The sequence below is a fragment of the Acinonyx jubatus genome, chromosome B1, assembly GCF_027475565.1.
Source record: "Acinonyx jubatus isolate Ajub_Pintada_27869175 chromosome B1, VMU_Ajub_asm_v1.0, whole genome shotgun sequence".
Lineage (NCBI taxonomy): Eukaryota > Metazoa > Chordata > Mammalia > Carnivora > Felidae > Acinonyx > Acinonyx jubatus.
Genome location: NC_069382.1, coordinates 163,328,761 through 163,472,939, shown reverse-complemented (window position 1 = coordinate 163,472,939; position 144,179 = coordinate 163,328,761). Strand labels below are relative to the sequence as shown.

Sequence of the window (144,179 nt, the reverse complement as noted above, 5' to 3'; positions counted from 1 at the left end):
AATGAGAATAATGTATTTTATATAAAATTATTCTAAAGATTTAAAGAAGAAATTTATGTCAAACATTAGTCATGGGATACAGCAGAGTCCATCTGTCTTCTTATTTTCAAGTCCATATCCCTTTTAGAGGTGAGAGGAGGATGTGGTTCACTTGCCAAGAAAACTAAGTTTAGCCCCCTCTGAATATAAACAATCTCTCTCAATATAAAATGATCTCTTAGGGGGCAAATATTCAGTCAATTCAAAGTTAACCGTCTAGTAGGGATAATTCTCTCCTCTCAACTGGTAACTTTTCTTCTTTCCATTTACCTAGAAAGACTCCTGGGTGTCAGAGAGCACATAAGTGATCTCGTGGCAGCAGGGATGGGTCTACCTGGTCTGCCGTCCTCAAATCTGGATTCCCCAGGAAATGTATCTTCTCCTATGCAGTTGCTGAGCAAATACATTACTGCAGACATTTGTAGAGAGTTTCCTCTTGATGCAACTTCAAAGAACAATTCTTTGTGAATTATCAGGGCCCCTGCATCTGCCCTCACAGCATTGACGGTAGTCCCAGCACAGCGATCACTGGCACTCCTACTCTTCTTGGCTGGACTGTCATCTTCATGATGTTCCTTTCCCTTCATCACAACAGCAGGCAGGATAGAACCAGTCTATTTTTCTGGTTCTTCTTAAAAGAACAAGAGAGAAAAGTCTACCTTGCATTCCGTAAGGAGCCAAGAGGAAATAATGGAACCAAGCGATGGTGGAGTACTAGTGTTGACCTTTGCAACTGGAACATGCTTCCCTTCCTCCTCCATAATGTCTATGAGGGAGTAAGTACACCTTCAGTGGTGGTCTACACTGAAGGTAGGTGAACTCAAACAGGCTAAAAAATATTTCTGCTTTGGACTCTCTTTCACCCCCCAACTTAGCTGTGTACTTTCTGTTATTCCCCATAAAGCTCAACCCCAAATGAGAAGTAGAGGAAGAATCAAGAACTGTCTGTCATCTAACTTCTTATTTTCTCCTTTCTCTGTCTTATCTTCTTTTTCTTGAGGTCTTAAAAGTGCTCATTCTTTTCTTCCAGTGGGTGAGAATTCCCTTCTGTCTCATTTTGAGCCCTGTCTTCATTGAGACTTATATAGTCTTTAGTGGCCTGACATTTTTGACATAAAAATGAAATTTGAAAAATCCTTTGTTTGTCTACCCAAAGCCTGTTATTTGAGATTATTATCTTGCTTTACAAGCATGTACACACACACACACACACACACACACACACTATTTCTTCCAAGTTAACAGCTGATCACTGTTCTCCCCCTCTGTGCATTCTATGACAATTCTAGTTACCCCTCAGGCATTGGATACTTCTGGTGAAGTAGAAACAAGATCCTTACATGGAAAAATAGAAGAGGAAAAGCCTGTTATGTTTTTTAAGATGCCATTCTGTTTATTGAATAAGATAAATACTTACAATTGAAATTGTATCCTCAGTTTATTCTTTCATTCAGTCAGTGACAAATAAGTATTGAGCTCCTACTATATTCCGGCACTATCTTAGAAAATTGGATGATATAACAGGGAACAAAATGAAAATAGTCTCTGGCCTGATGGGTAAGGCAATCATAGAGCAAGTAATTAAAATTGTTATAAGGATCACAACAAGCACAGAATTCTATAGAGAACCATATAGGAGAAAGTTCACGTTTTATTCTGCTAAGTGACTTTTTAAAAATATTCAGGTAGACGTACCTGAAAAATAAGTTTGAATGTAAATTAATTTTGAAATAATTGAACATATCTTTTAGGATTCTTTGAAATGTAGAAATCTTAACTTACTTATTTTATTAGCAAAGTATATTATAAAAATGATAACAAGTACACATTTCCTTCCCAAACTAGCAAGCTTTTCTATTAATGAAAAATATTTCATTACCTGAAGAGAACTTTAAAATGAAATATAATTTTTTAATTTAGCTAAATATAAACAAAGGACATGAACATATTTAAGGAATGACTCCCATGAATTGAGCAAGAAACACGATAAAATGGATCAAACAAGTTTCTTATGGTGAATGTCTATATTTGCATTTTATTAACAGTCATTTAGAGTGGCGATAATTAGCTTATACCCATTAAGGAAACCTGATTTACAGACTGATAGCCCATAAACTGTATAATTTTTGATGTTTAGACAAAAAAAAAAATCTGGTTGCATGACAAAAGTGTTCTCTAAAGACAAAAAGAAGCTGAGAAATGCAAGAGCCAACTAATCTCTCACCATCCGGAACAAACAAGCTCTTGTGTTCCAAGCTGTCCTTTGTCTAACACTACGCAAATGGTGCAAACATGCAATGATGAGATAGATCATAAGACCATAGTCTGCCATGTTTCATCGCCTCTACTTGACTGAGAATGCAGTAGCATGATAAATAATATCACAGGATAGAAATAATTTTATGCATCATTGGTTTGATTTAGGATCCTGAGTCCCAAGGATGTTGTACCTCTCCAACATACAGAGGCTTTCTGGTTTAACTTTGACATAATATTTAAAATATATGGGGCTTTAGTCGAATCAAAAATCATTTATATCAAGGTGCAATATACATGCATTTCTCTAGAAGAAGAAAAATGCCAGCTGCCATTTTCTAAGTGCTCATATATGCCAGGCTTTATGTTGAGACTATTAATATACACTATGTCACGGAAATATCATAAAACCCTATGAGGAGTGATTATCATCATTTTTCTAATGAGGAAAGTACGTTTTGAAAGGTTAAAGAAATTGCTGAATAGCACAGATAATAAGTAGTAAAATCTCTCTGATTTCCAAGTACATGCACTTAACTACTAATTTTCCTACACACACTTTGTTACAGCCATACTGCACTCGAAATGCAATTTGTTTTTCCAAATACCTATAATGTTCACCATCTTATAGAATTGCCATGAAAATGAGGTGATGTTGGAAGGGCAAGTATTTTACTCCCATTTTACATAGATGAGAAGCTTCAGGATAAAAAAATTAAATATATTTTGGTATGATATCTATCTATCATATCTATCTATCTATCTATCCAACTTACTGAAAAGTAGCAGCTAGATAAACCCTGGTCTTTTGGCTCAAACTTTCATGTTTTCACTTTTTTATTTGTCTGTTCGCTGTTTTGACTTTGCGTCACATGTGTTCTCTTTGGTTAGAGAAGAGAACTTCCTCAGTCAAAATGCAGGTCCCTGAGGCAGCGTTCCAAATTTTGAGCCAGGAGACTTGGACTTCCATGCTCTTTGAACAAATTCAAAGGAGAGGAATAAACTCAACTACATGGAAATGAGAGGGGAAAAAAATAACTTTTAACATCCATGCTCCCTATCTGAACGTCTTCTATTCTGCTTTTCTCCAAATTATAATCCAATTTTTTGATTCACGATCCAAGTTTTCTCAAACACCTGCAATTCAAACATTACCAAAGGCCTAAATCATTGACACTTTTGTAGGTAAGAATGCCACAGATTTCTCTCCTTTCTCTTATCCCGGTAAGATAGGCCTCTTCATTATTCCAAGCATATGTTAAGCTCTTAAGATACACTAAAAATAAGGGGGCATTTAAAAGGAGTTATAAAAGGTAAAACCCTACCTAGGAGACATCTCTAAAGAGCAGCTTTTTCATTGGCCTCAGGAACCTCTAGTGGGACTTATCTTCTTTGTAGGAAACAGGCACAGCAGTGAAGGAGGTGACTTAGTTGCAAAAAGGTCTTTGAGTAGGTGAGGACACCAACCGCAGCATTCAATAAGTACCCAGGATTTTTTGATCCCCAGAACATACCTGGTTCCTCAAAGTTCCTGGCACAAAGTAGGAGCTTGACTGAGACAAACAGTAAAATTGATAACAGTGCTGACCAGGATACAGAGTAAACTTGAGCGAGTTCAATCCATTGTGAGATGGCTAGGCCCACAAGCTTCACGCTCACGCTCATCATCAAGGGGTGCTATTTACCCAGCAGGGTTTACTGAGCAGGGGACACTGAGCATGGACCCCAACCCATGATTTTCTTTAACCCTGGGAGGAATTTTTGGGAAACCTAATCCCGGAATTAGAAGAGAAATGGTAAGGGAAGATACTCCTGACTGGGGAAACACACTCATTTTTTACTAGAAGTGTTTACTAGAATAAGGATATTCAGTTGTGTGGAGGCAAATGGTTCAAGGTCTTTCACCACTTAATACTGGCTGAAAAAGGTCCTAGCTTCCCCTTCTCAGGAAGGAACAATGAGAGCAAGAAGCCTCAACAAAGTTTGGATATGTGGAAAGCCTATCCTGGATGGATATAAAGATAAGCAAACACACAGACACTACATAAAAGTTACACAAGTTGATGAAGTCCTGAGGAGGTCTTTAGTAGGGCTGGTAAATTATTGATATTGAAAAGAGGTTTCAGGGACACAGGAAATATCTATTAATTTTACTCCAAATGTAGCAAACTAGCCATTCTCCTTAGCTAACTGATGATGATGATGGTGGTGGTGGTGGTGACACCAGAAACAAAGTAAAATTCCCTTACTGTTAATCTTTTCTATTAATATTTTTCCTTCATTTCTAGATGTGGATATGAGAATTGCAATTACCTATGAATAACTGAGTCATATCAATACTATAAGCCATCACAGTGCGACGTTGTGATTTTACCCTGATTACACACAATTTGAGTTCAGTGGCTGAGCATAAAATGTGTACATTTATTGAATTTTCCTTCTTCATTTAAAATTGTTTAGACTTGCAGTAAAAGTAAATGAATAAAATATTTTTGGAAGTTGGCTTTCAACCTTGTTTATGAAATATTAGCTGTCACTTTGGGTGAATTTTTAATCTATAAATACATTTTATATTTAAAAGCCTGAAACAGAAAGTAAAATTTGGCATCATTTGACTAAAGAGAGTTTCACATTGGAATGGTTATATCTGAAGCACACTGAAGAAATCAAACAGAAACTTACACACTCTTTTTTTAAAAATTTTTTTAACATTTATTCATTTTTGAGAGATGGAGAGAGACAGAGTGCCAGCAGGGGAGGGGCAGAGAGAGGGGGAGACACAGAATCTGAAGCAGGCTCCAGACTCTGAGCTGTGAGCACAGAGCCTGACGCGGGGCTGTAACTCACGAACCCACGAGATCATGACGTGAGCCGAAGTTGGATGCCTAAGTGAATGAGCCAACCAGACGCCCCGAAACTTATACACTCTTAAGTCTTTAAAACAGATACAATTAATTTGGGGGGGAAAACACTGGAGGTACAAATTTCCAGTTATAAAATAAATGAGCCCTGGGAGTATAGTGCACAGCCCTTGTGACTATGGTTGATATTACTGCATTGTATAATTGAGAGTTGTCAGGAAGGTAGATTTTGAAAGTTTTCATTGCAATAAAAAAAACCATCTGTGATTATATGTTGTTGTAACAAATGTTAAGAAGACTTGTGTAGTGATCGTTTCTCAATGTATGCATTTATAGAATGATAATGTTATATACCTGAAACTAATACCATGTCTATGTCAATTATATTTCAATTTTCAATTTTTTTAAACTGTTAAGAATTTAGTAAGGGGCCCCTGGGTGGCTTGGTCAGTTGAGCATTCAACTTTGCTCAGGTCATGATCTCACAGGTTGTGAGTTCAAGTCCTACATCGGGCTCTGGGCTGATAGCTAAGGACCTGGAGCCTTGCTTCAGATTCTGTGTGTGCCTCTCTCTCTGCCCCTCCCCTGCTTGCACTCTCCCTCTCAAAAAGTAAATAAACATTAAAAAAAGAATTTAGTAAACTTTTGCTTTATATCTTAGAAATTTTAACATCTTAATAATGTCACTTTGCTGATGTCATAATCCAAAAGACATCAAGAGGTAGACACTTCTCTGTGAATCGATATTTTAGATAAGCATTCCCCTTTTCTATTATTTAAGAGGGCTCTAGACTAGCATGAATGCTGGAAGTTTATGAGTTGAATGTGGATGTGTGTAAACAGAATCATCCACTTTTAAAGAGGAATGGAATGTCCCTTACTGTCCTTGCTACAAATCAGTGCTGTTAAGAAGATGCCCTCTGGAGCAAAAAGGCATGAATTTGAACTGTGATTTTTCTTTTAATAGTTTTTTGATATTGAAGAATATACTTAACCTTCCTATGGCCATTTCTTCATATGTAAAACAGCAGGACTTACCTTCTTTGATTGTTCTGAGAACTACAGGAATGAATGATTATTGAACCTTAGATCAGTGAAAAGCATAGGTTAGATAAGTTAAACCACGTGAAACTGTCATTTTTATAATTAAAAAAAAAGGTTGCATGTCAGCAGTTCCATACATCCCAACTTAATATTACTATTATTATCTCTCTCACTAACTACCACTCATTATTTAAGATTCAGAGCAATAACCACTTCCTCCCAGAGCCTCCCCAACCCTTTACCCTCTGCTTTCTGACTAAATTCAGTTCCACATCTCATTTTGTTACCACAGTACAGGGAAGAGATCTCTATCAAACTTTAATCATGTGTGTTCTTTGTTTATTTCTCAGTCTTGAAATACCTTTTGTAAGATTATGCTTTTTAATCCTGTAGCTTTAGCACTTGCCATATATTTCACATGTTGACATATAAAAATTATATTAGAAGTGACAGTAGCAATAATTTTTCTTCTCACATTGCCATAAGTTTCACACTCACCCTGTGAGCCTGCCTAGAAGCAAGCCCCTAGCCCCACTTGCAGGCTGCTTTCTGTACACTGAGGGACTGCCTATCCAGCCATTTGGGATGCAAAGAGCAACACAGGCACCTTTACTAAATGGAGAGAAAGGGACAATAAAAAGGAGATTGATCCCACCCTTGGAACTGTCGGCACAACAATCCTCCAGAATGAATTTGCTGTCTTCAAAAAGTAATTTCCTGGATATAAAATTATGGCTACAGGAGTCATGGGAGATTTGATGCAAGCAGAGAGAACTCATGATTTCTCAAACAGATTTATTGTCATACAGTGAAAGACAAACACAGCAATCCTACAGACTTCTAATCTTGAATATAGGGTGCATTCCATTCTTAAAAGAAGAAAAAATCAAAGAAAGATAAAAAAGACACAAGAATACAGGAAAGAAAGAAAGGAAAGGTAGGAGAAGGAGGGATGAAAGGGAAGGAAGGAAGGAAGGAAGGAAGGAAGAGAGGGAGGGAGGAAAGAAGAGAGAAGAAATAAATATAAAATTAGCAACAGAGAAAGGATTTTTTAACATATATGCATGTATCTCACTATGAACATGAATACAGTATCATGAATATGAATACAGATTAGGTTCTGGAATAATTAAGAACTTGGTTTGCATCTTGTCTTGGTCATTTATTGTCTATGTGATTTTCAGCAAGTTACTTTCCTCTGTATATTTCAGTTTCATACACACACACACACACACACACACACATCCACCTAAAATAGAGATTATAATTATAGTATCTACTGCATAGTTTTGTAAAGAGTAAACAAATTCATGGGCATAAATTACTTAGTGTAACTCCCAGAATGTAGTCATAGTTCAATAAAAGTTCATTTCTATGTGAAAGAGGCAATAAAGGTTCAAAGTTATATATATTTTAAAATACAGCAATCTTGGATGAGAACATTTTCACAGACTATTATTCAAAGGAGATATCTAAATGGTGGCTTGGAAAATCCTAGCAATCATTATTTTATTATGTACAATTATAATTCTTATGTTAGAAAATGTGAACAAAGGGAATTTAAATTCATGTTTGGTAAATGACTCTTGGGATAGTGTGGAACTTCATATATAAGGTCATCAGCAGTAACTTAAACAAAGAAGATGTTAATTTCCCTCTTGCCTAACTATATAAGAGAACCAAAACTTACGCAGAAGATCTGCAATGCTGGAGACCCACGTTCCTTCAACTTTGTGTTCTGCCTTTCATAGGATGTTGTCTCTATCCATTTGTTAGTGAGGATAAACTACCTTATGTAACAGATTAAGTCCCAGAGGCTTAATGTAAATAAGGTTATTGTCTACTCACTCTGTAACATATCATCAGCAAAGGGTTCTGCTCCCAAAAGTCACTTAGGGACATGGGCCAATGGCCACTCTACCATTTTAGAGCACCATCAGATGGAATATGAGGCTTCCTGGTCACCCTGGAGAGGAAGAGAGTGAAGATTGTTACCAGAGTTTTTCTCTGACTAAGCCAGTTAGTGATATAGATAACTTCCATTCATATTTTATTGAACAGAAGTTGTCATTTGGTCTTATTGGACTATATGGGCTTAAGCTATGTTGGGAATGCATAGAATGTTTTGTGAGCATTACTGTCTCTGCTGCAGCCTACACTTTCTAAAAGGGCTTGCCACTGTAGTCTCTTTCAGCCAGAGGCAAGAAATAAAAATAGAAGTGGAGGGTGTTCTCCTTTTCTTCAAGAACAAGATCTAGAAGGTGTACATATACTTTCATTCACAAGTCATGAGCCAAACTCAGTTAGGTGGCTATACCTACCTGCAAGGAACACCATGCAATACAATCTTTATTCTGACAACCACATATCTTGCTAATATTTAAGGATTCTATTACTAAAAAGCAGTGAGAATGTATATTGAAATAAGAATTGCAGTCTTAGGATACCTGGGTGGCTCAGTAGGTTAAGCATCTGACTCTTGATTTTGACTCAGGTCATGATCTCACGGTTGGTGGGTTCAAGCCCTGCATCAGATTCTGCACTAGCAGTGCAGAGCCTGATTGGGATTCTCCCTCCTATCTGTCTGCCCACCTCTGAACTCTCTCTCTCTAAAATTAATAAATAAACTTTCAAAAGAGTAAAAAAAAAATTTCAGTCTCAGGTACAAAATTTGTGGACAAAATTATATATGTTCAGTTCATTTTTAGGAAATATCTGAAGGTCTGGATTCTGTTATAAATAAAAATTCAGAATTCAAAGCCATCTTAAGGTACTTCATATGTGTCACCAAAATAATTATTTTAAAATCAATAAGCAGTCTACTGATCTATTGAAATACCATCTTTTTTCCTATTCACAAGTAATTTCTTCTGAATTAACTCAGTAACATGCAGGCTTTTAATGACAAGGAATCTTTCGGATGTCAGTGAACTGAAGTTGAATACAGATTAAGGAAAAATGAAACAGATTTATGGTTCGTAGTTTATCTTTCTCTGCAGTTACACAAGGAAAAACCAGTCATCCATTAACACTGCTCAGCAGAGTGTTGATGGCTTCTTTTCTCTCTCAAGTAAGGCTCAATTCTTTAAAAGACACAAGTTTGACAGGACCAAGAGCTAATGTTCCAGTCCTATAATTATATCAAAATCAACTTAAGGGAGACAGTTGCTGGTTGTTTTCTTTTTTTGATATTTTTAAAAAAGACAAGACAACCATTACCAAAAATCTTTTGTCTAGTTGAAATTCATCCTTAGATAATCATTGTAAAGAAAAATCCTTTCATTGGTCGCCTAAGGATTACATAAAAGCTAATTGGTGGAAATTATATTACTATGCTTCCCCTTACAATCTGACAGAATATTTCAGACAGTGAATGCACCTGGCTATCACGGAGATCTGTTCTTTTCTGTTATCAATAACTTCCTTGCAGACTGATTTGCCATGAATTAGCCTCCTTCAGAATGCCACCTATCTTCAGAATATGCATAAATTAGAAACGTGTACGAGTTAACACAAAAGTTGTAATTCTAAGTCAAAGTACAGAAATGGAGAATTTTCACCCCATATGTGGGACTCAGTTTATGTGTCTCTCCAGGTTTGCTCAGCCATCACTTTCTGTTCTTTGCTTGTGATTCACCTCCAAGAATATTACCTGGAATTATCCTCATTATGATGGGTTTAATCTTGAGAGGAAGTCCCTCTGAGCTTCAATGCCACCTTGTGATGAGACTCATGTACTCTACCTGGCTGGGTGGCCAGACCCTCAAGCCACCCTCAAGCCGTGGTTCTTGGTTTGCCATGTTGTTCATTGACATAAATGGACGGCATTTCACCACACACACCTTTAGCTACACCAATTGCCTTCTACCATGAGTTCTTCTATTAGTCCCACAGGAAATTGGCTTTGAGCTCAGCTTCCCCAGAAGTTTCCCAGTAATACTGAATGGGAAAGCCTAGAATTCTGAGTATAAAAAACTCTATGGGGTGAACTTGGCCAGTAGGAGGTAGGAAACCAAGTAACTCTGCACCCAGTGGTTGTCTCAGATGTCCCTCACACTGAACAACTGGCTGTGCTTGTTTCTGGCTATATAGCCAGCTCAGAAATGCACCCCTTTGTATGGGGTGTTCCTCCATCCATAGTTCATTTTACCTCACTCCAGTTTTCCTGAGATTTCACTCACCCACAAAATGTTAGCATTTAAGGTTTCACTTCAGGCTTTGTTTTTTAAGAGAGCCTGAGCTGAGACATCCATAAGGTAAATATTCTTAATGGAATCAAGAACAATTGTACTTCTCTCTCTTCCATTTCCATACATCCCTACTTCTTTTTTTCCTATATTCTTTCCTTCTTTCATCTCTAATTTTTGTCTCTTATTTAAATTTTGTAACTAATGTTTAAGCTATTCTATGAATTTAGAAAGAGCCAAAACAATTTTATAAATTTTTGGAGGAAATACAAGTTATGCTGCTTTTTCCTTTAAATGGAGCTGATATTTTTTATTATTATTATTATTTTAGAGTGAGAGAGAGCACAAACAGGGGAGAGGGGCGGGGGGAGGGAGAGAGAGAGAGAGAGAGAGAGAGAGAGAGAGAGAGAGATAATCTTAAGCAGGTTCCACACTCAGAGCAGAACCCGAAGCAGGGCTCGATCCCATGACTCTGGGATCATGACCTGAGCCGAAATCAAGACATTGGATGCTTAACCGATGGGGCCACACAGGTGCCCCTAAATGGAGCTAATATCATAACCAACCTTCAGATAAATATATATTATTGCTCTCAATAGAGAAAGCAGCAGAATATCACTTAGGAGAGTTAATTGTCAAGCTTTGAGGTATTGCTCATAAGAAAACTTTGTTTATGTGATCTTGGCAGACATGAGAATTTATAGTGCAAATAGTTAACACATTAATCTGTATTGAGATTTTTTGTGTTTATTTTTGACCATAGGCCTTTAGCTATAAATGTATAAATGCATAAATGTAATTTTAGGGACTGAAAAGAACTTCTTATTCACCTAATCCTAACTTTAATTATTACATAAGGCAATTAAGTCTCAGAGATACTTAACATGACTTTGAGATCATGAGCTGAGCTGAAACCAAGAGTCAGATCCTTAACCAACTGAGCCACCCAACACCCACTTAATATGACTCTTGAAGACCCATGTCTCCCCTAGTTCAGAGTCAGCTAAGACCCAGGTCTTTCTTCTAAATCAAAGACCAAAGCTCTTAAGTCATTTGTACTTATTTTGCTGTATGCTTCCGCTTTAATGTTCTCTCCACTCGGAATTTTCGAAACTAGAACCAGAGGAAGGAAATTAAAAATTTAAACAATAAAATATCTAAGAAACTGAATGGTAGACTTTGAAAATCTTGATAAAGAGACAGCTTTTATTTATTTCTCCCTTTAGAGAAATGGCCCATAAACTCTGTTTTTCAACTGTGTGGATTCTAAATTATTTAAATGCATGTCTTTCCAGAAGGCATGGCTTAAACCATAGAAAACAAGGCTATTGGCAGTACTTGAGATTTTCTGACCTAGGTGGCTCTGGAATACTTGGGAAAGTGTTCTTTATAACTCCTACTTATACTCTGACAGATAGATGGTTTTTAGGAAATTTGCCATGTGTAGATGAGTCTCAGCAATTAGGGAAACAACAAATTTCTGCTTGCTTCAGTGTGTTCTCTAGCTATGATGAGCATGTACAACGGTAGCCATGTTTTTTATTGCTTACTTTTTTCTTTATGTCTTTTTCTTTTGTTTTCTATTTGAAAAGTAAAACATAGTAATGATATGAAAAATGACAATATGATTAAGAGAAAAGATTGAAATAACACTAGTATCTTGTAACTCAGAATTGGCCAATATTCAAATTTCGGAGTACATCTTTCCAGACATTTTTCAATCCACATATATTATTCATTTTTACAAATATGAGATCTTACTATACATACAATTTTATCCTGATTCTTTGACTTAAAATATATAATGTCCATATCTATAAATCTGAATATTCTTCCATAAATTTATGCTAAATGGTTCAAAAATATTCCATTATACAGACTACTTCAAAATAGAAAAGAAAAATTATATATAAATAATTTTTAAAATTAGGAACTAAGTACTAGACTTTGGAAATTCTTGTTAAGCTAGTAGATTTAATTTATTTCCATTGTCTAGAGATAAAAAGACAAATTTTTAATTGATTTTTTTTGATGTGCCAGTCAGATTATTTATATTTTTATAAGGCTTGTAATATATCATAATTTATTAAAAAAATAATAAAGGTAGCTAATATTGATTTCATGCTTACTGAGTGCCAGCCCCATATGACTGATGAAAGCTACATATTTTTATTATCACTTTACACAAAAAGAGCAGACTCTTGAGTAGAAGTAAATTGCTACCCACTACAAAGTTTCAGATGAATTTTTTACCTTAAAAATTTGTCTAAACTCCCGTTTAGTTATTCATGTTTGTATACATATCCCAACAGTCCACTTCTTTTTGAGTCATAGTTTGAGTAGTTTTTTACAAATGTATGTCACGCAAACACTACCGCATCAATACATAGAGCATTTCCATCATCCCCAAATGTTCCCCTGTCCCACTTTAAGGTGAATCCAGCTCCAGGCAACAACTGATAGGCTGTCTCTATAGTTTTGCATTTTCGGATGCCATATAAATAGAATTATACTGTATGTAGTGTTTGGTTTCTTTACTTGTGTTTCTTAGCATAATGCAATCGACATCATCCCTCTCGTTGCATTTGTCAGTACTTCATTCCTTTGTGTTACATAGTACTGCTCTGTATGGACATCCCATGCCTTACTTATCCACTTAACATTTGATGAAGAGTTTTTTTGTGATTATTGATAAAGTTGCATTTTTTGTATTTAAAAAAAATTAATGACAAGATGTATGTTGAAAACTCCAACTATACCTGTGAAATTGTGGGGTTTTTTGGGTTTTTTGTTTGTTTGTTTGACACAGAGAGAGACAGAGCATGAACGGGGAGGGGCAGAGAGAGAGGGAGACACAGAATCGGAAGCAGGCTCCAGGCTCGGAGCCATCAACCCAGAGCCTGACGCGGGGCTCGAACCCACGGACCGCGAGATCGAGACCTGAGCTGAAGTCGGACGCTTAACCGACTGAGCCACCCAGGCGCCCGTGCATATTAATTTTAGAATATAGTTTAAAGTAAAATCCCAGGACTTTTTATATCTTTTAAATGTGAAACTAATATCATTTTCCAATTTCGAAATCTAAAACATTGGTATTTTTATTTTATAAAATATTTTTATTACTTTACAGCATACTTTTGTGTTAACAAAATATATATAAGTTACCATAGTCTACCTCAAAATAATATTATTTTCTGTATAGAATGTTTATTTTTATTTCTTACCTACAATTGTGCTATTATTTTTATAAATTTAATTTGTACATGTGCTATAAACATCACAATACTGTGTTAATATTTTCCCTTAAGTAATAAATTGTATTTTAAAGAGATTAAAAATAAAAATTCTTTACATTTACACTTATTTTCACTATCTTCACTGATCTTCATTTTTTGTATACATCCAAATTATCAATGATCAAGTATCATTTCCTTCTGCCTGAATACCTCCTTTAATATTTTCTTGAGGGCAGGTGTGCTGGCAATAGTTTCTCTGATTTTTTTAAAGTTATTCGCAATGGTTATTGATTTCTGTTTTGAGAATGTATTTTTTTCTTCAATATTTTAAATAAGTCTCACCACTATTTTCTGGCTTGCATTGTTTCTGAAAGCTCCTATATTTCTTTTTTCCTCTCTAATATTTTTTTTCTTTTTTCTGGACTTATTTACTTTTTTAATCCTTGGTTTTTAGCACTTTGATTATGATATAACTAAGGGTTTCTTTCTTTGTGTCTCTCATTGGATTTCTCTAAGATTTAAGACGATGTTTCACTGCTTCTCATTAATTAAGAAAAAAAATGGCCATTGTCTTTTCAAATATTTATTATGCCCAGTTTACACTCTTTTCCTTTAAAGACTCCATTACCATATTCATATGTCTGAACATTTAATAATGTCCCATACTTCTTGAATGGTTTGTTTTGCTTTTTTTTTCACTCATTTTTCTCTTTGCCTTTAGATTTGAATAATTTTAATGATCCTCTTTTCAAGCTCACTTATTTTTCTCCTTCTGCTGTGTCCAGTCTTCTCAAATGTCCATTGAAGAAATTCATTATCTCTGATAACAACACAACTTAAATATTTCAGTAATACTCTTAGAAAATGTTGGTTCATAAGACAAAATCAGGGAAATTATTAACACCTATAAACATGAGGAAAACAGTTTTCATTATAAGTTTGTGCCAGTGTTTTTGTTGGATTTTTTTTTTGAGTCCAAAAGTTCTTTGCACCAGTTTCATCTTTTTTAGCTCTTTTACTTTTATTTAGGTTTTTATTTCAATTTTAGGTAGTTACCTCAGTGTAATATTATTTCATGTGTATAATATACCTTCCATACAACACCCAGTGCTCATCACAAGCGCACTCCAGAATCCCCATCACTTATTTAAGCCATCCCCCTACCTACCTCCCCTCTGGTAACCATTTGTTCTCTATAGTTAAGAGTAAGATATGCTGTGTTTTGAGAAAGCAACTCTTCTAAACTCCCCCCTTTTAAAAGTTTATTCTGAAAGAAAGAGAGAGAGAGAGAGAGAGCAGGGGAGGGGCAGAGAGAGAAGGAGAGAGAGAATCCCAAGCAGCCTCTGCACTGACAGTCCATAGCCCGATGCAGGGCTCAAACTCAAGAACCCGTGAGATCATGACCTGAGCCGAGATCAAGAGTTGATGCTTAACTGACGGAGTCACCTAGGTGCACTTAAACACCTTTTTTAGGAGTTTACAACTCCTACAACTGAAAAACCTTAAAATTTTTATCTTACTTTAAGTAAAATATTATAAATTCTAAGATAATAACAGATATACATGAAATTTGTAAATTCATAGAAGTATTTAGAAAAAATAAAAATATTATTGCAAAAATATAACAAAGTGCACTTTCTTTATTATTACTCATATATATGCATAAGGAAATTATTTTGGATTTCAAGATAATTATTTTTTAGACAATAAGGATGTTATAGACATTATAACAGGTATGACCACAGATACCCTAGAAAGATCATAATAGAAGAAAAAACTGAGGTAATCTTTAAGTATGTACATATTTAATTATTTCCAAACTTATTAACTGGAAATTCTGGAAAACATAATACACACCACATATTTTGTTAATCATTACTGATGATGTCATCACATTATATATTCTCTATAAAAATTCCAGTGGTAGGGGAAAAAAGTGAGAGTGAAAAAAAGGAAATCTTGCCATAGTATTATCACATATATATTTTTATATCTCACAGACCTCCCAAAATAGTCCTAGTGATCCCCAGGACCATACTTTAATAACCACTGCTTTAGTGTCCCATTTCTGCTTTTTTACAATTTTATAATTAAAAAAAAAAATCAATTCTCACTTAGCATTTCTTCTATTAAGCTTTCTCAGCTAAAATAACAGGCAGGGTTCTACCAGTTTGGTGAATGCCTACCAAGAGAATACTGTGAAGGTCAGAACCCTGTTTACCATCCTGTCACAGAATAAAGGCATTGTCTTTGGCCCTAGTCTAGATATGCTATGTATCAGGTTTGATTGGATTTAGATCATGCAGAGATCCCCTGCCTTTGCTTGTCACAAATTTAATCACCAAATTTTCCTTCATTAGCTTTTCTCATAGACCCCATGAGTGAGTAATTCAAAATGGCAGAATTGTTCGGAGCAAAATGAGATTTAGGGTCAAGTGGCAGATTCAGTATCTCAACTCCATAACTTCATTCAATGTATTGTATTTCTATAAGTATCAGTTTATTAATTGTGATATGGAGGTAGTATACCTACCTCCTAACCATAGAGATTTTGAGTTAAATGTGCTAATATATTTAAAACTATTTCGTAATTGTAAAAGCTTTGTAACACTACACTGGTTAGTTGTGATTTTTGCCCATTTGTATTAATACTAATTGCACATGTTTATTAATAGAGTAAAATAAATACAAACATTCATTAAAAGTTACTAACACTTTTTGGGGCGCCTGGGTGGTGCAGTCGGTTAAGCGTCCAACTTCAGCCAGGTCACGATCTTGCGGTCCGTGAGTTCGAGCCCCGCGTCAGGCTCTGGGCTGATGGCTCAGAGCCTGGAGCCTGCTTCTGATTCTGTGTCTCCCTCTCTCTCTGCCCCTCCCCCGTTCATGCTCTGTCTCTCTCTGTCCCAAAAATAAATAAACGTTGAAAAAAAAAAGTTAATAACACTTTTTGTTCAAACATGTCATATAAAAAAGAAAGCGACCAGTTAAAATTGAATTTTCACACCTTTTTGATGTCACATAAGCACAACCTCACAGTGAAGAGGCATTCATTAATTCAATAAACGCTCCTAATGCACCTTTTCAAAACACATCACACATTTTCTAATTTTAATCACTGTACATAGGACAGGGAGAGCTTCTCCAGAGATATGATATAAAGTAAAATATTTTACTTTTAGCTATGTGAGCTTTTTACATACTAAGATATTTTTCATTAAAAAAGAGTAGTTTTTGTAAAAATTGTGTATATAACAAATGTGAGTAAATTATTTCCCCCATGGAAACAATGACAATTGATAATTTAAAATTTTTATTACATGGTCAACATTGTGCTAAGAATTTAAATGTACATTATCTCACTTATTCATCAGATAACTTAAATATATAAATACCATCATAATTTTCATTTTACAGTTAAGGTTATTCAGTCTCAGAAAAGTTATGCTTCCCAAAAACTATACAAGTAGACAGCTAGAATCTGTCAGAATTTTCATACTATTTCAGAACCATACTCTCAGTGATGTATTGCTTCTAATTAATAACAGTAGAAATAATAATAATAACTTCTTTTTAATGTAAGCTCTACACCCAACATGGGGCTTGAACTCATGACCCCATGATCAAGAGTCACACATCTACCAACCGAGCCAGTCAGGAATCCCCAATAAAAATTAATAATAATAGTAATAATAATAACAGCATTATCTCTTTTTGGTAAGGATGTACTACCTCATACCACCCCTTATCTCTCAACATTTATAAATAGTAATTGATAGTATAATATATATAAATTTATATATATTTACATAAAATATATAAAGCTTTGGGTTAATTTAGTGAAAAATTACTAAAATCGTTTGTATTGCACTAACTTTACAACCTGGTTTTACTGCCAAAGATGGAATTTTTCTCAGCACAGAAACAATATTTCAGAGAAAGCTTTTTATTTTGCTGGAAAACATTGGTACCAATAGCTTAAAAAGGCAGTGACCTGATCTTTGTCTTTATTATATAGACCTCAATTTGGGTATACTGAATGGTATCAAGATTTTTTTTTTAACTGCTGAGAAAAAGAGGATTCAACTCTCCTTTATCCCAATTGAAAAGTGTATTTCAGTTTTCTCTATTAAGAAAGAGCTGGAGGAGTGCCTGCGTGGCTCAGTCAGTTGGGCATCCAACTTCGGCTCAGGTCATGATCTCACAGCTCATGAGTTCAAGCCCCACATCGGGCTCTGGGCTGACAGCTCAGAGCCTGGAGCTTCCTTTGGATTCTGTCTCTCCCTCTCTCTCTGACCTTCCCCCACTCACACTCTGTCTCTATCTCTGTTTCTCTCTCAAAAATGCACAAAAATGCAAAAGAAAAGGAAAGAGAAAAGAAAGAAAAAAGAAAAGAAGAAAAGAAAAGAGCTGGAATTTAAACAGAAACTTAAAAAAATAAATAAAGAGTATTTAGAGTCTCCCTCCCACCCCTGACACTTTAAAAAAAAGAAGGAGTAGTTCTTTATTTCTCAGAGAATGTGCCAATTGCCAATCTGGCAGAAACAAAAAGGGAAATTTTTTGGCTCATGTAACTGAGAAGTCCAGAGGTAGGGCTGCCTTTGAGCACAGCTTGATGTACTGGCATAAATGACATCCTTAAGCATCTGTTTTCTCCTCATCACTTGGCTTAACTTGACTCTTCATGCTTTGGCTCTGCTCGCTAACAGGCTTAGAAATACTAGCTGTAGGAGGTCAAGGTTTTATATTCTTTCAACTTCAGTTCTCTTACGAAGAGGCAATGTTCTTTCCAATAGAGTTATCGGGACAATTTTAGTGCATCTCTTTGGTTTAAATTGGATACCAAGCCTTAACACAAACGTATGTCAGAAGAATATGAGTCCTCAATTGTGTGAGGGCCAGGTCACTCACATGATTCTCCAGAATCTGATCCCAAAGGCAATGATCCCTCTGTAGTTGATTAAGATAGTACTCCTGGGAGAAACCAGAAAGGAGGATAGAGATGGGAAGGAAACCAAACAAGGGTGCAATTTAAGACAGAGTTTAGAATAAGAGTGTGTTTCAGACACTGTCCAGAAGGAGATGTCTTTAACATTTCCTCCATTTTACTCCTACTCTTTTCAGTTATTGGACATAAGTAAACATAAACTCCAGGCCTCCTGTGTGTGAGGGCAGAGCGGTCCACAGTCCTGAGGGCACTCTTTGGAAAAGAAGTCTTAAACTCAGGGCACCGGAAGCAAATGCACATGGGTGCTGAGCAGGGACATGAAGAACCTGAAAAAGATTGGAGCAGCAGTGTTTACTCCAAACCCTAAGGTCAAGAAGTAGCTAGGGATTCCGTCCTGTTGAAAACCAGGCTGCAGCTACCAGAATATGGGTAAAATGAGTTCTGTGTAGTACAAAACAAGAGAGCTCCACTACATTCTCCAAATCAAATTCTAGAAACAAACTAAAATACCTCTTAGTAAAATATTGGCTAATTGGTTAATACTAGAAATCTTGGTTTTATATTTTAAAGGGCAGGATTAGAAAATGAAACAGCTATTGTGCAGTTTTATTGAGCATAAAATTTAGGGGAAAGTTCTGGTTTCAGCTCTCATTTAGAGTATAAATTTGAACAAATTAATTAACCTTTCTGAGCCTCAATTCCCTTACCTGCAAAGCAAGAATTAAAATAAGACCTCTATTGCTAGTTACAATGGAGATCATATGAGCTAATGAATGTAAAAGAGGTTTGGAACTGCTACACTGTTTGGAACATTAATGGATCCACCTTGCCCATTAGTGTGTAAATGTCTGAAGGCCAGGACCTTATCCTCCTCAACTATTCTCAGTGTTTAGCCCAATACTCACAGTGAATTTACCTTGGAGATTCAATAAGAAACATATATTTGGAAGGCAAGATTTTTGGTTTGGTACCTATATACTCATAGGCATGACTGCCTTATACAAAAAAAATCACTTTAATAGAAATATAATAAACTATTTCAGATTTTTTGAAGACATCTTATATACTTTATGATGTGTAGAAACAAAGACTATGAGGCAAGCACTTTTTGATTTTGTATCCCATGTCTTAAATCGTTATACATTTTTGTTTTGTTGAGCAGAAATTAACACATAAATTCCAAACATTTAAAATTATTAGCAGTCATTTGCTGTCAGAACAGTAGTCTGGTTCCTTCAGAAATTTATGCTTGTATGTGTGTGGAAGGAAACTATTAGTGCTTTTCAGAATTAAAATGTCATCAAAATGGTCTTAAGGAAAGGCGTAAGATATAAGGGGGTGAGGAGAGAGATAAAATCAGAGCTGAAAGAGATTCTAGAATATTAGAGTGGCTAATTATCTAGACTTCAGAACCAGGCTACCTGGATTTATTATTTCAGTTCTGTGCTCTACTTTCTCATCCAGAAAAGGAGATGTAATAGTATTGTTCTCCTAGGTTGTGGTGAGAACAAATCTCTTTAATACACACAAAACACTTTATCAAAGCATATGCCTTGTTCTACCCTAATATATTCATTGTTAGCCTAAAATTACCAGCGGGTAAAAGACACTCAGACATTGTAGAGTACCCCTGAGTATTAACTGCAGAATACATTAGCAGCTGTAAAGGCAAGTACAAATTAAAAATAAGAGACAGGGGTGCCTGGGTGCCTCAGTTCGTGAAGCTTGGGACTCTTGATTTTGGCTCAGGTCATGATGTGAGGGTTGGTGAGTTTGAGACCTGTGTTGGGCTCTGCCCTGACAACATGGAGCCAGCTTAGCTTTCTGTCTCTCTCCCTCTTTCTCTGCCCCACTTCCTCTCTGCCCCCTCCCCCACTTGTGCTCGCTAGTGCACATGTGCACACTATCTCAAAATAAATAAACTTTTAAAAATAAATAAATAATAAGTAAAAATAAAAGATGTAATGCTCCTTGTTGGAAATAAGGAAAAAGATTTCCCTCTGCCTCTGCTCCTTTTTTCTTTTGACAATTTGCTTTAGAATATTCATCATCATAAATTCTCTTTTTAAATGTATGGAAATCATTTTTAAAACTAAACAAGTGTTTTGTTAGCTGTGTGAATACTCAGAAATGGCCTTCTTGAGGACCTGGGAATATAAACATACAAGGAAGGTAGGATCCCTGTCTAGGAGACTAACTTCAGCTGGCTTCCAGCTGCAAAATTGTCTTCTGTCACAGAGATATGGAAAGTTTATCATTCCTTTGAGTCACCCCAATTGCCAGGTGATCATGGGTGATTACCCTATGGGTGATCAGAAGACTGTCAAGCCCTTTGCTGGAAGACTAGTTATTGTTTATCTTCAAAACATATACACAACAGGTTGTGTCTTCTTAACTATATGAAAGGATAACATTTCTTTTTGTCTTTGCAACCTCCTAGCCAACTGCCTGTGAAGGACATCACCTTCTGACTTAATGCTTCCTCAGTAATAAACTGTTTTCTTTCTCTACTCTATTTATGGACAGGTTTCCTGGATTGACAGAAGATTTTGTTTTCAATCATATTTTACCAAAACTTACCTTTCCCTTCTATGTGCACCAAGAGATACTCTGGCATTTATAGCTTTAGAGAGAAGAAAGAGGACAGCTGGCATTTCCCCCTTACTTATGCTTTGATAATTTTTTTTCTCCTCTGTATATAAAGCAGTAGTCACCAAATCTCACTCATATAGAATTTAGATAGACAGTCTTCTTTTTTTTTAATGTTTATTTATTTATTTTGAGAGAGAGCACAAGCAGGGGAGGGGCAGAGAGAGAGGGAGAGAGAGATTCTCAAGCAAGCTCCACACTGTCAGTGTAGAGTCCGATGTGGATCTCAAACTCATGAACCATGAGATCATGACCTGATCTGAAATCTAGACTCAGACGCTTAACCAACTGAGCCACCCAGGCTCCCCTAGACAGACAGTCTTTCTTAAGTGCTAGCAAAGAACGAATCCATCAGAATCACTCTTTGTATTGATAAGAAATGAATATACAGGACCCACTGTATCTTACTTTGCCCAAGTACGATTGACCTTCAGTTACCAGTCCTATGGTTAAGTAACTTAACTGTCCAAAGTTTCAGTTTAATCATCATTAAAATTGGGATAACAATACCCGCTTCCCCAGGTTGTTATGGTTAGTAAACCTTCTTATGCAGTACACTAGTCTGTTTTCTCTAACATTGTGCTGTGGATTTGCTGTCCTTGTCATTATTCTCTTTGTTTCAGTCATGATAATCTGTGATTATCACTGAATTTCTTGGTTCCACTACAGACATCTGCTTGCAATTTGTGATTGTTAATACCAGAACTGCCAGTTAAAAAAAAAAATCAAAAGGGTTTAAATTTAAAAATGTTTAAAGGTTTCTACATTAGTCTAAAAAATGTCCAACAAGAAAATACAGCTAAACACATTATAAAAATGGATGAAGAACAGGATCCGTTCACTGAACAAAAAACTCCAATGGCTAAACCCGTATGAAAAGACAACTCCTCTAAAAGGAGAAACAGCAAATGACGTGATATACCTTCAACCAGACTGGCAAACTGACAAATGTTATGATAAACATCAAGGATTGTGTATTAGGTAACAAAACAGCGATGTGCACGTCTACCTCTTGGAATGAAAACTGGTACAGCCATTTTGGAGAGCGCTTTAATAAGATGTAGTACAATTTAACATGCGTATGTAGCATGACCCAACAATTCCATTCCACATCCAAACATACAAGCTGGCCTCAAAAGAGAATCCTGTAGAATGTCTACCACAGTATTGTTTGTAGAAACAGAGTTGGAATAATCTAGGTGTCTCTAACAAGAAGTTAAAGAAAAATGCACTTAATGTATACTATAGAATGGTATGCAGCTGTACTAGTTGGAAGCAATGAATAACATTCTTACACTGAGGTGGACAGATCTTAAAAATACAGTGTCAAGTGGAAAATCAAGATATGGAAAATAGAGCTACATCACAATGCGACACATATAAAGGCAGCATGCATAGAGGCAAGTTAAAACTTCCAGATCCCATAGCCATATTACCTGCATATGACTTCTTGTTAGCTGTGTAAACTTGAGGAACTCTCACTAGCTCTGTCTCAGTTTCCTCATCCGTAAATAATAGAAAAAATTAGTACTATTTTTATTGTGGTAGTACTTACACCACAATAAAATTGTTGTAATAATTAAATGAGTCAGTATATATGAAAGCCACTTTCTTTTCCCTTTTTTTTTTAAGTTTATTTATTTATTTTTGAGACAGAAAGAGAGAGAGAGTATGAGCAGGGGAAGGGCAAAGAGAGAGGGAGAGAATCCCAAGCAGAGTATCCCAAGCTGACAGCACAGAACCCGATGCAGGGCTCAATCTCAAAAACCACGAGATCATGACCTCAGTGAAACCAAGAGTTGGATGCTTAACTGGCTGAGCCACCCAGGTGCCCCTCAAAACCATTTTCAAGAGTGCCTGGCACTTAATAAGAGCCGAATAATTCTTAAAACTTTATAATTTATTGTAAAATGTATTTAAAACATGTACATACACTGAACAATGCTGTATATTTTTTAAAGTTCTATGCACTTCCCTGATGGTATATGAATGTGAGAATCTATTTAAGGGAAGGATAGGCATAAAATAAAATAAAATGCAGGAAAGAAATAAAATAAAACATAAAGTACAAGAGAGGGCTTGTAAAGATTGATGATGATAGAGTCCCGTGAGTGGAAGTGAAGCATGATCTAACCTATTCTCAGTTGAAATCTAAATAAAACTACCTTGCTATTTTAACAACTTCATCTGTATTCAGGCTTTTTCAGGACAACTTGTCACAGTTAGTTAAAATACCATTTTTGCACAAATCCTTAACGAAATTTACATTTGATCATGTATCTAGAGAATAATACCCTAAAAACCTTCTAGGAAATCATATAAAGACATACAATCAAAATTCAGTGTTGCTCAGTCTTACCATAACAGTAATATACGTACAGAACTTCTGATTGTAAAATAAATTATTTTTTGGTTTGCATAAAGGGAAAGGGAAATCGAGTTTGCCCTGCTAGAGTATAAGCATCTACTATTTTTAATAGTTTTAACCCTAGCACCTGTAAACATGTCTGACACTTAGATTCTCAGTTATGATTTGTTGAGGTAATGAATAGATATTATAATCAGAGATGTCCACTCCTCTCTCACTGGTGGATTTTGCTTGTGTATTTAAGAGCTTATTCTTTCCCAGGGATTCAGTGGTCACTACTTCACAAATAACAAATGTAATCCTAATGCTTTATGATCTCTGTCCCTTCGTGCCTGTGCTGAGCTGCCCAATTAATGAAGCCTGACAGATGCCGCCGCTGCTCCTTTCTGTCCCCAGGCAACTAGCAATGAACCTGATAGCATATTAGAAGTCTTTGGATGCAAAAGCCAGAGTCAGCGTTTTGTTTTCTGTTTCCAGCCCATTATCTAAAATGGTTAAAGCGAGGCCCCCAGGCCTGAACTGAACTGCTCCCCATTCTCTTCTCTCTGCCAAGTGTAGAAAATCAGTGTGAGGACATTTCTGCCACAGCATTTTGATTATGCCTTCGTTTCATCTTGAACTTGTCAGAAGCTATAGCAACTGGTCAAAATCCTCATCAGTATGTCCTCCGTGGTTGAGAAGATTCTACTCACTATGATCTCAGTGAGACTTAGGCTCATCATCCCCTCATTTGTGCTTAGAGACTCCTATGATGGATGCGTGCCACCTGCCTGACTAGTGCCCCTAGATATTTAGTGGATGTGAATCAGACCAAGGCTTACTTATTCCACATCTCTAGGTGTAGTGCTCTGGGTCCTTCTCTTGTGTTCATCAAACCTTGGCCAGATCAATTCCCAAGCTACTTCCCTCTTCCTGCCTGCCTGATTCCCATACTGATCTGTGATTGGGCTTCCACATGTTAACATAATACATTGTCTGTGTAAATGTGTTTGCTATTTTCTTTTCAGTTATCCAAGATTAGCAACCCCAACAGAACTCTGTTCATTAAAACAGAACATGTGACAAAGAATATGTTTATGTCTTGATTTGTAACTACAGTAAGCAGCATTTTCCCCCTGATGAGAAGGATCATTGTCTTTGGTATTTGAATGACATAAAACTTCAGAGTCTTCTTTTTAAGTCACTTCAATAATACATATTAATAAAATGTTGCTTTGTACTGTATGCAATATGTCTTCATTAACAGCCCCTTTATCTCCTCTTTTTCTTCCTATTTATTAAGAATTTAAAACATGGTTTTGAAATTTCCTCACTGCATAAATCTTAGTGATTAAATTAATCACATGTGCCTTCAATATGTATTAGTTACTAATTATAGAATGATAGCAATGATGACAACAAATATAGCAAATATTATGTTTTAGGATCAACAGAAAGTGTTATGAGCATGTCTTAATTTTTCTCAAAGTAGATACTAGCAACACCTACCACTAAGGATTGCTATAAGAAGTAAATTTGGTACATATTAAGTGTTCAATACATGTTATATATGATATCAATATATACTATGGTGCCATATAACATATAAGAGAAAATATTCAGCATAGCTTTATATTAATACATAACAGCAAAACAAGTGTGATGTGTGGTAATTGTATTCATCCAGAAATTACGTTGCTGATAATAGTAGAGACGAATAATTGCATCTTCCTATGGGTTTTTCTTAAACAATTCATTTTATCTGAAAGACACTAAGCAGGACTTTAGAGTTGAAATTTCAGAATAAAATGTCTTCCTGACATCTCCGATGGTAGATATTACCACTGGTCGTAAAACACAATGCCTATCACCTCATGCTACATAGAAAACTAACATGACAAGATTCGTTTCCATGTTGTATTGTTTAATGCAGTCTGTCCTTTTATTCAAAACCAAGGTCAGCTTTTTCAAAAATCAGGACGGATTTTGTGCTTTTATTTCTTTTTCAGTGAAAATGCTGTAAGTACCATCTTTTATATTGATGTTAGTTATATAGCCCTTGTCTCATGCACAAAAATTCAAGCTGGAAGGTTTGTTTTATGCGCTCTCTTGCTTATTTAATGTACATTGTAAATTACCCTGCCACTATATTATCTAATAGATCAAATTGTTTGATGTTTACATAGGACCTGCTATCTCGAGATTGCAAATAATTTCTCAGGCAACTCATGGGAAGTCAGAGAATCTCTATGAAATAGTAAATGCAATATTTATGAATAATGACATTTCAAAAAAACCCCATAGTTGATATTTTTGAATTCCACTCCAGGGAGAATAAAAGTCAAATGAGATTTCAGCAGGTCATTTTGAGCAGGTAAAGTTTCACTTTACCAAAGCCAGATCTGTATATCAAATTGGAGTGCATGGTGAATTTAGAAGAGATTTCGTTTTTTCATATCCTAGTGTCTGATGAAAGATTCTTGCTTTTCTACAGTCAGTTAAGTGATTGCAGGCATGTGAATTCTTGGCAATTTCATATGGACTTCTGGGACTAGTAGAGTTCCGAATCTGGAATTTAAATATATATTTATGTTATATGTCAACATTATAACAATCCAAATTGGTGGAACCACATAGTTTACTACTCAGCAAACAAGAATAGGTTTTGAATAACATCAAGAATGGTAGAAAACTGTAAGATGAAAGAATTTTTTTTTTCAAATAATCACATTCTTTAAATTAATTTGGATCTTGACACAGCACAACACTCTGCCAAGCACTATAGGTTTTGAAGCACACCATCTGGTAAGAATTCGAACTTCCCACTGCAAATTATTTAACTTCTCTGTGCATTAAACTCATATATTATCAAAAGTAAGGATAGTCACAGTGCCCAACTGCATGGGTTGTTTTGATAAAGCACATGATATAAAATAAGCACTCAAATAATTTTTAATATCAAAAGTCATCATGAAGAACAAGGACAATGAATGTTTTCAACAAATGTGATGATATTTGGCTATACTAATTTTTCTCATAAATCTATTAGAAATATTTAAAATAGATCAATGGAGAAAAGACATAAATACATAACTCAAAAAAAAGAATATAGGTTGTTTATGAGAAATGCAAACTTCACTGGTAAGCAAAGAAATATATATTGAAAAAAATAAAATATTTTTTGTCTTTTAAAGTAGTATAGGGGCCCCAGGTGGCTCAGTTGGTTGAGCGTTTGACTCTTGACTTCAGCTCAAGTCATGATCTCACGTTTGTGAGTTTGAGACCCACGTCGGACTCTGTGCTGATGGCATGGAGCCTGCTTGGATTCTGTCTCCCTCTCTCTCTGTTCCTCCCCGACTTGCTCTCTCTCTCTCAAAATAAATAAAAATAAACTTTAAAAAAATTAAAAAAGTAGCATAGATATGGGAAAATGTAAGAAAACATTATTCAGGAAGTTTACCCTTAAAAACATTCTTGCATATTGCTAATGGGAATGTGAATTCATATAACCATTTTGGAAATCGATCTGGTAATATTTATCATGAGAGTTAAAATGTTTTTATTATTTGACCTAAAAATGATATTTTGCAATTTTGCTGGTTAAAATAGCTGTAGGCAAAAATTTAGTATAACATAATTCATAACTGTGAATTTTTTAAACAATGTGAAATTATAAAAGTAACTGTTAATTATGTTAATTTCAATTATTAAGATGCATTTTGGAACATAACATGAGCTATGATTATGGTGAACTGTTAATTTAAAAAAGAAGAATAAAAGGTACACTATGTGCTATGATCACAGCTATGTAAAACAAGGAAATAAAAAGTACTCAGAAGCAAGGCTGAGAGAAATACATCAAAGTATGATTTTAAATTATTTACAGATAAAAAAACAAAATATGATTTGTTATTTATACCTTTCTAAATGTTTCATATTTATATAATTAGGATATATTATAAAATAACAAAGCAAACTTTGCTTTAGGGAGAAACTAATTCATAGACATTTAAATCACTAAAAAGAGCATTTGAAATAAAATTAATTCATTGCTATAGGAAAAATTCAGATCTTATTTTTATATTTACTTCATGTTGTTTTATTTTATTTTTAACAGAAAGAACAAGTTTTTATTATAAACACAGTTAACAGTTAACATGTCATGCAGTATTAGTTTCAGGTGTAGAATTCAGTGTTTCATTACTAACAAACTACACACCTAACGCTCATCACAAGTGCCCTCCTTAATCCCTCATAAACCTTTAACCCATTCCCCCTGCCCATCTCCCCTCCAGTAACCTTCAGTTTATTCGCTGTAGTTAAAAGTCTATTTTCTGATTTGCTTCTGTCTCTTTTTCCTCCTATGTTCATAGGTTTTGTTTCTTAAATTCCACATAAAACTTAAAACGTGTGGTATTTGCCTTTCTCTGATTGACTTATTTCGCTTAGCATCATACATTCTAGCTCCATTCGTGCCATTGCAAATAGCAAGATTTCATTCTTTGTTATGGCTGAGTAATAGTCTTCTGTGTATATATACCACTTCTTTATCCACTCATCAGTCCATGGACATTTGGGCTCGTTCCATAATTTGACTATTGCTGATAATGCTGCTATAAACACTAGGAAGCATGTATCCCTTTGAATCAGTATTTTTGTATCCTTTGGGTAAATACCTAGTAGTCCAATTGCTTGATGGTAGGGTAGTTCTATTTTTAACTTTTTGAGCAAACTTCATACTGTTTTCCAGAGTGGCTGCACCAGTTTGCATTTCCACCAACAGGGCAAGAGGGTTCCCCTTTTTCCACATCCTCACCAACATCTGTTGTTTCTTTTGTTGATTTTAGCCATTCTGACAGGTGTGAAGTGATATTTCATTGTAGTTTTGATTTATATTTCCCTGATGATTAGTGATGTTGATTATCTTTTCATATGTCTGTTAGCCATCCGTATGTCTTATTTGGAAAAAAACTGTATATTCATATCTTCTCCTATTTTTTAACTGGATTATTTAGGGTTTCTTGGGGTGTTGAGTTTTATAAGTTCCTCATGTTTTTTGGATACTAACCCTTTATCAGATATGTCATTGCAAATATCCTCTCCCATTCCACAGGCTGCCTTTTAGTTTTGTTGTTTCCTTCATTGTGAGAAACTTTTTATCTGATGAAATCCCAATAGTTCATTTTTGCTTTTGTTTCCCTTGCCTCAGGAGACATATTTAGTAAGAAGTTGCTAACGTTGATGTCAAAGAGATTACTGCCTGCGTTCTCCCCTAGGATTTTGATGGTTTCAAGTCTCGCATTAAGGTCTTTCATCCATTTTGAATGTGCTGTCCAGTTTTTCCAACACCATTTGTTGAAGAGACTTTTTTCCATTGGGTACTCAGAAGCAAGGCTGAGAGAAATACATCAAAGTAGAATTTTAAATTATTTATAAATAATTATAATTATTTACAAATGATTCCTACTTTGTCAAATAGTGGTTGGCCATATAGTTGTGGGTTCATTTCTGGGTTTTCTGTTCTGTTCCAATTGATCTATATGTTCATTTTTGTGCGAATACCATACTGTCTTCAGCACTACAGCTTTGTAATATAACTTGAAGTCCAGAATTATGATGCCTCCAGCTTTGCTTTTCTTTTTAAAGATTTTCAAGATTGCTAAGGCTATTCAGGGTATTTTGTGGTTCCATACAGATTTTAGGATTGTCCTAGTTCTGTGAAAAATGCTGTTGGTATTTTGATAGGGATTGCATTAGATGTGCAGATTGCTTTGGGCAGTGTAGACATTTTAACAATAATTGTTCTTCCAATACACAAGCATGGAATGTTTTATCATTTTTTTGTGTTTTTAATTTCTTTCATCAATGTTTTATAGTTTTCAGGATACCGGCCTTTCACCTTTTTGGTTAGGTTTATTCCTAGGTGTTTTATTATTTTTGGTGTCATTGTACATGGGATCAATTACTTGATTTCTCTTTCTGCTCCTTCATTATTGGTGTATAGAAATGCAAAAGATGTATATACATTGATTATATTGATTATGTATCTTACTACTTTACTAAATTCGTGTATCGGTTCTAGCAATTTTTTGGTGGATCCTTTTGGATTTTCTATATAATGTCATCTGCAAATGGTGAAAGTTTGACTTCTTCTTTGCCTATTCTGATGGCTCTTATGTCTTTTTTGTTGTCTCATTGCTGAGGCTAGTACTTCCAGTACTATTTAAATAACAGTGTTGACAGTGGACATTTCTGTATTATTCCTCACTGTAGAGGAAAAGCTTTCAGTTTTTCCCCATTGAGGATGATACTAACTATAAGTTTTTCATATATGGCTTTTACTATGTTGAGTTAGGTTCCCTCTAAATCTACTTTTTTGAGGTTTTTATCATGCATAGATATTGTCCTTTGTCAAATGCTTTCTGCATCTATTGAGAGGACCATATCGTTCTTACTCTTTCTTTTATTAATGTGGTGTACCAGGTTGATTGATTTATGATTATTGAAGCACACTTGCAGCCCAGGAATAAATCCCATTTGATCATGGTGAATGATTCTTTTAATATAATGTTGGGTTCAAATGCTAGTATTTTGTAGGGAATTTTTACATCCATGTTTATCAGGAACATTGGCTTGTTCTCTTTTATAGTGGAGTCTTTGTCTTGTTTTAGAATCAGGGTTAATACTGGCCCCATAGAATGAGTTTGGAAGTTTTCCTTCCATTTCTACTTTGTGGAATAATTTGAGAAGAAATTATATTAACTCTTCTTTAAATGTTTGGGAGACTCCCCCTGTGAAGTCAGATTATCCAGTTTGTTGGCATATAATTTTTCATAATATTCTTTTATAATTATTTGTGTTTCTGTGGTGTTGGTTGTTATTTCTCCTATCTCATCTGTGATTTGTTTATTTTTCCTCTTTCTCTTTGCTTTCTGATAAGTCTGGCTAAGAGCTTATCAATTTTATTCATTCTTTCAAAGAACCAGCTCCTGATTTCATTGATCTGTTCTACCATTTTTTAGTTTGCTTATCATTTATTTCTGCTCCAATCTTTATTTCTCTTCTGCCGGCTTTAGGCATTGTGTGTTGTACTTTTTCTAATTCCTTTAGGTGTAAGGTTAGGTTGTGTATTTGAGATTTTTCTAGCTTCTTGAGGTATGTCTATATTGCTATATCCTTCCCTCTTATGATTGCTGTTGCTGAATCCCAAAGGTTTTGTTCCCTTGTGTTTAAATTTTCATTTGTTTCCATGTATTTTTTTAAATTTCTTTATTAATTTCCTGTTTGACCTATTCATTTTTCAGTAGAATATATATTCTTTCTTTCTTTCTTTTTCTTTTTTTTTTTTTTTTTTTTTTTTTAGAGAGAGGAAGAGAAAGTACAACCAGGGGAGAGGAGCAGACAGAGAAACAGAGAGAGAGAATTTTTTTTTTAATATTTTTAAAATTTATTTTTGAGAGAGAGAGAGAGACAGAGCATGAGTGGGGGAGGGACAGAGAGAGAGGGAGACACAGAATCCAAAGCAGGCTCCAGGCTCTGAGCTGTCAGCACAGAGCCCGATGTGGGGCTTGAACCCACAAACTGTGAGATCAAGACCTCAGCCAAAGTCGGGTGCCTAACCAACTGAGCCACCCAGGTGACCCTATTTTTTCTTATTTCAAAAAAATTTTTTGAGTTTGTAATTTATTTGAGAGAGAGAGAGAGAGAGGGAGAGAGAGAGAGAGAACATGAGCAGGGAAGGGCAGAGAGAGAAGGAGACAGAGTCCAAAGCAAGCTTCAGGCTCTGAGCTGTCAGCACAGAGCCCGACATGGAGGTGGAGTTCGAACCCACCAAGCGTGAGATCATGACCTGAGCTGAAGTTGGACACTTAACTGACTGAGCCGCCTGGGAACCCCAAAAGAAAAAGAGAATCGTAATCAGGTTCCACGCACAGCACGGAGCCAAACTTGGGGCACTATCCCATGACCCTGAGACCATGACCTGAGCTAAAACCAAGAATAGGACACTCAAATGTCTGAGCCACCCAGGCACCCCAATTTAGTAGCATCTTCTTTAGCCTCCATGTATTTGTGGTCTTGCCAAATTTTTTCTTGTGGTTGAATTCAAGTTTCACAGCATTGTGGTCAGAAAAGATGCATGATATAATCTCAATCTTTTTGTACTTGTCGAGGCTTGATTTGTGACCTAGTATGTGATCTATTCTGGAGAATGTCCATGTCCACTTGAAAAGACTGTCTATTCTATTCAGCTGCTTTAGGATGAATATATATGTTAAGTCACCTGGTCCAGTGTGTCATTCAAAGCCATTGTTTTCTTGTTGATTTTCTGCCTAGATGATCTGTCTATTGATGTAAGTAGGATGTTAAAGTCCCCTACTATTATTGTTATTATTATTAATGAATTCTTTTATGTTTGTTACTAATTGTTTCGTATATTTAGGTCTCTCAAGTTGGGGGCATTAACAGTTAAAATTGTTAGATATTCTTGTTGGATAGTCCCCTACCCAAAAATCTTTATGATTGTTGCTTTAAATTCAACATCAAGCATATTACTATATCTGTTTGGATTAGATCTCTTGCTGTGATCTTTTCTTGTTCTCTCTTTTGGGATGAATTCCTCCATCTTGGCATTTTGTCTAAGTCTCTGTTTTCCAACGTGTGTTAGAATATCTTGTTATGTTTCATGCTCCTGAGAGTAATGGCTTTATGAAGAAGAGGTCATGTAATGTCTATTGCCTGGTGCTTCAGGAATTGTCTCTGGTATGTGCTGCGTACATTCTGCACCCGTGTTTGGCTGCTCTTTTCCTCAGGTCAGTTGTCTGCTGAGTTTTTCTTTGCCTGCAATGGGGAGGTTTGGACCTTGTCCAGAGTGTGGCAACTTTTAATTAGGTGTGCTCTGGTCTGTTTGTTAAATGAGATCTGATGCTCTTTCCACTAGAAGTGAAGCTTTGCAGAACTCTATGCTTAGTAGATGTGGTGCGCGTGGGTGTTTGTCCTGGTCTTCTAGGGAAGGGGCCTGCTGCACTGATTTTTAGACATGCTTGCCCAAGGAAAGGAGTACCAGCAGACTGCAGGGTGACAGAACTTGTTGTAAGTAGGTTAGGGAGCCAGTGTTGGCACTGTGCTGTTTATCGAAGTTGGTTTATGATGAGGGGTAGGGGAGCAAAATGGCTCCAGCCATTTGTGCCCTCTGAGGGGAGTCTGTGCTTGCTGATCTCAGAGAAGCACTTTCAGAAGAGTGAATAATTTCCCCTCACGCATCTTAGGCATCTTACAGATCACTGTTTTCACACTGTCTGTGTCTGTGTTGCTTGCCTGCTAGAGCAGTGCAGGGCACTTTGGGCTGTATGCTAGCCAAGTCTGCTGACTTTTTAAAAAAAATTCTTTTTAACCTTTATTAATTTTTAAGAGAGAGACAGAGAGACAGAGCATGAGGGGGGGAGGGGCAGAGAGAGAGAGGGAGACACAGAATCTGAAACAGGCTCCAGGCTCTGAGCTGTCCACACAGAAACTAACATGGGGCCCAAACCCACGAACTTCTAGAGCATGACCTGAGCCGAAGTCAGATGCTTAACTGAGCCACCCAGGCGCCCCAAGTCTGCTGACTTTTTAAACTCCAAACGTTAGGAACCTGGTTTGGCAGGGGCCTGCACTGGTCTTCTGGGGGAGGGTTTCACCGTGCTCAGATGAATATATGTTTGACCCAGAAGGGCAGTCCCACCAGAGTATAGGGCGTGGATTTGGGAGCAAAGCAAGCTGAACAGCCAATGTCTGGTTTGGCCGCCCTCAGCAGGTGTCTCTGTACCTATGCTGAGGGGTAGGGAAAGAAATGGCACCTGCTGGCTATTTTATTCCAGGAGCGGCAATGACACCTCTCACAGATGCACATTAAGAAGTAGGAACAGTCTCTCCCCGTACACCTTAGGTGATCCTCAGATTGTGCCCATCTACCCTGGGGTTGCTTGGGTGCTTTCTTTCCCCAAGTAGGGCAGTGTCCTCAGGTCTCTATCCTAGCCAAGCCCACAGACGTCTAAAACTTCAGTCGTTGAGCCCCACTAGTAACAAAAACTCACGAAAATCAGATGCTCTCATTTCCCAGCCAATGGCTTTGGGGAAGTTTCCCCTTGTTCACTCTTACCCTCTCGTGCCTTTCTCCATGACCAGGGCTCCCTCCCCTCCACAGCACCCAGGACCAGTTTCTCCCCAAACCACATCTTTACACTTCCTACCTTTCTCCATGTGGCCTGTTCCTTCTCTCTAGTTGTGCAGTCTGTTCAACCAGTCCTCAGGTCAATGTCTTGGATATTTGGAATGATTTGATAGTTATCCAGCTGTCTTTGGCAGACGAGGCAAGCTTAGTGTCCTCTTACTACACCACGGTCTTACCTCCCCCTCCAGATCTCAATTTCAATCTGTATATTTCTAATAATAACAACATCAGAATATCATGCCACTGATTTAAAAAACTTTATTCATTGTCATAATGATTCCTAAGGATTCCCTCTAAATATCTTAATTTTAAGCTTTATTTATTTATTCAATTATTTATTCTCAACCCATTTTATTAATCAGGAAGTTGAAGTTCAGAATAGTGAGATGAACAGCCCCAGGTAACTGAGCTCATAAATGGTAAAAGTGGAACCCTGGGGTATTCTGATATTAAATGTATGTTTGGCTTTAAACTATGTGGGTGCTTCTCTCTTATTTGTAAGAATTAAAGGGACAAAAAACAGGTAAAATACTATACCAGTTTTGTTATTTATTCAACAGGTATTCATTGGGTATGATTGGCATCAGACCATGTGATAAATAGTGACATTAAAAAGTAAATCAGGGGTGCCTAGGTGGTTCAGTCAGTTAAGTGTCAGACTTCGGTTCAGGTCATGATCTCCATGTTCATGAGTTCAAGCCCCACATTGGGTTCTGTGCTGACAGCTCAGAGCCTGGAGCCTGCTTCAGATTCTGTGTCTCCCTCTCTCTCTGCCTGACCCCCACTTACACTCTGTCTCTCTCTGTCTCTCAAATATAAATAAACATCAAAAAACTTTAAAAAAGTAAATCATAATCCTAAACACATGGATCTTGAGGCTTTTATGGTGACAAGCAAAGAAACAAATACAGAAAATGTCATCTTGGAAGTATGTGCCAAATACACATAGTAAAAATCATCTTGGAAGCGTGTCCCTATTGCAATGAAAATATAGTGGAGGCATAAGAATGTCAACCTGGGGAGTCAGAAAAGGCTTCATAGAAACGGTGATCTATGAACTAGATTTCACCAGATTGAAGAGGAAGTAGAGAAACAAAGTCACAAGTCAGGTGGGGCTTTAGAGGAACAGTAAGTAATCCTCTAAGCTGCAACCACAGTGTGAAAAAAATAGTGCATAGAGCTAGGACATGAACAAGCTTACTGCGGAATTATAGGTGATTCGAGTGTGATTAAAATATATGGAGTAGTGAAAAGAACATTAGACTGAAAAGGAGAAATGTTTGTTTCCAGTTTTGCCTTTGTTATTAGCAATTATCATGAGTCTTTTATGTGCTAGACACTCTACTTCTTTTGGAGCTTATGGCAATTTGCAAAGACAAATAAAAACCCTGTCCCAGTGGAGCTCATAGTCTAGAAGATAAACATACATTTAAAAAAAATATATTTATAATACATCTTATGGTTGCTAAGTGGTATCTGGGGGGAGGGCGTGTGTACAGGGAACTAAGGCAGTATGTAGGAGATATTGGTGACATTCAAGTTCTGACCTGTAATCTGTAAGAGTCAAATTTAAGGGGAAGGTGGAAGTCCATGTAGAGAAGGGAGCAGCATTTGCAAATCGCAGAGGCATGCCAAAGCATGCTGAGGTCAGTACGGCTGGAGGATAGCCCTTGAGAAGGAGAGATGAGAAGAGTTCAAGCAGAAAATCAGAAGTGGCCAGATAAGTCACAGACTTGTAATGGAGTTAGGGGTTATTTTAAGGCAATGGTAAACCTTAGAAATTTTATGACATCACCGTGAAGAATATATTTTTGAATGATCACTCATTTATCGGTGTGGAGAGTGGATTGAAAAAGGCAAATCTAAAGACAATGATACCACTTAAGGTATAGCAGCGAACAAGGGAAGGCATAGTGGCAGTTTCAAGTCACTAGGGTCATAGACATAGAGAAGTCAATTTCACTTAACCTCCTTGAGCCTCAAGTTCATCTTCTAGGAAATAAAGATGTTGGGTTGGATGGACTCCCATTCGCTTTCCGTTGGAAAAATACACCCCAGAGTGTTCAGCTCATGTTACACTGAAAGGAGCATTTCACCCCCACCAGGGGCCTTCAGAGAGCAGTGCCATGAAAATTTGACTTACCACATAGCTGTGAGGGACTAGGCTGTGAGAGTTTGAAAGAGAAAGATGAAAAGCAGCCACAAGAGAAAGAGGAAAGCTAATAATGTGAAATGTCTGCTGGGAACTGCTTCACACAGGCTCATTTGTGAAGATTCCTAGGGGAAACCAACAAACTAGAACAGTGTGAAATTTTTATCGGAAAACCCCAAACCACATGAAAACTGCCTCCTTCCAGTTTATGCATAAATGTTACACCAAAGGGATTTCATTCAGATTTGGGGAATGTTTTCCCCTTAGCCCAGGACCCTTTCATCTGAGCAAAAAGAGAGACCTGTTACCTTGTCCAGAGAAGATGCTCTCTCCAGGTTGGCTGTCCAGCTCCCTGATCTGTGTGCTTGCAGTCTAGCAAAGAGTGGAGACGAATATATAGGTGTTTGGCTTTTCCGAGTTACCACATGGAAAATCAAAGCAAGCATTTTTTTTAATAATACCTGAAAAAAAAAAAAAAAAACAGGTTCCTGCCATTGGTAGTGGTAATGGAGAAAGAACTGGACAAGAGTCCTCACCTGGCCTTCTCTTTCTTACACATCACTCCCCCCACCCCAACTCTGTTGCTACCTTCTCCATCATTTATAGCCTTTCCCCACGAGGGGCCCACACAATTTTGGATCCCCCTGATTGTCAGAATTTTTTCAGTCCAGTGATCTACTTGGCCCACCTCCTGCTCCGATATGCCTCTTTTACATTCTGCTCTATTCGTACTTAATGGTGTTATGACCAGATATATAAAATCTTAAACTTCAAATGCCCTTTAAGAATCATATAATCCAACAGGTTCATCAGACTGCTCTAACAACTGAGTTGAAAGTCTCTGGCATCCTGTGTCTTCTCAATCCTGTTCTGAATCAGGACCAAAATAGGAAAAGGATGCTTCATGTCAAGCCACAATACTGAAGAAGGCTCCTTCCTTCTATTACCACGCCGGCAATCTCTTTGCCATCATTCTGAACTCAATAAAAGGCAATAAAATGGTATTTCTGTTTCTGAAATTTTCTAATTCACATATCAGTGTTTTTCCTGAATGCTAGAATTCATTCTGTTCCTGCCTTTACAGAATTTTAGCCTGATAGTTCAGGTGAAGTTGTTGATGAAAATTAATTCAGAAAAGCATCAGTCTTTATAGACACTAGAGGCAGTATTGATCTATTTATTCTTGACGTCCCATAATGCTTCATTCATTATATTAGGGCTCCTCTGCCACTGTTCACTCATGTGTCTCATTGCATGCCTGTCTTCTTTTTATACTGTAAGCATCTTGATGGCAGGACCCATGTATTCTTTATTTTTGTATTCTAAACCTTTAAAATTGTATCCAGAAAATAGAAAGGGCTGAGTGAATATTTGCAGAGTAAATAAAACTTTAGTTTTGAACGGAAGAGACAGTGTCACCTATATGAAATAAAGGCAGTATAAAAATCATGCAAAAATATATGTCAATGAATTTTATTTAAGATATCTTATCTTTAGAGCTTTGATGCTTATGGAGGCATGATACAAATCTGAAGAAAATAATTTTTGAAATTTCTAACATGATTCCAATTCCTTATATGCAACCAGGAAAGAAATAGTAAAAGAAGCTAGATCATTTAAATTGTGTATTCTCTCATTTATTAAAGGGTTATGTAGTTTAAGAAATAGTGACTTGAACTGGTCCATCATTTCAAACAAACAAAATTATATGTCTATCTAGGGTTTGCAAAGAGTTTCTTTGAGTTTTAATTTGTATAAGGTAATGACGTTAGCGTATTTGTATAAAAATGTATAATTTTTGTATAATTTGTGTAAAAATGTATAATTTGTATAAAAAATGAAGTTAGCATATGTAATATAATTTTGCTAAAGACTAGTAAAATTGTATTACATATGCTAACTTCACTTTTGACACTTTCAACTAGTCTTTGTTCATTTCAGGCTGACATAAATATTTCCACAGCAGAGGTAGATGTGTAGTAATTGGATCTTAGACATATAGTAACATTTCTCATATGGTAATTCCAAGTCTTTTTACACTTAAATCATTGCTGTTACATAAGGAAAGACAATCTCTTTGGGACTGAGGAGGCAGCAATTTGTTTCCTGGATTTGGTGTTAAAAAGAGGCTTTGGACAAATGATCATTAAGCCACTGACTAGAGCTGCCTAATAAATATCGAACCATCACCTACAAGCCGTAAACAGGAGGCAGGGAAGAGCCTCATCAGCAGACTCTGGTTAAATTTGCCTTTGGATCTTGCCAGAAAAAGTGATCCTTTGATGTCTTCCTTTTACAAGGCAGCAAAGAATCCCTCACAGTTTGCACCTGTGAAAATAATATGTTCCCTCTAGCTTTGCCCTTGCTGCTTAAGGGCCCCATTGACAAACTAGTGGATATATATCTGTAGAAAGGATATAGAAAAGCATTCTTAAAATATATTCTGTGTAATACAAGTTTGATTAGGTTTGCCTTTCAAAAGGGGAAAAGGCTTCTGTGATCAAATAGTTTAGGGAAACTGATTAGACAGGTTCCTTTACTGACGGATTTCTTAAGAGTTTAAAATGCAGTTACACATTATCTGTCTCGAGAAAGGAGGTGGAGAGCACAGTGTTTTTCAAACTTAATGACTACAGAATCTTTATTCAACTCTCAAGCATCTTGTGGGAATAGTGTTCCGTTAAAAACACTTACAAAACTTGTATTTATGTCAATGGGAATGGAAGTTAAAGAACAACAGTCCACTAGTTGAGAAAACTGAAAATAAGTTCAAATGACAAAAACAAAAAGTATCACTTTATGCGATAACACCAACTAAATACAGTAAGATTTTTTTCTTTCTCCATTCTGTCTTTGTCTTTTCTTCCATAGTAAGAACCCTGGCTCCCAACAGTACGACTGTGTTTGCTCATTTGCTCAGTTCTATAATACAACATGATTTAATTCCTATTTCTATATTCTAAAAGGATATGGTAGTAATGGAACTATTGTCACAGTGAGCACACCTCACAACTTGTCTTCTAAATACTGTCTCATTAAGCGCAGGAGTACTTAGAGTTACGGCTGATCACAGATGATTCTGGAATATCTTATTGAGCCAGAAAGGATGCAATCACTCAAAAATGAGGGATCACATACAAATGATACAAGAACCAATTTGACAAATGGGCCACTGACCAAATCTGGGAAAGTAAATCTTCAAAATAAAGAATGACTGTCATGAATCAAAACACACAGAACACAATGGAGTATTTTTTAAAATTATTGCAGAAAGCTGAGATGTGCAGCAGGAGTATGTGTGTGTGTGTGTATATATATATATATATATATATATATATATATATATGTAATACACACACACATACATACAGTTGACCTTAAACAACAGGGGTTTGGACTGATGAACTTAGCAGGTCACTTACACACAGATTTTTAAAAATATAAATAAAGTATAGTACTTATTTAGAAAATAAGCTGTGAGGTGTGCTCACTGAGACTAGTATTCCATTACTTCTATATCCTTTCAGAATGTAGAAACAGGAGGGGTGCTTGGCTGGCTCAGCCATAGAGAATATGACTCTTGATCCCAGGGTTATGAGTTCAAGCTGAATATTGGGCGTGGGTCCTACTTTAAAAAAGAAGAATATAGAAACAGGAATTATGTCATGTGTATTGTAAACTCAGCAAATGAGAAAATACATTGATATTGTGGGAGCCAGGGTTCTTACTATGGAAGAAAAGACAAATAAATGCAGAATGGGGAAAGTAAAACCTTACTGTATTTAATTGGTATCATCAGCGCAAAGTGGAAATTTTTGTAATTTGTATATATTTTCTCTTTTTATGATTTTCTTAATAACATTTCCTTCACTCTAGGTTACTTTATTGTAATAATGCATATAACATACAAAATATGAGTTAATTAACTTGGTTATCAGCAAAACTTCAGGTCAGCAGTAGGCTATTAGTAGGTAAGTTTTGAGGGAGTCAAAAGTTTTACTTGGGTTGGTGCCCCAAATCCTTGTGTTGTCAAGGGTTCATATATAACTATCAAGCTACACAGGGACTATTATCTTGTAAAATTAAAAATCTTGAGAAGAACTAAACATTGTTTATTTATATACAGTATGCTAAATATTTTGAATAAGTGGCTCACTCATTTATAGTTTTCTAAAGGATTAGTTTCCTACTACCCAAGGATGCTGTGAAAATAGGTGAGAAGAAATTTTGTCAATGAACAAACAAGCCACAGCAAGCACAAAAGAATTCATGAATCACATATTTACTCTAAAGACCAAGCAAACAAATAAACTCAGGGAGAGGAGAAAGCTCTTTCTTACAGTAGAATACCAACTAATAATTGCCAAAAGATTGATGGACTTAGAAAAATCACTATTCTGTAACTAGCATAGTAAGATTAAATTCAGGTCAGGATGACTTTTCATACAGTGTTTTTTCTACACTATCTTTGGCTTAATTCTTTGTAACTGAAACTATGAGCACTGATTGACAAACATAAAAGAATGAGGTTTTATAGAAAAGTTATGTTAAAAGTCTGGATGCAGTGCTGATGGTTTTATTTTTCCCCCAAAATGATTCTGAATTCAATGATGTGACTTAGAAATCTTAGCAATATTTTGACCAATTATCTAAATTGAGTAGCTTATTCTCCACTTCTGGCCCTAATCTTCAGAATCATTAACTCTTTTCTTGATGAATTCTGATGTGCCATATGTTCTTTCTCAATTGTTTTTGTATCATTCCAGCAAACTGCAGCTAACATCAAAGTATAAGATCAAAGTATTTTACCTACACATTCCGTTTCTTTTCTTTATTTTTTATAATTGTTTGTTTAGATATTTCCTTGCTGACCACCTGATCCATAGTACTTTCTCTCTACCTCAATTTTTTTTCCATTGGTTACATTTTCTAAGTTGGTGAAAATTAAGGAAACAATAAGGAAGCAATAAAGAAACCTATCAGAAACAATATTGACCTTATAAGAAAAAAATTTAGGAGCTTTCTGTATTTATCACTTTTCCCAAGTTGAACATATTTTTATAATGCTGACTAAAAATATCATAATTTTCATATCCTAAAGTAATTGAAATGTCAGCTGACTTTGTCATAACTAACAAAATTGTAAGTTTTTACAATTAAGGGGCATTATTTTATCATTTTTTATATCTCTTCTTTCCTTCTTAGTTTCTGGGAAGGTGCAGGTATGCACCATGAGCCTAGGAGATCATTTTGACTTAAGATTAAAAGCTAATAGTTAGTTATAGAAACAGAAAGTCATTTGGTAATTTTTTGATGTAATTCAAAGCTTGATGTAGGCAGGTATCCTGTCATAATGGACATCTGTTTGATCACTACTTAAAAATCTAATTTGAAATATCTCTCGAAGCTACTGTCACAAAATGACAAGTATAAAACAATTATTACAGTATGGATGGTTTATTAAAATTTCTAGATCATTCTTCGATTTATCAAATTTCCTTGTCTTCTCTAAAGTTGGAAAGTCAGATATCAAGGCATTTAAAAATAGATTCTCTATAACTAGAACATATATTATAAAAATCATCTAACCTAGATCTTCTAACATCTAACTTCATATGCATGTGGATCTATTATAATAAGTAATACCATGTGATAATTGTTGTTAGGACACCTCACTGCTTTAAAGAGATCTTTTATGGAGCAAGAATGAAAACTCTGATTAATGAAGAAAATGCAAACATTTTCCACTAGTCTATGTATATCCAAAGTCATCTAGATGTGAATTTAGCCCTTCTTGAATAAAACAGTGTAAGTAGTCCTATTCTTCATGATTTAAGAATTACAGCAGATACTGTGTAAGTTTAGTTTCTTGAAATATGAGTATATCCATCTTGCAAAGGATGTAGGTGGATGAAAATTATGTCAATTAACTCAGCAAGATATTGCAGGAACAAATTAGTCTTCTTTTAAATGGCCCCAAAACAGTTTCTGGCAAGGAAGAAATAAATGATAATATCAAACTTCACTGATGTAGAATTAGGAAATACTACCCGAATTGCTGAAAAACCAGAATCTTTGGGAAGTTAGTTAAAGATGATCAGCTTTTACAAAGATAATAAAATATGAAGTCGTTTTCAATGGTGTTGACACGTAAGGATAGTTTAACTGGACCTGCTTTATTGATTAGATCACAATTATGATTAAATCAGACATTTCATTTGTGAAAAAGATAAAGGTGGGGGCCATGCTTTTTTTTTTTTGATTTGCAAATAGGATGGCGAACTTAGAGCCTGATATATGTAGAAGGAACCAAGTAAAAGTTTTCTGTACATATAAATGGTTAAATGAAAAGAAAAATGAATGACAATGCTTGAGGAGTTTGTTTCAACAGAACAAAGTATCTCACAAATTACTTATTATCCCCTATAATATTTTTTTACATAATAGTAAACTCTAGCCCCACATATTGACTTGTTAAGAAAATTAAAAAGGGCTTCAGCTTAGTTAAAATGAATACTGAAAGAACGTAATTTCAAAAGGATTTGTTGAACGCCAGTTCTGGCTTGTAACACAATAGTTTTATCCATTAAAAATCCTAAGTAAAAAATACTTACCTTAGTAACACTTTAATAGAATATTTAGAAAAAACATCAAGGAATAATCATTTGATTTATTCACCATGGCCACCAAAATTCAGGGAGAAAAGTCAAGCAAAGTGAGGGGTTATCAACTGCAGTAGAGACAGGGGAAAGGAGTTGTTGCTATTTTGTGTAGGTTAGGGAAGGCCTCTTTGATAAGGTGATATGTGAGCAGTGATATGTGAGCTAATCATGAAGATATCCAAAGGAGGACATTTTTAGGCAGAAGAAACAGCAAGTACAAAGTGTGGCCTGGAGTGTGCATGTTGTATTTGAGCAAACTGCAAGGAAACCAGTGCAGCTGAGGTGGGGAAAAAAGAGGAAGAGGGTTAAAGTAGATAAAGTCTGGAGGGTAATACCATCTCAGTTCATGTAACCTTATGGCTTGAAAATTTTGGATTTTTACTTGATAGAGTTGGGAAGCCATGAAAACATTTCAAGTAGAGGACTTGCATGATCTGTCTTACATACATTTCAAAGGGATCACTCTGTGGTGTGTGGAGAACAGAGGAGGCAAATGAAGGGTCTATTCAATCCAGGCAAGATATGATAGTAACTTGTCACCATGGAAAGAGCTTTGGAAGAACCAGAAAGTGACCATAAATTGGACATGTTTTTAGGAAGAACCAGCATGATTTGTGCCTAAGCTAAATGTTTGGTCAGGCCCAAACTGAGCCTGAGCAACTAACTGGAAGGATGCAGATATCTTTTATTAACAGGGAGAGGACTAAAGGAGGGGCATGTTTAAGGAGATGGAACTCAATAGCTTGTGGCAAGAGGATGATGTCTACTGGAGAACCAACAAAATATGATAATTTGGTAGCTGGGTATAGAGTTCAAGGAAGAGATATGAATTGGGGACTCATTAGCATTAAGTAATGTTTACTGGATGAAATCAGTTAGGATGTGAGTGAATTAGTAAAGAAAATGGTCTAATGGTTAAGACCTAAGTACCAACTCCTATCCCCTAAAAACAGAACAGAGGATTAAAGTTCCTTAATCAGACCTATCAAGTACCATAGTTGCAACAGTTGACAAATGAAGATACGTCTTGAAAATAAAGAATAATTATCTGCACTCATCATGAATTATCATTTATTTTTTAGAATTAAAAAGAAATGGAGTACATTTTGCCTCCACAAGGAGAAAGAGAGAAATATGTATGAGGAATATGGCTTCTGTTTACAAACCTGTGTGATTTTTTCAGACCCAGCCACAGGTAATTACAAAGGCTTTACATGGCAGACCTTATGGGGACACCAGACTCCATAGCAGATTTGGGGCACAGCCACTATTTTGCAGCCACTGGGGGGAAGGGAAGTCAAGAGCTCAGGACCCACTTCTCATTCTCTTCTCATATGTACATTCTCTTCTCATATGTACATTCCTATCTATAGGACTTTCTTTCCTTACGTCTCTATCTTGAGGCCTGGGGCAGAGGTCTTTGAGTGCCTCTGTTGAGGCCTCCTTATGCGGGAAGGGGGAAGAAAACCTGATGGCACATTTACTCAGGCTGACCCAGTACTTTTCCACTCCTAGCCCTTCCTCTTTGGTCTCTCCCCCAATCCCAAGTCCATAAGTCTGCCAGCACCTCTTGTTCAGGGCTTCCTCAACAGTGAACCAACCCAACCCCAATGTCTTTGTCTATTCTCCTGACACTGGACGGGTGTGCTGTTTGAGGTGGGGAAATGGAATGGGGGGATGGAAACTTTTTCCAGTTTCAAACTTTTGCTTAAATTGTAGTAGTAAGTAGGGGTTCTTGGGTGGCTTAGTTGGTTAAGTGCCCAACTCTTGATTTCAGCACAAGTCATGATCTCATGGTTCATGTGTTTGGGCCCCATGTCAGGCTCAGCTCCACAGTATGGAGGCTACTTGGAATTTTCTCTCTCCCTCTCTCTGTCCTTACCCTGTGCTCACTGTCTCTTTACTCTCTCTCTCTGTCAAAAATAAAATAAAATAAAATAAAATAAAATAAAATAAAATAAAATAAATTATAGCAGTAAGTAATTACAGATTTAACACTTTCATTTTGGTTTGTTGCCTGAATGGGTTACTCCATCACTGATGGCTCAGTTCTCTTTTTTAGTTTAACTGAGCTTGTAACAGTGTAAATCATCTTTTTGTAAATGTTATCAGAAAAAAGTCAGTACATTTTACTAACATTGTGTAGATTAAATTTATAGTGAGGTGTTTTTCTGCAGTGAAATATATTATAAGCAGTGACTTTCATAAGTAACATTTCTTGATGTTCAGGTAGTTATTCCAAAAATCCTATAAGCACTATTTTTGTAGGCAAATACTGCTCTGGCCTTATGTTAATGCTTTCATGTTCCCATGAATTCCTTCGCAAAAAAATGATACTAAAATCAATAAATCATATTTTACTCACTAGGCTCTTTCTCCTGCTAACTCTTCTAGCAACACTGTTAAATAATTATACCCCCAATGAATTAATGGTAAGCCACAAAATTGGTTTTATATAAATTACTGGAGTATAACTATAATTAATTAATCTTCCCAAACTTATTTTTATTGCTTGCTCAGTACGATAATTGATAAACAAGAAATAATCTGTATGAAAATCTCTCATTATTGAACATGTAACATGGTTTTGTTACTGTTGCTGTTAAAGTTTATTTATTTATTTAGAGAGAGGAGAGAGACAGCACAGGAGCTGGGGAGGGGAGAGAGAGAGGGAGAGAGAATCCCAAGCAGGCTCCATGCTATCAGCACAGAGCCCAAGGTGGGGCTTGACCTCATGAACTGTGAGATCATGACTAGAGCTGAAATAGAGTTGGACGCTTAACTGACTGAGCCACCCAGACACCTGAATATGTAACATGTTTTAAGATTTTCTTGAAAAGACAAAATACTAAAATTCAGTCAAAACCAATTCCATTTTGATTCTAGATATGTAGAAATAAAGATACTCATGCATCATCATGAAAAGTGAAATCTGTCTATTCAGATGATTTCCCTTTTACCTAGTACTTCATGTTTCATAGGAATTATAATATTATTTAAATATTATTCTTAATTCTATTCTTAATGTTGTCATTAGGACTCAAAGGACCAAAATGTCTTACACATGACAAGCACGGTTCACTGAGATTTATGTAGAGAAAATTAAGCACGAATAGATTGTCAATAGCTGGTTCTGTTTTCAAATCTGGAAACTGCTGGCTGATGAGTTCTACCAAGTCACCAAACCTCTCTAAATTCCAATCTTCTTAGCTCTAAAATTAAATATCAAAACATTATTTCATGAATCAAGTTAGTTGGTATAGTTTAATTATGACATATATGGTGACTATTCAACACTGTAATATTTTTATTACAATATTAGATTTGTAGAATTTCTTGGGGAAATGTACTGGATCTCCTATGTGGCAATAGGTAGACCACACCTAGGGAAGTTTGTAGTCTTCCTTTTCTACTTCTCAATGCTTTCAGCTTTTCGCCACTCTGCTTCCTTGTTGCCCACCAGGCCAAATGACCTCAGTCTTTTAACAAAGGATGCTTGTTCTTGTGGGCCCAGTCCCTTATCTCAGCCAGAATCCTCTGTCTCCTTCCTCACATCCCACAAGGCTAGATTTTTCTGGGCTGGACAAAGTGAAAGTCACTAATCAGAAAGGAATGGTGTCGTGGCAGAAAGAACTCTGGAATTAGCCCTGAAAGGTCTCAAATCTTTGGCCTTCATTGACTACTTCCCTAACTTTCAGAAAACAACTAGCTCTTGTTTTCTTAACTGTGTGGTGGGGCTAAGTAATTCTCTGTAGCTGTATTTTTAATGTTTGAAGATTAAATGAAATAAGGTTCCCTAAGGTGCCTTGTAAACAGTAAAACACATAAAAAGCAAGTAGATATTACAATTCAGATAAACATATCCATACCAGTGGAAGGAAGGCAGTGACAATTCCCTGGAAGCCTTCTGCCATTATGAAGAGGTGTTTGAATATTTATCAGAAGTTTCCAGAGATGAGATCTCTCCTCTATTGTTGAAATGATGGGAATGTCATGGAATACTGCCTAGGAATGAGGTAAATTTAGTCAAGAGATAAATATAGATATAGATATCTATAGATATAATTTCCATATTAAGAAACTGATAACATTTACTGATAACCTAGGTGTAGAAATATACCATTTAACTACATTATATCTAATTTTTATTTTTAAAAAACCATACAAGGTAGAAATGGTAATGGTAATTCCTCTAGCATCCCTCCTAATAAATATTTTACATAACTTATCCCATCATGGCTTTCTTTTTCTTAGAGAACTACCAACCATCCCACCATACATTTACATGTACTACCCTACCCTGCACACATACATTACTTCAAAAAGATCATATTAAAAAATGGATAGAATACACCTGTAGTTTGAAACCAGTACCAGGGAGAAAAAACATTGATTCTCTGGTGAGATGAGGCTGTCTTGTTACTCTTAATACCATCAACTGTATTTGAAATTGCTTGATGGTTTTTAATTTCTAATGTTAGATCTTATGTCTCCAAATATTTCCATGATAATTCTCAAGACGAATAGATGTCATGCAGTGTGTCTGGAAGAAGTTTCTGAAACAGAAGTGAGTAACAGATGGTTTTTCATACATTGGAAGGACTTTTGATTCAGATATTAAAGATGAGATTCAAAACACTTGGACTGTATCTAATTGTTCCAGACTGGTAAATGGAAAACTCAAGTAATTTGTTTAACGTGATTGGATAGAGTAGATGGATAGTGGTCTGTTTGACTCTAATTGCACCTTTTTTCCTGGGGTATATGAAACGACTAGGTGTAATATATATCAAATGGTTACCTTTAGAATTATAGTCAGAATTTCACAAAACAAATATAACAGAAAACATTTTCAAACTTGAAATTTGTTAATATACCCTTGAGTAAACGTCCTCTGAAATTCAATGTTGAATATTTAGTGAAGGATTTCTATATTTAGTAGAACTGAAAATTTTAAGTGATCCATGGGAAAGTTGATAGAGGCAGAAGAGGAAAGCTGAGTCCATGGTTTTTTTCTTTGTTATGGATGGTTTGTGAACACTGAAATCCATTGCCAAAGAAATCACATTGAGATTCCAATCAATTTAAATAGGCATTAAAACAATAGCAATATTCCTCAAGCACTTAATGATTATCACAAACAGCCTGATTATTTCCATTTTTTACAATTTACTAGAAAAGTTTAAGTTTGTTACTTGTTATTTTTATGGCATTTAAAAGTCTTATTTCATTAATAGGTGCTCTCATCAATCCTGAGGGCAATTTGGCTTTACTTTATTACTTTCACTTCACTTTTATTACTTATTAATGTACTTTTGAGATGAGAACATGTTTGTGTTTGTGGTACTTCAGCAAGCTGGAAATATTATTCTAAAACAATACCATCTGGGGAAAAAATCCATGGTGTTTATAATATTTCACGTTGAGAGCCACTGTTCCTAATGTTTCTGTGATTTGATTGTTAATTTATTTTGCTTTTTATAGAGGTAACCACATTTCTTTCATTTTTCTCTATATCAAACTGTGAAGGAAGGAAACACACACACACACACACACACACACACACTGTAATTAGTCAGGCTAATCGAACTTCAAGTCGTACTCTGCCATTTACCAACAACATGATATGAACAGAAAATTCTAGCACCAAAACCTGCACTACTTCATTTCCCTTCATAGGGAAACTGCAGAAATTAAGTGAAATAATGTATTTATTTATATACATATTATACACACACACACACACACACACATACACATCTATAATAGAAATGCATAAGGAATGTATCATAATATATTTTAGCTATGTCTTCACGATTTCTGTGAGATATTGGTGATCACAACCCTCTTGGATTATCATTTCAGAAGATCTTAGTGATATGTGGCCAGCATTTTCTGTCAGTCGTGGAATTATGATTGCTGAATTTTATTGGCTAGAATTTTATATAAAATGTATTACTAACACTTAGGCAACAGGGCTATAGTTTTACCAGTTCCTCTTTTTCTTTTCTCAGAATTAAATAAATTTTCTGGGAATGTTTAATTGAGAAATTAAAAAAATATTTCTAATCTTTTCCTTTAAATGTAAAATAGTTCCTTGTTACATTTCTCTGGCTCTAGTGCCTTTCATTCTTGATTCCCATTGTTATTTCAATAGTTAATATTTCCATGTCAATCTTGGGTAGTTCTTGTTGCCCTGTTACTATTGTGTAATTGTACAAAGTATTCTAAGATGTCTCAAGTCTTTATCTGATGTTTCATCTTCCTTACATTTCCAATATTGATTACATGAATTATCTTCTTTATTCTCACTTATTTAACCATGATTTTTCATCTTTACTTTTTAGTTGCTTGCTTGTGTTAATCCATTAAATTCGTGTAATGTTTATCAATTTATAATTTTCTGTCTTTATTATTTTCTTTTCCAGTTTTCTTGCACATGCTATATTATTTGTCTGAATTTTTATTCAATCTGTTTTCTTTTATTCTAGTTGATGATGATAACATTAAATATTGTCTATTTACTTGATTGACTATATCTTGCATTCCATACTTAATTTTTCACAAATTTGTTGTATTCAACTTGGAGTATGATTATAGTTTTTCTCTCTTTGTTTTTGTTTATTTATTTATTTTAAGAGAGAGAGACAGAGAGGGAGAGAGAGAATCTTAAGCAGATGCCATGCTCAGTGTGGAGCCTAACATGGGCCTCAATCTCACAATTGTGGGATTATTACCTGAGCTGAAATCAAGAGTCAGACACTTAACTGACTGATCCACCTAGACACTCCAGCTTTTCTCTGTTTAAATCATTATTTCAATAATTTGTTCAATAATAGTTATTGATTTCCTCTTATGTGGTAGCTATTTTGGCCCCGACTTTCTAAAATTTACAACACAGAAAACAATCAATTAATTAATCAATCAATATTTGTGTATAAATTTATAAAAGTTACTTGTTATAATAAGTGCTATAAAGTGAATAAATGAACTCAGATCAGTCAGATGTAGAGAACAGAAAATAATGGTGGGATTCCACATTTATAGAAAAGTCAGAGGATGCTTCCTTTAGATTACAATTAAGCTCAGATCTAAAATATAACAAAGGGCCAACAAAGCAAACTGTAAGGGAAAGAATGATCTAAACAGAAATAATAAATTATACTTAAAGTTCTTAGTTGTGAATATCCCGGCATCTTTGAAATGGCACTAAATAATCTTGTATAGTTTAGTTTGGCCTTGTTGGCAAGGCCATATATTAAAGGACTTTCTAGTAAATAAGTAACTAATGAATTTATATTAACAAACAATCTTCAAATTGCTGTGTGGAGAATAGATTGTAATGAATAAGGGTGGAAAGGGTAACAACAGAGTCTTGAACCAATTTAGGAGTTCAAGAGACGTAATGAAGATAGTGTTTATGAGTAGAGCTATAAAGACATAAATCTGGGGGTGCCTGGGTGGCTCAGTCGGTTAAGCGTCCAACTTAGGCTCAGGTCATGATCTCCCGGTTCGTGGGTTCCAGCCCCGCATTGGGCTCTGTGCTGACAGCTTGGAGCCTGGAGCCTGCTTCAGATTCTGTGTCTCCCTCTCTCTCTGCCCCTCCCCTGCTCATGCTTTCTCTCTGTCTCTCAAAAATAAATAAATGTAAAAAAAAATTTTTAAAAAAGAAAGAAATCTGAAGGTAGAAACAATAGGTATGTAGTGTGTATAGTATATATAGGTTTTCCCAGAATATTGAAGCAAATATTAATTTAAATGCCTTACTTAGACTATATGCTTTAGGGTGGCTACGCTATCTACCAATACCAGTATTGGGTAGGTTGTTTCAGAAATTGTATATTTAGATAATCCACCTGGCCTAGAGGGTATTTAAATTAAAAGATAAATACATATCCCTGAATTTGTGAGGTTCATATTATTCAGAATAATTGGAGAGAGGATATGGTGAGAATCCTAGGTTCTATCACTCATAGCTACATGATTTCTAAAGAAGAAAAGTTTCAGTAACTTGCTATTACTGCTTAAAATACCTCAAAACTTACTGCATGAAACATTCATGTTAATATGCTCTCAGTTTTTGTAGAGTAAGAATTCAGATATGGCACAATGGAGATGATTTGTCTTGATTCCAATATGTCTGGAACCTCAGGGAAGAAGATTGGATAGAGGCAATTCAATGCTTGAGGACAGGAATTAATCTGTTGACATCTCAGTCACATGTTCAGTAATTTGATGCTGTCAGCTGGGACCTTAGCTGGACTAAGGGCTAGACCACCCGCATATTATCTCTCCATGTGATTTCTCTGTGTAGGCTATTTTGGGCTTCTTCACAGCAGACTAGCTAGGTTGTAGGACCAAGTACCCCAAAAGAACTAGGTAAAAGTTATATTCTTTTCACAATCCAACATTGGAATGCTCACATCATTATTTCCACTAAAGTTACAAGCCTTTCTAGATTATAAAGAAATAACATAAGTCTTACCTCTTAATTGGAGGAAGGTCAAAATCACATAGTAAAAAGAGCATGTGCATTGTAAATGTTGTTACACCTCTTTCTGGAAAACACAATCCACTGTGCAATTGATTCAGTAAATAATGGAACTCTGCAAGTATGATTTGCTTTATATGCTACTTGCAAAGAGTCAGTCACATCATTACTTCATTGAATGTATCATCTTAACTTTAAATGTTATTTTAATTTTCAGTTTGATAGTTTAAGGAGAGTGGGTCATGGTTGAAAACCACACCATTTAAAGACCATTAGGAAACACATTTTTCTGAACAGTCAAAGAAGCATTTCAACTTATTAACTTTCCTATGATGAATCACAGAATGAATCAGCTTTATACTAGGAAGTCAGCACGGCTCAATAAACTAATCAATGAACTAAGGCTTCAGCATATGGTATAGACACTCTACTCCCCCCGAGATATTTTAAACTCATTAAAATGGTCCAAACCAGATAGATGCACATGCAAATTTTTAATGCAAAATGAAGTCCTTACCAAAAATGATTATTTTTGCAAACACTTTGAAAGTTCTTACCATATGTTCATGTACATTCTTGAATGTCTACCTTTCTTACTGTTCAACTAATCGGTCAAAATATATTGGACACCAGCCCTGTAAAAAACTGAGGAAACCCATAATACAATTGGCCTCTTATGATCATGTATTTATTGGCAAAAGTTAATAAAGCGATAAAAATATTGAATTATCACTTACAAGGAAATTGATACTAATGCATTCTTCTTCTAACATGTGTTTTGCATCATAGAATATGAAATAGAAGCATCATGAGATGTATATTCAACTTGACATATATGTCTCTCAATAATAATTTGCTGTAGGCAAGTCACTGTGATAAGTGCTTTATTTCCTTTTCTTCTTTCACTGCTTGCAATATGCCTGTACAGTGTCTTAAAAAATAGAGGTTTATTTTTTTTAACTCATAAAGACAAGAAATCTGGAATAAGAAGTCCAAGGCTTATTTGGCAACACAGAAGTGGTACAATGATCCCTGTTCTTCCCAAACATCAACTTTTACACCTCCAGGTCTTGTGTCTGAATTCAAGGGAGGAAGGAAAGAAAGGCCAAAAGCTAACAGATCTAAGGACTGGATGCACACACCAGTCTAGTATAATTTTTAACAGAAAAAGGAGTTTTCCAGAAAGAATACTCAGATACTCTTTAAATTGATGGAACTAATCCGGGAATTGGCTCACGTGGTCATCTTTAAATTATAAAAAGTATAAGGAGACAAATATTTATTTTCTTCTTTTGACTCTGTAGAATAGAAAGGCTGGGGGAAGAAAGGACCTGTTATTATTCTTTTTTAGCACTCACTTCACCTTGTCTACACATAGCCTATAAAGTCACTGCATTTATTGTCTATGTTTTACAGTCGAGATGAGGGTGGCTTGGAAGTGTTAAGCAGTTTTCCCAGTGCCCTATGGTCAGTAGCTAATAGAGCTGGGCTACAAACTGGGCATCTGAATCAGCATCACATTTTCAGCAGGGGTACAATGATGCTTCTTATTATCATCCTGGATCAGAAAGTCATTATTTCAAGAAACCTCCTTTTCATAAGTCTTTCTCCTCACATAATCATCAGGAAAGATACTAATAGTTTTGGAGCATCTGAAAGATGCCAAAAGTTTCTGTAAAAGTAATCTTTCTTAAATCAGTTAAAACAAAATGGCAAGGCTTGTAAGTGTATGGAATCTGTCCATGGCCACACAAAATAAGAGAGGGTTAGAATTTTATTCCAATTCTACATAATTTCAAAAGCTGTTTCTTTTTATACTATACAAAAAGGGTTTCAATTTTCCTAAATATAATGACTATTCCAGATGCCACCCATCTATATCCATTCTGTAAAAGATTTTAAAACTAATTTATCATCTCTATCTATCTAATTTATCTATCATCTCTCTATTATCTGTCTATCATCTACCAATCTACTAACAGATATATATTTAATTGCGGTAAAAGCACAGAATATAAAATTTATCAGTTTAACCATTTTTAAATGTATAATTGTGTTAATTATATTTTCATTATTTTGCAACAGATCTCTAGAACTTTTCAGTTTGCAAAACTGAAATTTTATACCTATTGAACAACTTTGAATTTCCCCCATTCATGACAACTACCACTCAATTTTCTGTTTCTATGAATTTGACCACCATACATACATACCTCATAGTAATAGAATCTACAGTATTTGTGTTTTTGTCACTGGTTTATTTTACTTGGCATATTGTCCTCAAGTTTCCCCCATGGTATAGCATGCCATATAATTTACTCCTTTTTAAAAGCTTAATAATATTCCATTGCATGTATATACTACATTTTCTTTATCCATTTTTCTATCGATGGTCATCGTGTTGTTTCCACCTGTTATTGTGAATAATGCTGCAATGAACATGGGTGTGCAAATAATCCATTTGGGATCCTGCTTTCAATTCTTTTGGACATAGACAGTATTGCTGGATCATTCTGGAAGTAATTTTAATCAATAAAATAATTAAAAATATATATGTATATATATAAATTTCATTTGGAAATCTTTCCCCTGCATCCTTGTAGTTTTATGGTACAGGAATTAACCTGTGGCCTTTGACTCTCCAGTTATATGGATCCATATATATAATCTTGTTTCTCAAGATTGTCAGACTCTTAATGAAATCTTCTGCTTTTAATCCCATTCTGGACATGCATGTCCTGCTGATTCTATCCTTCAATGTCAGTGACTACAGAAGAAATGCATTTACAGTAATACTTAGGGCTTGGCAGGGGGTATATGGAGCCTGGCTGCCTAGAGAGACAGTTTTGTAGTGTGATACAGAGAACAGGCTGGGACGCCTGGGTTTAATCCTGTTTGTACTACTCATTTTCTCTGTGTCTTTGGGCAAGTATCTCAACCACCCTGTGCCTCAGCTTCCCTTTGTGTAAATTGGGGATAATAATACTAGCTACTTCTTAGGATGTTTTAAGGATTAGGCTAGTTATTATGAAGAACGTTCTTCGGATTATATCAAGTAAATATTATGTGCTAACTATAATTACTTTTCTTACTGTCATGATATTTGTTATTGCACACTCATTTTTTATTCTCAGAAGCCATTCTGTCTCATAAGTCATGATAAAAAAACATGGCTCTTAGTCCCGCCATAGTTATTCAACGGGCCACCTGCAATTTCCTATATTGATTATTTGTCAAAAGTGGTTACATTAGAATTGAACTATATGGTGTGCTCATGTTGAATCACAAATATTCAATTGTGAGAGCAGCCAATACTGTCAATACATTTTAAACTTGCACACTCATGCATGATTGAATTTTTGTAAACAATTCTATGCACAGAGTAAAAGCTCAGCATATATTATTTTCTGCTTTATGACAACTATCAAAGTCAGAAAGTATGTCACTTCATTGTAATCCTAGCAAGAAAGGAGGAAGTAGGAATATCCAGATCTAGTTGTTCTTAGTCCAGCTTCTCTTTCTCCATTCGAACTGTCAAGAAGAAAAAATGTACAATGGAGACAAAAAATAATAAAATAATAATGTCTTATTGGAACTTGGGCAACAAATGAAAATTTTAAAAATCTAGCAAAATAGTCCTTGGTTCTTAGAGCAAATATATACTTAGAAATTTACTGCAACAATGTGCCAAAAATTTTACATGGCAATATCATAGAAAATGGAGCCAGAGAGACAGAGAAGCTTCCTGGATGCATGAGTCTAGCTTGCCAAGACATCCTGGCCCAATCATGGCTGCTGACCCTGCAGTGGGAAGCACAGACCTCAGAATTGCCTGGGGTGCCTCTACCTCTTATTTTCCAGGTAGAGAGAAAATAAATATATGACCATAAGGTGTATTAATTGTAATCAATTCTGAATCTCCCAGTTGTGTCCTCAAACGTTATTCTTGGTATTTTCCATATTCCCTTTAAATCTCTCTAGCCTTCTGCTGTCTGCTCTGTATCCCAGAAAACTGACTTGTAAGGATGATATCAAAATCGCCCTTGACCCCTGGCTTCCAGTAGGGTTTGCCAATGATGAACACTAGCAGAAAATCAGAGGGAAGAGATGCCGTGAGATTTTTATTCTACAAGTTCCCTCCAGCAAAGATGCCATGAGTTGTCAGTGTCCTTCAGCTGAAGGTCACAATGCCTGTCAAATGTCTTTTGGCCCACAGATATTTCTTTCTAGCTTCCTGCCTTTTCCCCTACCATTGGTCCTTTAGCACCAGCTCCTCCTTCTATAATTAGTTTCAGGATTCTGGAAGATGCTTGGGAACTTTTCTAATACTTGTCCATACTTTCATAAATTATCCTTTTATAAATCCTTCTCTGGGCGCCTGGGTGGCGCAGTCAGTTGGGCGTCCGACTTCAGCCAGGTCACGATCTCGCGGTCCGGGAGCTCGAGCCCTGCTTCAGGCTCTGGGCTGATGGGTCAGAGCCTGGAGCCTGTTTCCGATTCTGTGTCTCCCTCTCTCTCTGCCCCTCCCCCGTTCATGCTCTGTCTCTCTCTGTCCCAAAAATAAATAAACGTTGAAAAAAAAATTAAAAAAAAAATCCTTGTCACATGACACAACTCCAATATCTCATTATTCTCTTTTTGGGACCATAATGAAAAACACATCAAAAACACTGAGGTGGAGATACATTTTCTTACAAAAAGAGAGACAGAGTTAGGGAAGATGGGTGGGATTATGCATGCTGTATAAATGGTTCAATTTCTTTTACAATATTTCTTAAATATTGTATTTATTCTTAAAATAAATATTCTTAAATTTCTTAAAATTTGGAGTTTACATTGTAACACAGAATTTATAAGAAAAAGGCTTGAGCTTGATGCGTGTTATTGACTAGATCTCCCATAGTGTCTGGTTCACTATTGTTTTGTTTGCCAAATGGAGTGCTTACTATTGGTCTCTCATATCCCATAGACTTTGCTAATGGTCAGCTGAGATCATTAATATAAAGAAGCTCGTGCAGTAAAGCAGTAGGCTAATATTAATTATTCATATTAGTGTAAAGTGAGGTTGTCATTTAAAAAGACAAATCAGAATGAAGAAATGTTGGCACAATAATTTGAAGGTTAGAAGCTAAAACATAATTAAAAATCTCAATCTTAATATGAATATAAGAAAACTTTAGTGGTGTACTTGAAACAGTATTAAGAATTTGGTTTATGGTAAATGTTGAGTATGTCAACATGTAGTAGGTTACTAAAGTTTCTTATTATCTTAAAGTTTCTTATAGTATTATCTTAAAGAAGCTTTCCTATTTTATTCAGAATGTGCACTTTTTAACAAACTACTCCTGGTGACTATTTGAAATGTAAATTTTAATAATTGAAGTGCACATCCTGAAATGTGGAGGGAAAGTACATGAGTAATGTGCAAAGTAAATTAAATATTTATTCCAGTGAAATTATTCAGAAAGGGCTGCTTAGATTTTTAATACTGTGAAAAATGTTAAAAACAAGATTTTATATTGACACAAACAATTTTAATGAGGAAACATACTTCATGTTGTCTCGAGAGGGAAAATATTAAAATTACTTTAAGATTTGCATTTATCACTTTTCTTTTACTTAAAGCATCTTGTGTCAATTTTAGCGGAAACAGCAATCTTCTTTCTAGATTAATCTACTTTATCTGTTTCAAATAACATTGACACAATTATGAGGAAGCATGTATTTCCATTAATAAAACAGATTTACAGCATGTTTTTTTTACAAATTCTAAATAAGAGAACATAGCTTCGATTAGTGTCTCTTTGAGAGGAGCTGAAACTTTAAAGTACACTGGAGGGCGATTGATTGCATTTATTTCCCATAAAACTCTTTTCAGCCAAGACTATTTTCCTTTAAAATTAAAATTAAAAAGAAAATTAAGAAAAGGCCTTTTTAAAAATGTGGTCCCTTTTTAAATGCCACAAGTAAAGTTATTCAAAAATACAAGTTGGCCAACCTTCTCTGTAAAGTGCCAGAGAAAAATATTTACACTATATGGGCCACTTGGTTTCTGTTACAGCTACCTACCTCTGCTATTACAGTGCAAATGTAACCGTAGACGATATGTACACGGATGGGAAAGGCTGTGTTCAAATCACCAGTGCTGTGACCCTTGTCTGCCAACTCCTTTTCTAAAAAGTCAGTACTCTGTATTATATTTGACTGGATGGCCGAAGACTTTTTCAGAACACTTTCAGTACATATTTCAAACATTTCAGCCGAAATGAAGTTCACATTAGAAATAACAAATAAGCTGATGAAGATCATGCTCCTACTAAATTATAGGGTATTTCTGTGCTTTGAAGAAGTGAGTGGCTGTGCTTTAGATCTAAACTCCTCTTTGGAGAAGGAAACCCGCTCTAGTGTTGGAATATGAACAACCATTTTGTCATCAGAGTAGTTCCATGTAACTGAAAGATAAAGGTCCCTGCATTTAACTTCAGGTTACAGTATGAATCTAATATTCTTAGCTTGTTTTTCCCATCTATGAAATAGAGCTCTTTGCTGTGAATACTATATTATTAATATATAATGCTTGAAGTTCCAGACAATGGCAGGTGCTCAGGTAACATTAAATCGTCCTCCATCTTTGGGCACCTGTTGGGATGAGCACCGGGTGTTGTTGTATGGAAACCAATTTGACAATAAATTTAATATTTAAAATAAAATAAAATAAAATAAAATAAAATAAAATTTAAATAACGGAAAAGAAGCTTTAAAAAAAATCCTCCTCCATCTTCTTCAGCATTTTATGGAAACAGCATTGGACCTGAAGGAAGACTCATAAAAAAAACCTTCAAAAAAATAAAAAAGTACTGGACCATGGTGGCAGAGAACAGAGGACTGCAAGATGCAGCAGGAAATACCCGCTTTGCTGATTTTCTGGCTTTTAATTTTCCTGCACTATTTCCTCAAATAACATAAGACATTTTCATAACATGGGATATTTGGAAAGGCCTGGGTATCAATCCATGCAATATATATTGCTCTCACTGACTCACCTGGGGAAGCATATCAGGCAGTTCATATTAGGGTGAAGTCACAAGTTGTTTAGAAGAATCCAGAAATTCATAGCCTTTGCAGTGAAAAGCATGCATAAATACGAGCTCTCCTTATCTACTTTTTTAAAGTTCAATTCATTTTCAGAACTCTCTATCAAAGAGAAACCCTTACATTTAATTTCCTAATTGGAAAAATATGAAACATTGATCAGAAATTAATTTCATTGCTAAAGTCATGATTATATACTATAAAACAATAAAGGGATGTATCTGTATGAAAACTATTTTTATAAAACACATTTTAAGAGAAAGTAACTTTTTTTTTATTACAAGTTACTGACTTTTTTTTTGCGCTTAGGATCATGAAAGCACACAATACTTTGAAAAGTTGAGATAACTTTGCCTTACATTCACAAAATGCTCCCCAAAATGATAAAGCAGAGACAGACAACAGGAGCCATTACAACCACAAGCCATAAAACTTTTATTATATGGAGTGACTGCATACACTTAATGGATTCAAATAGCTGTTATTACAGGAACTTACTGAAATCCAAACTATTTCCATTTAGGTCAGCCATGTCTGTAAATCTGTTAATTAGTCCTTTCTGCTTAATTGCATTATAATTATCACAGGCTTATCTTAACTATTCACATTCAAACTATTCATGGTCCAGGTACATGTCATTGTCCAACAATAAAAATGTATTTATTCATTTTGAGACAAACATTTCAGAAATTGAGAATACAATCAACTTCCTGGATTTGTCTGGTCCTACAGCAGCCTAGTTCTATTCCCCGTTTTCCTCCATTCTTTGTCCGAATACATTTTTTTTTTTCCTCAGAAAGAAGAGAAAATTATCTGAAGAGAAATCCCTTTTAATGAGAAACAGATTTAAATAATAACAATAATAATAAATCTTAGTAGACCTTCTTTGTGATATGTACTTCAGGGGATTATTCTTGTTCTTCATCCCTAATATGGTAAAAACATAGATCAATAGAAAAAAATGACATTTGATTAAAATGTTTAAAGTAACAGCAAACAAGATTGTAATGCATCCTTGTAGTGTCTTAGTATCTATTTACATATCCGTACTCTTCAATACAGGACCCCTGCTCCCCTCACAAACACACGGTGTTACTCTGTTAATGTTGCCTGTTAATTACAGCTTCATGTCTCCATTTGTCCTTTCTTATTTAGGGGCTATCTTCCCCCTCCTCCCCTGAATGTCTATCCCCGCAGTAGTAACCTTCATCCTCCCTCACCTCATGTGTTATAGTTGCTTTAGAACTGGCTTTGGCTTTTCCTACTCCAAACATCAGACCCTGGTAAGATGAAACTTCTGCAGTATTAACACTGTCTCTTGTACTTAGGTATCTTTGTGAACTCTCCATGAATTTAGAATGTCATGCAGCCTCCTGAGATTTGTATTCTTGCCCCTTTACCATAGGGCCCGACCTAGCTTTGTAGCCTCATCTTTAATTGTCTACGTATGCATCTTAACTTTCAATGAAAATGGAAGTTTTAATTGAGTTGGTTACTCAACTGGAGAGTGTGATCTCTAGTTACCCATACCTACTGACATAGTGAATTCGCAAGCTCCCATCTCTAGAAAGTTTCCCAGTTACCCTCCCTCCCTTAAATTATGTAACTAATCCTCTCATATATGTTTCTTGGTAGTTCATCTTTATACCTTCCCCATTGTATCTAAATCAGGACCTTGTCAATAGAAAGTGCTGCATAAACATTTTGAATTAGGTTATGTCACTTCTAAAATGCAAACACAAAAGAGGCACAACTGACCTTGTATTTACTAGAACCATGTCAATAGTGTCTGAAAACTCCATCTGGAATGCTTTTGACGGTGATTTGGTAATGGTTTCTGTGACTTTACAGTGGCTTGTCAGGGGCTCCATAACAGTCAACAATATTGACTTGGAATACAATTTCACATTTTACAATTATGGGCCCCTTGATGTGAGAGTACTATCAATCATTCTTCTTCTTCTTCTTTTTTTTAATGTTTATTTATTTTTGAGAGAGAGGCAGAGTGCAAGCAGGGAAGGGGCAGAGAGAGAGGAAGACACAAAATCCGAAGCAGGCTCTAGGCTGTCAGATCAGAGCCCAGTGCGGGTCTCAAAACTCAGGAATTGTGAAATCATTACCTGAGCTGAAGTCTGACGCTTAACTGAGCCACCCAGGAGCCCCTGAAAATTGTTTTTCAAGATGGTCAAACTTCCTGGAGGAAGAGACCGTCAGGAATTAGACTGCATTCGCTTTGAAAATAAGTTCATCCCGAATTCTTGTAAAAAGAGACTAGCTGCATCTTCCTCTTTTTATTCTCATTTTTAGAAATAACAAGATTTGTACACCTTTCTGATCTACATATTTAAATCAAACTGCTCAAAATGCCACTTGCTTTGAAAGCAAAGTGCTTGTTTCCATGATATATACAATGAATGTATATAGTAAAGCATCTTTCATATTTTCATCAATTTTATTTCCGCTTCTTAATATTGCCAACATTTGAAGCCAAGTTCATGGAACACCAATGAGAACATCCAAGCTATTTATATTAAGCATTTTAAAGTATTTTAAAATACAGTCATGCTCAGACAGAGTTGAGGAATCCCAGAATTAAAATTGCCTTCATGAAAATGAACAGGCTATAGCTTAATACACGGAAATAGCCATAGTACATTTTAGTGAAGTGTTTTATTCTCCATGGATACTTCATTTTTCATTTATCCATAAATGAATGTTCACATTAAGAATATCCATCAATACTCAACGTTATAAAAATGAACGCGTGAATAATTTGTACGTGAATATATACATGGCCAAAGTTTAATTTGGCTCTCCATTCAAAAAAGGTAGTGTCGGTGGATATTTTGGGCATTATCAGTCAATTCATGCTTACTTTTTTTTCAGAGGTTTATAATCAAAGTAAAAAAAAAATCTGATTTAGCTAAGGAACACACAATGAAATGTATTTAGATTTAAAAAAACTATATATTCTAAAAAGATAAGTATAACCATGTCAAAGCCTCACTCATGTATTCACTAACCAGTTGGGGGAATTACTGTACTAAAAACTAGTGTCAAATGCACAGGTGTGAGCTTCCTCCACATTCCGTAGGCTAGGCTTTGATCACAGCACTCTTTATCCTCATACTTGCTCCTGGCAATGGAAACTATTTTTAAAGGTTAGTACCAAGATCACTTTGGTGATTTCCCCCAAAATTAGATGAGTATGGGGTTCTTAATAAACAACTGATATGCCAAACTATTTACAAGAATGTAATGATTAAAGCCTAAATTTAACTCTCCTCTTCATGAAAGAGGCATTTGGGAAACTATTAACCAACAGGCTTTACACTACACTGAGGCTTTCTCTGCTTTTATCTCTAAGAAGTTAGAGGGCTCCCGCACTCATGTTCCTTAGAGATGCCTATAATAGAATTTTACTTTTAACATGATTTTTGAGCCTGCTTTCATTTTTTAAAAAAGAGAACATCATAACAATTTATAACAAAGATGTAAAACTGACAGGAGCCAAACGTAGGAGCTGGAAAAGACAATATATGACACGCACCTAAAACTATATTTCTAGAATGTTTTTAGTCCGGCAATTATTAATGATACATATTTAAGCCCATATCCTCAATATGAACTGTTACTCACTTTGTTACATAATAATTCTTTATCCACAATAAGTATATACAAGCACTATTCTTCAACGTTTTGTTAATTTAGAGAATGCAATGCTTTTGTAGAGCATAAAGAAAAAAATCAATTCTTTCTGTATTTAATTTCAGTCTTGGTAGATCCAAACATTTCAGCGTTAACTTCTTCATACTTCATAAATGCTGTGAAGCAGAGAATAAAATGATAAGTGTAACATTTTATTTTCCCCTTGTATTTAAAAGAAATGACCTTGGTGGTTTCCATCCTAGTTGGTAAATCACCAAAACTAAATGTAACTAGAGTTCTATTTAATATTGTGTCAGGAAATGGACTTGACTAAAATACAGATTAAAAACTGGTTTTATAATAAGGTAAAAACTGGCCTTTTCTTCTAATTTAATTTGTTCTTGGGAGTAAAACATCTGGATAGAAATGCCAGGAAATCATGGTTTTCACTAGCTCTATTGCAAACAGGGCATACAAATAAAAAGTAAGAGAAAAATCAAAATAACAATATTTTCCAAGCAAAAAATTACCATATAAACATTAGGCATGAGATTATGCTCCCATTACAAAAAGGGACAGATTATATTTAAATATAATATTATTAAAATAATTAAAGTAATCCATCTTTAAAATATGAATCACAGAACTTAACAAATTCAAAATCCTAATGGGATATAAGTAAAATAAATAAGATTAAAGTAAAAATATATAATAGTATTTTATATACTGAATTTTGCAACTAATCTATTTTACATACATTTAAGTAAATTAATATGAAAGCTGCTACTTTATTTACCTTTGAAGCCATAGAATGGTTCAATAGTTTTACATTTTAATAGTTTTAATTTTACATTGGTTTCCTGCATTTTAAATTTAAAACTTCCTGTTACTGAAGTGCAGTAGATTTTATCGGATTTAGTTAAACTTCTTATGATTTTTGCCTAGTGAACAGAATTTATAAATAAAGGTAGCCAACCCAATAAACCAAATTGAATAGGGCAAAAGCTGTTGGGAAAAATATTCGAGAATAGGAGTCAATTTTGGCAATGCGTATGTGTATCCTTCCTTCCCTCCATGATCCTGTTCTGCAGTCTTCAAAGCAGCAGAAGAAACTGGCACAATCTTTGCCCTCCAAACACTGGTACCCATAATCCTCTTCTCCATGTGGCAGAGAAATGCTATTCATTGGAATCAGAGTGGATCCAGGATGGAGTCCAGGGGACATCTGAGTAAAATAATAAATGAGTTTTTCAGAAAAAAAAAATCTCATAAAGAAAGATCAGTTTGGCTCCTCAAGGCAAACTCTGCAATAAAAATAATCTTAGTTTTTATAAATCGGAGAGGTGTTCAATCCTAATGCGTTTTTAGATTATAATTTACTTTGTAACACATAACTTAATATTATTACACATTCCAAAGACCTTTCAGGGAAAAAAACGCTCAAATGTGCAATATATTGTATACCTTTAGAAAACTGGCCCACCGAAATATTGTTAACCATGAATCTAATTCTAAAACAAAAATATATATTTTACACCAAAACATTTATAATTCTCTAAGTGTCTGTTTGCTACTATTATATTACATAATTTATTTATTTTGGTGATAATGAGAGCAAATAGCAAAGATGGAATTTTGATAATGCAGAAAAGCTTTGAAGAACTGTGAATGAATAAAAAAAGACATGGACAGGGTTTGTAGTAGAGGATAAGTGCAAGGCATCATATTTGGAAGAGACAACATGCAGGAGTTAAAAACTCAGGTTTTTGTTTGAGAACAACTGTGTCCAAAATTTGGTACATTCTACCAATATAGCTAGCCTCATAGTTGGAATTATATCAGCACCTGATTTTTGTGATGGCTGTGATGAGTATATTACATGACTTATTTAAATGATAAGTGCTCCATCTTGCCCACTTATAGCAGCTACTTTTATCAGGATCATGTGGGACCCATATCAAATTAATTTTTTATGATACCAGGTTCTGAATAATACTTATATAATAAAAAAAAATTTTTAATATTTAAAAATCAAGCAAGTCCAGGATACTGTGAGACATTAAAGCAATCACGTTGGAGTCAGACAGGTTTGGTCAACAATTCCATTTCTGCCCAGCAGAGTTATGTCACCTCGAACAGGAATTGTTAGTGCTCTTCCTTCTGTCTCCGTGTCTTCTGCTGTACAAAAGTCACAGTAGTACACAGATCCATTTGGTGATTAAATGAGATGATGTGCATAAAGCACAAAGCAAAATATGAAACATATAAGTATTCAGCTGCCAATAGGTAATCTTATTGCCATTGCTAGTGTTGATGCCTGTGGGAGACATATCACAATTTGGTATAAAAGACGTGCTAACCAACAATAACAGTAACAACAACATGGACCTTATAAAAAATGTTACTGGAGGGGCACCTGGATGGCTCAGTCAGTTGAGCTTCTGACTCCGGCTCAGGTCATGATCTCCTGGTTTGTGAGTCTGAGCCCCCAATAGGCTCTGTGCTGACAGCTCAGAGCCTAGACCCTGCTTTGGATTCTGTGTCTCCCCCTCTCTCTGCCCCTCCCCTGCTCATGCTCTTTCTCTCCCTGTCTCTCAATAATAAATAATGTCAAAATTTTTTTTAATGTTACTGGGAAAAAAATTAATGAACCCTTGAATAAAACAGCAAGTAAAATATTAATGAACATTCCAGTTTCCATAACTCTTCCTTCAGAACTTCTCCATATTTAGGGACTATCTTAAAATGTGAATCCTACAACTTGTAAGACTCATTAATTTTATTACCTAAACACTAAATATAATGCTGAGATCACAAAAATTATTTTAACCTGATCCTAAATTCTTCCTAATGAAAATGTTTACATTTTTTCATCCTGCATTTTGAAAGAGACAAATCTCAAAGCCTTGAATATTAAATATTGTATGGAAAAGATTTTAAAAATTAAACAAAAGAGAATTTAAAAAACTTTGGATCTATACTAAAATCCATTTTATTTCAACAGAAACATAGAAACCAAACTACTAAATGTTAAAATTCAGTAGATGTAAAAAGTAGCAAATAATTACATACAGTGATATTTTAAAAAGATAAATGCATCACACAAGTCATATATTAGAAACAAAATGTGCAGCCTAAAGATAAGGAGCAATGCCTTAAACACAAATCAATTCATGACTCCACTTGCCTGGATGTATCATAAAAAGCAGAAGCAGTATATTATTAAATGTTAACGACATATCTTTTCAGGTTGACACTTGGGGATACTTGAATAAGACTCTGAAACTTCAATGGAGCACTAAAATTATGTACAAAGTGAGGCAAATTGGTATTCATTTCTTTGTCACTTAGTACTTAAATAACATATGTTCAAGTGCTAATCAGAGTGGAAAGTGATTAAAATACAAGTTTGTTTGGGGCACCTGGGCAGTTCGGGAGTTCAAGCCCTGCGTCAGGTTCTTTTCTGACAGCTTGGAGCCTGGTGCCTGCTTTGGATTCTGTGTCTCCCTCTCTCTCTGCCCTTCCCCTGTGCACGCTCTGTCTCTCAAAATAAATAAATAAATAAATAAATAAATAAATAAATAGATAGATACATATGTTAAAAAATTAAATACAACTTTGTTAATAGGCAATTTCAAGGTTATATGGCACAAAATACATTCCAAATATCCCTCAGCACTGCCATAAATAGGAAGACGGTGTGTTTGTTAGAAGATACCAGTTGTGTATGAGGGGATGATTAAACATTAAAGTGCACAAAGGTGGAGAAAAACTGCAAGTGGTTAATTTTAAAAATGGACTAATCTGTAGTGTTCAAAATCATGGAGAGCTTCTATTGCAGTGACACTTTAAATGGACAATTTTCCAGTTTCCTGCTGTCCCTCAAAACACCACAGGTCCATAAACCGAAAGAAGCTACACTTTAATGAATGATGGATGTGAACAGAAATATATCTTATACGTGCTGAGAAAAATATCCCAAGAGCTGACACAGTAGCAAAAAAATAAGATATTTTGACACACAGATTGTGACCTGGAAACCACTAAAAAATTAATCAGTAGAATATGCACATTCCAATCCTCATTTATCTGAAGTGCCACTTTATTACCCATCTTATAATTTCTCAAGTAAAGGTCCTGTTCCCCCCCCCCAAAATAGCAAGCATTGAAAAAATTTAAAAAATCAGGTTAAGTGATATAAAAATAAACTACATAATCAAAGTTTTTTTTGTACTTTAAATAATATAGTTTTGAGAATATACCATTATATTGTTATTTGAAAACGTCACTAAGAATATAGCTGAACTTAACATTACAATAAATTGATCACGGTCTCATTATTAAAGATATGTATGTCTGGTTATATATTAAGGACTACACTATGTAGATATTAATAAAGGAGATAGGTATACAAAATATATTTCAAGCATCAAGACACATTAATGTCAAATAAATATTATTAAGTAGTAAATAAAACATTTATGTACAAATTATATTTATGTATGCTTATATATTATTATTTGTATCATACACTAACATCATTAATGTTATTAAATATCAATAATGTGAATATGAAATATTATTAGGTCATGTTATCAATATTATGAAACACTGACTAATATTACTGTCCTTAATTTCCCATTTAAAACTTTACATGCGAGAATGCCAGCCTGAGCACAGGTTTTCTCAAGACACCGTACTTTTATACAATCCATTTCAAAACCTACAAAAATCCACATCAGTGTTAACAACAGATGTGAGATGGATCTTAGTGATGCTGAGTGGCCAATCAGCATGTCAGAGTTTGTGCTGTTCCTGAAAGACAAAGAACAGGTGAAAACAAGCCAACAAGCGAAGTGGACCAAAGGAAGCCACATTTTGGAAGAGGCTCAGGAAATGGAAGCATGAGGGGAAGAGCTGTTCTTCCCATCAAAGCTTCAGAGATGCTTACTCTAAAGCAGGAAGAATGGGAATGATAAAACAGGATGGAAAACATGGCCTTTGTGAAATGCCCATCTCCGGAACAGCTACTGCGGTCTGAACCATCACTCATCCACGCATGTAGAAAGTAGAGATGCACACAGGTTGATGGCTGCTCACGTTTAGAACCTTGAAACTTCGACCATCAGATCATCTCATGCCACTCCAGGGAGGATTAGGGCTCCTGAAGTTGGTATTGGAATGTCCTAGTAAAACCCCCATCATCATTTAGAGTGTATGTGTGCATGTTTGGAAGCACTAAGATGTCGTGGTCCCCATCCCCACCCCCACCACGGAAGTGAAATCTGACACTTGGAAATTCAAGAATGACATGCCAAGCTTGCAGGGCCTATTGGAGAAAAATCGCCAAGAACTTCCAAGGTGAACTTTCAAGATACTAACACTACAAAAGAAAAACATGGAGATGAACAGCTAGAATTACTGATTCTAATAATTCAGGAAACATAAGAGAATATTAACCTTTTGCATTAGTTCACTCAGAAATACTTAAAGAGATAAGTTGTATCCATTTAAGGAAAACAGGATAGAGACCTGTTAGAAAATAAAAGCTCTCGGAAATTCAGGAAAACATTGTAAATTCAGGAAAAAAAATCTAAAACATTGTGAAATAAAATCTTAAGGAAGGAAGTTGCCCACAATATACAGACAAAGAATGTATCAATAACAAATAGGATAGTAAAAAATAGGATAAAAAGAAGAGTATCTGCAACTCATGGATAATCAACCTAGGAGGCCTACATGTATCTAATAAGAATTCTATGAGGAATTTAGGAGAAAACAGAAAATAATTGAAATAAAGAATCAAGGAAATTCTCAGAAATAGAAGATAGGAATATTAAGTAATGAAATAAATGAGGTAAAAAAACAGTGTACTGGCCCTCAGAAATTTTAACACCATGGAAAAAGAGATGAGATGAAAATTTTCAGGTCAGAAAGAGAAAGATTTACTATTAAAAATAATAATCAGATTGGCATTATAATTAGTGATAATGAATTAAAAGGTAGATATTTAAGTGTATTACTTGAAATTTGAGAAGTAGTCAACAATAGTTATTAAAAGGAAGATAAAATATTAAAGGAAAGCATAAGATGGAGATGGTGGGAAAGCTATATTTTTCTTTTATACCAAAGAGTCACAACTTTAATAAACTTGGTACCTTAAGAATCGGATATATAATGGAAATAATCATCAGAGGAAAGTAAGAGCAAAATGATAAAATGTGGTTAATTCTAAAGACTAGGAGCAAGTGTTCACGGTACAGAATTTTATTCTTCACTTGTACATTTTATACTTTTTGATTTGTTCAACTGTGCATGAGAGAGAGAGAGAGAGAGAGAGCATGCGCACGCACGAGTGGGTAAGGGACGGAAAGAAAGGGAGAGAGAGAATCCCAAGCAGGCTCTGTGCTGACAGCATGGCGCTCCATCCCATGGACAGTGAGATCATGACCTGAGCCGAAATCAAGAGTTCCATGTTTAATTGACTGAGCCACCCAGGCACTCCTAAAATTAATTTTTTCAATGAGATTTTTTTTTACTTGTGGCTAATCTGGTCCCTTTCAGCTATAATAATCTATGATGGTTTAAGTAGGTAGAGAAATATTAGTGTTATTTGGAAATCGAGGTTAAAAAACAAAGAGCTACTGTTGTTGGTATTTATATACCTCCCGAGGATCTTTATATGACCATTGTCACAGCTGACATTAAATGGCTATGCCGTCTGTTGACAACATCCCACACCTACTGACACCTTACAGTTATTTAAATAACCTTGTATTTCACATCTCATCAATATCAAATGATCTCTCCTAGAGGCTTTGCCAAATGCCATTAAGGGAAAGATTTATAATTTGTGAAACTGCGTATTTATATGGCTTTTATTTCAGTATTCTCAAAGGTAGATGAATGTTTATTTATATAGATATGTACTAACTGAAAATAAGATCATTTATTTGAAGAGAAGGAGCTGGGGGTGGGGATTATGGGCAAAACAAACAAAAACTTTCCCACACATTATCTTCACTATAATATCCTGGGTCCTGCTCTCTGTAATATATTACTTCTTGAACTATTGCAATAGTTTCCAAATTTATCTCCCTGCCTTGTTTGTCATTCAAGTGTATATTCCAGGCTACCTCTAATCGTCTTTCAAAAACATAGATACAAATATGCCATCTTGCCTAAAAACATTCATGGCTTAACAGTCCTGACAGTACAAAATATAAATTCTTTAGCTTGGTATTGGAGACTTTCCACAACTTGGCCATATACCGCCTTTCTATCCTCAACCTAGGTTATTTTCTTTCCTAAGATTCCTATTTTCTAGACCAGCACTGTCCAGTACAATTTTCTATGATGACAAAAATGTCCTGTGTCTGCACTGTTCAACATGGTACTCACTAGTCAGATGCAGCTATTGAGCACTTGAAATATGACTAATGATACTAAGATACTGAATTTTAAATTTGGGTTAATTTTAATCAATTTAAATCAACCTAGCGATATATGGCCAATGGCTACTGCACTGGACAATACAGCTTGGAACATATACCAGTCTATCTATATCTTATTCTCATAAGTCTCATAAGTCTATATCTTATTCTCACGTAAGACTCAGCTTGGCTCACATGGTTCTTTCTCTATCTTAAATATTCTTCCTAATTTGTTCTCCTGAATTTTGTAACTTACTCTTGAAAGAACGAATTCGATGACATCACACTTCCTATGAATTTTTCTCTGCCAAATCCCCTTTGAAAGCATTACTTTACAACTTTCTGAGTGAGTTATTTACACCTGAAATGGAAGGAAACCACCCATTCCATCGTGACTCACATTAACATAACCTCCTCTCAGCACTGTGTGCTGAAGTCAGTGTTTCACAGACCACGTCACCTGGTGTTTCTGGACTTCCTCAATGCGAGGGATAAACCACATAGGTCAGGCTTCATGGTACTTGTCTCTATTTCAATATGAACATTTCCTTTAAAATATGCTAATATATATTTACTATAGAAAACACTGCTTCTGAAAAAGTATTTGAACCCAGTCTTCTGAGCTAATTCTCTTATTATCTTCATTTTTATTTTTAATTTGTATTATACTTTATCTTATGTTTACATGTATATTATATTTTTCCATAACTACATTTAAGATCTATGAAAGCAAAGAACACATTCTATTGTTTTTTCTCTCCATAGTGCCTTGTCCATGATCGGTGAAATACATTTCCATGATTGCATACTTTAACCAAATTAAGAGATTACAAATAAGTAAGTCTCTCCTCAGATGGGTATACCAGGCCCCTGATATAGGTATAATATGGTTTTCTGAGATTTCTAATCATCTATGGGATGAATATTCTAGTTTCAACACGAACTACTCTTTAGTTAATAATGAATGGCTTACTATAATTGTATTTCTATGACCTTTACCTGTTTTGTAGAGTCTGGATTCCATGTTACAACACTCTTAACTTCTTAGATTTAAAAAAGAAAAACAAAACAGATGTTGACATAAACACACCTGTTCTTAATGAGTATGAATAAAAACACAATAATATGTATTATATGGGATGGAAATATGGGCCAAATTAAAATGTCAATGATATTCACAATAAAAAAAATAAAGAGGAAAGAAATAGGTATGGAAAGACGAAAGCAGGGGGAGGAAGAAAGGAAGGAAGATGGGAGGTAAAGGGGGAGACACAGAGAGTGAGAGAGAGAGGGGGAGAGAGAAAGAGAGAACAGAAAAAGGAAGGGAAATAGAGAAAAGGCCTAATATATCACATGGAGAGTAAGGTGAAAAGTATTTTTATTAATTTGTTTTTTTAAGAGGGTCATTGGAGCTAAAAATCTATTGTATTCAAATATTATCGCTTTTTTAAATAAATTGAAATAATCTGCGATTCAGTTAAGCAAAGAGACCTCAAGAAGGGGATTTTGGTTTTGCTTAATAATAGACATGTTGATCTTTCAGTGACTCTAGTCGAGGTCTTTGGTTCTGACTTGACTGTTCCTGTAAGTCATTCAGAGAACAAAAAGGGGAAAATGCTATGTTTTAAACTACTCAGAATTTTGAGTTTATGAAAGAAAGTGGGGGTATGGAAGGAAGAGAGAGAGAAGGGGAAGAAGAAGGAGGAGAAGTGGGAGAAGGAGGAGGAGGGAGAGGGGAGGAGGAAAAAGAGGAGGAAGAACAAGAGGAAGGAAAAGAAAAACAGGAAGATGAGAACAGTAACAACAACAACAACAACAGAAACATTTGAAAAGGTGTAAAGCCAAGATGCTTCAAGACTTCTGGGTCTAGGTTATGCAATTTTTTGTCCTGGCTGGCAGAAGAAAGAACAGACTCCACAAAACCATTAAGTAGAGCACTCGAGACAACAAGCAAAGCTGTTTATTCTTCATGAAAGTGCAATCTGATTTACTCAATTAGCAAGACCATATGGTTGAACACAAAACCAAACAGGGAGTCAGATTTGATTACTGATCCTGGTTTTTCAATCAAAATGTCATTTACTATTAAAAGAGCTCATAAATCACATAACTGAACAGAAAGGAGGGACTACAGAACTTTATTCTGGATAGCTCTAATAAAAATATTTTTTGTACCTAGGTAGTCAACAATATATATCAATTTAACTTTTAATGTTTGAAATTTAGTGCTTCAAAGCTCTTATTTAATTTTTATTCCTTATTTTTCATGTTTATTATTTTGCCTCCTGGGCCTGATGCTAAATTTTAAATACCCAGTGTATAGATTTTTTCCCTTAAATTCTAGAACATTGCCTAGGATATGGGTGTCCCTAACAAATATTTGGTGAATGAATTATTTTAAAAAATCATAATTTTAAAATTTGCACTCCAATGGTTAAGTTTACTGAGTGAATGTGATAGCCAAACTGATTTGCTATAGTCGTAGAGTAGCCACTTTTTGGTTGAGTGTCTTTGATAATACAATAATAGTCGCTACATTGTACATTTTTATAATGAAATTAGAGAATCTATGTGAGATTATAGATTTCCTGCCTTTTATTCAGTTTCCAGAAGTAAAATTTTCAAAGTAGTCATTGAACATAGCTATGGATGAGTAAATGATGAAATGGAAAATCCAGAGAGGATGCTTGGCTTTGATTAAAGGAAAATGGTAGAAAACCTGCATTTTTCTTTACCTAAAAATTTAGCAAATGGATATTAACATTGACATTATGGCTCCCTGATGGGTTATCCATTCAGGGGTTATATTATGTCCTATGGGTAAGCTAAAATAAGTCAAATTGAGAAAGTCACAGTCTAATTCTGCAATGTAGGTTATCAAATGTGTACTGCCATCAATGTGCTCCACTTTCTTGGAATATTGCGGGAAACTGAAAGCAAATACACATAGGGTTTGGTCCTTGGAGTATAATATGAAAAGTAAAATACAATTGAAAATGATGTCAAAATGTGATAAAGAAATTAATGAAAAATGGGAGGAGGGGAGAAAAGCATTGAATCCTAGAACTTGCTAAGTTAGGAGATAATATAGAAAACTCCGTGACTTATTATATATGCTCTATGGTAGGCTTACAAGCTTGCCACTCAGGATAGCTGTTCTCGTTAATTTAGGTATTTGGGAAAAAAATCCGCTTTGAAAAAAAAAAACATTTCCTGGAATCAGCAAAATAGTGGCCTTTTTTTTTTTTTTTTTTTTTGGTCAATACTGGAGGAACAGATGTTGACTTTTCTGAGTCCTTTAAGAACAGGAAACACTAAGGAGTGATTACAAGCTTCAGCTCTGGCACCAAAAAAGACCTAGGTTTGAGTCTTGGATTCTTCAGTTCCTAAGGCTGTCTGTCCTTCTGCAAATTGCTGAACTTGTCCTCATAGGAACATAAATGAAATCATGCACATAAAAATACCTGGCATACTCAATAAGTGCTGGATATTACTTGAAGGTTGTTACAATTGCCATTATAATAGATTGTAGTTGGTCATCCAATACTTAAGTATATTGAAATTAATAGAGCCACTTCTAATATATCAATTTGATGTGATGTATGTTGGGGTAGATACATGATAGGGAAGGGGGAGTAAGAGAGCACAAATATAGGCGAATCAAAAACACTTCATAGCTATGACTTTCAAACACAGCTGAATACTAATATTAAAGAGGGTTCTTTATCTCTAAAAATCAAGTAATTTTGTGGGCCACCTTTTGTTAGAAGTGAAAATCCTAACACAAAAATAGCATCAAAGAGAGATCTTAAATAATTTGGGGGGTACAAAAAATCTACCAGTTGGGGAAAATCCACAATGTAAGAAACCACCCTTTACAAGGGGATTTAGAGTCTTTTCTAAGGGGCACTATCAATATACTTCTCCTGGTAGGCCATGTTAGGTACTCCGGTGTCATCTTAACGTTATTTATCTTTTGTTGGGTACTTCAAGAATCCATATTTGTCTAAGCAAGTATAGCATGAGTATTCAGAACACCATCTCTATTATAATAAGTTGATGTTTATAAAATACAGATTTTTATAACATACCGAGCTCTTATTTTTTTGCTTTCTGTCTCTAGAAGTCTTTCCTTTTTTGTTGCTGGTAAAATAATGCAAGGTGCCATATTCCATTAAGGCTGCAAAAACAAAAATGAAACAAACAGAAACAAAGAGGTCCATCGCAGTCACATAAGAAACCTTAGGTAATGACTTCCTGGCGATTGTGCTCAGAGTTGTCATAGTCAGGACTGTGGTGATACCTGCGGAGGGAGGGGAAAATAGGAGATAAAAAGTAACAGACTATTTTAGTTCTTCCATCTGATTTGGCAATGCTGTAAGCGGTCACAAACAATGGAAACAAAAGGATATGATTACTCCTGATTTACACAAAACATTACTGGTAACCATAGCTACATTATGTTCAATGTGCTCTTTGTGTCTGTATGAATTTTATTTTTCTTTTTAAGCTTATTTATTTATTTTGTAGTGAGACAGTGAGTGAGAGAGGGACAGAGAGAGAGAAAAAGAGAGAGAATCCCAAGTGGGCTTTGTGCTGTCAGTGCAGAACGCAACGTGGGACTCGATCTCAGGAACCATGAGATTACAATGAGCAGAAATCAAGAGTCAGATGCTTAGCTGACTGAGCCACCCAGGAGACCCATGTGTCTGTATGAGTTTTCCTCATCTAAATTTGTGGACTGCAGATATCTGACTCCCTGTACTCATTCTTCCATTCCTCCACAGCAATAAATTCTCCCAAGTTTTAGCTGGTATGTGGCTGCCTGGAAGAACTTCTTTGCCCCCTTCTCTCAGTTATGTGTGGACACAGCTGAGAAGAAGTAAGTCAAGGGTGTAAACAATGGCCAATGGATGGCATTAAAAATGCAAAAAGGGAGTCAAAAATGTCAAATTTCCAGGTATAAAGTAAGTCATGGAGATGTAATATAAAGCATGGTGATTATAGTTAATAATACTGTGTTGTATATCTAAAAGTTGCTGAGAGTAGATCTTAAAAGTTCTCATCACAGGGGCACCTGGATGGCTTAGTCAGTTAAGCAACTCACGTTCGATTTCAGCTCATGATTTGTGAGGTCTGGCCATGCTGACACCTTGGAGCCTACTTAGAGGATTCTTTCCCTCCTCTCTGCTTCTCCTCTGCTCTCTCTCTCTCTCTCTCTCTCTCTCTCAAAATAAATAAACTTAAAAAAATTTTTTCATCACAAGAAAATACATTTTGTAACTGTATAATGATGGATGTTAACCAGACCTACAGCGGTAATCGATCTGCAATATACACAAATATTGAATCATTATGTTGTACTTCTAGAACTAATATAATGTCAATTGTATTTCAATAAAAATAAAAGATGGCATTAAAGAGATAGGAAATGCCCATCTTTCCCTCTTCCTCAGAGCTTTCTGCAGGAATACGATGGCTAGAGCACCAGCAGCCATCTTAGAACATTAGATAATCATGAGAATTAAAATCATCCACAACACAGCAAAAAACTAGAAGGAGCCTGAGCCCCTCACACTGCAATCGCCCTTCCACTACCTCTTGGCTTCTCACATGAGAAACAAATCCTCTTCCACCTAATTTAAGCTATAGAGATTTGCGGTTTTCTGTCACAAACAATTAAAATTAATCCAAACTAGTACAGTGTTTTCTTATACAATAACTTGAATTAAAGTTATTTTTTAATCTCAAGTTTAAGTAAAGAATAGGAGCAAGATTATGTCAATTGAATACCTAAAAAGCACAGAGAAAATCTTCATATTTTGAAGAATTCAGCATATAAAATTGGGATGTCACCCTGGGCCCCAGCCCTGTGTATGTATCTCTGGGAGTATCTGTTTGTGTTTAGTTATGGCTTTCTTGTGGTTCTTACCACAGCTCATCTTGGCACCCTTAACTCACAGCTGCACATACCATATCTCTTCTTACCTAAACTGCTACAATTCTCATTCTATGTCCACCAGACATGGCCCCAAATTCTGACTCTTCCTTTTGTTCTGTGACCTTAAGGAAGTTTCTTAACGTCTCTATGCTTTTCATCTAAAAAACTGGCATAGTAATATCTTACTACTTATAATGAATTTACACATGAGGTATTTATTTTATTTATTAGTTCTTAAAGTAGGTACTTAGAATATTGATTTTATATCTTCCTTTCTAACATTAGCATTGTAAAACTATAACTTCCTTTCTGAGCAATGCTTTAGTTGCATCTACAGATATTTATGTGTTAAATTCTTATTAAAATTTAGTTTGAAATATTTTCTAATTTCCATTTTGACCCAAGGGTTATCTAAAAGGTCATTTTAAAATTTCCAAATAGATAAGGCCACTATTATCTATATTATGTACATTAATTCTTAATTTACTTCCATATGCACTTGAAAGTATGCTATGTTTTGTAGTTAGGGATAGTCTTCTATGAATATTAATCAGGTCAAGTAGTTGATAACTTCATTCAGATTTTTTACATCTTCATTGATCTTTCTCCCACGTAATTGTTCTACCATGAGTGAGAAAGAATGTTAAAATATCCAAATATGATAACAGATTTCTTTTTTACCCTATTATTCCTGACAATTTTGCTGCAATGATTTTTAAACCAAAACTATTTATTAAGGCTAGGCATACAGGAAGTGCTCAACAATTACCACGAATAAACAAGTCTTTCCTCTTCCTCACCTTACACCTTTTTTTCTGGTAACTTATCAAATCACAACATTGCCACACTCAGAAAACGATAGATTTCCAAATGTATTCCTGGCTTCCATACTTTTGTCCCAATTGACTCAAAAAAAATTTAAAGACAATGTGTGCTTTGATTTCAATATCAGTGACTGCATTAAATTTCACTTTACTAAAGTACTATTACATTTGTATTCATAAATCAATGAAAGCTACAGAACTTAGCTTTCAGATATTTATGTCTTTAATTTAGTAATTAATATCACAGTCTTTCACATAAAAATAAGATAGTGGATTTCCTATAAAATATCTTTGAATCCATAATGATAAAAAATATTTGGGTTATTAAGCAGATTCATTGATATTGCCTCCTTGGTTTCCCTTGCTCAAAATCCTACAAGTCTTCCACATCACATTGAGAATAAAATCCAAAGTCTGTAAAATGACCTGTTAAAAATATGATCTAACGACCGGCATGTCTCCAATCTCATTTTCTACCACCTCTCAGTCAGTCTAGCCATTGTTGCTTTTTTTTTTTTTCCGGGCCTTCAAGCACGGCATGGCAAAGAAGATCCCACTTTAGGACCTGGTGGTTCTCCCTGCCTGGATTATTGTTCTACCAGATATCCACCAGGTTAGCTCCCACACTTGACTGGGTCTCTGCTCCTTCCTCAAACAAGTCTGGCCTGACTCCATAACACAAAATAGCAAACAGCATATTTATGCACATCCCCTGACATACTCTTATATTTATTTTGCTTTCTCTTCATAACCTTTATTACTCACTGATATTATATGCTTTTTATATTTGTACATTACCTGCATACCCCACTAAAACATAAATGCCATAAACATGAGGATTTTATAACTACTGTTCACTGTTAACACTAAAGCCCCCAAAACACTGCTTGTTTCATAAAAAAACATTTGATAAATGTGACATAAATAAACTCAGGAAATTGTCCTTCAATTATGTGCGTATGTATGTATGCATGTACCTACACTCGTTTTAAGAAAAATCTTGGTCCTCCAAACACATAGGGCCCACAATTATAAGAGATATTCTTCAAGATAGATCTGGCTATGGCTTCATAGTTGATATGCTAAAACTTATAACTATGAATTCACATAACAACACAATTCCACAATTGGCTATACCCTTTCTGAAACTATGGCATGTTTTTTGGCTTTATACAAATATAATAGTAGAATAGAACAACCCATTCCAATTTTCTTAAAACAACTCATGGTAGCATACAAAGAATCTGAAATACTTTACTTACTTTAGGACATAAAATAATTTGAAATTATAATACTAGTTTAAATAGGGAAACGAAACTCAGGTATGAGTACATTTTATTCACTGGCTATATCTACACCTCTCTTTAGACTCTCAAAGGCACTGAATTTTCAAATACAGAGCTGGGTGCCTCGGGCTTTATCTTGCCACTTTTGTGTGATTTGCATTTTCCTGTATTTATTAAATGTAGTTATTCACCAGCTATCATAGAAACCACATGAAAACCTCCTTTGTTGAAAATAGACTATCCCAACTTTATATTTTTTAAGACACAATTTTCAGTAGTATGACCATGTTTTGCACTGATCTTGGGAATGAAATTGATCAATAAGATATCTTTGTATATCAATACATAAATGGATGCTATTTTCTTTTAAACAAATGTATAGTAATTAGGCATATTTTCTTATATGATTTTGATTATCGCAATTGACTGCTAAAGAAAGAAACCAAAGGTTTATTTTATCAAGCATGAATCACAAATTGCCCTTTTAATCAGTGTTATTGTACAGGCAACTCTCAAAATATTCATAGACTAATTACACATTTTATAGATTACAGAAGCCTGGCAGTTTTTGTCCCTTTCAGCGACTTGCCCTTTAGAAAAGTTGGCTGTTGATTAGCACCATTGTAAGAGCAGGAGATTCCGAAGCCTTCTAAACACACATCAGTCAATAAATGCTGGCTATCAATGATTCAGCAAAAGAATAAAAATCTTGATGAAAAGTGATTGAAAATATTGACCAAATGAAGATTCAAGAATTATGCGTGGTTTTCGCTTATTAATTCTTGCTGAGTATTTATGCTTCCCTTGAACTCCATGAGCAGGAAAAAATACAAAATTTTCTGAAATTAAATTCTTTGTGATTCAATTTACTACTTGTTTTTCATATATTCCTTTCAACATTGTATTGCACTGGAGTATTTTTTAAATTTTTGCTTGATTGTAATGTAGAGGGATATTCGAATATATTCAACTACAAACTCTTTCACACTGAAATATTTCAACAGTCCTATGATACTATAGCATAATATTACATATCATACCAAGTGATGTTCTTGCAGGTACTGCATCTTTATTGATCCAAAAAGACACCCAAGAAAGAACAACTGTCAGAATACACGGAATGTAGGTCTGAATAGTGAAATATCCCATTCGTCTGCTCAGGTCAAAAAAAATTGTCATAATAATATAATCCCCTAGAAGAAAAGAAAAGTTTTATTTTTGCTATTAAAATACATAAAAGCATAGGTTTGAACCAACAGATTTAAATACAAAGCCGTTTGATGCTAGCATCATTCACTGATTGGTGTTTCCTTACCAGAGATGGTGTGAGAAATTTCAGTTGAGTTCCGTAACCCTACAAATGCAAACTGATATAATCTCCAGTATTTAGGATCAGCCACTTCTACAGAAGGTTTTTTCCACTTATACTCAATTTCATTTTTAGGGTACCCATCTAGATAAAAAAATTAAAATAAACATATAGAGTTTAGCAAGATCCAAATCTGTTACTGTTGCAATACCATTATTCAAAGACAAGTTCTTTGAAATTCATTTTTGTATGATAGGATATGTCAAATATAGAAAATACAGCATAAAATATATGTGTATAGTTTAAAAATAACCATATAATGATCCAATAATGATAATCCATGCCACTCCACTTAAATCAAAAAACAGAATCATGCTGGTTTCTTAGGGAAATTCATGTCCCCATCCCAATGTAGTAGTCCCTCACCCAACTAAATGTAACCACTAACCTGATTTCTGAAATCAGAAAATAGATGTTCTGATATGCATTTCTGAAACATATAGCTTATTTTAGGTTTTTTCAACTCTACTTGATTGGTGCCATACTACATGCATTACTTTATATTTTACTTGTTTTGATATGATATTTATAATAGTCATCCATGCCAATGTACGCAGCTTTAGTAAATTTCTTCCATTGTAAAGATGTACTGAAATTTACTTATCCATTTTGCTAGTGTAGATGCTTATAATGTTTCTTGTTGACTATTACTAACAGTGTTGTTTGTACCATTACCATGCATGCCTCACAAAATACATATACACAAAATTTCTCTGGGACATATATCTATGTATGGAAGAGCTAGGTCATGGATGGCATAGAATTTCCACCTTATGAAACAGTGCCAATCTTCTATTCATAGAGAGCATACCATATATTCTCTCACCAGCTAGTGTGTGAAAATACACATGGATCCACAGTCTCATTTAACTTGATGTGGACAGCCTATTTTTACTGGTCTCTAAGTATATTTTATTTCACATGTTCCTTATTATGAATGAAACTTAGTAATTTTTTCATATGTTTATTAGATTCTTGGGTTTCTACTTTGGAGAACTGCCTGTTCTATTACCTGTTCTTTTATTGGATTTTCTTCCCACCCCCCCTTTTTTAGTCTGTTATCTACATACTCTGAATATTAGATTTTTGTTAGTTACTTGTGTTGAAATGTAGTTGCCTAACATGGAGGTGCATTCTTTCAAAAAAATTTTGTTTCTGACACAGGTCAGGAAAATCCACAAGGGCTTTTTAAAGTAATCGAGTGAAGGAAATTCAGGCTGAAAATTCATGTGAGGGTGGGTCTGCAATTATATCCTCTCAAGGAGTTACTTCACCCCTAGTATGCTGATTGCAGAGGCAACTGTTCTTTTAGACTTTAGTGGTTGTGTGTGTGTGTGTGTGTGTGTGTGTGTGTGTGTGAGAGAGAGAGAGAGAGAGAGAGTGTGTACATGGGGGAGGGGGAGGTTATTCATGTTACCCTAAGCTCCCAGCCTTTGTAACCCAGCTGTATGTACAAATTATGTTCTAATAGATCTCTAATCCACAAATCTGTCAAATTCAAAGCTCAACTTTCTGGTTTCATTTTTATTGCTTCAATTCTTTCCTGGTGATTACTCACATGTTTTTGAGAATGTTTTTAATAATATAAGTTTTAAATTGTTTTCAACAGAAGAGTTGGTCTACCATATTATAAGAACAGAATCCCCTATCAACCTTAAAAATTTCCGGAACATTATATCATTTTGTACCAGGATCTCTCCATCAGCCATGATAAAATAGCTGTCATCTCTCCACTAACTTGTTTTAAAAGTCTGTTTTCTCTTTTCTTTTTTCGCATTCTGTCTTGTTTGATAGGCTCTAACCATCTTGCTTTTCCATAATCTCTATTTTTTTAATTATCATTGTTGATGCAATATAGTATATAGGAGTGTGGGTAGAAATAAAAACAGTGAGCTCATTACTTAATTACTCTAAATTTCATGATATTGACTGTTGAAATGGGGATATATTGAAATATTTTGAATATATTTGTTGTAAAACATTAGGAATAGAAAACTCAATTCTCTACTGGATCGATATGGAATACCTGAAAAAAGTTAGCTGTGATCATTATGTTTATGTAGGTGATAACCAATTGAATTCACAAGGATAGAGTATTAATTTCCAACAATTAATTTCCAAATCATAGTCAAAGAGATATCACACCAAAGATGTAGTCATGGTATCCAGAGGCAAGTACAATAATTGCTACATTTTCAAATATTTTCATATCAACTATTCTTTGAATGTATTCATCAAGTCTTTGGTATGATTTGGCCATTTTATTCATTAAGAAGTTAATGTTAGAAAATCAAAACAGTGAGATAGATTATAACTTTAAAAGGATATTTTAATATGACACAAATCATTAAGAAAAGTCAAGAAAATTCAATAAAAGCAACAAGAGATATTTGGGGATTTTAGTGAGTGAAGAAACAGGATAATACTTGTGAATACATAAAATGTAGTGTGAATAGATTTTAGTATGTAATATACAAAGAAGTCAAATTTCAATAGAAGGAAAATAGCACTAGACAATTTGTGGATATAGATATTTCTTAAAATTATTTTACATGTTTTTAAGACTTACTCATTTATATATTGTCTAGAAAAACCTTTTAGAAGATATATATGTAAATATGTCAGTAATTATGAAATAGAATTGATATTCATATAGAAAGGTAACAATTATTTTCTTGAAATAAAATATTTTTATATCAAAATTACTTGGTTCTAATCATTTCTCTGTATTTCAATATTTCTTTCAAATAAAATAAACTTATTTCTACCTTGGCTTTTCCAACTCATTAAAGTCTCAAAGATTTAGTATTCATGTAGTAAATATTATTCACCAAACCAATCTTTGAAACATATTTTAAAATCCAATGTAATAAAGTTAAATCTTGCCTCAGGGAGATGAATAAAATTTGAATCAACATTTTATTCATGGGAGTATTAAAACATTTGAACACTATCTTCAGGACTACTTTATTTAATCAAAATAGGAAAAGGCACTGGGATAAAACCAAAATTTGTAAGGAATGAAATAATAAAATATACATTTACTATGCATTCATTGTCACTTTTTAATTCAAAAGCCAGAAACAAATATGTCATTTGTAATTATTTTATCTGAGAGAAGAATATAATCCCCACCTCAGAAAATTATATAAATTGCATTTATCTCACTTTATTTTACATTTTTAAATAAACAGGTCTGAGGCTAAAATTCTATGAACTTATCATGCATTTTGTCACTTACAGCTTGAAAATTCCAGTGGACAGGAATGTTCATCCATAGGAAAGTTATGAAGCTGAAGATAACATTCTGCATTAATTGTCAATCTATTTAAATGAAAAAATAAATATTAAATAATAAGTAATTTCAAGCATTAAAAATCCTTTGTCTAATATTCAAGAATGATTTTGGCCTGTAATAGCAGTCTGTGATATATTAGAAAAAATAATAATTATAATACTTCAAAGTTTTAAATGTTAATATTGTAACATTCATAAGTGGGTATGAAAATTCTAACATTTTCCTTTCCAGCCAATTAAGCTACCACTATATACATTTCAGTAAATCTGCTTACAGTTAAAACTTTATACTTCAGGATCACAAAAACACATTGCACACACACACACACACACTCACACACACTATTAACTGAGTATACATGGTTATGCAAGGTAATTGTTTTCTCTTAAGTTTTCATGAACATCTTTTCACTAAGGATGATTCTTAAGATTAGGATGATCCTTGATAAGATATGTTAAGATATGTTCAAGACAACAAATTAAATAAACTTGAATCTTATATACATCAACCTTCATTTAATCCTTTCTTAAGGATGCTTTATTACATTATTGAAAACTTTATAGTAGATTGGGCTCCTAGAGAAAATCTCAACTATTTGCACCATAGGTTAAAACACATAATGTTCATACCACACCCTCTTTTGTTGCAGAGTTGGGGAGGGAAGGAGGGAGGAATCAAGAGATTTTTCTTGTTTGCTTTTCATTCCTTTCATATGCTAGTTACTCTGAGCTTTAAAAAAAGTTTCCAAAGTATACCGCTATTTTAGATTTTAGTGTATGAAAGGAACTCCATATTTCTTTCCTTGTAATACTGAAAAAGGAAAATTTATGACTTGACCAAATATTAGTATGGAAAATAAATTAAAGCAGCTATATTTTTTAAAACAGTATTACCTTAAAGTATATAAAACTCGTCCATCATTCCAAATTCGAAGCAGACGATTAGGAGTTGTTATCCAATGTGCATCAGATTTTCTTGAGTTTCTGAAGAAAGTGTCAGGAATCCAAATTTTTCCTACCATATTACTGTTAAGCATAAGCACTTTCATGGTACTATTGAATTTTAAACGACTATCAAACCAGGTTTGGGCAAAAATTATATCTATTGTGTATTCCTGAAAGATAAAAAGAAAGGTAACAACTTATAATATAGTAAAGTCACTACTTAGACTTGTTTTCATTTTTACATTATAAAATTTCTGTAAGTGAATAGCACTGAAACTCAGTCTTTTCAAATAAAAAATATGCCATTGCCTTAATTTTCATTTTTAATTATTTGCCTGAGTCATATAAGATGAAGTCCAAGATTTCTAGTAATAACTGCTTCCTAGTGCGGCTTCATAATTGTTTTGTAAATTTTATTCAAGATTTTATAATATGTAGTATATAGTCATTTAATATAAAAGCAAATTACCTTAATGTCAACAATTGTATCAATTTTTGTGACATTCACATGGAGCATCGGTTAAAAAAATCACAAATAAATACAAAATCAAGATGCAAATACCAAATTACCTAAAATCCCTTACATTTTCTTTTGTCCAAAAAATTAATTACAATTATTTAGATCCGCTGTTCTCAAAATTTTCAAAGCACACACACACACCCTTATTAAGCGCTTTTAACATGCCAAGCACTGTATGTTGAGTTTTGTATGTATCATGTCATTAAATCCTTACTGCAACCCTGTGAAATAGGTACTGCTATAACCTTTATTTTTAAGTCGCATTTACTGAGCAATATAGAAGTAAAATAATTCTCCCCACATCACAGAGGTAATAAGCAAATGATAAAGAGACTGAATCACCACAGGCTGAATCCAAAATCCACATCCACGACAACCACACATAATGGTGGTCATAGTGGAGCCTGATGGGTGCTGGTATTAGAGCACAGGCTGTGCCCATTATCAGCGACTGTAGATCAGAAATTCCAGGGTTATGAGAGAACCCTGGAGGAAGTGATTAGGTATTACCTACCTTTGTATCCTGACAAAATGTCTGCCACATTATAAGCACGAAAATTGATTTGATAAAATTAATGAATAAGAATGCGGTAATTATCGATGCTGTTGAGGAAAGTGATTATGTATGTGTACAACTCTGATATTAAGAGAGACAGAAAAGAGTAAATTGAAAAATATGAAATAGCATATGAATTACTTGTTGTGGGAGATTTTGGTTGCTCACTCTCGATGTAAGGCTAGCAACTGGCCAATTTACATGGACGGACATGTTTAGTGTAAGAAAGAGAAGTGTAATTAGGAGTTTGACCAATTGAATGAAGATTTTTTAAAAAGGTAGAGAGAATAATAAGTACACAGACTAGGAGTTAACTTGTTATTAGGAAAGTTGTATCAAATCCTAATTCCCAGCAGAATATTTATAAGTATAATTTACTTGACTAGAATATAGAGGAAATAGAATAGATAAGGAATATAGAATAGAAAGGAAAACCTTATTTTATGTATTTTGGCATTTTATTTTTATTTATTGAATAAATTTGACATGTAACATTGTATAATTTAAAATTTTTTTAATGTTTATTTATTTTTGACAGAGAGAGAGAGAGAGAGAGAGAGAGAGAGAGAGAGAGAGAGACAGAGCATGAGCGGGGGAGGGGCAGAAAGAGAAGGAGGGAGACACAGAATCCGAAGCAGGCTCCAGGCTCTGAGCTGCCAGCACAGAGGCCTACGCAAGGCTCGAGCTCACAGACCGCGAGATCATGAACCGAGCCAAAGTCAGACGCTCAACTGACTGAGCCACCCAGGTGCCCCCATCATTGTATGATTTGAAGGCATACAGCATACAGCATACATAAAGTTACTTTGATATATTTCTGTACTGTCAAAGATTGCCAATGTAGCAATATTTATCATATTACATAATTATGGTATATTATTGTCTATATTAATTATATTGTACATTTGACGTCTATGGCTTATTTACTACTTACTACAAGTTTGTACCCTTAACCACCTTAACCACCATCATCTTATCTATTTTAGATGAACAGTGTTGCAATTTGGGGAAGGCACGTACATATTAATAGTTAAAATAAAACCTTGGTTTGTGAGCATATTCATTCTGGAAGCATGCTGATAATCCAAAGCACCTGTATATCAAAGCAAATTTCAAGAGCCATTGGATCAGTTGTGATCCTGTGATGTTTGACATCACGTACCATTCGTATTGCAGGACATCGCTCGTTTGTCAAGTTAAAATTTATTAGAAATGTTTTCTTGTCTTGCAGAACACTCACAGAACAAGTTACTTGCAATCCAAGGTCTTACTGTATTTAAAATCCAACAGGGGCCTAAACATTACACAGTTGAAAGGTTCTTTATAAAGGAGTTAAGAAATATAGATAAATTATTCAGGATAATTTGTCCATATAATGATGTAATATGTGGTCATTCAATACTCTACCCATATATTTAGCGTCTAGTATCACCTAGCATCTAGCCAGTCAATTGTTTTGCATGGATGTGAAGATTTGAAGTCCTTAGGCACAAAAACACTCACATCATGATCTCCCCTTCACATAGTTTTGATTGCCATGAGGTTGCCAGGGAAATTTAGAGAGGGAGAGATGATTGAGATTTAGTTTTTTCGAACTGAGTATGGAATGGCACGGGATCAAATTGTACTGTGGAATATAGGCTGAAGTTTCTTTTGCAACCAAGTACCTTCCATAGCCACAAACTTGCTGATGTTCACAACTCAAGCTGAGTTGTAACGCAAGACATATCTCATAATACATAATACTGAAGTATATTTACTCTGTAGATGCTTAATCATCTCACTAAGGAATATGAATGGATTAGGCATGCATTATTGGGGGTGGGCGGCGAAAATGGGTCCTTCCAGACATTATCAGTGGTACTTTCTCCCTAAATCTTGTGGAAAATTCTTGGCCAGCTTTACAACAGTTATCTTTAACCCCTATTCTGACCTCCTGCTTCTCAGGCCAGATGTCTTTTCTTTAGAATAAATTATGATTTATCGAAGCAGCCTCTTCGACTGACACAAATAATTAACCACTCAGAGTCTAACAGTGTAACATGTGTTAATGACATGGTTTCTGGTTTTAATAGCAAATGCAAATAGAAGAATGCTCATGTCTCTTCTCTGGTGGATCCGAAAAAGAGTATTTAATAACATTATGTGCCAGAATTATTTTGTATTTTTGGATGGAATCAAACAGTATAAACTGCTTAAGATAACGGATAAGGCTTACATTCCTGCCAGGACTATGGCTTCGCAAAGCTCCAACACTGGTTGGTAAAGGGGACATCATGCTACCTGACATATACTTGGCTGCAGTATTCCTAACTAACAGGGCATTAAAGGCTGCACTTGAGAACTAACATGTCTCGGGGTGGGATTTAGCAAGCAGCTGAAAATCCTGCTTAGCAGCTGACAGGATCTTCTTTACAATACCTGTTGATAAAACTGCTAATTGCCATTGAAAGAGTTATGATTTCTAAAGAGTAAACTCTCCCAGGAGAGAGTCTTGGGGGAAATGGGAAAATTTTTCTACTCATAATTATTCCCTCAAGCGAGGACCAAGAAGAGAAAGATACAGAGCATATGTCTTGATAATCCAACCTTCCTATTGCAGATGCTAATACTTTCAAGCTCTTTTAAACTGCTAATCCTTAATAAGTGCCTCACTGAGATAAGAAGGTCATTAAAGTTTCTGCTACTTTATATGTAATCGAAAAATCCAATTTCATTTACTCATTTGTATTAGTACAACTTCCAGAAAGTGATCAAACTGTTATTGTTCTTCATGTTCTTATTTAGAAGCTATAATTAACTGGATAATAAATAAGTAAAAAAAAAAAAAAAAAAAAAACCATGAAAAGGAATGTCCATTCACTCAGTCCAAGTACAATAGCTTCTAGGATAAACAATTTAAGGCACAGTACATTTAACATTTGAGATCCAATGTACATTATGAGACTTACTTTTTTCCTTGCAAGTTAGCTGAGAAAACAGCATTCATGAATAAAGGCGAAGAAGTGAGTCATTTTATTTTTAACTCAATCAAATCAAAGCATAGTTGACGAAAGTATATGCCTTGTAGTCTTTTTACCACATGGTCAGATTTGCAGTTATGCACTGTGTCTCACAATTAAACGTACTAGTTTTCAATACTATTGTCCTAGTAATGGAAGAAACTTCACACAAAATGCAGACCTACGTAACTAATGTAGGTGTATAATTTCATCATGAAGTTTGTTTGATCCTGATCTGGTCTTCACACCTTGGCATTAATCTCGCCCTAAACCATCTATTCCCGTGGTCAAAATAGTAGTATACTGGGCCAAATAATGGTTATCAATATATTAGATGTGAAGGCTACAGACATGTAGACAAAAGGTACAGGCATAGCTAATCCACAGTACAAATAGCTTTAGTGGTAAAAGTTCATAGGTAGCTGCTCCACTTTGCTCAGTTATTATAAAAACACCAATTCTTAAAACTATCACAATATGGTTAAGTATAAAGCTTGGTGCTATTCTATTTTTCAACTAGAAAAAGAGATAAGGAACAAAGAGGATATGTCATGATAAATCATTGAAGTCATCCAGAAATATACTGAGAGAGAATCAAAAAGTAGACATGAATCCTGGGTTCTGTTACCAACCCTTTGGGCTCTTATTTTTATGACTCTACATGTAGATTTTCAAAAGAACATAACATCATGTGCATTCACCGATTAACTTCTTAAAAATATTTTTCAGTGATTAAGTTACTTCTATATTGTTCTGGGTTTACAAAGATGAAAATAGAGCCTTCCTGTTATGAATATACTATATACAAAAAAAATTAGAAATTAATAAAACTTAGGAAACGTACAGATAAAGAGAAATGGAGACAGTAGAGGTGATTTTCAGCTAGGGAAATTTGAGGAAGACTTCATGACAGAAGTAGTATTTTACCCAAACACTGAAGGATATTATGAACATTCAGATACATGCTGGGTTCGAATAATAGAAGTGTGGAGGAAGTAAAGAGGTAGTAAAGTGTAGGGCATAATGGGGAAAAAAAATTTAAGTCATATACAATGAAAAACGTAGTGTATTTTGTGTCCATCAGGAAATGTGCATACCTCAGACACACAGAAAATTCTACATCTGTAAGAGTTTTTGACAACAATTACCAATAATTGACTTGGAACCTAGACACCACTCCATCCCCATGTACTACTCAACTGAGTGTTATGAACTGAAAGCCCTAATACTCCGTGTGTTAATTTTATGCATCATGCTTAATCATACATTTCCTGCTAAATATTTATTCTATAATATTCGATGTACAATTTCAAAGAGTAAGACATCAATCTTAATATGATCACAGACAGCTAAACCCTGCAAAGGATACAAATAAAACAAAATTCCCACTCCTTAAAAAATGTATAATATATACTAGTAAAGAAAGAGTTAGATTCTAGATGTATATAATAAATAACCAATAATCTGGCATGGGAAAGATCCTTACAACCCTTATGAACCTGTTTCAGTCAGGGTTCTCCAGAGAAACAGACCCCTTAAGATGGATGGATGGGTCAATGGATGGTTGGACAGACAGAGAGATAGCCAGAAAGGATCGATAGATTTACTTAAAGGTAGTAACTGATGAAATTCTGGGGTCTTTCAAGGCAAAAACTGGCAAAGCAGGCCAGCAGCCTGAAGAAACAGAGAAGAGTTGATGTTTCAGTCTTGAATCAGAGTCAGCCTGGTGGCAGAATCTCTTCTTCCTTGAGGGACCTCAGTCCTTTCTCCTAAAGCCTTATCTGATTGAATGAAGCCCATCCACATTACAAAGCATGAGCTGATTTACCCAAAGTCTACTAATCTCAGTGTCAGTCACATCTAAAAGGAACCTTCACAGCAACATCTAGACAAATATCTGGGTACTATACAATAGCCAACGTGACACATAAAATAGACCATTGTTATACAGTTATAGCAGTAGGAGTGGGATATTCATGGATTCAGGAGGCCTTAACCAAAATTATGCATGTGTTTATTTGCTAGATAAATTACAATAACTAGTTTTTGTGGTAGGAAGAATCACATTTCCTCAACTCATGTTTTCTATATAAATCTACACTCTCCTTTTTGTCCCATCTCTTACTCACTCTACCTCTCAGAGAAGTTTGTTCCATATTTCTTAACTGACTAAATCGGGTACATTAAAAATCATTTATTAATAAGTTCTAATCTCTTTTTCATGTGCTGCACCCTGAACTTGATCTGAATGAAATGTCTCAAAATCTTACCGGAAGGTGGGAGTCAGGTAGGTGCACAGGAGTGCCGTCAAAGCGATTTGAGTCTCACCTTCCCAACCCTATTCTACAGCCCCATTTTAATTACTAGTAGGAGAAATTTGGGGTTTTTTTGTTTATTTTATCTCCATTTGCCTGTCTTCTATGAATATTTGTCAGTAGATTCAGAATCCATGCAGAGGGATAAAAATGGGAGAATTATTTATTGGTCCTTTCAAACACAAAATATGCTCCAGAAAATATAGATTACCATTTTTTTTCCATACAGATGTTCATTTGTTAAGTTTTCAGATTCAATTTTGGTATTGCATAAAGATAATGAAATTTGAAATTGTAGTGTTCAACTGGAGGTCTTCCAAAATAACATACATGATTATTTGCAGAGTAATTCCAAAATGTTACCTACATTAAGGTTACTGCATGGGATCAAACATACAATATTGCCTATTCCCTGCAACATTCATAGGAGGATAAGAAGTATGGACTGTCCTCTTCCAGGGCATCTACTGGTAGGACAAGAAAAGTTCTGGACATGTCAATATCTCCTTCTCTCAGAACACCATGAGCAATCCATTACTTCAGATCTTTAAACAATAAGGTCCCCTAGACATTTATAAATTTGTGAATTCAACCTTCCATAGTTATGCATGTCTTGTGAAATTTTATCAAAATTATGAGCAACTGATACCAAATATCACATGGAAGGACAATTTCTTGAAAAGATTCTACGAACTTCCCCAATGCATAGGCATCAAAACAATGTTTAACATCACCACGTTTTTCTGAGATGGATATAAAAGAGGAACAGACATGTCTGCCACACAGGGAGCTGAAGTGAGATACAAAGACAATCTGGAAGGCAAAAGAAAGACTCTCCAGATTCACTATAGCACTGCATTGAGCACCAAAACAGAAACATAAATGGCTAGAGAAAAAGCAGCCAAGTGAGGAATCTGATATATAGTCAAGAGAAACCCAAATTATTTTCAGTATGCATAACTGGACTATTCTGAACCCATGAGGTGAGACTGCATTTAAAAAGGGGCAATTTGGTGTAGTGATTGTGGGGTGAATGGCACTTTGGGGAAGACTTCTAGGGCTTGAATTCTGAATATAATAATTTTTAGTTGACCTTAAGTAAATTTCTCAGCTTTTTCTTTTCTTTTTTTTTCTTTTCTTTCTTTTTTCTTTTTTGCTTGTTTGTCTGAGAGAGAGGAAGTGTGTGTGTGTGTGTGTGTGTGTGTGTGTGTGTGTGCATGCGTGTGAGCTGGGGCGGGGGGCAGAAGGAGAGAGAGAGAATCTCAATCAACCTCCACACCCAGGGCCCAGCCTAACGCAGGGCTCACTCTCACATTCATGAGATCATGACTCCAGCCAAAATCAGGAGTTAGATGAATTTAATTGACTGACCATCCAGGTACTCCAAATTTCTCAGCTCTTTATGGCTCTCTTTCCTCCTCTTGAATCGGGATAATACAGAGCTTAGTACATAAGGTTCTTGCTAATATTTAATGTAAATTACTTAAAACAATGATTTCACACACGGTAAGCATACTATAATATTATGGTCATAATAATAAAGGAAAGACTTCATAGCATTTTTATTTTTTTAAATTTTATTTATTTATTTATTTTGAGAGAGAAAGAGGCAGAGAGAGGGAGAGAGAGAATCCCAAGTAGGCTCCACACCATCAGTGCAGAGCCTGATGCAGGGCTTGAACTCACAGAACTGTGAGCTCATGACCTGAGCGGAAACTGAGATTTGGATGCTTAACCAACTGAGCCACCCAGGCACCCTCTTCTCAGCATTTTTAAAAGGGGGCAACAGGGCTTTTGCAAACATTCCAATTTACAGCGATTATAAGACACAGCCATGCAATGCCTCCTCTGGAAGATGTGAACATTTTATAGACATAGTTTTATTTTTGAAGAAATTTCTTCATGTATAGAGACTGCCAGTTCTAATACCAATATTCCAAGTCGGAAAAAGTCTCTAGCTTCTGGAAAGCTAATTTATTCCAAATATTCATATTATTAGTTCATTTGCAGAATTTGAATCAGTTAATCAGCTTCTGTTTCATGAAACATCTGGCCCACTCAAAACTTGGGACACCAGTTGAGTTGTTTTTTTTTCCTATTTCAGTGGCCACTCTTTCTCCGTCTCCTTTGCTAGTCCCTCTACATCTTTAATCTGCCTGAGCAATGTCGTGCCTTAGTTTAGCACTCTGTTCCCTTCTCTTTACTCCCAAGGTAATCTCATCCAATCTCGTGACTATAAGTATCACGTATATCGCCTGAAAATTGCAAAAGCTACATTCCATATACAGCTGCTTCCCCGGAAATCCCAACGTGTATGTGTAACTGCCTCCTTAACATTTTCATCTGGATTGGTTAATAGACACCTCATGTTTAACGTTTCAAAACAGAACTCTTGATCTCCATTATCCTACAAAAGAAAACAAAAAAATCTTGTATCTTTTCTCCATCTCATCAAGTGACAACTTTATCCTTCTGAGTTAAAGTAAAAAAATCTTGGAGTTATACTTGACTCCTCTTTTTCTCTAAAACTCCACATCTGGTCTATCAAAATACCCTGGAATCACCATTTTCAAATTACTTCCAGGATCTGGTAACTTCTGATTTGCTTCACCATCAACTTTCTCCTTAATTATTGCAATTACTTGTAACTAATTTCCCTGCTTCCACAACTGTTCTCTTATACTTAGTCCTTCATTCAGAAGGATAGTGGTCTCACTGAAAACATTAAGTCATATCATTCTCACTCCTGTGGATCAACACTTTTCTATCACATTCTCACACTCATTCAGACAAAAAAAAAATACGCTACAACCTTTAAATGTATTTAGAATTCCAGATGATCTGAACCCTAATCACAACAACTTCTCCTACCTCTTTTAACCCTTCTTAATTTTACTACAAACACTACTGTTCTCCTTGCTGCTCCATGCACATCTCAGAGCCTTTACTCCTGCTATTGCCTCTGGCAAAGCACTCTCCAGATATCTGCATGACTTTCTCCTTGAACACTGTTGATTTCTATTCAAATGTCACCTAATGAGTGATGTTTCCCTTGTATACTGCGTACACTAAAACCTTCCCACCATCCTGACCCTCTCTACCAAGTCCTTTGCTTCACTTCTCTATATTTTATTAGTTATCACTTAATATGTTATATATTTACTTATTTTATAGCGTTGCCCCAACTAGAATGTAAGCTCCATGAGGACAAAGGGTGTTTGATTATCCAATACTATAACCTAAACTCTTGTTTAGCATGCATTCTTCTTTTATTTTTTTTATTTTTTAATTGAAGTACAGTTGACACACAATAGTACACTAATTGCAAGCATACCACATAATGATTTAATGCCTGTATATGATTTGCTATGCTCAACACAAGTGTAGCTACCTTCTGCCACCATGCAACGCTATTACAATACCATTGACTATATTCCCTATGTAGTACCTTTTATTCCCATGTCATATTCATTCCAAAACTGGAAGACTATATCTCCCACTCCGCTTTACTCATTTTGTCCAACCTCTATATACCTCCCACCCTCGTGCATTGTTGGCAAGAATCTAAATTGGTATAGCCACTGTGGAAATAATATGGAGCTTCTTCAAAAAATTAAAAATAGATATACCATATGATCTAATAATTCCACCCCTAAGTATTTACCCAAAGAAAATGAAAACACTAATTTGAAAAGAAATATGCACCTCTATGCTTATTGCAGCATTATTTACAATAGCCAAGATATACAAGCAGCTTGTGTCATTGAATGATGAATGAATAAAGATGTCATATGTATATATATGTATACACACATACACACACACACACACACACACACTATGGAATGCTACCTAGCCATATATAAAGGATGAAATCTTGCTATTTGTGACAATATGGGTGGGACTAAAAGGTATACTAAGTGAAATAAGCCAGACAGAGAAAAACAAAATACCATATGATTTCACTTAGATGTGGACTCTAAAAAACAAAACAAATGAATCAACAAACAATAAAAAGCAGAATCAGACCTGTAAACTCAAAGGTGAAAAATAGCATCTGGCATATAAAAGACAATAAATAGTTGTTTATGGAATAAATGAAATATATATATATATATATATATATATATATATATATATATCTCCTCCCTGGTGTCTACAATACATTTGAATTAATCTTCAAGAATTAGGCCAAAATCTCATAAATTCATGGCTAAGTTCATAGTTACACGTCTATGATCTAAACTAAAGTCATACAAATATAGGTCAACATGTGAGAGAAGGTTACATTCGAAATGGGAAACCTATAAATACATATCATGACATCTGGAAAGAAATAATCATCATGGGCACTCTTAAAAGCATGGTAGGGGCACCTGGATGGCTCAGTAGGTTAAGTGTCCAATTTTGACTCAGGTCATGATCTCACAGCTCATGAGTTTGAGCCCTGCATCAGGCTCTCTGTTCTTTGCGGTCAGTGCTTGACCTGCTTTGAATCCTGTGTCTCACTCTCTCTCTGCCCCTCACCACCCCCCCCCCACACACACACACACTTTCTCTCACCCTCTTTCTCTTTCTCTCTCAAAAATAAACATTTAAAAGCATGGTAAGGAATTCCCTGCAACAGAGGATTGGTATTCAAATGAGGGCTCTGCTTCCTAGAGAAGCCCTATCACCAATGAACCATTTGTTTTCCATCTACATGTGCAAAATGCCATTGATTGGTTCAATGCTAGATGGCTAGATTTTTTGTCTGTGGTCTGAGTGTGACAAGTATTCCTGCATCTGTAACTACACTGTATTAAAAATATATTCGTTAACAATAGTATACTTGAAATTTGTTAAGAGGATAGATTTTGTTTTGAGTTTATTCATTTATTTTGAGAGAGTGGGAGAGTGAGCACAAGATGGGAAGGGGCAGAGATAGAAGGGGAGAGAGAATCCCAAGCAGGCTACAGGTGATCAATGCAGAGCCTGACGTGGGGCTCAATCTCAGGAACTCTGAGATCATGACCTAAGCCCAAATCAAGAGATGAACACTTAACTGACTGAGCCACCCAGACAACCCAAGAGGATAGATCTCTCTCTTTTTTTAAGTTTATTTATTTATTCTGAGAGAGACAGAGACAGTGCAAGTGGGGCAGTGGCAGAGAGAGAGACTGAGGATTGCAAGCAGGCCCTCTGCTGCCAGTGTAGGAGCCCCACATAGGGGTTGAGATCATGACCTCAGCTGAAACCAAGAATTAGACACTTAATGGACTGAGCCACCCTGATGCCCCAAAAGGATAGATCTTAAATGCTCTCAACACATACACACACACATACACACACACACATAGAGAAAAGGAAAGAGTAAAGGAAAAAGAAAAAGAAAAAGAAGAAGGAGAAGGAGAAGAAGAAAAAGAAAAAAGGAAAAGGAAAAGGAAAAAAAGAAAAAGAAAAAAAGTAACTCTGAGGTGATGGATATGTCAATTAGCTTGATTATGCTGATCACTTCACAAAGTATATATATATCAAAACACCAAGTGGTGCACCTTAAATATATACATTTTTGTCAGTTACACCTCAATAAAGCTGAAAAAAGCATTTCTTGCTGTAAGAATTATTTTTCCTATCTAAGCAAGATGGAATACTGTATTTAGAAAGAATCTACATGTCTCATGTCTTAAATTATTTATATTAATTACCACTTTATAGATTATTTCCATTGTCCATATTCTTAATGCAGAAAATGAATTTTCTGACACTGTCGTATGCTGCTAGAATGGCATTGTGTGTACTGTTTTAGAAGCACTGACTTCCAGTGTTTACCTCAATAGTTTGGGTATAATTGTGCATATCACAAAGCTGAGTGTTATTAGAAAATCCAAGGCTTAGCACATAATTTGCAGAATTCCCATTATAGAAATTTGCCATAATTTCCATTTTAGCAAAACATCAAATGTCAAGACATTTATACAAGTTTTTCTCCTTTCACATTTTAATTAAATTGTAGAGCAATTGATGTTCGTTCATATTCACTGCCAATTTAAGACCTAAAGCTTTAGTATTTTATTAAAATCCTTTCTACTAAAAAATGAACAAATAACACATTGAATAAGAGATAAGGCATTTCTTTGAATTATATGCACAATTTTAAATACATGTTAGATAACAGAATGGATACTGATACTGAAAGGGTATATTGCAGTGAGAAGTCATTGTAAAGAACACTGGCTGGATGGAATCAGGAAATCATACTATAGTCCCAAAGCTGTGACTTTCTAGAATATAATGCTGACCAAGTCACTTATTCTGTCTCACTGGAAAAATGAGGGCACAAGGCAAGATCATTATTATGATCTTTCTGAGCTCTAAAGTCCAGTGATCATGAGAACATTGTTGATCATGAGAATGTTATAAAATGTTAGAAATTAACTTTAAAATTTTTAAACATAAGCTAGGATAAAGACTGAAATGGACATGTCATCTTTCAATAACCCTTCCTCCCATAAAAATACTTCTGTAGGTGTTTTTGTTACTTTCATTTAATCCCATTTAATTTCTGATTGTTGGATATGGCTTCAGGCTGTGGCTGCCAAACCTGGTTGACTAGAAGTCTTTGAAGAACACTTCAAATTTCTGATTCCAGATCCCTGTCATGAATTACTTAACCGAAGTCTCTTGGAACAATGGCTGAGAATTTGGATTTTTCTTTAAAAAATGTATTTATATACAGTTTCGGTAATACAGGGTTGGAAAATATTGACAAGATTCTAGCCCTTCCTCAATGCATTTCTATACTATATTGACTAGGCTTTTTCATAGGGAAGAAAAAAGTAGAAGAAAATAGAGAAAGAGAGACACCCTTGCTATACAGAATAATAGATCTTTAATTGCAGAAGCTGAGGACATTTGGACACACTTTGGAGTTGATATCTACAAATGGGAAGATTTGTGTAGTTTTCTCTCAAACTGAACCATGTAGACTGCCATCTTTCTAAATACAAGCTCCCTTTATTAAACAGCATAGCAGAACTTGTGTGTGTGTGTATTTAAGAGAAGTATGGTTTTTAACATTCAACTAAAATATGTACCTCTACACAAGTTTAGAAAATAATCTTCTAAAATGAGGAAATAGTAACCCCTTGAAGTTAACGTAGGCCATGCTAAAGTACCACTACATGTACAAAACTGCCTTTTCCTAGACGTTTAATGTTTGGTTATGTTTTTATATTATTAGCAAAGCATTAACACATATCACTCTCCTCCTATAAATACATTTTATATTGAGATACAAAACAATTTTTTTCAAGTGGTTGCCTGTTAACTTTGGGCTCAGTATTGAAAGCCCTTGGTAGGTACCAAATAACCCAAATAATTCAGTTTTAAACAAAGGGGTGAAAAAAGGAGGAATCCAGAGGTATGTTTGAATCTACCATAACAAATGAAAAAGTGCCTTAGAGCAGCTGGGAAGAAGAAAGCAAGGCCAAAACCAGCTTTTAATCACATGTGTGAAAGTCACAAGTTGAAACATACTATCTAGACCCTCATTCTGTCAGAACTTTCCCTCTTAAAGCCTAGCTTGAGGCCAGAACTACCAAGAAGTACAGGCACATTCTACAACATTCTATATTTACTAATTCATAAAGGACTCAAATTGTAACTAGCCCAGAGTCTCTACCATGAGGCATATCATTAGAAAAGAATTCAAAACATGCACCTCCTTAATCACAGTAAAGTGGGAACATTCCAAATGTTAAATAATGGATTATTAATATATTATGGCACAAATACATTCCCAAATATTATGCGACATTTAATGGTATTAAAAAAATAATTAATGGAATAACAGTTATGATATAATAAGTGCAAATATACAAAGTTACAAAACAATATATATAATATTGTAGCATTTGGTAATACTATGTACATAAAGCCCCCTTGCTCTGTGCTCCTCCCCTGCTCTCTCTCTCTCTCTCTCTCTCTCAAAAATAAATAAATAACAATAAACAAATACATACACACATACATACATAAATAGTATAAGGTCACCATTTGTAACTTAAATACATATGGGTTCATACACAGTATTCTTTTGGGTACTCCCCCTTCTGTATTGATCTGATTTGCATTTTTTAGCCATCTTCTCCATTAGGATTTATGCTTCTCTGAAGGAAGATGGTCTTATCTTTTATAACTTAGTAGCCAATGCACCAACTGTCATAATACAGGCAGGAAATAAATGCACGATAAACAAAACCACAAAATAAAAATTAAAATGTATTTGTTTACATCAAATAATAATAATATTATTTTAATAACTTTTACATATTCAGCTATTAATTTAATTTCTTAATCTTAGAGCTTTAACTTCTTACTTATGGGGCAAATGAGCACACTGGATCAAAGAAGCATAAAGATGAGAATAACATTCGTTCATTTATAATTTTATCTTTACTAGTGTTGAATCAAAAAGTTCCTAAATTTTATATTGTTTTTAAGACAAAGCTTATGAAAATAAATAGATTTTAGGGTAACAAATGCTAAAAAATTAATATAATATGCAGAAGTTAAAAAATTAAAACCATGGAAACAAGCCTTAAAATATTGTACAAACCAAACAAATAAACTTAAAATTGTTAAATATAAATACATTTCTTCAAGTACGTTAGTTTGTCATGGCCAAAAAAACAAAAACCCTTTATCTTCCTCTCCATTAGCATATCCAGGTCAATTATCCAAATACAAATATATATATCTTGTTTCTATGCTTTTGTTGTTTCAGTTTCATAATTCCTCAACTTAATGTACTTGGCAAGGAGTGACTAATTCCTGTTAATATAGCAAAAGGAATAAACAGGGTTTCTTTGATATGTTGAAGCTATGCCTAAAGCATTATCTCCTGGAATCCAGAAGCAACAGGGACAAAAAAGAGGGAATGAGAGAGAGAAGGAGAGAAATCAGTTGAATATTAGCACCAATTGCATGAAACATACTGAAGAAATATATTCCTTGCAGTGGAAGAAATTCTTCAAGAAAAAGCTCTATCTGAGCACCAGCTTTCTCAATATATTTAGAATGTTTAGACACAAGTTATGTGCATGGGGAGTTTATTATCAAAAATGAGTCTGATAAGATAAAGTAATGAAAGACTTAAAAGTTAGCTCTCACCATTTTCACATAGATTATTAACTATAATCCCTAACTCCTCAACCCCCTCTCCCCCTCGATACACACATTTGATACTTGGCTGTTCCACTTAAATGAGTAGAACAAAATTTGATTGCTGGGAAAATCCCTTATTTCTGGTCCATAATGAATCATGTTTATTACTTTTGTGGTTCCACATATACTTTTGTTTAAGAGTATTTTTTTTTCTTTTATGGGGAATATTTGGATTTTCCTTTTCTGGTAAAAGGAGTCTGTAAGGGAGCATTATTTTTAAATATGTCTATACTGATCAGAAAGAAAGCATCCTGATTCTTGCTAAGTTCACTCAACTCTGTTTGTGTCCTGCTCACCCCCTTGTAGTCATCTCCAGCAGGTAGTTATTTTGCAATCCAGTCTGGCTGGCGCTCTAGCTACTTTCTAACTCGCACTCCTCAGTACGGGTGCCCTTACTCCTCCGCTCTGTCTCCATTACCAAGACCAATCGCCATTTAATGCAGGAAGAATCTATTCAGCTTCAGCTCCATATCCTAAGACTGTGTGATGTACTACTCTGGCAGTTAGAATGATATAAAGTAAGTTTTTCACACATGAACTAGGACCTCATTCTTTACCTATATTTTTTTTAAGTTTTTATTTAAATTCTGTTCAGTTTGTTCTTTGTAGTTAAGAGTCTGTTTCTTGCTTTGTCTTCCTCTTCTTTTTTTCCTTTGCTCATTTGTTTTGTTCTCGAATTCCACATGCAAGTGAAATCATGTGATATTTCTCTTTCTCTGACTGACTTATTTTTCTTAGCCTTAAGGCCCTACCCTCTAGGTCCATCCATGTTGAGTCTGTTTCTCTGGCCCAGGGTATCAAAATACTAATCTCGGTTATCTCTTAATATTGAACTATATAAGGATGCACCAGTTTCTATAAGTAAAGTCACATCCAAATTATACCTGTAATTTTCTTTCCTTTTTTTTTTTTTTTGGCCTCAAATATTTGGAAAGTTTTATTTAAATGGCTTGTATTCCCTTTTAACCAACACCAAAAAGAGAAAATAAGTTACTGCCATTCCAAACACGAGTGTCGCTTCAGAGAGGAGTGGGCATGGATGTTAAGAGCTGGGCAGTGCCTGCTTCTCCAGGCTGCTCTTCCCAGCCCTGCCACTCTGGGGTTGGATGGCCAGTCCCAGGAGTTCACTCATTCCTGGGCCTTGGAAAGTGAGGGAGCAAACTGCCCATCCTGCAGAGAAGGATTTTCTCTCCCCTGCAGGTTGGGACATGAGCATGGTGAGACCTGGTGGTTCTAGAGGTGAGGGGAGTGGAAAGGTCAGATCCGAAATGTTCCATGGAATCTCCAGGGCTTCCAGGTCTGGAGAAATATGTTTGCTAGGAAAATAAGATGCTTTGAGAATTTCTGCAGTCTGTATTCTCTGACTACCCAAGAGAAACCTACTCTGTTGGTCAAAGGGGCAGCAGGGAGGGAGGGGAGCAAAGGCTGGAGGCCAGGAACTGGTCTGGCCCCAGTGAAAAATTCCAGAGGAGAGTGAGACAGGCAGCAGTCTTTGGTTTCCTGGGTCCTCTTCCTGGCAGCTGTAGAGGCTGTGAAGCCTCCCGCCTACCCGGTTCTTGAGGTGTGGTCTCCCAGGCAGTGGGCAGCACTGAGAGAGGAAGACCGGCCATCTGTCACAGGCTGGTGGGGGCCCAGGCCCTGGGCCCTCAAAATAAAATGCCCAGGGGAGCAGGGCCAGCAGAAGGAGCAGGAGGCTTGGAGAGGATCTGCTTCTCCAGCTGTCCAAAGCACAGTGGTCGTGGTTGTTACCGACGCAGGTAACATTGTGTGGGGAAAGTAGTTCTGCTTATGATTGCCATGCAGCAGGTGGGGCCCTTGGCAAAGACCGCTACATCTTCCCTGCCACGGGTCTAAGGGCACAGGGGCACAGCAGATTGAGCCTGGTGTTTGTTGTGAGTATAATCCACTATGGAAACATTCTCTTACTCACGCCTACCACCTTGTAGCCAGGCCCATTGCCACACAGGATGGCAGCGGAGGGCTTCTGGTCCGTGTCGCTCGCCATGGGGGCCAGACCAAAGATAGAGTCGCCACAGGGGTTGGAGGCTGTATCCGCCAAAGGTGAAGATGTGGGAGTGGTCCTCAGTGAAAAAGGTGAGCTTGTTTTCCAGGGAGATCATGGTGCCTGCCTGCGCAATTCCCCAGCCCATCTCCACCGCCTGGTGCAGTGCCTGCTTGGTCTTTCCCTCCAAACTATACCTGGAATTTTCACCTATGACTGTTTCTGTACTTATTCCCTTTGTGCTTACCCTTCTGTTAGATACCCATAACGTCATCCTGTATTGCCTAGAACTCTTAGTGATTTCCATTTGAGTCAGAGAATTACTACACGCGTTGAATGCTGTCTTAGCTATCAGAGGGTAAGCTGGTATTGTTACATTATCCTGAGATATTTATTCAGAAGACTAACAACTCATAATTTTCCCAAAGCCCCCAAAATGAAGAGATTAAAACACATTTTAATTCCAGGCTAATAACCTCTTTTAACATTATTTTTCCTTTAATTCCAATTGTATATTTTTGTTCTCTTTCTTTTTAAGATTGTTTATTATTATTAAGGTTTTTTGTTAAAATTTTAACTCCAGTATAGTTAATATATGGTGTTATATTAGTTTCAAGTGTACAATATAATGATTCAACAATTTTATACACTGTTGTGCTCATAAATTACTCAGAGTTTTAATTAGAGCACAAGTAGTTGAACAGCCTTTATCCAAGTTACTTTATTTTTGTTCAGTCTTCATTAATGCCTCTGTTACTCATTTTGAATTTAAATGTAAACTATAGAAATAATCTATTTATTGACTAATTTCTTCAGTGGTCAATTACTGAATATCCTAAGTTTTGATAGTGAAACCAAAATTGAAACCATTAATCTAACCATGAAAAAGAAAAAAGGAAAAATATATCTTACTGTAGAATAATGTTTTAGGTCTTCTCAGTAATTTACAGAGATACCATTTTATATAGCCAAGCTGAAAAAGAAATAACCGTTGTACATGAAACCAAATTTTGGCTAATTAAAACAAATAAAACCATTAAACTATTACATTAATTTTGTTCCTTACCAGTAACTTAAATTTGCGAGTAGTTAACAGGGGGAAAAAAAGAACACCCTCTCCTCCTACTTGCTTAATTACACTCAAGTCTGCTTGCTCAGTGACACTTACATTCAAAGCAATTTTGTTCATTTTATGAAAACTGAATTCTAATTTTCCTGCATTGTTTAGTTAAAACAGACTTCCAGGTAAACTGCTTCTTATTAATCCCCAGTATGACAATGTTTCCCTTTTAATAAACATTATCAATTATTCCATGTGTTTTTTTTTCCCTCGTATGTGCTTTTAGTATCACCAGTTTAAATAGCAACTTCATTTAATTAGCTTTTTAAAAAACTATCACTGGCCAGGGTTACAAGTGTGTAGTTTGCCCTACTGGGAAAACTAAATCTTTAATCCTATGAAACTTTATACACAAAAACACTATAGAAGCCTCTCAGTAGCCATTCTTGTCAAAACATCTCTGGAATACTAACAAAGCCTTAAATCCTATTTCTCTTTATTTTAATGACCACATTTTTAAATATTTATTTTTTTTAATTTTTTTTAATGTTTATTTGAGACAGAGAGAGACAGAGCATGAATGGGGGAGGGTCAGAGAGAGAGGGAAACACAGAATCTGAAGCAGGCTCCAGGCTCTGAGCTGTCAGCACAGAGCCCGACGCGGGGCTCGAATCCACGGACCGTGAGATCATGACCTGAACCGAAGTCAGACGCTTAACCGACTGAGCCACCCAGGCGCCCCAATGACCACATTTTTAAAATGAATTCAACAAATTGAAAACAAGAGCCCAAGACAAAACACACACAGTTCAGAAAACGTAGCCTTCCATAAACTGCAGTAGGGTTGTTTTCTTTAAGCATTGGTTAATTAGAATTAAACATTATGTAAGATTCTCCTAAGGAGAAAATGAGCATTTTGGTAATCAAATTTACATAACGTTGATACACACAAGTATATAGAATGCTTCATCTTTACAAAAATCAACTATTTGTTTAGGAATTCGATTTGGACAGAGCTAATACTCAAAAACTTATTAGAGCTTCCTTTTTCCTTGGTTTCTTTGCCGCTGTTTTATCTTCTTTTTGTTGCCAGCTTTGATGTTTCATCTACTACCTCAACTTCATTTTTCAGGTCTTTCAATGTATGTGTTCCTTACGGTCTGATATTTATTCCTTCTTTCCTTCTCTTTAAGATTGTTTTTCCCATCTCTCAGAGGTTTAGCTAATTTCTGACAAATACTTGTTCTAGCTCTTTTTCCTGAGAGTTAGCTCCTCATTTCGGATTCTCACATTCAACTTCTTTCCACAGCCAATTCATATTCATTTGCAACAAGGAGACAAGGATGTCAGTTATGGTGTGGCCAAAATACTGTCAGTACAGTAGTCAATGCAGGCAGCTGTGAAAGCTAATGACAATTGCGTGAACATCATATTAAGTGAGAGAAAACCTGGGGCTCACAGTAATACTGTAGGAATCAGCAGACACAGGCAATTGCTAGGCATGATGGTTATTCAGATAAAAAAGTGGTTAAGATCTATAATAAAGACATGGTTTGACTGTTGTACTAATGGATAAATGAAGTGAGAGAGTAAATCAGCAGTCTTAAGAATTATCTTTAGGTGGTGTTATGGGCTGAATTGTGTCACCCTAAAATTTATATGTTAAAGCCCTAAGCCCTACTCCCTCAGAATATGAATTTTAGATTGCCCCAGAATAGAAGATCTGTTGCCCAGATTAAAGCAACCTCTCAAGTGGTCTCTCTAACTCTCTTAACTGGTCTTATCCATCTTCTACACTGTTATAATGGTGATCTATTAAAATATACATCCACCTATGATACCCTCCTGATGAAAAGCTTCCAGTCATTTCTCTGATCCAAGTGGATATAATTCATGCAACACACAGCCTTCTGTTATGGCTTGGAAGACTATCTTTAATAAAGACCTTAAGCATCTTTCAGCCTCACTTCCTCACATATCACCTTATGTTCCAGTGTTATCAAACTGCTGGAGGTTCCCCTGATCCGGTTAGGTTGTTTCATTTCTCCATGATTCTGTGTGTGCTCTCCACTCTCCCAATAAGTCCTTTTCTTCTCTGTTTTCCCTTCAGTCCTTCTGGTTCTCTTTCCAGATTTCTACAGATAATTTTTTATGCCTTGGCATCGCTCCTACCAAACACAGCACTTCGGAATAACAGACTACACAGTCATAGATATGGAATATTCTAGCTCTAGTCCCTGAACCTGGCACACAGTAATTTCACAAGTTTCCCTGAGCTCATTCAGAATTAGCTATCAGAATTAGTCACATAACCATTTTTTTGTGAAGGTATATACTCAAGAACTCTACGGCAGACAATTATTTAATATTCATTACTCACCATATTTATGGGGTCAACTGGTCCAATGCTGTTTACATAAACATCAGTTTCAATTACTGTGGGCCTCACTGCAAAATACCAACACAAGGAGTGGTCAAAGGTAAGATCAGAAGTTGTGTTAAAGAAATTTTAGCTTTAATAAATCTTCATAAATAATAACATTTACCATTTAAATAATAAAATATCCCTCATTAGAAAATGAGGAAACATAGCCCATTACAAAAACACAAACACCTTTTCAGTTTACTAATCAATTATGTATGTAAAAATTAACACTTTTAACTAAAATATTTTAATGTACAACCTAAAAGTGTTATAAATGTTTAAATCATTCATTAAAATTAACAAAGTTAATTCAGTAAAAATTGCTAGATAATTTGCTTTCTGCAATATTATAGGATTTTAGAATTGAATGGGTATTAGAAGCTAAATATAAAATAATCCTACTTAATGCATATCAATGGTGTGCTGGTAAATGTTTAACAACAGCCTTGCTCCAGTAGTGGGTGGGGAGGAAGCCTTGATTTATCGTTCTTACAGATATCCATGGGTGACTATTCTCACAGAGACTCATTTAAGGATACCAATGGGAAGTTGCTGAAAGCAGACTTGGGACAATATCAAGTAGCTATTGTGAGCGAATATAAGCATGTTCTAGCACACAATGGACTTGAAGCATGGCTCTGAGGATTAAAGAGATAATGTCTGTCAAGCATCTACGTTCAGGTCTGATTCTTATGGGTAGCTTCATAAAGATTTGCTGTTACTTCTTTCTCCCATGTTAACAACATTCCTTTAGGTTGTTTAAGTTGGCTCCAGAGTTAGGTGTATTTTTTTTTATGTTTTTATTTATTTTTGAGACAGAGAGAGACAGAGCATGAGCAGGGAAGGGACAGAGAGAGAGGGAGACACAGAATCGGAAGCAGGCTCCAGGCTCTGAGCCATCAGCACAGAGCCCGATGCGGGGCTCAAACTCACAGACTGTGAGATCATGACCTGAGCCGAAGTCGGACGCTCAACCGACTGAGCCACCCAGGTGCCCCAGAGTTAGGTGTATTTTTATCTAACTTTCACAGAGTACATTGTAGAGATGTCACTATAGAGTTCATCTATTGTGTTTCATACATAACCATTTCTGTCTTTCCAGTTGGTCTTAAATGGTATATACTGTATATCATTGTTTTTATATTCTATCAAAATGTGTAGTGCAGGTCAGCCTTTTAAATGTTGTCAAATGACATGATTAAATAAACACCTGCAATGCCACCATATTTAATTGTGCTTTTTTGTTTGCCGTGAAAAACATTGTCACATAGTTTCTTTTATTCTCTTTATCCTACTAAATAAAATATAAAGGGTTCATTTATTGATTTAGCCAATACTTGTTGAGGAGTGAATGTAAAGGGTTCACAAAGTAGATAAAAAGAAAACCATTTCAAGAAGAAAACCTATTAGATACCTCACAGAGATTTATAGAGAGATGATGCAAACAAAAGAAAACAGAAAAAAAACACCTTGTAGATTGAAAGTTTCTATACCAAAGTGGCATGTTTAGTAATATTTACTCGGCTCCCCTTGCTAAATTTTATCTGATTTCCCATTTCTGGCCTAATATTTATCATTCTTATAATTCTGACACTATGTTCAACCTCTCAGGACACACATCCACCTCTAACACATAGCTGAGTCCACCTGTCAGAGTCTCTATCCAGCTCCAAGGCCCCTGTATTGGAAACTTCCAAGCTAGAGGGTCTCCCACGCCAGCAAGATTCAGTGGAATACTTGAGGCATTTGGCAAAAACAGTGCCTAGAGAATTTTGAAACAATGTTAAATTTTACCGTTTGTGATTAAAACTAAACTACACTTAGAAAAACATAATAACATTTACATAGTTTGTTTTTCCTCAAATAAAGATTTTAGTAGGTGGCATATGTATTTCCTTACTAGAAAGATAAATGAGATTTGCTAAAAGTAGATTTAGTATGCAAAACTTTAGGTCTGTAGACCTGTACAATACATGACTGTGTTATTCAATCTGCTAGCCAATAATTATATTTTGTAAATAAACGTAAGGTCACATGATTTATAGAAGGCTTTATAAAGCCTGATGACTTCTGAGATGATTTGCCATTTATTTTTGACTATGAAATAAGCCAATAAATATCATACAAAATTAAGATAATTTTGGTCACATTTACAGTAATGGATTTTATGAAAGCCAATTAATAAAAAATAGGTTGATTAGTTCCATATGTAAGTATATATATTGCCAGTTAAAGCAATTAAGGGCAACGTTCAGACTTATTTAATTAGATTATTTTTCAGCTCATCTGATAAATCAACAAACACTAAACATCTCTTTACTGCATGATAGTAAGGGCTGAACATTGTCTGTGCCAAGAAATAAGATTCCTGAAGACATTTCTATATACAGGATGTACTTTTCACATTTACAGTGTAAAACATTTTAGATTTGAGTGATCTATCCTGGTTTCCTGATATCAATATTTCCTTAACCAATTATAAGACAAATATATGTATACTATAAAAGTATTAACTCTTGCATTAGGGCATAGCCACACACAAATATTTCATGAGCAACATAAAACAAGTCCATCTGGGATGGGACGAATGAAGAATCACATTTAGTGAGTCCCATGTAGAATATTGCTATTGATGAAGATATTCAATAAATAACTTAACAAATATATATTTGCATACCAGGAGTATTTTTAAAGTTATTGTGTCTTCTATTTTATATCTTTGGGCTCTTTGTATTTCATTCGGTTCTTTAAACTTCAGGCCCAAAACATGAGGAAGAATAAGCCTGAAGGTGAACTAAAATATTTCAGATTAATTTTGAAACTACAGTTAGAAATGATATGCTTTAAAATATACAGTAATTAGGAAAACAACAGAAATCTGCATTGTTCCTTAATAGTGACTCATTACCACTTTTATTGCTTCATACTATAAACAATACTTGTGGGTGAAATCACTGAAAATATAGGCTTCTTGGAAGAGTAAATATTTTTTCTTAGCACCATGATTTTCTCAGCCCAAAGTTTGTTTAATTGCAGGGGTGGTATTTAAAAAAGAAAACTAAAAGGACATTGTCATTCCAGGCTCATTAAGTGATCGTTAGAAAGTGGCCATAGACTATGTTTAATTCTTCAACACACATGGAAATGAGAGATCTCCTTTTTTGTGACAACATAACAATGCTGAAAAAAACATGTACTTCCATAGCAAATTACATTTTTCATAGATGGAAGGCAGGTAGACGACACTGGATTATTTTTGCAAAGCCCCTCTCCTCATTGTGATTCTAAGTACTTTGCTTTAAGTATCTCACCAGAATATAAACTCTTGGTGGGAGTGAATATATGGAAAGAATGGACATTTTGGGCACCTTAAAGAAAGTGCAGAGAATAGTATGAAGAAGGAAAAAGAATTAAAAAAAAAAGAAAGCAGTGAGGTCAATGAAATTTCCGTGTTCAGCTTCCAGATAGCTAAAACCAGATACCTATTTTTCAGACATAAAATAAAATGGATTTAAAAAATATTCTCTTCATAATCATTTTTAACCATGCTTTCTTGGATGACATATTCAAATAAAGATATCTTTAGCAGATCATGTAGCTTCTGGGTCACTTTTTTATATTAATTCCGATTAATTAATTAAGGTTAATTAAAAATTAATTCTGGTCAATTAAAAACTTTAATCCTAGAACATAAGTTTAACAGTCTTTTCCATTAAAAAAAGAAACAAACCCATTGATTCATATGATACCATTAGAACACACTGACTCTGAAAGAATCATAATTAATGTTTTTCTTGCCATAGAAAAGACAGCAGGGGTTCTCAACCCAGATACTTTTTTGGGTTTGGGTCCAGATACTTCTTTCCAGGACTTGCTAACAAGGAAATGTCAACTAGCACTCACCATTTCCCTCTGCAGGTTACATATGGGCACATAGGTATTTGGCTATGTGTGGATGAAAAGGTACACATGGGTAAATAAGTACTTAAGTGAGTCTAATACTGTAGCCACAATACTAACACAAAAATCCAGAAAAGATACTAACACAAATTTTGGATAGAAAAAAGTGCCTACAAAGAGCACTTCAACAGTCAAGTCATTTATTATGGATACAGGTAAAATGCTACTATGCATGGTACATATGCTTACTTAAATAGAAATTAATCAAATTAAAGTAAAACCGTATTCTTTTAGCCAAACAAACATTTCAATACTCAATAGCCAATAACCAATTTAAGTATCCAATGCACATATATGACAGTTTTAATATATATTTAACTATCTATTTTAATATAACTTAATTTATGGGGGCACCTATAAATTAAGGTGGCTCAGTTGGTTAAGCATCTGACTTCAGCTCAGGTCATGATCTCGCAATTGGCAGGTTCGAGCCCCATGTCGAGTTCTGTGCTGACAGCTCAGAGCCTGGAGCCTGCTTCAGATTCTGTGTCTCTGTCTCTCTCTGCCCTTCCCCCATGCTCTGTCTCTCTCTCAAAAATAAATAAACATTAAATTTTTTAATATAACCTAATTTATATATATTTAATTAAACTTATTTATTTATTTATTTATTTATTTATTTATTTATTTACTGAAATTGTCTTCTTAGGAAAATGTAAGATGGGCCTCTTGTTCTGTAGTTAAACATCTCTGTAGGCAGCAGACTTAGCAACCTGCTCCTGCACCTACACCTGATCAGGGTAAAAGAAACAGAGGAGCCATGGGTTCTAGAGAGAAAAGCAGTGGAGTATCTTCACACCCCTCTTTTGTGTGTCTAGGATATTTTAATTTCTTGTGGGCATAATTCACATCAAAAGAAGTTGACTGGGCTAGAAGGATCTCACTAGGTTTTTGACCCAAGAAAGTTGTGCACCAACAGCACACATCTCATATCTACTGATGGAAGGGCTAATGCTGGTGAAAGGTAGAACCATCTAGGTTTCCCAGGTCAAGGAAGTAAACAGTATAAAATGCCTATGAACAAACAACAGAAAACAATCCTACCCTCCTACTCATAAACGTTGTTATTAATACAAATGCCTCTCAAAGGATATCAAGGGCTAATTAGAATTTGCCTGAAATGAAGTGGAAACTAACAAGACAAAGGTTTCAACTGCACCCAATGAAATGAACAGGAAGACCATCCCCCTTGGTAGTTCCTGCATGTTCCCATCACTAGGAACCTCAAGACTTAAGCAGATGGAATAAAAGAGCAGATCACACCTCCTCACCACCTCACCCCACCAAGTCCCTCTCTAGTAGCACTTGCCTACCCCATGACCTAGGAGAGTGATGGCATTGATTCCGTTCAGGTATTAATTTTTAGATTAGCTCAAACTATTTGAATCACTAAAACTCCTTGGAAAGCCATAGACCCTACCCTAATAGTTGTTAAGAAATAAAAAAAAAAAAGAAGATTCAACATAGAGTAGTTGAAAATTCACTAGAATTAGACAACCTTTTAATGTTAATTTGCCATTAAGCTTACAAGTCCTCAATAAGTTGACTGTATAAATTTTCATAGCATCAATGAAGAGTAAAGATAGCAATGAAATTCTGGACAGAGAGGAATGCCTGCAAAGGTCACCTAAACAAGTCAGCTATTCATTATGTATACTCTGAGGTACACAGATAAAGTGCTACTATGCATGGTACGATTATCAAGGTTCTTGGGACATGTTTAATCTACACTATTAAGCAAAGTGATGATGTCACAGATATACATAGAATTTGAAATCCCATATCTTGATCTGAAATAATATACTTAAAATGTAAATTGATGAAATAGAGCTATCAAAATACCTACATATGGAATAAAAAAGACTATATATACTGGCTTCTATTCAGAAAATATACATTCAGCAAATATTAAGTGAACCTTATGCTTCAGGCATTGCTTTAACAACTAGGGATATGGTGATTTCTACTTTCAGGGAATTTATTTATTGGAAGAAAACAGACTGTCAACTAATAATAGTAAAGTATGATAAGTAAAATGGAACTACAGTTTTCTGCTTCTTGTGATAAATATTTGGTATCAAATTAATCTTCCCAATGAACATAACTATAAAATTTATTTAAAAATTTTAAAATTATTGAAAGAATCACACAGCAGCTAACAAAATCAGGATTTGATGCAACAATTTCCTTGAAGGATTGGAAATGCAGTGATGTAAGCTCTACATTATGCTGGCCACTTTTCCCCATTGGTGCATTTGCTGTTTTACTGCACAGAAATGGCTTAGAATTTGCATCTGCCGCATTGGGCTGGAGAAACAAAAATTGAAGTTAACGTCTGTCCCAACAGCTATGACTTCTCTGCCAGTCAGAGTGGCTACAATGAACAAATCAGGAGACTATAGATGCTGGAGAGGATGTGGAGAAACGGGAACACTCTTGCACTGTTGGTGGGAATGCCAACTGGTGCACCGCTCTGGAAAACGTGTGGAGGTTCCTCAAAAAATTAAAAATAGACCTACCCTATGACCCAGCAATAGCACTGCTAAGAATTAACCCAAGGGATACAGGAGTGCTGATGCATAGGGGCACTAGTACCCCAATGTTTATAGCAGCACTTTCAACAATAGCCAAATTATGGAAAGAGCCTAAATGTCCATCAACTGATGAATGGATAAAGAAAATGTGGTTTATATACACAATGGAATACTACTTGGCAATGAGAAAGAATGACATATGGCCTTTTGTAGCAACATGGATGGAACTGGAGAGTGTTATGCTAAGTGAAATAAGTCATACAGAGAAAGACAGATACCATATGTTTTCACTCTTAGGTGGATCCTGAGAAACTTAACAGAAGACCATGGGGGAGGGGAAGGGGAAAAAAAAGTTAGAGAGGGAGGGAGGCAAACCATAAGAGACTCCTAAAAACTGAGAATAAACTGAGGGTTGATGTGGGTGGGAGGGAGGGGAAAGTGGGTGATGGGCATTGAGGAGGGTATCTGTTGGGATGAGCACTGGGTATTGTATGGAAACCAATTTGACAATAAATTTCATATTAAAAAAAGAAAAAAAGGAACCAACAGAGAAGAATTTAATCAAACATTCTACCTGCAATTTCTCCTCAAGGTATTTACTAATTCCTAAATTGTGCATATGCACAGTGTGATGCTAAGAAACCAAATATAAATCAGAATCTAAAATAATATGTAGAGATTTCAGCTATTTCTGGCATATGTGGGGCCATCAAGGAGAGGGGTTCCTAGTACAAACCTCAGGCTGTCAGTGGAAACACTTCAAATGGTTATGCCCTGAGGAAAAGCAAAGTTTTACAAAAAGAAATACACCAGTTTGGGCCAAATAAAGGCAATTTCCTTAACTTGACCACTAAAACAAAATTAGAATCCTCTCTGGAAGGAAATAACATCATCTAAGTCTCCATTATTTTTTTTAATTTTTTTTTAACGTTTATTTATTTTTGAGACAGAGAGAGACAGAGCATGAACGGGGGAGGGGCAGAGAGAGAGGGAGACACAGAATCGGAAGCAGGCTCCAGGCTCTGAGCTGTCAGCGCAGAGTCTGTCAAGGGGCTCGAACTCACAGACCGTGAGATCGTGACCTGAGCTGAAGTCGGACGCTCAACCGACTGAGCCACCCAGGCGCCCCTCCATTATTTTTAATATACTCTACTGGCATTCAATAAAAAATTAACATACAATAAATGAAACAAGCAAATCAACTTAAACCAAGACATAAAATGAAAAAGAAATTTTTTAAAAAGTTACACAAGTGATCAAGATACTGTATTATCAAAGACTAAAATAATTACAGCTAATATGTATAAGAAAATAGATTAAAAGATGGCAAATTTGATAAATACTTGAAATACTTTAAAAATCAGTTGCAAATACTGCAAGTAAGAATTATTGATCCAGAAAAGAGGCCAATAATAAAAGAGAATGAGGGGCACCTAGGTGGCTCAGTCACTTAAGCATCTGACTCTTGATTTTTGGTTCAGGTCATGATCTCATGGTTCATGGAGTCAAGCACCACAGTGAGCTATGCACTGACAGCACAGAGCCTTCTTGGGATTCTCTCTCTCCCTCTCTCTCTGCTCCTCCACCATTCACACTCTCTCCCCCACTCTCTCTCAAAAATAAAATAAACATTAATTAAAAAAAAAGACTTAGGGAAAACGTCAAACATATGTGCAATGGAGTCACAAGGAAATTGACATAGAAAAAATATTTGAAGAAATATTCACCAAGAATTTTCCAAAAGCAATCAAAGATTCCAACAAATAGATTCAAGAAGCCCTATGAACTCTCCCAAATACCAAAAACAAAACAAAAAGTCTGGGGACCTTACATAAAACTGCAGAAACGCAAAGACAAAAAAAAAAACCCTGCAGAGATAAAAGATAGTTTATTTCTAGAACAGCAACATTGTTGTTGAAAAGTGATTTTCAACAGAAATAATAGAATATAGAGTAAAATGGAGTGAGGTTAATAAAATTTGGAAAGGAAACAGCAACTATCCTGGGTTTAAATGTTAACTGAAAATATCATTCAAATGAAGGCAACATAAAAATATTTTTCATGTAAAAACAGAAATAATTTTTTGCCCTGAAATTTACACCAAAAGAAACACTGTAAGGAATATTTTTTCTAAATGGGGACACAGTACTGAAGAAAGTAAAGAATGACAAATGGGATAATTTCATGGTAAAAACTAATTGCTTTTAAACACTTTGATAATAAGAGTGAATTTTGGTATTTCAAAATATAAAATAAAAATACATGGATATTTGGGGCACTTGGGTGACTCAGTCAGTTAAGTGTCTGACTCTTGATTTCGGCTCAGGTCATGATCTCGTGGTTCATGAGATACAGCCCTGCATTGGTTTTTCACTGACAGCATGGAGCCTGCTTGAGATTCTCTCTCTCCCTCTTTCTCTGCCCCTCCCCTATTCACACACTGGCTCTCACTTGTGCGTTCTCTCTCTCTCTCTCTCTCTCTCTCTCTCTCAAAATAAATAAACACTTTTAAAAGTTTTAAAAAAAGAAATGACAAAAAAGGGAAAAAAACCTCAGATCTTAAATACAAAAAATACCGCAAATGTTATTATGAAACAACTTAACACTAGTAAATTTGAAAATTTATATTCCTTAAGAGGTTCAGCCTACTAAACCTGATTACTAAATTCATTGAACCGGCACACCTGGATGGCTCACACTCTGTTGAGCTGGTTTAGCGTCTGACTCTTGATATGGGCTCAGTTCATGACTGTGGGATCAAGCTCTGAGTTGGGCTATGTGCTATCAGCACAGCGTGGAGATTGCTTTGGATTCTCTCTCTCTTTCTCCCTCTCTCTCTGCCCCTCCCCCGCTTGTGCTTGCACTCTCTCTCTCTCTCAAAATAAAATGATAAATAAACATTAAAAAAATAAAATACAGTAATTGAACTGTTAAAATTTTTTTCCCAAATCAAACTCTATACCAGCATGACTTCCCAAATAATTTTCCTGAATATTTAAGGAAAAAATATCATCCATTTTAGATAAACTCAGAGATGAAAAGGGAGGTAAACCATAACTCATTTGTAGATGCTATCATGATCTCAGTTCTGCAACTAAAAGAGACATTAAAGAAAGTAAAATAAATGGCTAATGTCTTTCATGAACATAGATACAAAATTCCAACACAAAATATTATCCAATTGAATCTAGTGATATTTTGTAGTTACCATATCACAACCAACTGGTATTTGTTACAGAACTGCAAAGTTTTAAAAATCAGACAAAGCTACTTATAGAACAAACAGTAAGTAGAATAAAGGGCAAAACACAATCAATATGATTGTTTCAGTGGTTGCACAGAAATTATTCAAAACATCGAGGAAAAAAAGAATTCTAGCAAATAAGAGAAACTAACAAGCATCTTAAAAAAGAATCCTACAGCAATCATACCTAATAGTGAAGTATGAATTGCTCTCCCTGATACCAGGAACAATCCAAGACTATTCAAAATGTACTCTAGTCCTACCCAATTCAACATGGCATGAAAAAAAGCACAATTTTGGAAATAAAGTAAAATATTCTTTGTTTGCAAAGTAGACACTATTTGCAATGCAGTAATTATTTGTAATGGTCAACTATCTTTATAGAAAATCTAGAAGAATATAACAATAAATGATTAAAATTGATACAGAAATTTCACAAGGCTTCTGAAGACAAAAAATATGCAATGTAGCCATTTTTATATATATTGCTAATGTAAAATTAGAAAATAAACTTTTAAAAATGTATTTACACTTACAACACAAAATCCAAATATATAGAATTAAATCTAGTAAAATATATTCAACATTTCTTCACAGGAAACTATATATACATATATATACATATATACACATCTGCATATGTATATACATATATACATATATACACATATGCATATGTGTATATATACATATATATGTATATATATATAGAGAGAGAGAGAGAGGGATGATGCTTATGAACTTGGTATGGTAAAAATTCAATATGGTAAAGATTTCAATTTCTCTATATTGAGCATAGATTTAATGCAATCCCAGTGAAAATGTTGGCTGATCTATATTTTTTGTTTGTTTTAAAAAAGTCATGGGGGGCACTTAGAAGTTAATTATTATAAAACTTACACTTAAATACAAATGACTGAGAAGAACAAAGTAAGATTACCTGCACTATTACTGGCTTAGAATTCATTAATTAAAACAGTGCTGCACGGGCACAAAACTAGATCCCTACCTACCTTTCAAATAATCTCTTTTAGGAAATATCTCTCAGCTTTTCAGGCAGTTTTATCAAAACTTTGCTGTTGTACTCTTTATTGTAGCAGTTGTAAAATAATTATATCAAAAATATTTATGTCTTTCTTCCCACATCAGACTGTGAATTCGTAACACTGCCAATTTAATAAATTATCAAACTTAGTCTCTGACATACATCAGACACTCAAGGAATATGAGTTATATGATTAAAATGACATCAGTAAATAAGATTTTCATAGTCCCCAAACAGATAATTCAAACTTACCTCCTATATCTGGGCGAAGTTTATTGTCATAGCCTTGAAGCAATGAGTTGAGAATTTGTGTTATATCTCCTTCATGAATCTTTGGTGCCAAGACCCAAGTTTTGTTCACTGTTAAATCCTCATCATCTTCGTCATCCACTTTATCAACACTAAATAATTCAAAAATGATAGAAATTTCAACAAATTGTGTACTTAAAAACACAGTTTAAGATAATCATAATTCTTATGTCTTTGTTAGGAAGTAGTAAGAGGAGAAAAAAGCATTAAAAATATTTTACATTCAGTAAGACTGATACTTTCTTCATATGAATCATGCTGATATAATAATACTCAAAAATTAAGAATTCAGTACAAGAAATGTAGCACATAATTTTTAAATAATAAGTTAAATCTTGACCACATCCACAGTTGTCATTTAAGGTCATAGAGATTATGCACTGGAAATGTGAATGATGGTCTTAGATTTGCGCAGTATAGAATCTGCACAACTGTTTATGGTGACTCAACCACAACACATCCCCCCCCAAAATTAAAAGGTAAATAAATACAGGAAAAGTTGTAATAATTGCTGTAGTGAGATATTTAAAAATGCATGTGTAGAAAAGAAGAATAAAGGAAAAAGTATTCAATACATCTATGCCTCTTCTTTCAATTCAGAAGAACCTAGATATCATATTCTAAGAACTTTTTCAGAGATTGTTTTGTCATCAGATCTTGAATGGGTGACTCACCTGACATATATGAAGGGGGACACGACTATCAAGTTTTATGAACAGAAGTGAAACTTTAGAAACCAAATAACACCATTGCTTTCATTTTGTAAATGAGAAAACTGAAGACAGTAGGGAACTAGCCAATGCACAAACTCACTTTTATTAGGAAAACTGAAAAACAAGTCCTAACTAACTCTTCAGTTAATGCTTCCTACTACACCCCTGTGTTTAACAAGCATAAGGATGCAGCTTAATCCTGCGTTGTGGTAGAAAATGCAGCAATATAGATATTCATCTACAATTCATCAGAAGTAACAAACTACTCTCCATTATTCATAAAGAATGCCATCCTCAAATGAGTATGATCATCCTAGACTTAACACCTACTCCAGCAAATCTCAGCCCTCCAGTGAAAAAGGGTCAAAAGGATAAACACTTACATTGGTGAAATTAGGTAAATCCAAAATATATCAGTTATTTCCAAATATTTCAGAGATAGGCTTCCCTCTAGCAGTAAACGTGCAAATTTATCTCAGTATCTTTGGTTTATTTTTCCACACTATCCATTTAGATTTCTTTTGCTTTGGACCTAAAACATCTTCGCTAATGCAGCCTTCCCCCTCTTTATCTTTTAAAAACTTTTTCCAGTTTTATGGAGATATAGCCAATGTATATTATAGTACAAATTTAAGGTGTACAACATAATTATATGTATATTTAAAGATAAATAAGCTTAATTAACATCCACCCTTTTTATTCTTAATGAGTACAAATTAACATTATAAATGAAAACTTCATCTTTAAAGTATCGACTAGTCATTTCTTCTCCATTGTAATTCTATTGATGGTTATTATCAACAGATAATGGAGAGGACTATTATTCTCAGTATTTCTTCTCTCCTTCCTGTCAGAAAATTATACTTCTCACTCCACTGACTTCTAATTTGGTCATGTGACTTGAAATGCTCCTTCCTTGCTGGAGGATTGTACTTCCCTGTTCTACTTAATTCAGGGGTGGCCCTGTGGTTTGCTTTAGCTAATGGAATATATGTGGCCTGCATCACTACCGAGCAGATTTGATGTCAGAGCACAGTTCATTATATCTCTCTTGTCTTTCGGCCAAATGACCAGAAACATGTAGAAGCTACTCCATTACTTCACTCCCAGAGTGAAGGCAACACGGACAGAGCCACAGCTGATCTACAAGGGACATGCATCCTCAGTGAGAAACATTGAGTGTTGTAAGCCACTGCGATTTGGGGGTACTTTATTACCACTGTATACAACTTAAATTCCTACGTAAACTCCAATGGTACATTTAGTTAACAGGTTTTCAAGGAAGCACTCATTTATATGATTTGTATTGCTGTATTTAACTTCAAAAAGTATACACCACTGAAATCTAGCTATATGATCATCTTTAAAATAATTTATTTTCTCTCAATGAAATATACACACACCTACATTCATTTATAAACGAAATCACTAAAAATAGTGAAGTATTAAGAGTCCCTGCTGGTATGTCCTCCAGGAGCATTATCTTATCCAATTAGAATTGCTAAGATATTGGCAACAACCCAAATTCTAGAGCATCCATTTCGCTTAAACTCCCAGTTTATGGAGTGAAACATCTGGTGGTTTGAAGCAGGCCACTGAACATAGAAGCAGTCAATGTTTCTTTGAAATATGATTGTAGTCAAATGGAAGTTTCCATGAAAAAAAAAATAAAAGCCTTTTCTATTTTTTAACAGTAGCAATGTCCTGATAATCCCAAAGTACAAGTTCATAGTGATTTATAGTCCTCTTTTCCCAGCTGGCTTGAAGGTAATATGAGACTCTCAGTGCTATCACAAAGCTAACTGTCCTCATTTTTGGCAATAATAGAAAGGAAATTTCATGAGGTTAATTTTTCTGTATCTTCCCTCCAAGCTTTCTAAATTACCTTTGGAATATTCATTAAGTATGTGAAGACCTTATTGGTATTACTTTGGTGATTAAAAAGTACTTGTCATAATTTTAAAAATAATTCACATAGTTGATCTGATGTCTTGATATCTTTCACAGGCTGGGGGATATTTGTAATGTTTACATATGTTGAGTGACTATTCACATAGGGGAAAGAAGTATGATTTTCTTAGGTAACACTGAGAATTTCTTGACTCATGCTCAAGCACTTCTTTTAAATAATTTAACTAAGTATAATTTTATAGTTAGTGGAAATACATTTAGACCACTGAGTATAAAGTTTAAATAACTGTTATCTTAATGATTGACATTTTTATTGTTACTATCAACTACTGAATACGTATAGTGCATCATTAAGTTCTTACCATGTTTTAGTAATTGTGTGCTAGGTTCTTTCCACATTTTATGTCATTTAATCCAGAGTAATCCCATGAAATAAATATTAATGTTTCTATTTTACAGATAAGAAAAAATAAATTTCTAGAATTTCCAGGATACACCCTTTTAAAAAATAGAACCAGGAATATTGATTAATTTGAAGACTTGTTTTGTCTCTCTCACGTTTTTTCTTTTTTGTTTTTTTTTTTTTTTTTGGAAGTTTCCATAATATCATCACATTTTATCTTCATTAAAAATTTCAGGGTGGTGGGACTGTGAGTTTTCTAATTCATAAGAACACAGCAACTCTTACGGTAAGTAATTAGTATATTTGGATTGTGCATGAATAGGATGCTTAATCTCCATCCTTGAATTCCAAAGGGTTAGAATAATAATTTCAAGGAATCACAAACACATGCTCTGATGAAAAAGACTTTCTAACATGTGTGCTCAACTTCCAATCCAATGCTTTAACTCATTTATAAGTAAATATCATGTACTACAAATGTGCTAAGTCCTGAAAATAAGACAAAGTTGCTTTACTGATCTAGATTATCTTATTTTTTAATAAAGGAGAAACCTATTTAAACAAATGACACAGAAATCCATAACATATAAAGATATTTATTACAGTATTATTTATAATAGCACAAATTTTAGGGGCGCCTGGGTGGCTCAGTCAGTTAAGCGTCTGACTTCGGCTCAGGTCACGATCTCATGGTCCATGAGTTGGAGCCCCGCGTCAGGCTCTGGGCTGATGGCTCAGAGCCTGGAGCCTGCTTCTGATTCTGTGTCTCCCCCTCTCCCTGCCCCTCCCCATTCATGCTCTGTCTCTCTCTGTCTCAAAAATAAATAAAAACGTTAAAAAAAATTTTTAAATAGCACAAATTTTAAATACTAAGAGGACATTTAAGTAAATAACTATAGAGCCCTATGAAGTAATGAATGTACCCACTTGATTGATTTGATTGATTGTACCCATTTGACTGATGTACCATACAGATTGAACAGTCTGTAAAAAATAGAACATTATTTTCATGATTTAATGTTATATATAACATATAACAATTTGCTTTTATCAAAGCCTATGTATAAAATGGCTGAAGATTTGGTGGGAAAGCTGCATAATGAGTATTCTAAGTATTCTACACTAGTGGAGCTATAGAAAATTAAATTTTGTTTGTATATTAATAGTATGCTATGACCTTTCTGAGGAATTTTATAATACAAATACGTGAAAAGGAGTTAATTTGTCATTAATGCCTACCTAAAAAATGAACTGCCTTTTCCTATACATCAGATAGTGTTCGGAAATAAATTTCTAATCATAAACTTAATTCAACAGAGCCTTTTATAGAGAGAAGCGGGGCTTTATACTCTGCCAAGAAAACAGCAGGGGCAGCCCTGAAAATTCGCTCCTCAGGTTTCCCTCCATGCAACGTGGTTGACCGATGGCCCAGCTGCCGGCCCTCTGGACCAAACCTGCATCTATAGGAGACCCAAGGTTCCCTTGGGCTGCTCGTAGCAATAACTGAACGTAGTAGAAATCCTAGTCGTACAGCTCCATTCCTACAGGACCAGGGACTCCTCTAAAGGGCAGCTTATGTTAGACAACTCTCACTAGCCTGCGCAAAACTTGATTAGAAGCCTGAGACTCTTTTGACACAAACTTTCTTTCTCCTCCGTGTTCACAGGTGTCAGACTGCCATTATTATCTGAAGCCTCTCTTTCCTTACGTCCACTTCCTCTTGCTTACCTTACATAAGCATTGCCTCAAAAATCTCTTGGGGCCCCTGGGTGGCTCAGTCGGATGAGCATCTGATTTCAGCGCAGGTCATGGTCTCGTGGTTCATGAGTTTGAGCCTGGCGTCCGCTCTGTGATGACAGCTCAGAGCCTGAAGCCCTGCTTCTGATTCTGTATCTCCCTCTCTCTCTCTGTCCCTCCCCGGCTCATGCTCTACCTCTCTCTGTCTCGCAAAAATAAATAAATGTAAGAAAAAAAAATTAAAAACTCTCTTACGTGTCTAATCTCAGCTTGGTATCTGCTTCTCCAAAGCTTCTGCCTCCCACATATTTTTTAACTGACACTGCTAACTATTTACTAAAGAAAAATTTTGAGTCACATACATCAGTGTTGGGTTTTCTTGTTTTTGTTTTTGTTTTACTAGGCTATTTTAATACATTATACAAATCAATCAGTTTATATACTTACTGTTTGTGAAAAACTACTCTAATGAGTTATTACTATTCTTAATAAAACAAGCAAAAGCTTTGAACTAATAATAATTAAAACAGACTAAGTAACCAAACCCTATAATTATAAGGAGAATTACAAACAGAATTGTAACGCTATATATGCTATACCGTCTTTATAGCCAGAGAAAAATAAAATAGGTCTATAGCAAGTCAATCAAGTAATATAAACTGTCTTTCATACATAAGCTAAACATTCATCAGAGTTTGCCCAGGATGGCCGTGGTTTCTATCTGTTGTCCTAGAATAATAATTGCACCTCTTTTACTCACAAAATGACCTAATTTGGATGATAAATTACATAGTCACCCTCTATATAGTGCATATAAAGGTGACTTCAAATGCCCTGGTTCTGACACCTGGGGAAAACTCTTCCATTAATCTGTTTAGAGGGTCAAGATGATACTTCAAAGCCAGGCCTCATCTGTGATCTGTTGTTCATGACAGATTAGCCTTTGTTTATAAATTTCAAATATGTTTTTATAAGCATAAGACAAGTGATAAGTTCCAGGAAAGAAACATACCTGTTCTCGTGTTTCTGAGTAGGAGATATCCTAATGCCAAAGCCTACAGGAGCTAGTTTTTAGAGACTAGATATTGATTTTAGATCTGAAATTCCAAGAAAATGAAAGTAAAATAAAAAAGCGAATTTTCTTGCTTTCTTTTTTCCTCTATATTCTAGCCGCTAATTTTTTTTTATACAAAGCTCCCTTCTACAATTGCAGCTCTGAATCATTTTTATTGTTTGTACAAGTTAGTAGGGAAGCAGAAGAAGTAAAAGCCTGGTAGATAACAGGGTTACAGATCTGAACTTTCGGAGGTTTAGAGAGGTGAAATGATAGCCCACTCAATTCTATGATTTTTCTTTTAGCACGAGAGAATGTAAGACTCATCACTTAACACACACAGAGGAATACTTAGGAAATTTGAGGAAAGAGAAGGGACCCTAACCTGGAACATTCAGTGTGTTCCACTCTGTTTCCAAAGTGTCCAGTATCTAATTCTCCCATAAAATTGACCACACTGCATCTTAATTAACTACTTTATTTATTTATTTATGTTTATTTTGGAGAGAGAGAGAGACAGAGTGCAAACAGGGAAGGGGCAGAGAGACAGGGAGACGCAGAATCCGAAGCAGGCTCCAGGCTCTGAGCTGTCCGCACAGAGACTGACGCGGGGCTCAAACTCATGAACCGCAACACCGTGACATGAGCCCAAATCAGACACTCAATCGACTGGGCCACCCAGGGGCCTCTTAACTACGTTATTTATTTATGGACATCTCCAAACTCCTTGAAGGCAGCGGTTAAGGTTTTCAATGTTATATCATTGGCACCCAGACCAGTGCCTGACACCCAGTAGGTGTCCCATAAAAAAAATTCACTGAATGAATGGAAAGAATATTCGAGCCCATCTTGCTGTTTGCAAGTAAAATTAAAGTGAATCAAGAAAACAAACAAATAAAAACAAAAATCATTGGCCTTAATAGGAGAACTTATTAATGTAGCTAACCTAATATAAAATTAATTTCAAAGAACAAAGTAACTTTCTGATACTAGTACTACTGTCAGACTTATAAAATTGACATAAAATTAGTAAGAGGAAATGTAACAGGGAAGGTACAAGTCCTATGTGAAAAAAAAACAGAAGACTATCGGAACAGAAACAAAACATAAAGGCAACGTATATATTTTGGCTACAAGACACTACCGTTAATATATAATCCCCAAATTAGCTTGTAAATTTAATGAAGTTTTAATCAATATCCCATAGTTCACATGTATGAGGTTAAAATCCTCATAACTAAATAGAAGAATCAGTATGGGAGTTTATAGGAAATTATCGAAAAAAGAATTATTAGATGAAGTTTGCCCTGCCAGAATAAAAAGAAAACATATTCTTACAGGAAGGAAAATAAACCATAATTTTCATTATAATCTATTTAAAAAGTGACCATTGGGCTAAAAGTATATTAAAATTAACACCAAATTCTCTATGGTTCGAATTTATATACATAGACCCTGAGAGAACATACAATAGAAACGGTAAAATGCTGGGGCGCCTGGGTGGTGCAGTCGGTTAAGCGTCTGACTTCAGCCAGGTCACGATCTCGTGGTCCGGGAGTTCGAGCCCCGTGTCGGGCTCTGGGCTGATGGCTCGGAGCCTGGAGCCTGTTTCCGATTCTGTGTCTCCCTCTCTCTCTGCCCCTCCCCCGTTCATGCTCTGTCTCTCTCTGTCCCAAAAATAAATAAACGTTGAAAAAAAAATTTTTTTTAAAAAAAGAAACGGTAAAATTCTTCATGACACTCACATTCTCTATGCCTTTGATGTTCTTATGCATCAGATAAAATCTATAATTCTGCTAAAAATTTTACAAAGTGGAGGCATAATATTGAAGCTTATTAAATTATAAAACATATTAAAAGATCTTAAAATCGAGTGGAATAAAGATATGGCAATGAGTTCCTCTGAATGCAGAAAAATACACCTTTTTTCCCTAACTCTTAGAATCACAAAATGAGAGGTTAAGATATATTCATTGACATAAGGATCCTCTCAGACCATTCACTTAAAAAAGAAGAGAATACGGGGGCGCCTGGGTGGCGCAGTTGGTTAAGCGTCCGACTTCAGCCAGGTCACGATCTCGCGGTCCGTGAGCTCGAGCCCCGCATCAGGCTCTGGGCTGATGGCTCAGAGCCTGGAGCCTGTTTCCGATTCTGTGTCTCCCTCTCTCTCTCTGCCCCTCCCCCGTTCATGCTCTGTCTCTCTCTGTCCCAAAAATAAATAAACGTTGAGAAAAAAAAAAAGAAGAGAATACAAATGGGTAGAACTGAAACAAGAAAAATATCTTTCTAGTCATTCCGGTTCTGACAATTTGAAGTTTTTTCAAAAAGAACTGTTACTAAGGAAATGCTCTCTCTCTCTCTCTGTCTCTCCCACTCTGTCTTTCTTCTTCACTAATACTGACCCAAACTTATGCCCATGACATTGAGTCCTTTCCCAGAGTTGCAGTTGATGCCAGCCTCTATGATGCCCGCACTATAGTTAGTTCATCTAGAATTCGGAATACCAATAATATAGCATTTTATCATCAACATAAACTATCAGAATGCAGGTTCACTGAGGACAGGGACTCTGCCTTCTTTGTTCTGTACATTGAGCATATATTCTGTTCCATAAATGCCCCATACACAGGACACAAATGTTATTAGGGCAAGGATTCTGTCTTACTTACCAGTGCATCTCCAGCTGTCAGAACTCTGCTTAACACACCGTGGGCCCTGAGTAAATATTTGTTGAATGAGTGCTAATGCTCCATAGATGTTTACTGAGTGAATTAATAGCTAAGACTATTTCCTGAAACATGAGGCTTCAATTGGTTACACTATTTTAGTGTAGATAGAATTAGATTCTGAGATATTTAAAAATAGAAAGAGACATAAATTTCATCTGCCTCCCACAGTGCACAAGAACTCTAACAAGCTTCTGCTTGAAGAAGTCTGGTGATAAGGCATCCATAATTTTGTTAGAGGCCTTTTGTGTTGAAAGAAAATGTGACTTCAGGTAGCTTCCACTAGTCAGTGATGGTATGTCTATTATACCTATGTGTAATAAATTCAGCCATGATTTTATTTAGCATCCTGAAAAATAAGTTGCCATTCCGAGTCCTCAAAAAACCTTTTCTGGATTCCAAATTCTTGCTATTAACTCTTTATCCTATGGTGTTTTTTTCTAGATCAAGTGTTCCACTTTGTTAAAGGTTTTCTTAAAATAATTAATCTGGCACTATACATAGTATTCCAGATTATGTGATAGCGACGCAAATTTTTATACTTACTATGCTTCCATCAACTGCATGGTCTGTCCTTTCTTTCCATCATTCTTTTCATCCCTCTCTTCCTTTTTTCCCCCCTCCATCTACAGTCATGCTAATTGCTTTGATTTAAATTGCATTTGTAATCTGAGAAGTGTGGTGGTTAAGAACGCAGGCTCTGGGCATAGAATACATGGATTTGAGTGTTGGATTCAGCACTTATCAGCAAGATGTTTAGCGAGTTTAAAAATTGCTGTGCCCCAGTTTTCCCATCTGTAAAACGGGGAGAATAATAGAAGCAAATATTATTCTCCCTTCATACTTGATTGGTAATTTGGCTAAGTATAATGTTCTATGCTGAACATGTGGCTTTAGAATTCTGGAGACATTTCCCCCTTCGGGTATTGCTGGTGAGAAATCTCTTGGCTCTCTAATTCTCTTTCCTTGATTGAGATCTGTTCCAACAGCAGACTCTTCTGTTTATCATTGGCATCCTGAATATATATTTCCTTATTGTGACTATAAGATGTTTTGCTTTGATTAATACCATAAATCCAGGAGTTACCATGAGTAAAAGCTGCATATAGGTTGTACGCATATCTGGTCTATTTGCCACTGCAAACACAGCACGTTGCACGTTGTTTGGCATGTAACAGGCATTCAGGAAGTATTTGTTGAATGAAATTATGAATGATCTCACTGGAATCCCAAAGATACCTAATAATGCATAAGGGTTGAAGGACTTTACCGTACTTGAGACAACTTTAACCAGTATAAATTATACTAGAATCACTGTAATTCCCAGAATATCCATCGTTATATCTTTTCAGTTAAAATTTTAAATGCTATGTACTTTGCACAAATTTTCTCCCTTGGTCTTGAAACAAGCTGGAAAGGAGAGTGTCATTTCTATTTTCACAAATGAGGACTCTGTCTCAAAGATTTTCCTGAAATCACCCTAGTGGGAAATGGTGGAGCTAAAACTAGAATTTACATTCTAATGGCCAAGTCCAGGATTCTCAATTGGTACCATGTGTACCTGTGAATTATTCTCTTGAGTTCCATACATTTAATTTATGCCCACCTTTCTTCTTTCTCTCATGGCAGTCATTTATTATATTTTGATATAAATAATTAAATAAATACATCTCAAGAGCCCCTTTTTTTTTTTTTTTTTTTTGGTTTTCCACCCTACCTTGTCTCCTCTCCTTTGGGACCCTGCCTTCATTAATATTTTCTTAGACAAATTTTAATCACCTTTATATAACTATAAAATATTAGGTTAGCCTATTTAATGATTGAATAAAAAGTCAAACATGTCCTTTTGTTGCTTAGGCAAAAGCGTGTCTCATAATATATTATGGAATAAAATGGAAGAAGGGCATAACTAAAAGAGTCTAAACACAAGAGATTTATCAATAATGATATTTGCATTTTAGCTTCAAAAGCATTTGTCTCTTAGTCTTTCTTTGAATATTTTATGATCATGGAATATCATTACTCGGTAATTTTGTCTTCAAGTTTGCATTGTATTGTATTAGAAAATTAAGTCAAAAATCTAAATGCTTAAAGAGAAATCATTCACTAGTACCTCCGTAAAATATATTACTGAAATTACTTGAAAATAATATATTTTATAAAGCAAACGTATTTGAATATTTTCATTTGGGCAACTGAACGCTAAACTGTATGATTATTGACTCATGAAATTGTTTGAAAAAAAAAAAAAACAAGTTATTTTCCCTGGGCTCTTTCGGAATATAACTTCTTAGTCAAAGCTTATCATAAATTACTTTTTAAAACAACTAAAACCTCTGACTACTTTTACAACTCTTGTTAAAAATCTGATTATAATTAGCTTTTCTCAACATTACAAATAAGTCAAATCAGGCTTAAGAGATTTTAACCAACTTATCAAGATGCCATAGAGCCTCACAGAGAATGAAACACAGGTACCATGACTACAGCTTTTAGTTACAATAAGAGGATAGGCTTTCAGAGTTCAGCAATATAAAAATCAATATAGTGTCTCTTCTCTGTGCACTTGATGGAAACTAATGAGGAAGGAAGCTATTGTCTCTGATTAGATATAAGAAATAATAACCCCCAATTTGGTAAATCCCCAAATAGATGACTCTAAAGATGTATTTTAGAAACCAGCATATCAAAATTCTTAAAAACAGAACTGTGATTAGTTTTAGAAAGGCCCCTCAAAAGAAGGAGAAAGGGAGAAGGAAATATGAATGTAAATGGTTTATACATGCTGAAACCAATTATCTCCAACTAAATATTAAAAGGATGAAAACTTCACCACAACTGTAGCTACTTTAAAGTGAAGACACAAACTCTCATTATGGAGGCCCTGAGAGCTAATTATAACAGCAATATATAGCTTTATTTTTTAATATTCTTTTACTTATTGGCCAGAATAATCCAAATTATCTGTAGTCTTGTGATAAAATGAATTATTTATATATACATATTATTTATCTATATATCTATATATATCTATCTATATATCTATATATAATTATTTATCTATATATAATTTTAACTGCATAAGCCTCCTCTCTGACTCATACATAAGGTAAAACAAACTACATGGAATTTCAATTAGAATTTCACTCTTGAAAACTGCAAAGAAAACCCAGTAGAGCAACCACTGAGGTATTTTATGTTTCAGTTCAAATAGTAAACATATTGACTACGAAAATGTGTAGAAATCATTAATGATCTCCAACCACCCTTCATTTCCTAGATGAAGAACCTGTTCAAGGAGGTTAGGGACTCTTGACACAGGTGATCATGTCTCCAGACTTCTAGAACCCATCCCTGTCAACTACACTGCACAACTCTTTAATTCTGAGCAGCTTGAAGAGACTTCTGGAGCGAATTATGAGGATTGCAATGTAAATATCCTCAAAAACAAAAGATATTACTTAAATAAAACATCTTTGTAGATAGACGGTATGTCCTTTAAGAATCAGCCTATTAGGTTGCAAGGGAAACTCCTACTTACAAAGGTAAAGGAGCATACAGGTTGTTATTTCACAAAGCCACTGGGTAAATCTGTTTTTACTTATGAGAACACAGATTCATTTGTAGTATTATGAAGATTCATGAAAGCACTGATACATGATCTATCAAAATATCTTCTATAATTTTATAATATATTCAAAGAAATAAGCCATCATGGTACAACTTATACACCACAAATAATTAGTCAGTAGTATGTTTGTGCCCATGCAGAACATTTAAGTTTCTAAGGGAAAAAGGTAAATAAACTAAAACTGTAATACTTAAAAAAAAACATTGCATGTCAAACATTTTCTGACAAGCCTAATATTGCTTAGTATAGCTTAATCCATTTCCTGTTTTTGGAGAGAAAATACAGTTGTTCTATCTGCTGGTAATGACAACAATATTCACTCTAGCTATATACTACAATTAATCGTCATAATAATTTATTTCAGTAATGATACAAGTAGTTATAGAGGCATGTTTCCATCTGCATAGTGATTTTATTCTGGAGTTCTAAACAGGATAACATAATATAATAATATAATTTTAAATATGCATTTATACAAAATACATTTACATGTTATGTATAGTATATCCAAGACCTAAATAGTGTCTGTTAATATATTTTAATTCCATTCAGCCACTACTCCTCTATACCTGACCATTTTATTTTTCTACCAGAATTATTTCAAAGTTTTATCGGAAGATATTACAATCCAAGAAGCTCGAGTCTTGTTCCTGTTAAATTGGAGGCTTGGGGATGCTACTTGTCTCTCTCTTTGCCTCTCTGTCTCTCTTCTCTGTCACACACACACACACACACACACACACACACACCCCACACATTCACATCCATACATTTTTTTGTTACTTGTAGACAACCAATTAAAATAAAAATTATTTACATACCTCAATAAAATATACATGGTTATCTCCAAATTAAATATAGCACACCCTCAAACCCAAAAGATTTTTAAGCCGTATTTATAATCTCTCTTGATGTAAAACTTTGGTTTTTCCAGAATACCAAAAAAAAAAAAAAAAAAGATAAGGGAAAAATCAACGTTACTTTATAGAAAAGCATCATACATACCATGTTGTGTAACAAGTTTCTAAAATAACTTTCTCTTTAAAATGCAGAATTATCCAGAAAGTTCATCAGTGACATCCATTCACTAAATTTAGTAGCAAAATCATTTCTACTCCCCCTCCCTGCTCCCAGTAACTGAACCTTTACTAGTTTCCACTGTGTCAAGTCACACAAAACAAAACAAAACAAAACAAAACAAACCCAAACTCAACTCCCCTCTGCGCTTTCACACATAGGTTCCTTTCATTCTATCTGAAAACAAGTAGATCTAATCGGAAAATAAAATGACGGTAAAATATCGCACTTGTGCCCAGGGGAATGCAAATTACTTAACTTAGAATGATTTTTTTTTTAAGAAAGAGAAATGAGGGGGGAGGGGGTGGATACCACAGAATAGTTTCAAGTCCTTGAATGTACTCACCAGTTTCCCAAATGCAGGGTCAGTAACAAGAACATCAGCCTCACCACTCTACTTTGGCTCCACAAAAGAAAAGGGGAGAAGAGAGCAGCTTTCCAAGAACCCATCAGGATTGCTTTTTCCGCTCAGCTCTCCCAGCCAGGACTTTTTCTCCCACCTCAGCAGCAGCCGGGTGAGTGAGTACGAGAAGGGAGAGTGTGGGAAGGCAGTACACCTCCCAACCAGGTAGGATGCGACTCCCAGCGGAATGGAGCAGGGGAGCCAATAAGACCGAGAGGATGCTGGCATAAATTATCTGAGAACGAGTTGGGCCAATCTCCGGCCCTGAGAGGCGGGGCTTCTCCTACTAGAAATCAGAGCCCAGTAGGGAAAAGGGCTCCGTCTTTCCAAAAGAAAAACAAACCTCTTCTCTCACGCAGCCTTGGAGAAACGTTTGAGTGGCCTTGACAGATTCCCTCCCTGGGAAAAGAAGTCTCCCTCTTCCCCCTGACCTTCCCTCCTGCCCGACTCTATTTCGGGGGCTGCTGCCTTTTTCTCTCCCGCATTTGGATTCTGAATCTGCCTTCCAAGGGAAGGCAGTACCTAATCCGTTTCCCCAGACTCACGAAGGTTCTGCTATTTTTTGTTAATCATCGTTGGTAATTTGGAGTGTCGGCCCATGTCTCGTTTCTCTTTGCAGACCCAGCAGCTGGCACAATGCCCGGCACAGATGAGCTCTCGGAGATGCTGAATATATAATTGAATGAATGAATGAGCGGGCTTGGTGCATTCCTGGTAATCACGTTTCCAACCCCCCCCCCCCCTTCCGCTGCCCTTATGAGTGAGAGGATTGGCAGTCGCCTCTCCCAGGGCACCAAAAATGATGCTCATGAATAATCCCCGGCAAGAACAATCTCATTTTACAAAAACATAAGCAAAAATTCTATTTTAAAAAGGTCCTCTTAGCCATAGGAGTTGGAGACCTATTACATGGGTAGTCGTTGCTCTCTGCTCCCTCCCCAGTTGGCTTAGCGTTTGTGGAGCTCCAGTGTTTGGTACCTAACTTCAGAGGCTCTGCTTTGAGTTTGCAGCAGAGCCCAACAGTTACCATGGCAACCGGAAGCCTCTGGCAGATTGAACAACTGTACAGACGAAGACAGTGGTGGTGGTGGAAGCAGGCTCGCTCTGCCCAGCCATCTTCTGCCTTTATGCCTTCCTCAATCCCTGCTTCCCACTGAAGCCAACTGGGGTGGAGGTCTTTGGCGGTCTCATTAATCACCCCACCACTCCCTGGAATTGACCAGATTCGGGGTGAACCGCGTGTAAAAACCACGGAAGTTACTTGAGAGTATTTGTCTCCAGGGCAAACAATTCAAGGCAGAAGTAACAGTGTTTGCACAGGAGCATAAGGTAACTGTTGCTGCTACCTTATCTTCTGAAATCACTTAAAGGAACTGGATGGAGGTAACAAGGTTACAAATATTTTCTTGCCCAGAATAACAGATGGTGCAGTGCTGGGCTTTTCTCTTCTCTCTGATTGATTCTCCATCTTTTTAGTCTCCTCTGAAAATAGTATTGACTTCCTTGTTTTCCTTCTCCTACCAACCATTAATTAGGCGGCATTATTCTCTTTCACAAAGCATGCTAGTCAAGGTACCTTATACCAAATAATTTATATAACAATAAAGTTTCATTATAATAGATTTAAAGGAGAATAAATTTAGTTAAAAGTTGATGCCAATATAAATCTGAGTAGGTTTTTTTTCTCCTTTAATTAAGAATGTGCTTTGGATACCTATTTAACTGTTTCATTGGATGTCCACACTAATACACTGATCTGATTAGCCAGTGAACCAGGAATTAATTCACTATAAGTATCCAGTGAATACCAAAGACCTGCCTGGTTACTCTTTGCATTATATTAGCATTAGGGAAGATTTTTGCATATATTAATAGGAATATGACACTGCATGGTGTTATACAATAGTAGTTGATAGTTCATCCATCAAAAATTCTTAACAAGATTTCACTCTTCTTGTTCTCTTAGATATCTGAAAGATGCTGAAAACAGTTAAGGAAAATTAATGGAGAGGAAAGGTGAAGGATATACCCTTGGGTAATTACATGTTGACTGTTTACTCTTATGAAAGATAAAAGACTGGAGTAATTTCTAGACTGGGAAATTTCCTGTATTTTACGAAATCGAGATTTTTGAACAATTTTGTGTTGTAATATTTTCAAATTTATCTCACTCTTTTCTTTCGAGTAATTTTATCTGACTTTATTTCTATCTCTTCCTTTGATTTCCCCCCTTTTCATAATATATGTCTTCTGGAAAACTGATCCTATTCTGCTGTCATAGTTAATTATAATTCCCTGTAAACTGAGTAAAAAGGGTCTGAGCCCTCCGGAACCTGGAGAAGGAATAATTATTTTGGATATCAGCCATGTCTTGACCCTGGTGTCTGTCTCATTTGATTTAATAAATCAAATGGGGCAGGGGAATGGTGACATATATTGTGAGTTCTAGAAAAATCCAAGTAGGTAAGCAAACAAACCATAGTCTCACAGACTATGTGCCCCCTGGCACTCAAGGGGAAACAGATCAGGTGCCTTGCACAATTCCAGAGGAGAAGGCCAGAAATTGGGCCAGTAAGGGACTGGAGGAAGCTCTCTGTCGTCCATTGTGGCCATCATTTCCAACTTAAGACAATTGGACCACCTGAGACATTTATCAATATCTGGAGATATATCTTCAGTTGTCACAATTTGGTGGGTGGGGGAAACTACTGGCATCTAGTGGGTAGAGTCCAGAGTTGCTGCCACACATTCTAAAATTCAAAAGAAAGCTGTCCCACCAACTTACAAAGTTCACACTATCAACAGTACCAAGGTGGGGAAGCCCCACAGTACAGTTGAAGAAGGTAGATACCCAGATTCTACTGTAGCTGATGATTTCCTTATATTGTCTTTGAGTCACCATTCTCTTCCTCCTTCCTTTGATAGGCTGAGCCACAACCCTTATCCAGTTGTATCTAGCTGTAATGATGACCAAAGCATTGTGCGCATCAATTTTCTTTTTTCCAGAATTTGTTCCAAAGGTATCATCTGAGAATAAAACGCTTGAGGTTCCTATTAAAAATGCAGATTCGTGGGCTTCTCTCCAGACCTACTGAATTATGATTTATAGCAAGAACCTCTGGCAATTATCATGCATTCAGAAAGTTTGAGAACAATTGTCCCATAATCATCTCACAATATAACCAATGCAATGTGACCTGATTATGTCCATGCAGTCCTGGCCTTAGTAAAGCCAGGTTTTGACATACTCATCTGTCTGTTATTAATTTATTCATTAAAAAATAGTATTGGAAAATTCTGATGTCAGACACTGTGCCTGGAAGTAAGAATACAATAATGGACAAGACTTGCAATTTTTGCTTCAGTTTCTTCACTTATATAAAATAGATAAGAATTACATTTAGCTTATAGAGTTGTTTTAAGGATTAAATGGATTAATACATGGGGATCATTAAAACAGTACATGGATGGTAGGAATTACTCAAAAACCATCATGGTTGTTAACTCATTGAGAGTAGGCTTCAAATTTGATTCATGTACCCCAGTCCTAGTTAGTCCCTGGCACCAAGTAGAAATTTCTAGTAGGTACAGTCAAATAGGGTGGATGGAGGGGATTAGGGGATGGAGAGGATCAGCTGTTCTCACCACATCCTAAATATTATCATGATACCTGGTTTCTCCAAAGGGAGAAGACACTTTGAGTCCTGTTTGAGCTCTCCCAATGCACTTTTAGTCAGATGGCCACAAACTGTACATCAGTCAGAACAATAATAACAGATCCCTAAATTTATGTCTCAGTATCTTACTTGTTTTGTCTTGCCATATGCCACTCCCTCAGCTTAAGAGGTTTATCCTGGGGTGCCTGGGTGTCTCATTCGGTTGAGCGTCCGACTTCGGTTCAGGTCATGGTCTCGCACTCCGTGAGTTCGAGCCCCATGTCGGGCTCTGTGCTGGCAGCTCGGAGCCTGGAGCCTGCTTCAGATTCTGTGTCTCCCCCTCTCTCTGCCCCTCCCCTGCTCATGCTCCCAAAAATAAATAAACATTAAAAAAAAAGATGTCTTTCCTCCTTTTCATTTGCCTACTCTTGTCATTCTTCTCTAGTTAAGTTTCAGTCTCATTTCCCCCACCCGCCAAACCTTTATTGATTCTTCACACCATGCTAGTCTGTTGTATAGTCTGTCCTATAGTAATAGTTAAAATCTACTAAGTATTCACTACGTGTCACCAGGCATTATACTTAACAGTTCTATAATACACATAGGTGCAATAGTCTTCTATCACTTAAAGCAACCATTTCATATTCATATCATAGAACATATCACCATTTTTGGAAACTACCTGTATTGCTACCTAAATTCTCAGTTTTATGTTTTTAAATTTTGTATCAAAGAGTTACATAAGTGCTTATCAGCACTCATATTAACTATGTGTATATTTAATATTATTTGTATATTTAATTAGTACCTTTCTGTCCCGAAAATGTAGCATAATGAAGGCAGAGATTCCATTTGTTTTCATCACCCTGTTTGCCAAAAACAGTGGCTAACAAGTACTAGACATTCAGTAAATATCTGCAGAATAAATAAGTATTCAATGTATAATTGAATAAATAAACACATGAATGGCTTTAATCCTTTTATATATTTCTGGAGTCGTTAAGGAATCTCTATTCAACAGCACAAGTCTCAAGTGCCCATCTCTAAGTGGACAAAATCTAAATTTTTTGCTTGACTTGTTCCTTCCCATTGACCAGAGGAATTAATTATTTTTCCTATTTGCAGGTCAACATGATCAAATTTAACAAACCAAGACATCTTAATTTATGTAATCAAGTTATTATTTAAATCAAACAAGGAGAGAGGGCCAGCACAAAGAGATTTCAAGGCTGAAGACACAGACTCTTTTTTGTCAATCTGTTCAACCTCCTTAATCTTGTTATGTGGCCTCTCCAGTACAGCCAAGAGAGGGAGTTTAGAAGCGGAGCCTTGGTGGAAGACAACAATGGAACTATAGCTTCCAACTCTAAGTCCATCCCATTTTTTGTTTGTTTGTTTGTATCTGTATTGTAATTTCTTAATATGGCTTTTTGCTGCTGGTTATCTCTAGTTTTTCTTGTATCTTCCATATTTTCCTTTCTATCTGATTTACCCACCAACATGCAAATATGCTCATATACAACATCAAAATATGCATATACACACTATTAACCTCATTTCCCACTCTATCTTCCATTTTTATCACTGACTCCCATTAATAGCCATCCCTCCCTATTCCTTCACCATTCACCACTCACCAAACTCTGTGTTCTGGCTTCTGCCCCCATGACGCCAATGCCTCTATGTTGCTAAATCCAGTAGACATTTCCCCTGGTCATCTTGTATGATCATCCATTCACCTGCATTTCTTCCAGTTGACCATTCCCTCTTTCCCAAAACCCTCCTCCATGCCATGGTACCATGCTTTCCTGATTTTCCTCAAGTATCTTTAGTAACTCTTTTTAGGCTTCTATACATGTTTGTTCCATCTGGCCCCAACATTGTAGAATTACTCAAATATCAGTTCAATTTCTTTTTGCTTCAAACTTTCACATTGAGCAACCTCATCTATTTTCCAAGATTATATATATATATATATATATATATATATATATATGTAATACATGTACGTATAACATATATATATATATATATATTTTAAATGGAAATATATCCCTTCAAATCACATTTCAAGTCTGGAATTTCTATTGGACTTTAGATGCATATGTCCAACTAATACCAGCCTAGTCAAACCAGAAACCTCACAGTTTCTCTAGATATATGTGTTATCTGATCTATCATAAACTCTTCAGTTTAATTCCCATATGATTGCTATAAAAATTAAGTTAGTCAATTTATATAAAGCTCTTAGATAGTGCCTGGCACATAGTAAGTGCTCAGTTAATCTCAATTCTTGCTACTGTTATTACCATTCTCCAATTTCTTTCTATTTCTCCTGCCAATTAATCCAAGCAGCCATCATCTTTTACTTGGACTACCACAACACCCTCCATATCCAATCATGCCTAACTCTAATTTATTTTTTATATAACTACCTGATGGTCTTTTAACAAATAGAAAGCTATGTTCTATTCAAACCATTCAATGATTTCCTATTGCATTTAGGACAAAAATGTCATATTATTATTATGGTCTTTGAGACCCTCTAGCTTCTGGCCCCTCCCTCTCTCCCCTACTCCACCTTAGCAGCTATCTCCTTCCTTCAATGTGTTCTAGCTAGAATCACACTCCTTTGTTTTTTTGTTTGTTTGTTTGTTGTTATTGTTGTTTATTTTTTATTGTGACTCATTGATACCTTTGGCTTTTGCGGGTGATTTCCCTATACCTTGATCACTGCATTCACCCTTCACCCTTTGTCTGCCTTTGTCCTCTTTTCTCAGCTTAACTGGCACATCTTCAAACAAGCCCCAATTCCCCAGTTTAAGTTAAGTCCTCCATTGTGTCATCTAATATCACTCAGTACTTTTCCTTCCTTTCTTTTCCTTCCCACGGCACTTTTCCTTTCCTTCCTCAGTACTTTCCTTTCTTTCTTTGTTTCTTTGTTTCTTTCTTTCTTTCCTTCCTTCCTTCCTCCTCTCTTCCTTCCACTTGCTATATTTCATAATTCACCGATATATTTAATTTGCGTTAGTTACTAAGCCTTATGGCTTCAAGCATTCTTCTTTATACTAAAGATACCATAATAACCAACAGTTTCATGCTCTTATGGAGCTAGCATTTTATTGAGTTCTCTATAATATAGATTATATATATCTTCATTCTTAAACATATTTTTATAAACATTTGTTTAATTTTTGTCTCTTATCCAGGCTGTCATTCTTTGATAACAAAAGTTTTTGTCTTTTCTTTTTTCCCACGGCCCCCAATGTCTGGGATAGTGCCCCATCATGTCTGGGATATTGCCCCATCATAGCCATTAACTGAATGAATAAATGAATGAAGGAATGAATTACAAGTACCAGAAGTTGGAATTATATGAGTAAGCCCTCATAAGCATCATGCATAATACGATTAATTTATATTTGGAAAAGATGGAATGTAGAGTTAGGTCACATACATTTAAATCCTGTCTACACTGATTATTTTTTCGTGATTTTTAGCAAACCATGACATCTCTCAATTATCTCAGTAATGTCAGGTTTCTCAGTTAGAAAATGGAGATGACAATTACTCCTACCAAAACAGATATGAAGATTAAAAAAATAATTTTAGTATTACTTTTTGTAAACCATTAAATGATGTAGAAATACTAGTTGTTGACATTGTTGTAATTATTTTTTGATAATCAGTACAGAATTGTAGTAAGTAAAGAAAGAATGACAAGGAAATACAAAATATCAAGAGCTAACATTGATATAGTCCTACAGTTTTCTAAACATTGTATGTCTTAGTTTATTTAGATATCCTAACATATTGGAAGCCTACAACAATCGTGGGATGCAGGTACAATTATAATTCCTTTAGTTTACAGATGAGAAAACTGAAGAGCAGAGATTTACTTCCCCATATGACACAGCAAGTAAGTGCTAGAGCTGGGATTTGAATCTAGGGATTCAGGTTCCAGAGCCCATGTTTTGACCTGCTGTGTGGTACTGTCTTTAGGTGAGAGATAAACCATAATGTCAGCTTCACAGAAAATCATCCATATTTCTTCTAAGACAACTTTCCCCTCTCAGTTTAACCAACGCTGTTATTTCAGTGACTACATACTAAGGCATCATTATTGTGAAAACCTTTCATATTTTATTTTAAAAGACCAGCCCATAAAAATGTCAAAGGTGGGAAAGAGTTTTTGAAGAATGACCCTTAAGCAGCCATGTTTCAAAAGAATGTAAGTCCTGTTTAGGATATGAGACATTTACAGGAAAGAGGTCCAGCACTTGGAGATTCATCAAAGCCTGACATTTAATGGAAAACTTAAAAGGTCTTGATGGAGCTTTATTATATCAATTACTTATGTAGTCTAATATATTTTATTTTAAACATACCTTGCTGGCAGGACTGGCATTGAAACAGTAACCCCAGGGCATCTTTGAATGGGCCCTATCCAGTACCCAACTCCCTTAACATTCAGTATATAGCCCTCAATGTGTCTATTTGTGTGGTTTTGACTAGTAGCTAATGAGTAATATAGTTTCCTATGGCCATTAAGGTCCAGACAGAGAGAACATCCTTCACCTTGCTATGTCCTCGGTCTTCTGTCTCACTGTAGCTCTTGGTCCAGCAAAGAACACAGCAACTACATGTAAATACTGGGAAACCATGGATAGTCTTCAAGTGTACTCTTAGGCATGTGAGGAAGTGCCATCCACATGAAAATAATTGTTTTTAATTACAAAAATCTGGGGAGCCCTTATAAACATAGGTTCTAAGCTTATTGGATCAGGGTGGAAGGATTATAATGCTGGATTGTCAAATGTTTAAATGAGTACATGCACTAAGCAAAGATTCTAGATTCAATATGTTTATTCAAGGGGCTAAGAGTATTTCTACCAGTTTGCTTTAATGGTTGATCAAACCTTCACCCAAAGGTAACAAATAATTAAGTTAAAACATTTGTGATACTGAAAAGCAGATATCCAAAGTATGAGGAAGAAAAGGTAGTTAGTATGAATTTGTCTCACTCACCAACTCTAATCTATGCACCTAAATTTGTTCAAGGACACTCCCTTAACTTTAATGTATTAATCATGGAAGCTCCAGCAGCCTTGAAGGATTCTAGGGGGGACTATTACCTGTAGCCTGGGGATGACAGTGGAAAATGCTGCCATTAAATGGAATTCCCGAAATCCAATGAGGATAATGGGATACCAGGGATTCCTTATATTCAATGTGCATGATAAAACCCCAGAACAGCAAGAGCTGAGTGGCAGCACTTAATTACCAAAATTAAGGTGGGCATGGTTACAGAAATTGGCACTATAGGCAGTAACAGTGATCAGCATACTTTGACCTGTGGAGGTTCTCGGTGTTAGTCAACTGATCAAGGTGTCCTTAGAACTAAAGTAGATGGACAATCTATAGACTTCGTATTGATTTGTGTATTATGAAAATTACTAGCTCTTGTGAAGAGAGGTGATTTGAATTTCCAGAAGAGAGTCCAAGCCCCTCAACCAATTTTTACTCTTGAGTCAGTTTCTGGACCCAAAGTCTCTTAATAAAGGGGATATTCGGTTTCCTTGTAAAAGGTTGTGGCGACACAGACAAAAACTTATTCTGTAAATCTACCTCCTAGCCTTCCTCCCAGAAATTCTGCCAACATTTATCAGAGTGACTGTATTGCAGAAGTTGAATATCTAGATTCTAAGGCCAAAAAGGCCCTGGGTCTGACAGCAGTTCCTGGAGATCCAACATGCAACCGTAGTATAGTAACCACAGTAGAGATCTACAGAGATAACCGATGTATGGTTTGGTTACCACAGTGAGCCTGTGTGCACTTAAACTCATCATGTGATTTTATCCTAGTTAAAAATGCGTGGGTGTGAGGCACACACTCAGCAACCGACAGAATGCCAGATTAGTTCCTTGACCTGTGGAGAAAAACCCAAGTAAAGGCCACAGAAAGACCTTTATCTATCAACATAATAAACAAAATGCAATACCACATTTCTGCCACATCAAGGACTTCAAAGGAGAAAAAGTAGTACTTCTTGCAACATTTGCATTCAGTTTTTCTGTGGGCATATGCCGAAGGAAGATGGATATAAAAGAATAACAGTGGATTATAAAATATCTAAGTAGTAATGATTCCAATTAGAACTGTTATCCACATTTTTTCATTGCTGGAGTTTCTGCAATCCCCTGACACATGGTTTGCAGCAAATATTTTATTGCTGAATCCCATCAGAAGCTTACTTTTTAGTTGAGGTCAACAATACACTGTTGCTGAATTACCTCAGGGCTAAATCTAACATCCGTCCTAAGGACAGAATCTAGTCTAAAGGCACTTCTGTTGCCCTTCTATTGCATAAGGCGTCATAGTGTTCAATTACATTGATGACACCATGCTGGTAGGACTTGGGAAACAAAAAGAAGGAACTATTCTAAACACCTTGGTAAGGCGCATGCTAATGGAAGGTGGAAAAGAATTCCACAAAAATTCAGAGGCTTTCACCTTGATGAACTTTCTAGAGGATCAATGGCCTGTATATGTTTAGATATCCCTGTGAAGATGAAGGGAACTTTGCTGTATCAGGTCTTTCCTATTATTGAGGAAGGAGCATAATTCCTCTGGATTTTGGAGACAACAGATTCCTTATTTGGGTTCATTATTCCAGCCCATTTACCAAGTAACAAAGTCTATGCTTTATTAGTGCTTTTATTATTTTTATTGGGATTCTATAAAAGATAAAATTGCGCACTAAGTTTAGATTATTGCACAAGCTGCTCTACCACTTGGGCCACAGGATACTGTAAATCCAATTATGTTTGACATGATTGTGGCAGATGGGGATACTGTATTATGGGCAGACTCTTATTGGTGACTCACAAAGTAGACTTTTAAGATTTTAGAGCAAACCTACGCCATTCTCTTCAGATTATTATCTTCTTTTAAGATATACATTCTGGCTTGTAACTGGTCTGTAACATAGAGAATGAACACTTTCCATGGGCCACCAAATTAGCATACAATATGCGCTAGCCTTCATGAATTGATATTGTAGGGAACAGACAGAAGTCTATCATCAAATGAAAGCAACACACACGAGATCAGGATTGAGTGAAGCATGAAGCATAGATTAAGTCACATGAGCAAATGGCTCACATGCCTATGGCCCATACTCCATCTCCATTGCCCTTCTTTCTCAATCATTGCCCTTAGAGCCCCATTAGGAGTTCCCTGAGACTAACTACTGAGGAACAAAAAAAGTCAGGCCTTACTTACAAATGGCTCTGCAGGATTGACGAGAACAATTCCAAAGTAGACAACTGCAGCTCTACAGTTCTACTCCATGACATTTCCAAATAAATTGGTAAAGAAAGGTCATCACAGTAGGAAGAACTTGTGAGTAGTATACCTGTTTTGTTGTGTTTGGGTTTTTTTTCCTGAAATTAGAGATGGTCAGAGGCAGAATCCACACGGATTCACAGGCTGTGACTAAAGATCAGAGACTTGGAAAAGATATAGTTGGAAAAAAAGTGACAAAAGGGTATGGGAAGAGACATCTAGATAAATTTATCTGAATGAACGCATAATGCCAGCATATTTTTTGATCCATCATCTGCGAATACTCACAAGGAATAGTTTCAGCAGAATAAGATGTTTATACTTTCATGAACAAGATGATGTTGTATGACTGTCAATTAGCCTCTTTCTCGAGCCATCCTCATCCTTACAGACTGTATTCCTACATAAAGTGGGCACAGCAGCAGGGATGAATGTTGTACATAGTATCAACAACATAGATTCAACAAATAGGGTCTGGCTTGCAAATTCCCAGGTTTTCAGTAATAGACAATAATACTTAGCTCCCAGTATGGTACCATTCCCCAAGGACATCAACCATCTACCCAGGAACAAATTGATTAAATTGGACCCTTCCAAGGATGCTATTTTCTTCTGCAAGTCAGCTGAGGTGTCAAGATGAGAGGTCGTGAAAAACACCCCAGCTTCCAGTTTTTCTTCACCCTCTATCCTTTTGCTTGTCCCACAATTGACATCCTTGATGACCTGTAATCATTTCAGTCCTGCCACCACCCACAAAACTACACAAGCCTGACTCATTTTTAGCGAAAGTAAAAGGTGAGCTGAAAAAAAAGTCCAAATTACAAAGTGTCTAAGAATATTAGTATCTAAATACTTGAAAATAAATAAGGTCTCATGTGTTGGTTCACAGTATTGAAGCCCTTTTATATTAACAGCTTAATGGACAAATCTCAGATAATACAGCAATCATTATCAGATATCTACATCTATTTCTTCGTACTTCTATACCGTATTTGTGTTCCATTTACAGCAGTTGCTCTTTTGTATTATAGTGTTTGTCACTAAATGGTAAAGTGTCTATGGCAAAGGTTCTCTTTTTTTGTCTTTGTATTCCTAATATCTGGCTATAGTGGGCACCCTGTAAAACTGTTGAATGGAAAACAGTGAATTTATGAATTAACTGTCAGTTAGTATGTCGATCTATAGAAATGAGAACAACATTTAAGTCATAACAACACAATCAAGCATTGGAGATTTGTTATATTCGGGTGCACAAGATGGAATAAGTATGGGTTAATAAGGGTAGAGTTTTCTCATAAGCAATAGAGACGGTACAAGGATTTGGTGCAAGCTGAGCCCTTCAGAATTGTGTATACTGCATTTTTGTTGATCAAAACAAGACTTGAAAGTTAATGAGGGAAATTGTGTCTTGAGCACAAAACAGGAATATATTTGGATATTCAGGATAGTGGTATATACCAGGAGTACGGATAATCAGTCTCTGAAGCAAATTGTGAGGCAAGGAATATAGAAACAAATTTATATTAAAATATTTTGTAGGTAGAGTAGATAGGAAGGATAAAACTTATAAAGCATATGAATCATTGGAAGAAAGAAAGAAAGAGGGGAAGAGAGAGGGAAGGATGGAAGGAAGGAAGGAAGGAAGGAAGGAAGGAAGGAAGAAACAGAAAGAAATAAATCACTAATACCAAATATAATGGCAAAACACAATTGATACATATTTGTTTGATGAATATATAAGTAAACTAATTAATGTTTTGCTAAATTTATCACCTTCCTAAGAATGTTAGAATATTTCTAGGAATTTAGCAAACATTTATAAGCCAATATAATAGTGATTCTTCTCTTAGGGTTTGGTGACCTTATAATGAAAGAATGGATGGAATTCATAGTCTTTGAACTCCTTTTTACACAAATAGTATGCATACCCTTTTTTTTTTCTGGAAAGAAGTTCCATCTCATTCTCATTGATTCAGCAAATACATGACTACCTACAGGGATCTGTACTTCCCTCTTTCAAAGGTTGAGAACTATTGCCCTAAAGTACTCATATAGCTGTTGATTTGCATGTGTGCTGATATATCCTCTAGGCCCACCACCAACATCATTTAAATTTTAAATGACCATGAATCCATATATCCTCAGAATAAAAAAGAATACAGTATGATCAAGAAAAAAAAGTCAGATAATAAGACTTATCCACATTAATTTACACAGGGAATAGCCTCAGAAGTTTTGGGGATTTTTTTGGTTTGGTTTTGTTTTGTTTTTTTCATAAAGGGATCAAGATAGAGATTGGTGCTTTGAGATAATTTCGTCAATCCTCTTCTATGGTTCAATTGTCTACATTGCAAGAACTTGCTGCTGACAGGGCGACAGTTCACAGTTTTGATGTCCTTGTAGTCCACATTATTTCAATCTGTCTAGTAGCTGTACTCTTTGTGAGTTTAAAGTTGTTTAGTCAACGAAACAAGGACAGTATAGATTGAATTGATCAATGTCACCTTGAAGGGAGATTAAAAGGCCTTTTTTGTAAGGTAGTGAAACACAGGAGGCTAGGAGAGAAAGCTTCCTAATATGCTGAATGACAGAATTAAGTTTTGAAAAAACCTTGATGCAGGTATGAATGTAAAGAACATCATTTCAGTTGTTTTAAATCATGGTTATTGGAATGTAATCTACAAATGGTAAATTTACCCTGTGTAGGTGTACAATTACATAGGTTTTAACAAATGTATACCACCGTTGCTATGTTACCACCGTTGCTATGAAGATGTAGAATATTCCTATTATTACAAAAGTCTCCCCATAAACTTCATAGTTAGTCATGTCACATCCAGCCCTGGAAATTGTTGACTTGATTTCTATCTCTATACTTTGCCTTTTTCCAGAAAGTCATATAAACAGAACCATAAATTATGCAATCTTTTGTGACTGTGTCTTTCATTTTGCTTAATAAATTTAAGATTCTGCCTCATCAGGTGTTCATCAATTTATGTTCCTTTGTTGCTAAACAATATTTAATTTTAGAGCTGTACCAAGACTTATTTATTCATTCAACAGTTTATGTACATTTTTCCCAATGCATGTAGTTGCTGCTATACACATTTGTATATAGGTCCTTTACTGGATACATATATCTTTATTCTGTTAGTTGGATGCCTGGGAGGGTAATTGTTCACCACATATTATATTGTTGTACTATATTATTTATATTATATTATCTATATTATGTTATTTTCATATTATATCTAATTATGTTATATACTAATATTCACATCTTATATATTATATATGAAGTGCTAAATTGCTCTCCAAAGTGGCTGTACCATTTTGTTTTCCTGAATGCAATGTTTAAGAGTGGTTCTGCATCCTTGTCAACACTTGGCATTGCCAATTTTTTTAGCCATGCTACTAAGTGTGCAATGAAATCTCATTTGGGTTTTAATTTGCATTTCCCTAATAAATAATAACACTGAACTTCTTGAATGTGTTTTCCATCCGTATCTTTTTTTTTAATTTATTTATTTTGAGAGAGAGAGAGAGAGAGAGAGATAGTGTGAGTGGGTGAGGGGCAGAGAGAGAGGGAGACAGAGAATCCCAAGCAGGCTATGCACTGTCAGCACAGAGGCCAATGCAAGGTTCAGACTCATGAACCTTGAGCTCATGACCTGAGCTGACCCCAAGAGTCCGATGCTTAACCAACTGACCCACCTAGGTGCCCTATATCTCTTTTATAATAAAGAATTTGTTCATTGTTTTTACTTTTAGTGGATGTATTATTATTATTATTATTGTTGTTGAATTGTGAGAGTTCACACAAGCCTTTTAATTGATACAGGTATATTGTGCTTCACAGATACTGTGTTTTTTAGAGATCGAAGTTTTGTGGCAACTCTGCATTGAGCAAGTCTATTGGTGCCATTTTTCCAACCGCATTTGCTCACTTTACATCTCTGTGATACATTTTGGTAATGCTCACAATATTTCAGACTTTTTCATTATTGTGGTATTTGTTATGGTGGTCTGTGATCAGTGATCTTTAATGTACTATTGTAATTGTTTTGGGGCACCATAAACCATGCGCATATAGGATGGCAAATTTAATTGGTAAATGTATGTGTTCTGACCGCTCCACCAACTGGCTATTCCCCCTCCTTTCTCCCTCTCCTCAGGCTTCCTTATTCCCTGAAATACAGCAATATTAAAATTAGGCCAGCTAATAACCTTACAGTGGCCTCTAAGTGTTCAAGTGAAAGAAAGAGCTACATATCTCTCACTTTAAATCAAAAGCTAGAAATGATTACGCTTAGTGAGGAAGGCATGTCGAAAGCCGAGATCAGTGGAAAGCTAAGACTGTTGCACCAAAAACTAGCCAAGTTTTGAAGGCAGAGGAAAAGTTCTTGAAGGAAATTAAAAGTGGTATT

General features: G+C 35.4%; 1 protein-coding gene across 1 annotated transcript; it reads right to left on the bottom strand.

The window, feature by feature from the left end:
* Positions 1-62,684: 62,684 nt before the first annotated feature.
* On the bottom strand, positions 62,685-129,294 carry GABRG1 (gamma-aminobutyric acid type A receptor subunit gamma1). Its single transcript, XM_015084728.3, has 9 exons — positions 128,692-129,294; positions 115,037-115,185; positions 103,957-104,024; positions 82,864-83,084; positions 81,914-81,996; positions 78,619-78,756; positions 78,344-78,496; positions 73,344-73,555; positions 62,685-63,044 (listed from the first exon to the last, which is right to left on the bottom strand). The coding sequence occupies exons 1-9, from the start codon at positions 128,793-128,795 to the stop codon at positions 62,775-62,777; spliced, it is 1,398 nt and encodes a 465-aa protein (XP_014940214.1). The 5' UTR covers positions 128,796-129,294; the 3' UTR covers positions 62,685-62,774.
* Positions 129,295-144,179: the final 14,885 nt, after the last annotated feature.

Coding starts and splice junctions, on each gene's coding strand:
- GABRG1 (XM_015084728.3), bottom strand. CDS start 128,795: ATGGGTTCTTGGAAAGCTGCTCTCTTCTCCCCTTTTCTTTTGTGGAGC. Junction 78,497..78,618: donor AATTTCTCACACCATCTCTG/GTAAGGAAACAC, acceptor CTTTTCTTCTAG/GGGATTATATTATTATGACA. Junction 63,045..73,343: donor AGCAAAAAAATAAGAGCTCG/GTATGTTATAAA, acceptor TATTTTACTCAG/ATGTCCCCTGGACTCCATCC.